This window comes from Corythoichthys intestinalis, chromosome 11 (assembly GCF_030265065.1).
Source record: "Corythoichthys intestinalis isolate RoL2023-P3 chromosome 11, ASM3026506v1, whole genome shotgun sequence".
In the NCBI taxonomy this organism is placed as follows: Eukaryota; Metazoa; Chordata; class Actinopteri; order Syngnathiformes; family Syngnathidae; genus Corythoichthys; species Corythoichthys intestinalis.
This window is the reverse complement of record NC_080405.1, coordinates 9,449,185-9,593,363: the sequence shown is the minus strand read 5'-3', so window position 1 is coordinate 9,593,363 and position 144,179 is coordinate 9,449,185. Positions and strand designations below refer to the sequence as shown.

At 40.0% G+C, this 144,179-nt stretch overlaps 4 protein-coding genes across 9 annotated transcripts in view; 2 read left to right on the top strand and 2 right to left on the bottom strand.

Moving 5' to 3' along the window:
• Window positions 1-7,750, top strand: part of arl3l1 (ADP ribosylation factor like GTPase 3, like 1) — a 13,521-nt gene extending 5,771 nt beyond the window's left edge. The window contains exons 4-7 of one of the 4 annotated variants that reach the window (XM_057850521.1): window positions 3,104-3,220; window positions 3,337-3,387; window positions 6,944-7,129; window positions 7,233-7,750. In XM_057850521.1, coding sequence (XP_057706504.1) covers window positions 3,104-3,220; window positions 3,337-3,387; window positions 6,944-7,129; window positions 7,233-7,280 — 402 coding nt within the window. In that variant the 3' untranslated portion in view covers window positions 7,281-7,750. The remainder of the gene's footprint in view (window positions 1-3,103; window positions 3,221-3,336; window positions 3,388-6,943; window positions 7,130-7,232) is intronic. The other 3 variants (XM_057850520.1, XM_057850519.1, XM_057850518.1) reach the window with 3 other exon arrangements.
• A 15,263-nt stretch (window positions 7,751-23,013) lies between these two features.
• On the bottom strand, window positions 23,014-75,069 carry LOC130924342 (soluble guanylate cyclase 88E-like). The gene is made up of 19 exons (XM_057850819.1): window positions 75,039-75,069; window positions 74,765-74,941; window positions 74,476-74,616; window positions 63,498-63,637; window positions 62,237-62,371; window positions 56,523-56,646; window positions 55,216-55,335; window positions 54,959-55,076; window positions 50,957-51,043; window positions 50,738-50,855; window positions 45,679-45,808; window positions 45,442-45,588; window positions 36,882-37,028; window positions 36,648-36,804; window positions 35,073-35,182; window positions 32,312-32,401; window positions 26,651-26,803; window positions 23,285-23,422; window positions 23,014-23,199 (listed from the first exon to the last, which is right to left on the bottom strand). The coding sequence occupies exons 2-19, from the start codon at window positions 74,882-74,884 to the stop codon at window positions 23,047-23,049; spliced, it is 2,328 nt and encodes a 775-aa protein (XP_057706802.1). The 5' UTR covers window positions 74,885-74,941; window positions 75,039-75,069; the 3' UTR covers window positions 23,014-23,046.
• Window positions 75,070-86,352: 11,283 nt separating this feature from the next.
• Window positions 86,353-114,507, top strand: LOC130923971 (myozenin-2). 2 transcript variants are annotated; one of them, XM_057850178.1, is made up of 6 exons: window positions 86,353-86,454; window positions 87,745-87,835; window positions 96,653-96,816; window positions 99,792-99,945; window positions 105,574-105,748; window positions 113,628-114,507. In XM_057850178.1, exons 2-6 carry the CDS (start codon window positions 87,754-87,756, stop codon window positions 113,809-113,811), a joined length of 759 nt encoding a protein of 252 aa, XP_057706161.1. In that variant the 5' UTR covers window positions 86,353-86,454; window positions 87,745-87,753; the 3' UTR covers window positions 113,812-114,507. The 2 variants fall into 2 exon arrangements, with proteins under 2 accessions (XP_057706161.1, XP_057706162.1); XM_057850179.1 differs by having other exon boundaries at window positions 99,792-99,873; window positions 113,628-114,502.
• rbm22 (RNA binding motif protein 22) lies at window positions 114,293-136,606 on the bottom strand. Of its 2 annotated transcripts, XM_057850175.1 has the most exons (11): window positions 136,517-136,606; window positions 135,825-135,878; window positions 135,699-135,728; window positions 127,864-127,996; window positions 127,678-127,778; window positions 127,327-127,499; window positions 118,405-118,605; window positions 118,142-118,306; window positions 117,978-118,060; window positions 114,836-114,964; window positions 114,293-114,698 (listed from the first exon to the last, which is right to left on the bottom strand). In XM_057850175.1, exons 1-11 carry the CDS (start codon window positions 136,568-136,570, stop codon window positions 114,544-114,546), a joined length of 1,278 nt encoding a protein of 425 aa, XP_057706158.1. In that variant the 5' UTR covers window positions 136,571-136,606; the 3' UTR covers window positions 114,293-114,543. The 2 variants fall into 2 exon arrangements, with proteins under 2 accessions (XP_057706158.1, XP_057706160.1); XM_057850177.1 differs by lacking the exons at window positions 135,699-135,728; window positions 135,825-135,878; window positions 136,517-136,606 and adding an exon at window positions 128,217-129,783.
• Between the last annotated feature and the right edge of the window lie 7,573 nt (window positions 136,607-144,179).

Sequence of the window (144,179 nt, the reverse complement as noted above, 5' to 3'; positions counted from 1 at the left end):
GAGTTTCTGTCCAGCCGCCCGTCCCACCGCCCTTTGCCGGAGCTCTCCTGTGGAGTATGATGTGTGTGGTGCATTTAAAAAAGGTGCAGGGATGGCGGGGCCTGTGGTGAGGAGGCAGCCGTGAGGCCCCCCCCCCAACAGGTCCCAACCATCCCACAACCTTGGTGTGTGGTGCATTAAAAACAGGGGGGAGTCGGGCTGGGACTGTAAAGCCCCGTCCCAACTCTCCCCGGAGAAATGTATGGGCATGTAAGTGCCAGGGTGAAAAATATTTACAGTGCCGAAGTGAGAAGTGCGTGAGTTAAGAGGCAGGCTCCTGCGGGCGTGGCCCCGTCCACCAGAACCACCGGCCCCAGGGCGGAAGAAGCGTCAGGGCCCCGATCAATCCCCGCCCCAGACCACCCACGGCGCCTCCGCGACCGCCCACCCCCCCCACCCACCAAGCACCCACCCCGCACCCCGAGCAGGCGCCACACCAAGCGCCGGCGACCAGGGGGCGTCCACCCCACCGGCAAGGGACAGCAAGCCTCACCCTAGGCCCCGCGGGCCCCAAGAGGCCCAGAAAACACTCTTAAAACATATAACACCACCATTGTCATCATTTAAAAATGAAATAAAGTCACCTGATCTTAAAACCGCTCCATCTACATGTACTCTACTGTCACGTAAGTACAATATTATGCAATTCCCCTGAGCAACGGGTCGTTTTAGTAGATGATAGGTTACAGTTCCCATTTTTATGGCGCTGTAAATCCACAATTTTGAATAGGTCCTGGCCAACGTTGGTGAATATTAGTAGTAGATCTCTCTGATTACTCAAAACTATGCAGTTTTACTATACCGTTATTTTATATTAAAAAATTCTGTCTGATCTCTGTCAAAATCACACAGATGAAAAAAACAGTCTCTGCTTTAACTAAAACCATCCAAACATTTATAGGTTTTCATATTTTAATGAGGATAACATTTAAACAATGACAGATGGGGGGAAAATAAGTCAACCATCTGCCTAAGGAGCCTTAAAGAGCAACTGAACCCAATTTTTATCAAACATTTTAAGTCAGGTGTGTGCCCAATCACTGATGAGTGGTTTAAAGCTGCCCTGCCATTATGAAAACCACACCTGGTAAGAAATGTCTTGATGAGAAGCACTGTCTGATGTGCATCATGGCTTGGTCAAAAGAGCTGTCTGAAGACCTGCGATCAAGGATTGTTGATTTGTATAAAGCAGGGAAACGATACAAAACCATCTCTAAAAGTCTGGATGTTCTTCAATCCAACATTCAGAGAAGTTGTCTACAAATGGAGAGAGTTTTGCTTCCCTCCCAAGGAGTGGCCGTCCACCAAAGAAGACGCCAACAGGTCAGCGCAGAATACTCAGAGAAGTAATCACAGAAATCAATGGCACAGTCCAATATCTCTGTGCACACATCATCTATATGTAAACCTATGGCCAAGAATAGTGTTCATGGGATTACTCCACGGAGGAAGCCACTGCTGACAAAAAAAAAACAAAAAAAACCATTGTTGCTCATTTAATGTTCGCAAAAAGGCACTTGGACACTCTACAGAAGTTTTGGCAAAATATTTTGTGGACTGATGAAACCAAAGTTGAATTGTTTGGGAGTGACACACGAAGTCATGTGTGGAGGTAAAATGGAAAAGCTCACCAACATCAACACCTCATCCCCAGCATGAAGCGTGGTGGAGGAAGCATCATGATTTGGGGCTGTTTTTGCTGCCTCAGGGCCTTGACAACTTGCAATCATTAATGGAAGAATGAATTCAAAAGTTTATCAGGATGTTTTGCAGGAAAACCCGAGACCGTCTGTCAGACAGTTGAAGCTAAAAAGAGGATGGATGCTGCAACAAGACAATGATCGAAAACACAGAAGTAAATCAACTTGGATTGTTGAATGGTTTCAGAAGAACAAAATACACGTTTTCGGAGTGGCCAAGTCAAAGTCCAGACTTGAACCCCATTGAGGTCCTGTGGCATGACCTACAGACAGTGATTCATGTCAGAAATCCCAGGAATCTGATTGAACTACAGCAGTTTTTGTCGAGAAGAATGGGCCAAGATCGATGTGCAGTCCTGATCAATGTGCCAGACTGATCTGCAGCTACAAGAAGCGTCTGGTTGAAGTTATTGCTGCCAAATGGGGGGGCATAAAATATTTAATGTGATGGTTTCATTACTTATTGTTCCCCCTTCTGTCATTGTTTGCATACGATCCTCATTAAAATATGAAAACCTATAAATGTTTGGGTGGTTTTAGTTAAAGCAGACACAGTTTTTTCATCTGTGTGATTTTGACAGAGATCAGCTCACATTTGGTGGTGATTTTATGCAGAAATGTGAGAAATTCTAAATGGTTCAAATACTTTTTCAAACCACTGTTTATTTCAATAAAGATTTAATTTGCATTGATCATTTAGCCGATCAATTAATTAGGTTCATATTCATAAGAAATGTAGCCCTACACCCCGTTCACCCTATCTGTTTGGTCTCATTAATGTCCTGTCCCCAGCAAAAAGTGTACATACAGTTTATGCTGTTATATCGTCCCTACCAATGTTGAGACCAAACCTACGCCCTTGGTTTAATCTCCTTAACGCCCGAAACCATTTTGTTTCTTTTTTTGCAGTACTTTCCTTTATCAACCACACAGCAGGAGGAAACTATTTGTCTCACTAAATCCTCTTTCAAATGTGCAAAACAATCAAACTACATGTAAAATACGCATCTTGCAGCATAATACCATGTTGCAATGCGGGAAATGTTTAACAATGACATCACAAACGTTTGTCCTTCAGGGCTAAAGTTCAACATGTAAATCAAGTATGACTCGCAAACAGTTTCCAGTCATTTTCTCACATCTGATTATTAGCTGTTCAACTACCTAAATTGAAATGGGGGGGGGGGAGAATCAACGGATTCCATTAATAGTGACCGCACTATTTAATCCCCTGTTACATTCCTGCTGACACACAAATAAGGTGTGATACTTTTGAACTCAACAAATGCACTCCTCCGTGTACTGACACTTTGAGCTACAAGCTTAAACAAAGTGAATATCAATGGCATTGTGTTTCTTTTCAGGGCTTTAACATAAAGAGTGTTGCTTCTCATGGTATGAAACTTAACGTGTGGGATATTGGAGGGCAAAGGAAGATCAGATCTTTCTGGAAAAAGTACCTGGAAAACACAGATCTTTTGGTAAGGTACCATAAATTTTGCTGAAGAATAATGAGTATTTTATGTGTTTATTAAAAGTTCACTGCCTGAAGCTGACGTGCAAATGACATGAACATAACGGTGCTCTATTCTTTCAGATTTATGTTATTGACAGTGCGGACAAAAAGCGATTTGAAGAAACCGGCCTGGTGAGTTGGATTTTGAAATTCTTGCTAGCGCACTGACATTTTGGAACACTTCCTATCTGGCACACAATTGCAATTTAGTCAAAATGTGAGATTTGAACTTACCTAGGCATATGATTGTATCCATTTTACATGTTTTTCCCTCACTTGTATATGTCTGTTTGCTTTGTCTAAATAGTATACAGACCAGAGTTGTTTTGTCAACGATGACTATAATAAAAGTATTTCGTCAACGAAGTTTTTTTTTTCATGACGACGACGAGACTATAACGAGCTAAAAACGTGCTTTGGGAGACTAAAACATAACGAGGCTAATTTCAGTTTTTGTCTGACGAGACAACAAGACGAAAATGCGGAATAGTTTCCGTTACATCTTCACAATGTGTGATATTTTATGTGTAGTTAGCCTGCATCGTAGCAGTGTATGGTTGCATCACTCATGACATGCTTCACCACTCGCCCCGACTCATCAGTGTGTTCTCTCCAGTCTCCAGGCTTGCACACACGCATACACAGTATGATTTGTTTTCTTATCTTGGCCAGAGAGGATATGCAATGTTGCTTTATCCTTTAAAGGTCTGTGTTTGCGTTAGCATTAGGCTAATGCTAACGACAAGCGTCCTCCTAAACTCTCGGACAACTTTTTTTACGTACAGTTCGTGGTGTCCAGGTGGGTAAAATTCATTGAAATTAATGTACTGTTTTCATGCTGTGTGTATTATCACCAAGTTGTATGTGCTTGTCTGTCAATGTTCAATCAAAATATTTGGAAACCTTTATTCATTTTTGGAGTTTTTAATTTTACATACGAAAACATTTTGAGTAAATGTCGACTAAAACTAAACTGAGTTAGTCTTGAGTTTTCATTAATAAAAACTAGACAAACTAAAATATGACTAAGACTAATAATTATTATTGTCCCAAAGACTTAGACTCAAATGAAATTTTATAAGGGCTGCCAAAAACTGCACTGATACAGTGGTACGTCTACTTATGTACGTCTTTGGATACAGAATTTTCAGGTACGACACACCTCTACAGGGAAAATGTTGCCTCTTGTTACTAGAGAAATTTCAGGATACGAAGGCAAGAGTACAGTATGGGCTGCTACTGAACGTAACATACTTATTGCTGCTCTGTCATTGGCTATTGCCGAGCATCCAATTGGCGAAGAAGGACCTCTAATGTATGTGCATGTATCGCAGCGTCCTCGTCATTCGTCCCTTGGGCCATGAGTGTATTTTTTACTCTTTATTCTTTGCCTTTTAAATTATGCACCACTCTCATTTTATGTTTATTGTGCAATAATGAATTAATGAATGAATCTAACTGTTACATGTATGTCATATGTTTTGGTGCATTTTTAGGCTTTATAAAAGTTTTATGTCTGAATTTTAATTTTAGGGAGCTTTGAACAAATTAGGGCATGTATACGGTAAACGCGTCTATACTTACGGAATTGTCAGAAACTACTTCCACAACAAATCCATTTGTTAAGTAGAGGAACCACTATTGTGTGAGTGTCCAATTACTCACATAGAGGGGAGAACAAGGCTCTGACAGACGCGCTGCATCCAAGAAGACTCGCGTGAGGCTGGGACAATCATCCGATGACGTTCATTTGTCTATTGTTTTAATGTGATCGCATTTATCAAACGTTTGATCACATGACTACTCAAGTCTACTTTTGACACTTCCCATCCGCTCGAGCTCAACGGATAACACGTTTGTCTACTACAACTCCTAGCAAAAAGTATAGAATCACCAGTCTCATACGAGCACTCACTCAGACATTTTATCATGGAGAACAAACGCAGATAAAAAGCTTGGAAAAAATAATCATTTAGTTCAAAAGTGCAACTCTCTAGCATTCAAAAACACCAAAAGAAATGAATAAAAAACATTGTGGTGGTCAGTAAATGTTACTTTTATGAGCAATTGCAGGGAAATACATATGGAATCACTCCATCCTGAGGAAGAAAATATGGAATCATGAGAAACAAAGAAATAACAATCAAAACACATCTCTAGTATTTAGTTACACCACCTCTGGCTTTTATGACAGTTTGCAGTCTCTGAGGCATGGACTTGATGAGTATTCTTTATCAATTTGGTGCCAACTCTCTTTGATTGCAGTTGCCAGATCATCCTTGCAGGTCGGAGCCTTGCTGTGGACCATTTTTTCCCATTTCCACCACAGGTTTTTAATAGGGTTGAATTCTGGGCTATTTTTAGGCCATGACATTGACTGGATGAGTCTTTCTCAAAGGAATGCTTTAACAGTTTTAGCTCTGTGGCATGATGCATTGTCATCTTGGAAAATGACCAACATATTTTCAATTGAAGGGATAAGAAAGCTGTCTAAAATTTCATCGTAAACTTAAGATTTAACCACAGCCATCTCCCCAGTGCCTTTGCCTGACATGCAGCCCCATATCATCAAGGACTGAGAGAATTTTTATGTTTTCTTTAGGCAATCATCCTTGTAAATCTCACTGGAACAGCACCAAACAAAAGTTCCAGCGTCATTAGCTTGTCCAATGCAGATTCTTGACTCTTGACACCTTATTTCAGGGGTGGGTAAACCGGTCCTCGAGGGCCGCAGTGGGTCCTGGTCTTTGTTCCAACTGACCCAGCACAGATAGTATAACCAATGAGGTTTCAGCAGAAATGAGAAGCACCTGACTGCAATCGACTGATTGCACTTGTAAAACAGCAGATTGGTGAAAATGTGTCCTCTTAATGGGTTGCAACAAAAACCCGCACCCACCGCGGCCCTTTGTGGAATAGTTTGCCCACCCCTGCCTTATTCAATGCAGATTCTTGACTTTTTTTAAATTCATTTCTTTTGGTGTTTTTGAATGCTAGAGAGTTTCACTTTTGAACTAAATTATTATTTTTTCCAAGCTTCTTATCTGAGTTTGTTCTACATGATAAAATGTCTGAGTGAGTGCTCATCCGAGACTGATGATTCCATTCTTTTTGCTAGGGGTTGTATATACACTGTATAGCAATAGTGTGCACCGTGATCGTGTAGAACTTAAACACACACAAAACCAAGTGAACCAAACATAAACGTATCAAACATGAGCGTACGAGAGCGAATTTGAATACGATTGGATGGAATACTAGCAGATGAAATGCTGGTGGTCAACAGAAAATTGGCACTCTGCCTCTCTTCTTCCTACCTCAATCAAACCTTCCCAGGTAGTCACAGGTGGTATTAATTAGGTGACAGAGACACACCCACTCCACGTACACACTCATTAACCCTTTGCACACCAAAACAAGTAGTGCTCAAATTCCTGCCTCCAACAAACACTGTACAATAATTTACTATGCAAAGTATATTAAAGGCAAAAATGTTTTTACATCATACATTTTTTTATAAATAATCCAAAATTCATAACTAAATCCCGTCAACTGTATTCTCCTGGACATTGCCGTTCACACTTATACATTTATTGACCAATAAGAGCCTTCAATGAACCTTGCACACATATTTTGGGAGTTTGAAAGGAAGGCACAACATCCAAAGCCCACTCTTGTTTGTTTGCAGGAGTTGTCGGAGCTGATAGACGAGGAGAATCTGAAGGGCGTTCCGGTGCTCATCTTTGCTAATAAGCAAGATCTGGCCACAGCTTCACCGGCCAGTGAGATTGCTGAAGGGCTAAACCTTCATACGTACAGGGACCGTGAGTGGCAGATTCAGGCCTGCTCAGCTGTGTCTGGGGAAGGAGTTCAGGTCAGCTTGACAACTTGCCTATGGTTATTTCTTGTCTAATGGAACTCGACCAAACCACGTCTGAATGGTTGCAAGCAGTTATCTTATTTTTCTTCCCTGACAGGATGGTATGAACTGGATTTGCAACAACATCATGAATAAGAAAAAGTGACCCAGTCTCCCAAACATTATGGAACAGACAACTTACATCGTTATCTTATGTCATACCACACAAAAACACACAAAACAGATGTGAATGATTTTCTTTTTACAGTTTATGTCAAAATAGTAACATTTAGGCTACAGTAAGTAAACTAGGTACTTGCTGTGTTGACTGTATCATTGCTTTATGTTTCTATCCCTCCATCCCAAAGATCCTCGTCTGTTCATATTACGAAACTATACAAGCTTTACATTTTTAGAACTTGTCATCTCTACCATTCAAAGTGTAGTTTTGTGTGAGTGTAATGTGTATTATGGAGATTTTTGACAATAAAATTTTCAGTCATCTTCTTCTGCTTTTCTGCTTTTTTTTTTAATGTAGGGAGGAAGCAGCAGTACCTGCAGAAAACAAATGTGCTCAATGCAAATTCCACATGGGATACTCCCAGAAGCCGATGTGCTAACCACCTTGCATCTTTTTTACCATTATATTGTACATAATAACAAGAGTCATTATAATAATAGGTGGCATGATTTTGTATACTTGAGGGAAACTCACCTTTACTTACTCTACTGTAATCTACAGAACAATTGCTGCATACGAAAGACTTTCTCGGTCTTGTTTGTCTATGGACAAATGTGTGCAGAAGCCCATACAACTGCTTATGTCTCCTTTCCATCAGCACAGGCGAGACAGGCGGTCATCTAGGGTGCTTGCTAGTGGAGGGGGAAAAAATACTCATGCTATGCTTTCAAAATGTTTTCTAACATATCAACCCTGTCCATGTCAGAACATTACCTGGTCCCCTGAACCTATTGTCGCTCTTCTTTTGTTCCTCTTGCACTCTCATTGACAATTAAAGGTGTAGAGAGCGGTTACGCAGTATATCACTGTGTTAGTGGCTAGCAATAGGGATAAACCTCTGTTGCTGTCAATACACTTAAGACTGAATATAAAAAGTTCCAAGCCTTCAGGTGCTCCTTAGGACGGGCAAAAACAGTCACATTAAATGGGAATTTTTAATGTATGCAGACAAACATCCTTTAAATTGTGAAAATACAATACAGTGATCCTCCCTTTAAAACACTGCAAATGTAATAATTATAATATACATGTAAATGAGAGATACATACTGTATATACAGTGAGGAAAATAAGTATTTGAACACACTGCGATTCTCCCACTTAGACATGATGGGCGGGTTTCAAATTTTCATGGAAGGTGCTTGTCCACTGTGAGAGACATTCTTAAAAAAATCCAGAAATCAACGTGTATGATTTTTAAAAACAATTTATTTTATTATACTACTGCAAATAAGTATTGGAACATCTGTCTATTAGCTAGAATTTTGAGCCACAAAGACCTGTTGGTCGCCTTTAAAAAGTCCAAACTCCACTCCACATATTCTCCTAAATATGTGGAGTGGAGTTGGACTTGTTTGACCTGTTTGAGGCGGTTAGTTGCATATAAACACCTGTCCATCCCATACTGTCAGGAAGACTCTAATTACTAACCAAAGGCCAAAGAGCTGTCCAAAGACAGAATTGTAGACCTCTACAAGGCTGTAAAGGGTTAAGGGGTATTACGAAGCAGCTTGGTTATATAAGATCCACCGTTGGAGCAGTTATTAGAAAATTGATGAAGCTAAACATGACTGTCAATCTCCCTCGAGTTCGGGCTCCGTGCAAGATCTACCTCGTAGGGTCTCAATGAGCCCTAGAAAGGTGAGGAAGTAGCCAAGAACTACACAGGAGGAACTGGTCAATGAGCTGAAAGGAGCTGTGACCCCATTTCCTGGGTTACTGTTAGACTAAGATGTCATGGTTTAAAATCATACATGGCATGAAGGTTCCACTGCTTAAACCAGCTCATATCCAAGCCCGTTTTAAGTTTGCCAATGACCATTTGGATTATCCAAAGCAGTCATGGGAGCAAGTCATGTGGTTAATTTTACTCATAGTGTTTGGAGAAGAAGAACGATGAGTACCATCCCAAAAACACCATCCCTACTGTGACACATGGGGGTTGTAGCATCATACTGTGGGGGTGTTTTTCTGCACATGGGACCGGACGACTGCACTGTATTAAGGAGAGGATGACTAGGGCCATGCATTCTGAGATTTTGGGGAATTACCTCATTCCCTCAGTTAGAGCATTAAAAATTTCTTCCAACATGACAATGGCCCGGAGCAGACAGCCATAATTACCAAGGATTGGCTACATAAAAAGAAATATCAAGGTTCTGGAGCTGCCTAGCCAATCTCCAGACCAAAACCCAATCCAAAATCTTTGGACGAAGTTCAAACTCTGTGTTTCTCAGTGACAGCCCTGATTGATCTAGGGAAGATCTGTGAGGAGCAGTGGTCTAAAATCCATGCTGCAGACTGTGCAAACCTGGTGAAAAGTCACAGGAAAAGTTTGACCTCTGTAATTGTAATCAAATGCTAGTGTACCAAATATTAACATTGATTTTCTCTGGTGTTCAAATACTTATTTGCAGCATTATAATGCAAATAATTTTTTTTTTTTTTTTTTAAATCATTCGCAGTGATTTCTGGATTATTTTTTTTTTAGATTGTCTCTCACAGTGGACAAGAACCTACCATGAAAATTTCAAACCCGCCCATCATTTCTAAGTGGAAGAACTTCGCAAAATCGCAGGGTGTTCAAATACTTATTTTCCTTACTTAAATACAGTATTACATATAAGAAAACAATGATTTGTACATGTAAACATGCATATATCTTAACATTTTTAAATAAAATAACAGATTAGACTCCAGCGGCTCCTTCCTTGACTGACAATGATGATGATGATGATGATGATGATGATGAAGAAACACCTGTGCACTATGATGAAGTGCAAAGTACAGGTGTCAAAATGAAGCCTTATACAGTACCTCAAAAATCCAGGAATGAATGAAACCGCAAATTTTGAAGCACGAATTGGCGAGGGATCTCTGTATTTACAAAATATGCAATATTCAATATATATACAGTGCCTTGCAAAAGTATTCGGCCCCCTTGAACCTTGCAACCTTTCGCCACATTTCAGGCTTCAAACATAAAGATATAAAATTTTAATTTTTGGTCAAGAATCAACAAGTGGGACACAATCGTGAAGTGGAACAAAATTTATTGGATAATTTAAACTTTTTTAACAAATAAAAAACTGAAAAGTGGGGCGTGCAATATTATTCGGCCCCCTTGCGTTAATACTTTGTAGCGCCACCTTTTGCTCCAATTACAGCTGCAAGTCGCTTGGGGTATGTTTCTATCAGTTTTGCACATCGAGAGACTGACATTTTTGCCCATTCTTCCTTGCAAAACAGCTCGAGCTCAGTGAGGTTGGATGGAGAGTGTTTGTGAACAGCAGTCTTCAGCTCTTTCCACAGATTCTCGATTGGATTCAGGTCTGGACTTTGACTTGGCCATTCTAACACCTGGATATGTTTATTTTTGAACCATTCCATTGTAGATTTGGCTTTATGTTTTGGATCATTGTCCTGTTGGAAGATAAATCTCCGTCCCAGTCTCAGGTCTTGTGCAGATACCAACAGGTTTTCTTCCAGAATGTTCCTGTATTTGGCTGCATCCATCTTCCCGTCAATTTTAACCATCTTCCCTGTCCCTGCTGAAGAAAAGCAGGCCCAAACCATGATGCTGCCACCACCATGTTTGACAGTGGGGATGGTGTGTTCAGGGTGATGAGCTGCGTTGCTTTTACGCCAAACATATCGTTTTGCATTGTGGCCAAAAAGTTTAATTTTGGTTTCATCTGACCAGAGCACCTTCTTCCACATGTTTGGTGTGTCTCCCAGGTGGCTTGTGGCAAACTTTAAACGAGACTTTTTATGGATAGCTTTGAGAAATGGCTTTCTTCTTGCCACTCTTCCATAAAGGCCAGATTTGTGCAGTGTACAACTGATTGTTGGCCTATGGACAGACTCTCCCACCTCAGCTGTAGATCTCTGCAGTTCATCCAGAGTGATCATGGGCCTCTTGGCTGCATCTCTGATCAGTTTTCTCCTTGTTTGAGAAGAAAATTTGGAAGGACGGCCGGGTCTTGGTAGATTTGCAGTGGTCTGATGCTCCTTCCATTTCAATACGATGGCTTGCACAGTGCTCCTTGAGATGTTTAAAGCTTGGGAAATCTTTTTGTATCCAAATCTGGCTTAAAACTTCTCCACAACAGTATCTCGGACCTGCCTGGTGTGTTCCTTGGTTTTCATAATGCTCTCTGCACTTTAAACAGAACCCTGAGACTATCACAGAGCAGGTGCATTTATACGGAGACTTGATTACACACAGGTGGATTCTATTTATTATCATCGGTCATTTAGGACAACATTGGATCATTCAGAGATCCTCACTGAACTTCTGGAGTGAGTTTGCTGCACTGAAAGTAAAGGGGCCGAATAATTTTGCACGCCCCACTTTTCAGTTTTTTATTTGTTAAAACAGTTTAAATTATCCAATAAATGTTGTTCCACTTCACGATTGTGTCCCACTTGTTGTTGATTCTTAACAAAAAAATTAAATTTCATATCTTCATGTTTGAAGCCTGAAATGTGGCGAAAGGTTGGAAGATTCAAGGGGGCCAAATACTTTTGCAAGGCACTGTATGTATGTATATTGTCATGTTAGGGGGGCTGGGGGGGGCCTGCTTACCATACATTGTATTTAAAGTTGACTTATTTGCTGAAGCCTTCCATTTGGCCATCACGGCTCAGATTTAATGGCTTTTTTTGTTGCTATCATCTGGAGATGTAATTAGACATCTGAAAGTGCTTGAACATCAGATTTTCTTGGCTTGTCTCCCATATGAAGTGATTCATTTTTTCTTGTTGTCTTGATATTTGGAGAGGGGGCGGGAGGGTGTTTTTTTTTCTTCTTCTTCAACATTTTGTCACAGTATACTGTGTGTGGTGAAACTCTCCATGGCAACATAAAAGAGAAGCAATCCTTGAACATTCTGTGGGTGTCTTATCTGTCGAAGGAGGAACCATATGGTGCCTAAAAGCACACAGCATTGTTTAAAAAAAAGTGGTGTTTCTTTAGCCAACAGGTGGCAGTATAAGACATGATAGAAGACAAGTGTTGAGCACAAGTGTAACACAAACGTTTGCCTCGCAGTAAATACAGTGTATGACAAAACTGAGTACACCCTTTGCATTTCTGTAGATAAATATTTAAGTATATCTTTTCATTGGACAACACTGACAAAATGACACTCTGACACAATGAAAAGTAGTCTGTGTGCAGCTTATATAATAGTTAATTTATTTCCCCTTCAAAATAACTCAAAATATAGCTATAAATATCTAAACCCCTGGCAACAAAAGTGAGTACACCCCTTGGTAACTACATCCCTAAATGTCCAGATTCAGTACTGCTTGTCATTTTCCGTTCAAAATGTGATGTGACTCATTAGTGTTACTAGGCCCAGGTGTGCACAGGGAGCAGGTGTGTTCAAATTTGTAGTGCAGCTCTCACACTCTCTCATACTGGTCACTGAAAGTTCCAACATGGCACCACATGGCAAAGAACTCTCTGAGGATCTTAAAAGACGTATTGTTGCGCTACATGAAGATGGCCAAGGCAACAAGAAGATTGCCAACACCCTGAAACTGAGCTGCAGCACAGTGGCTGAGAGCCTCCAGCTTTTTAAAAGAGCAGGGTCCACTCAGAACAGGCCTCAGGGTGGTCGTCCAAAGAAGCTGAGCGCACGTGCTGAGCGTCACATCCAAATGTTTTTTTTTTTAAAGATCGTCGCAGGAATGCTGTCAGCATTGCTGCAGAGATTAAAGAGGTGGGGGGTCAGCCTGTTCGTGCTCAGACCATACGCTGCACTCTTCATCAAATTGGTGTGCATGGCTGTCACCCCAGGAAGCAGCCTTTTCTGAAGACATGTCAACAAAGCACATGGATAACTGGAACCATGTCCAATGGTCTGATGAGACGAATATTAATTTGTTTAGTTCCGATGGTCTCAAGCGACCAGGTGAGGAGTACAAAGATAAGTGTGTCATGCCTACAGTCAAGCATGGTGGTGGGAATGTCATGGTCTGGGGCCTCAATGAGTGCTGAATGAGTGCTGCAGGTGTTGGAGAGTTACATTCCATTGAGGGAAACATGAGCTCCAACATGACTGTGAAATACTGCAGCAGAGCATGATCCCCTCCCTCCAGAAACTGGGTCGCAGGGCAGTGTTCCAGCATGACAACGACCCCAAACACACCTCTAAGATGATCACTGCTTTATTGAAGAGGCTGAGGGTAAAGGTGATGGACTGGCCAAGCATGTCTCCAGAGTTGAACCCAATAGAGCATCTTTTGGGGATCCTCAAGCAGAAGGTGGAAGTGCGCAAAGTCTCAAATATCTGGCAGTTCCGCAACGTCGTCATAGAGGAGTGGAAGAGCATTCCAATGGCAACCTGTGAAGCTCTGGTCAACTCCATGCCCAGGAGAGTAAAGGCAGTTCTGGATAATAGTGGTGGCCACACAAACACATGTTGTACGTATGTCAATATTGACAACTTTCACTAAGGGGGTGTACTCACTTTTGTTACCAGGGGTTTAGATATTAATGACTACATTTTGAGTTATTTTGAGGGGAAAATAAACTCTTTTATATAAGATGCACACAGACTACTTTTCATTGTGTCAAAGTGTCATTTTGTCAGTGTTGTCCCATGAAAAAGATATACTTAAATATCTGCAGAAATGCAAGGGGTGTACTCACTTTTGTGATACACTGTTGGTTTTGGGTTCCAGTCTGGTTTCAGGCCCCGTTGTGTGGCATTTGCATGTTGACCCTGTTCTTCTCCTAAACTGCCAAAACTGGTTCACTCAAACAAATGAGGATTGAATTGATGGTTAACCATTCTGAATTCTGGTGTGATGTCACATTGTCCTGTGAGTTTCCATGGCAACCTTTCTTGTTATTCTCCATCTGCCAGTTCACTCTCTCCTCCAGATGCCTCTCTTCCCTATCCTTCCCTTTGTACGTCTGTCACTTCAATGTAGCTGTCGTCAAAAGAAGACGTCTTGACAGACTTATCTGATCACACACAGGTAGGCTCCAAAGCTGTTCGGCGCTCTTTTGCTTTTAAACTGAAACTGAAATATCCATTTCATTCTAAAGAAGGTGATGAATCGCAAATCTTCAACAGGCAATAATCTGTAATTTGAGTATTTTTCCTGTAGGTCTACAGTCATGCCAGAAGTCAGCCACCCGACACTCATAGCGACCCCACCAAGCAGTCTCAACGCCACACGTATGACTTTTCGACCCTCGACCACAACTACGCCACTTCCGTGGGAGGAAACACACATGCAAGTGCACACCATCGTGATCGTGGTGATTTTTTGCGCAGTCTGCCTACTGCTCCTCCTGGCATTCTTCTACGCCTTCTGCTTCCACTGCTCCATCACGTCCAGACCAACAGACTCCCACAGCCGCGTCAGAAGCCCGAGCAACCTAGATCGTGAGGACGCCACATTTAAGTGCACCTCGACTGATGTGCCGTCAGTTGGGAATCGTGTTTAAAGGGGATGATTAATGTGCAACTAATAATGACTTTACTGAAAACAAGTGGGATCGTTTTAAGCACAAAATTGTAAGAATGCAAATCACAAATTCATTTAGGAGGGGTTGACGTGTCCCCAGAGTAATTGGAAAAACAAAATGTTAACTTAAAAGTATATTTCTGTCTCCATCCATGTACCCGTTTATAATGCGCACCATGATTTTACAAGTTGATTTTGTGGGAAAAAAAGTGCGCGTTATATTCGGGAAATTACGGTAATATGCCAAACGGTACTTGAGCCACATTGTTAGTCTGAGGCACTTTAATCTGTTAAAACTCTTTGCTGTATAATACAGACAATTTATTTCATTTTTTATTTTATACGAGCTGAGTTGTTAAAAAAAAAATAATAACTCTATTTGGTTAATTATTAATTCATTCACACATCATACATTTCATCCTAAAACAAAATTTTAAGTCAGTTATAGTATTTTCCTAAAAAAAATTTCTTGAAGAGCAACTTTATTCATCCCGAGGGGAATGTAATTAATCATGATTAATCACACAATTGACATATGAATAATTAGATTATATTTTTTAATCGTTTGACAGCACTACTTAAAACCTTTAATCAAGGATAACTGCATTAAGCCTTCTGTACGGTGAATTACCGTATTGGCCCGAATATAAGACAGTGTTTATTGCATTGAAATTAGACTGAAAAAGTGGGGGTCGTCTTATATTCGCGGTCTAGATATTATACCCATTCATGACACTAGATGGCGCCAGATATCATTGAAGCGAATGCTGAACTTGAGGAGTAATGTTCTGTCATGACAGATCTCAGCTACTCTCAAGTTTAACCAGTTTGCATTATTTTATTGCAATGTTTTTCCTTTTTCAGATTTGTTTCAAGACTACAGTTACAGTTAGACCTCACTTTGTTGGTTATTGCAGTTTTGTTGTTTTATCACAATAGATTGGTTTATTTACATTTCAAAAACCATAAGCCATTCATTTACAAATGTGATTGCGCTTTAGTTTACATATGTAAATGTTCAGATATTAAGATTTGAATGAGGCAAAATAACATGCTTTTTCTCTCAAATATATTGTTATAATCATTTGTTTCAGATGTACTGTAATTATTTTCTGTATAAAAATTAATTTGGTGTTCAAAAAGTCTTTTTTCAAACTTGAATCTTGAAAAAGAGGGGGTCGTCTTATAACCAGGGCCGTCTTATATTCGGGCCAATATGGTATATTGTATTATAAATGTAATCACATTCTTATAAAAGACTATAACACATGTTCTCATGTCCCATTATTTATGTAATTTTATGCTTATGTAACATAATTATTGCCTACACTGTGCTATATAATCATGGCATAATATGATACATCACATAATATCTTATGTAACAGTACACTGCAATGTGTTACGCTACTGAAGTTATCCTAATTTGGTTTACATTCCATTGAGTGATCCAACTGTATCTGTTGAATTATGTGATGTCATTATATAATGCGTTGCATTACACTGTTTTGCTACTATGCCGTTTTCCTGTGCTGTTAACCCTTTAACACCGAACGTGTCGGCAGCGACGCGTTTACGCATATCGTCTTTGAAGCTTCGTCACGCTGTAATTACGTCACCCACGTGCCGCTGGTTGGTCTCATTTGAAAGTGCGGAAGTTGATGTCCACACCAGTTTTTATTTGAAGTCAATCGATCAAGAAAAACGCGAGATAATGTCATTTGAATTTTATATTTTTATTGCACTCATAAATATGCATTAAAACGCTGCATGGACCATGTATCGATCTCCATATTTCCATCATTTATTTATTTATTTATTTATTTATTTATTTATTTTTAATTGAATTTTCATACTTTAATGGGATCGGTACAGGCAAAACACAACAAGGGTAGAAACACATAAATGATAGTTGATGCTAGATAAGGTTTTGATAACACAAAGTAAGCTTCATTCCAATAAGGTCAAGATAAGGGTACCTTCCCGGCACGATCAAGACAGCAGACGTTCTCATTCACAACTTGCACACACCCCACACGCACACACACACACACACACACACCCACAAAAAAACAAAAAAACAAAACAAAATATATATATATATATATAAATTTTAAAAAATACATAAATAAATAAAAATAAAAAAATAAAAAGAAAGAAAGGGAGGGGGTGTTAGTAGCTCAATGGTTTTCAGCTTCAATAGGTATGGAATCTATGTAGAGTAGAAAGGGTTGCCAGATTGTATCAAAGGTTTGGAGGGAACCCTTTAAGGAAAATCTAATTTTTTCAAGTCTAAGGTTTTGCAGGATTTCTTGGATCCATTTGTTGTGTGTAGGTGGGGATGAGTGAGTCCACTTAAGGAGAATTAGCCTCCTAGCAAGTAGTGTTGTGAAAGCAATCACTTTTCTTGATGGTTTGGACAAAGCAGGTGAGGGAGATGTTCCAAAAATTGCCGTTAGGGGGTCCGGATTCAGCTTAGTGCAAAGCAGTTTTCCTAAAGTGTCAAATACAGTTTGCCAAAAGACAACTAGTTTGGGGCATGACCAAAACATATGTATATGATTGGCTGGCGAGAGTTTACATCTATTACATGCATCAGATCTTCCCGGGAAAATTTTGGCCAACCTCGCATTTGTAAAATGAGCCCTGTGGAGAATTTTGCACTGTAAGAGTTGATGTCTGGAACAAATTGATGAAGAATGAACAAGATGAAGCATGTTGTTCCATTGTTCATCAGATGTATTAATGTTGAGGTCTTGGTTCCACGCTGTTCTAAGAGAATTTAAAAAAGTTGGATTGATTTTAAAAATTAAACCATATAAAGTAGACAATAAGCTTTTCTGTGTTGGTTTGAGTACAAGAAAGGCATCCATCGGCGTTTCAGGTGGGCGATTTGGAAAATGAGGAAAAAGTTTCTGAATAAAATGTCGTATCTGAAAGTAACGGAATAAATGAGAGCTTGGAAGAGTGAACCTCTTTGACAAGTCAGCAAATGAGGGAAATATGCCATCAATATAAAAATCGTCAAGAATTTGCAGGCCCTTTTTCGACCACGAGTCGAAGGCTAGGTCTGAACACGCCGGAGGAAATAAGTGATTTCGGCTAACTGGGGCTAGTCTTGATCCAATATGCAGTCCAAATTGTTCTCTGAATTGCCTCCATAGTTTTAAAGTCTCGAGGACTATAAAATTTTGAGATATATCTTTAATGGGTAAAGGTAACTGTGCGCATACGACCGACCACAATGAAAAATGTGCGGATGATAATTCCATACATGCCCAGAGAGGTCTGTTGTTTGCTACGCCTGTATTCCAGTAAAGGATTTTGCCAATATTACTAGCCCAGTAGTATCGTCGGAAGTCTGGTAAAGCCAGACCTCCGAGAGATTTGGGGAGCTGGAGAGTTGATCTTTTAATCCGAGCTTGTTTACCCCCCCCCATAGGAAAGAGTTAATGATCTGATCAAGTGTAGTGAAGAAAGATTTGCGTATAACTAAGGGAATATGTTGGAATACGTAAAGAAAACGAGGTAGTATTGTCATTTTAATGAGGTTGACCCGACCAAGTAATGACAAAGGGAGTGTGGACCACTTAGTTAAATCCAGTTTACAACGGTCAAGAAGGGGTTTGAAATTTTTAGAAAATAGTTCAGACAGGGATTTTGTCACAATTATGCCAAGATATTTCAGCCCATTGTTAGTTTTCTTAAAAGGAAAAAGAGATTGAGGAAGGTTTTCAGCAGGTAAATTAAGAGGGAGGTATTCACTCTTGTGTAAATTAATTTTATACCCTGACAATTTACTAAACTGTTCCAGAATGGCCAAAATAGGGGGGGGAGAGACAACTGGGTTGGATATGTAGAGCAACAAGTCATCTGCATATAATGATAGTTTGTTGGAGAGGCCAAATCGACAAATCCCTTTAAATTTCTCTTCCTCACGGAGCCACAGGGCTAAAGGTTCGATCGCTAGCGCGAACAAGGACGGGGAGAGCGGGCATCCTTGACGAGTGCCACGAGACATGGGGAACAGGCCATCATTTCTTGTCCTTTTTCAAAACCGAAAGCTGCATTAAAGACTACATATCCCAAGAGCCGTTGTGATGTCAAGAAGGACGAACCAAATGTGATCATTTTTTAATACATTTCCGAGCGAGGCGCCAGCTAATGAAAGGGAGGCATGCGGAGCGAGCAACGGCCGGTTGGTTTGAACGAGCGACTTTGAAACGTGCAGAATGAATCTAAAACTACATTTAGCGCAAGCTAATGCATTATTTCATTAACTCAAGGAAGAAGATGAGCCGTATTTATCCTTGTTTTCTTTGGATAAGTCGCCGTCTCAGCGAGTAGAAGTGACAGCAGCGCGCAAACGGCGAATTATGTGGTGTGTGACGCAGCTCCGTGACCTGTTCAAGAAGAAGCTTTATTAAGTGCGCAGGGGGGAAAAAAAAAAAAACTTTATTGGGCCGTATTCCTTAAAAAATTTTGAATTGAACTGAACTACTTGACAATATTTTTTAAAATATTTTTTTTCAATGTTATATATATTTTTTCTTCATTATAATCTTTTCAATTGTATGTAGATGTGTGTTCGAGAAGCTTGATTGCATGTACGAAGGCTATATACTTTTGATAAGGTGATGGGTACACCTAACTTCACAAACCCTTTGTGTGTTAGATGATATACATAATCCTTTTTCTCACTATTTTGCACTGTATATAACCTGTTTTGACCATAGTATGTGTAAAGGCAAAAAACGCCTAAGACCATACCTGCTGTTTGTGTTGAATTGTCAAACATAAAACTATTCAATCTTATTTTTTTCTATTGAATGTTTATCCTAACAAGTTGAATAAATATTATCAAGCTTCAAAACGGTTGGTCGAGCATGTTTGGTTGTCAATGGGACATCAACATTACAAATTTTGAAAAAAGATTTTGGGATTTTTTTGTCTTTTTGGGTCTAAAATGTGGATTATAATTGGTCAGTGAAGAAAACAACAGTTTGGACATGAAGTTCAAGGTGTCCTGAAAAAAGGGACCCAACTTGGCCATTGTAAACATTTTTTCTTTGAAATATAAAGGCAACATCAAATGCATGCAAATTCGGCCAAAATAGGCTTAGGTGTTAAAGGGTTAAGTAAAACCCCAACTCAAATGAAGCTGGGACGTGTTACAGAAAAATAAAGACGGAATACACATTATTTGCAAATCACGTTCAACCTATATTTAAATGAATACGCTACACAGGTGGCCTCGATGCTTCGCGCGTACACCTTAGTTTTAACCCCTTGTTGTGACTCCATTTTAAAAACTGGAAAGAGGCTCCAAAACACAAGATTATTATTTATTCCAGACAGCAAGGCAAAAACAGCAAAAAGACCCAGACGAAGAGGAAGGCTGGATCCAGGGTCAGCAATCAACAGTTCAACAAAAGATTCCCGAGAAAAGACCGCGCTAGCTGAAGCATTCAGTCTTTTGAAGGCTTTGTCGGACGGGCATTGTTTAGGGTAATTGTCCATTGCAGATTGAGCAGTATAGTTCGTGCGTTACTGTTGACAGGGCAACAAGAGTTGAGGATTTTGCCAGTCTCAGCGCCACATGAGTGCTGAGTGTCCAATGGGTTCCTCCGTTATCAGTTCCTTGTGGGAGGAGAGGAAATCCTTTCATTGTTGTGAACTGTCCATTGTTGGTTAACAGAAGAGCTGATGATGGGATTTGGTCCTCCAGACGAGGGCTTGTGAGATGTCTTGGCCATCCCCTGCTTGCCTCGCTCCTTCAGTGTCAATCTCGCTCAGTGGGCTGTATGATGCACACGTTGGGTCTCCCATTCAGCAAGATTCAGGGTCAGCTTCCGTAGTCAGCAGGCATCCTCTTATATTATCTCCCTTATGGACCTGTTGCCTTGGCGCTGCAAATTCCAATCACTCAAACTCCAACCAGTCATACTTCAAAGATATTCAACTTGGTTTCTTAAACTATGATTTAAAGTGTCTGTGACACAAAAAAGACTGTTTATTTCACATTACACACAGTATTTTATGCTCCTGAATGAAATTGACCGCTTGGATGCGTGTGGAAGCGATCTATATATTTTATTCAATTTTTTTAATCTAGCGCTACAAAAAAATTTTCCGGCCACGGTCTCGGATCATCATTTTCACAATACAGCCATTACTATGGTATGCAGAAGGAATGCTGATTCCGCTGATTTTCGGATTTTTTTTGCGTCACGGCAGCCCAATGTGCTGCAGGCTTTTGTTGCTACACCAGGGAGAGTGGCATGAGGCTTTTTGGATTACCAAAAGCTCCCGTGTACTGTGAATAATGGGCAAAACAAGTTCGACAATTAAGAGACCATTGGACGGATGCCTAAGTGAGTAAGCTACGTGTTTTATGTTATCTCAAATACTGGGATCATGGCAAACGTTTTAATAAGGAGATGGCTTGCATTTTGTGAGTGACAATGCTCCCTGTCCCTGAGATGGCCACACGGCCGACGACCAGCGGCTTGTAGTACACTGTGGTCGCCGGCTGATAAAGGTGTGCCCGCTTATAGCGCACTATCCTTGGCTTGGGCCTGAGGGAGACCCCCGCTCTCGTCTACAGTTCCCGATCGTGTAGACTTCCACCCTCCTCAGTCCTCTTCGCGTGCCCGCCTATAGAACGCTATACTCGGCTTGGGCTCGGGGAGCCCCTGCTCTCGTCTCCAGTTCTCGATTGTGTCAAGACTTCGACCGCCTCGGCCCTCTTCACATGCCCGCGTAGACAGCGCTTTACTCAGCTTGGGCTTGGACAGCCAAGCGCTCTGACGTCAGACAGTTTATCCACTGAGAATGTGCGATTTTCGGTGTTCATTCCTCTCTGCGTCAACAGCGATGAACACTGCCTTCCTGCCGGGGCCGCAGCAGAACAACGAGCCAAAACTTGCTCGCCGCACGAGGCTGGCCGATCCGTGAAGACAATCAACACCGCCACCGTGTGTGACATGAGTCGGGGTAGTTCTGTGTGATTTTTTGTTTTCGAAAGGTGAGGAAAAGACTTGGAAAATCAGCAGGTTAGCATGTCGCCTAGCTTTCACGACTCCTGTTTTGTTTACGCTCTTTCCTCCGTCTCCGAAGCCGGTACAGGGAAATGACAAAAGCCGGACTAATTACGGTGGCATAAAATAGCGTTCGGGATGTTCAAGAAGTCGGCAAATTTAACCATTATGCAGTAATTTAGCCCTGTCGTACTGAATATATGCAATTTTAACATTTAATATTCCATTTAGCACAAGACTGTTATTTGTCATGATCATACAATTTATTTAGCAATTGGGGAAAAATACGTAGATGAAAAGTATATCTTTTAAAAATATTGGAGAGATTAAAACACTGATGAAATTTTGCTGCTCTCTGTCGCATTTTCATTGTTCTGAATATTCCACCTCAATGGGCTGAATTTAAGTCAGCTGAAATCGTTACTCTCCCGACGTCATCACCCAGATGGAGGCGCTAAAGCGCTATAATGACAGGCGAGGCTAAACGGCAGATTAAAAGACTCATTTCTCTTCACCTGCGCTTTGCCATATTGTTCTATTAAGTCGAATCGTCTCAAAATATTATTTTAATTCACATAATAATGCTATTTAAGATTTTTTTAATGGTGTCACAGGTAATTTAAATGCTATTTTTTATACTAGGTGTGTTAGAGAAATACAAACAGTCAAGCAGTAAATACTTGTAAAGATACTATTTCCTACATATGTCACTTTTGGTCACAGTCGTTCATTGCAAAAATATGGAGCACCAGGATAAACAAGTCACTTCTGCACACATATTTAGTGACAATTTTCTTTATTTCTACTGACCTGAGAAGTTTTAAATGAAAGAGAATAAAGCCAATATATTGTTTGTGCAACACTGCAAGAAATAGCTAAATACAACTGAACCGCGTGGTACTGAACACTTTGGGTGCAAAACAAAAAACTGCTTTGAGATGAATAAAGTTGTGATATGTAAAGCGAAACATCCACTCACACTTGGTTAGTATAACTGACACAGTTGGGATGAAGATAATCACTAAAATAATTACATATTACTTTCATTGTAATTCTCAAAGGATTTCAAAATAGTGTACAAACTAGTTAATCACATCAACAAGCCAAAAGTTTACCCAAAAAATGATTACAGGCTATCACATCTGTTTGACTTTTCTATTTTAGTGCTCAGGACACAGAGCACATGGCACTCTTGGAGCAGCGAGAGTCACAGGAGCTGTCACGTGAGTCCGTGATGGAATCTCTGCCATCAGACTCTGGTGACCCCAGCTCAAGGTGGGCGTCCTCCAAGCAGTCGTGTAAAGCGTCTTTGTAATGGGACTGAGAACACAACAAACTTATTACCTGAGCAGACTATTTGAATGAAAAAAAAAAAACAAGCTATTAAGATGTATTTCACTTCTACCTTATGAACCGACATCTCCTCCACCCGACACTCCTCAATGGACTCCTCCAGAGAATGGCCTGAAATCTCCATTTTGATGCGATGAGAGTGAATAGACTTGACGTCATCCTCTTCCTCGCCCGCCACCAGTGGGAAAATCTGGAGGGAAGGATAGAATTTCCAAAATAGTGCCCATTGTATATAGCTCCCCAACCGCATTTTCTACAGGGGCCGCACAGATGTAATAAATAATTTATTAACGACCGCATTGTGGCTGAATTAACTTTGGTTTGTGCCTCTTGACACACCAATATGCCTGTCTACTCGATAGGTATAATACTACAACTGGATAGGATGTCGTTATACAAATCCATTGGCGCTACCATCTGTTTTGTTTTGTTTTTATATCTAACTGCGCTTGTCCTCGATAGTGATGTAGGCGCATCATATTTGTTCCCGGATATAATAGGCTCACTCTAACAAAGATGACTCATAGACTTCATAATTATTGGCGGGAACGATTAATAGGGGGCCTGCATTGGTGACATGGCCGTCAAAGCTGACTGAGTGGAATCACAGACAGAGCTTTTTCCGTTAAATATTATTGCGATGAAATGCTTAAATCCCTGAATTCTTTATAGATATGGACGCAAACATCTCGAGTCTTGGTTAACAGCAAAAAAAAAAAAAAAACGTGCAGTTAGGATTTATTTTACGTAAATATTGCGAACTATAATGCTAGTCAGTAAGCAAATGTAGCAGCCGCCATATGAAAACAAAGAGCTTTTTCCATTGAAAATTCTTGTGAATAAATGCTTAAATCCCTGAATTCTTTACAGATATAGGTGTAAAACAGTCTCAAATCTTGGTTAAAAGCAAAAAAAAAAAAAAAAAAACGTGCAGTTAGCATTTATTTTATGTAAATATCGCGAGCTATGATGCCAGTCAGTAAGCAAATGTAGCGGCGGCCATATGAAAACAAAGAGCTTTGTCCATTGAAAATTCTTGTGAATAAATGCTTAAATCCCTGAATTCTTTATAGATATGGACGTAAAACAGTCTTGATTCTTGGTTAAAAGCAAAAAAAACCAACATGTAATTAATATTTATTTTACGTAAATATTGCGAATTATGATGCTAGTCAGTAAACAAATGTAGCGGCCGCCACATGAAAACAAAGAGCTTTTTCCCTTGAAAATTCTTGTGATTAAATGCTTAAATTCCTGAATTCCTTATAGACATGGACGTAAAACATCTCGATTCTTGGTTAAAAGCAAAAAAACAACAACAACAAAAACGTACAGTTAGGATTTATCTTACGTAAATATTGCGAACTATGATGCTAGTGAGTAAGCAAAAGTAGCAGCCGCCATATGAAAACAAGAGCTTTTTCCGTTGAAAATTCTTGTGAATAAATGCTTAAATCCCTGAATTCTTTATAGATATAGATGTAAAACATCTCGATTCTTGAAAATGTGCAGTTAGTATTTATTTCACGTAACTATTGCGAACTATGATGCCAATGCCGTAGCGGCCAATTTCTCTCATTGATTTACGTTTCAAAGTGCATGCATGGTACGAAAAATATTAGGGTAGTTCCGATCATGTTTTTTTGCTCTCGATCCGATCCCGATCGTTTTAGTTTGAGTATCTGCCGATCCCGATATTTTCCGATACGATTGCTTTTTTTTTTTTTTGCTCCCAATTCAATTCCAATCATTCCCGATAATTTTTCCCGATCATATACATTTTGGCAATGCATTAAGAAAAAAATGAATAAAACTTGGACGAATATATACATTCAACATACAGTACATAAGTACTGTATTTGTTTATTATGACAATAAATCCTCAAGATGGCATTTACATTATTAACATTCTTTCTGTGAGATGGATCCACGGCTAGAAAGACTTGTAATTCTTAAAGGAAAAATGTGACTTTGTATATTGTGACTAAATATTGCCATCTAGTGTATTTGTTGAGCTTTCAGTAAATGATATTGTAGCCATTTAACTGTTCTGCCCAAATGCATGATGGGAAGTGCAACCATGACTGTGCGTAGTGGTACCAATTGATATATCTTCTCTGCGTTGGGAAATAACATAGGGTGTTAAGAAAAGATCAATTACTATCTTTCTTCCCCACATTGCTTCCCACTATATTTCTAATCGTAGGGAGAGGGATTGTAAGGCTTTAGCCAATTAAAAAAAGGCTCCAAAGGCTGCCAAAATTCACTCTAGTCATTTTACGCTGCCTTTTAGCTCTATATATGGGTAAAACGCCGCCATTACAGATTGAACGCGACAATGCGTGAGTGGGTCGTTCAGCGCATGCGTTAAGTGCGTTAAATACTTTAACGTGATAATTTTTTTTTAAATTAATTACCGCCATTAACGGGATAAATTTGATAACCCTACCTTAGGCCTAAACTAAAGACTCTAGATGAGTGTAACATATTATGTCTGTAACGTTAAATACAATTAGAAAACGATTTGATTAAAAGATATATATATATTAAAAAAAGGCATGCCCGATATTTTTTTGCCGATTCCGATACTTTGAAAATGACGTGATCGGACCCGATGCCGATCGATCGGGACATCTCTAAAAAATATAATAATTACCTTGAATACTACCAATAATATGGATTTGTCGCAACAGGCTACTCTTTATGGAATCACAGGAGTGCCAAATGGAAAAATAAATGAATGAGTACATATACTGTATAAGTAAATGAATTAATTAATAAATAGAAAAGTATACGGTATTTTGTAATTCGTTTTACTTTTATTCATTAAGAAACACAAACGAAAAAACAATGGCAATTTTTGTCATTGACTTTTACTTTTTATCATTGAAAAACACAAACCAGGATCGTCTTCAGTCACTCTAGCTAGCACACACGGTAAGATTTGTTTTCCCAGGGAGACTATTCGATGTTGCATTAGCCTTTATCGGTCTGTGCTGAATGATCATCACACACTAAATGAAACTTCTAGCGTCAACATAGCATTCGCGTTAGCATTATGCTAACAGCGAGCATCATTTAAAACTCTCGGAAAACATTTTTTATTTTACATACAGTTCGTGGCGTCCAGGTGGGTATAATTCTTTAAAAATAGTGTACCGTTTTCCTGCTGAGTGTGTATTATCACCAAGTTGGCGTTGTCCTTGTAGAAGCTGCAATATGGGGCTCATCTGTTATTCGAAATAGTAGGAAACCTTGGTTTATTTATATATTTATGGGGTCAATATTTTATATTTTACAGACGAAAACATTTTCGGTAAACATCGAAAAAAAACTAGACGAAATTAGTCTTGAGTTTTCAAGGATTACACTTTCAGCATCGATGCACGGGTCACTAAAGATTTTGTTGCATTCCTACCAGTCCTTCTTCTTCCCCTGTGACTTCAGTAATGGTGGCCTTGCTTATGGCCTCACTGATGGTTTGTGTCTCAAATTGAGGACAGGCCGCTTGAGCATTTCCGTCTTTGTCCCGCTTTCCTTTCAGCCAGTAGGTCTCAATCTCGACATTGCCCTAAAGCATGAGAGAAAAGTCAAAGTATTTATACTCCTGGCCAAATTTTGACTTCATTTCTAATGGTTGAATCTTGGAAGTGTTACCCAAAAAACAACAAAGTTACTTGAGGTTGGTGCAAATGTTTTCCTAAAATTTTTCTAGTGAGATCAAGGGTATGAATAATTTAAAAATGGTCTGCTTATTTGTTTGACAGACGAATGAAACAAAAACTATAACACAAGCAATTTAAAAAAAAAAATTTTTTTTTTAAATTCTTTAGCTGATTCTGATTTTAATGAATGATTTTTCCATTTGTGCCCCCAGCAAGATCGATTTTCATTAAAGTTGGACAAATACTGATTTAACTCATTTTTAGTGTATTGTCAACTGCCGTCTATCATAAATTCAAGGGTGCAAGCTCTTAAATTCCATTTTTTAAATTTAATTTACTTCTGGTTGAAGCAGTGTTGTTTTCATCAACGATGGCGATAACGAAAATATCTCGTCAACGGAGAAAATGACGATGACGTGACGCTGACGAGCTAAAAACATGTCGTGGGAGACTAAAACATAACGAGATGAAAGCCAGTTTTTGTCTGACGAGACGAGAACCACATGAAAATTTGCCATAGTTTCAGTCATAAATTCACGATGTGTTACATTTTCTTCGTATGAGTTAGTTAGCACGCATCGTATCAGGGTTTGGTCGTGTCACTCATGTGAGGCTTATTCACCGGTCGGTGAGTAAGCGTGTGTCCCCTCTAGGCTCCTTTTATGATACACATGAGTCAGGTGGTGCCTGGTAAGTTTTGTTTTCTTATCTTGGCTGAATATGCCATAGTACTTTAGCCTTTAAAGGTCTGTGAGTGATTATCACGCACTAAATGTAACTTGTAACATTAGCAGAGCATTAGCATTTAGCGTGATGAGTGTCATCTTAAACTCATGGAAAACTTTTTACGTAAACTAAACATGACTAAAACTTTTAAAGTTTACAGAGGAAAACATTTTGAGTAATTGTCGACTAAAACGAGACAAAATTTGTCTGAGTTTTTGTTGACTAAAACTAGACGAAGATGAACATATTTTGAAATGACTAAAATATGTCTAAGAATAATGAGTATTTTTGTCCAAAAGACTAAGACAAAAATCAAAAGGGCTGCTAAATACAACCCTGGGTCAAAGAATATAATGGAATTTTGCTATGTCACAAATACAGTCTATAAAATAATACATGTTGAAAAAAATAAATATAAAAAATAATAATAAAAAACTGCATAAAATACATTTAATCATGTGTTGTTTTTAAATTAAAATATATATTAAATAAATAAATACAATTTTTAAAAAGTGTCACTGTCCACTTTGTTAAGTTGTGTTAGTATCCCTTTAAAAAAAATCCCCATTTATTAATGACATCACTCTCCTATGATAACATCACACCAGTGGCGGGAAATTAAGCTGCGGAAAGCAATTTTATCTCCTTTATGAATCAGATTTTGTAGTTTTATGAAGTACTGTCAGTGTGGTTGATCACAATGTGTCCACTCTGTTAAAATTATATATCTAAGAAATTATTTGAATTATAATCATTTCAAAAGATTTGTTTGTAAATGTATGGATTTATTTGTAAAATTATAGATTTCTCATCAAGTATCAAAAATCACGTTAGCTATTATATTAGCAAAGCTAGGCTGTGGACTAACATTAGCATAAAGCAGTGCTTCTCAATTATTTTCTGTTACGCCCCCCCAAAGGAAGACGCAAATGTTCCCCCCCCCCCCCCCCCCCCAACTCGCTGCCGACACTGTAAATAGTATCATTTGTCTATAAAATTATTATTATAAATACGCATCTGCCTAACATTGTGTGCTTTTTTCTATTATGGAAAAAAGTAACATAGATCAACTTATAATAAAGTATAACTTTATTAACATTTTTTGTTTGTAACAGTAAAGACTTAACGCACATCAATTTGCCTGAATTTAAAAAAAAGTTACATCCAAACTGTAAAAATACACTCAAGGTACATTTTTGACCATTTGATACAGAAAAATAAAATGCAATAAAATCAGTAAATAATAACAAATTCAAATTGATTAGAAACATTCACTCTTGAGGACAATATACCAAAAAAACTGACCGAAAAAACTAAACTGAATAAAAGGGAAAAAAAGAGTGTCTTTGGACAAAAGGACAGTTTTTATTTTTGCTGCTCACAGTATCACCTCCTTTGCAATGGTGTGGGGTTATTTTGCATTGAGCATGCTAAAAATGCTCACTGGTTTACTGATATAACACTGACAAAGCAGGACGATTGTTGGCAATATTCGGCACGTTTTCGCTGAAAAACAATCAAGTGCTTATGAATGAGATTGGGGTCTCATGTCGTTAAGTGGCGTCTTAATTGATTTGGCTTCCGGCTGTCCGCTATAATTATTTATAGACACAGTAAATAGTGGTCTTTCCTCATCACCCACTGTATTAAAAGTCAAAGCTAAAACGCACGAAAAAAGCGCATTATCGGTGGCCGAGGGAGAACCATAGGTGAGGGCGGTCGTTGTGACGATCCCAAGCCGGAAATGGCACTTCTCGGGCGGAGACGTCAGAACCGGAGAAGACAGTGGATCGCTGCGTGAGTGAGTCCAGCCGGAAAACGGCTTTCGAAAACGGCGGCGGCGCACAGCTCTTCATATCTCTTTTCTGTGTGCTAAGTGCTCTTGCTAAATTTAAAAATACTGCGCGCACTCTGAAAATGAGAGCGCCACTGCCACCCACTGGTGGATGTGCAAGTACACTTTATTCCAGCACGGCAAAAAAAAAAAAAAGCATGTTCCCGAGGTCACATGCGCCCCCCCTGGCATCGCGCCCCACTATTTGAGAAGTACTGGCATAAAGGTTCCCCTCTGTTATTAGTGTCCACTCTTTTACGTCCAAATGGCACCCTATTAAAAAAAAAAAAAAAAATCCCAGGTGCGCCTCTCAGTTATGAAAATATATGAATGTATTCAAAATTATTTTCATAAAAGTTTTACATTCAATTTGAAATTAAGATATAATATTATTTTAAGTTTACTGTACAGTGGTACCTCAAATTAATTGGTTCTGGAAGTAGTTACGTAACCTGAAAATTCCGTAAGTAGAGACGCGTTTTCCATGTAAATGTCCAAATCCGTTTCAAGCCCCCCAAATATCAGACATAAATCTTTAATAATGCTTAAGAATGCATCAAAACATCCAAAAAATACATTTTAGATTTAGATTATGGCACAATAAACATAAAATCTGAGTTGTGTATAATTTAAAAAAAAAAAAAAAAAAAAAAAAGTATAGAGCAAAGAATAAACGTTAATACACTCATGTAAAGCTGTCGGAACACAGGGAGCAAATGAGGAGGATGCTGGGAAACACACATACACATACAGAAGAGGTCCCTCTTAGCCAATTAGATGCGAGGAAATAGCCAGTGGCAGAACAGCTATAAGTGTGTTACGTTCAGTAAACTCTGGTAGCTGCGGGTACCAGCCATACTGTATTTTTGCCTTTCGTGTCCTGAAATTTCTTTTGCAGCAAGAGGCAATATTTTCCCGTTGAGGCGTGTCTTAAAATGGAAGTTCGGAACTTTTGACATAAGGCTTAATCTTCAAATTAGCGGTGGTTTATTAAGTCGGTGGAGTTCATTTCAACAAATTCTGTGTAGTTTGTTAGTTATTTATTAGTTTCAGGGCTTCGGAGTGGCTAAGCTAGCACGAGTCAATGGGCCTGTCTTAGCATAACAGATCTAACATATTCAAATAAATTCAAAAATCAGATCATTGTTCAAAATACCCATGTGGCCAAAACAATGTCACACCAAACTACCTAATTCATTTCATTCTGCAGGACTATTGTTTTTTTGATGCAATGCAACCATAATAGAGAGGAGTGCTTCGGCCACTCGTGCTCATGCTGCATTCGAGAAAGTCAGTCTTATCCCACTCGGATGGTACCAGTTACGACCTCAAAGCGTTCCGAGCTAATCTAAACAGTAGGATGCCTGATCGCAACGAGTCGTCTTTTATTTTGGCCATCAAAGACATTTTGACTTCCAGCAAACCAAAATAGTGGAGGAAAAACGGTGGCTAAGGTAAATAACACACACTGTAAACTGCGTTAGTTTTACTAATGACGGTCTGCTTTTCGACGGGCAGCGCCATTTTGTCGAGTAACGTCAGATTGAAGCAACTCGTGAAGTCAGGTTTTTTTCTGACTTCACGACTAGGGCCGCCAAGTTCGAGTGGCGTTCCAATGACATTTTTTCCGGTCAGAGGTTGGAAAACCCCAACTTCCCACCTTCCTCGAATGCAGCATCAGTCTACTGAGTCTTAAATGAAGAACGGCAATGCTGTAATGTGCATTTAGAGGCTGCGGAAACAGAAGAAATGGGAAAATGAAAGTTTCCACAAATTCCCGATGAAGAACGAGGAACGATATAAACTGTAGTTACTTGCTGCTGGCTACGACATAAACACACCGGTGCAAAAAATATCACTCCGCTTTGCAGGCTGTTCCCTGTAGAGCTGCTGGATTATAAATGTTGCTGTTCATACTAAAGTTATTGACATGCAATGGTAAATTTTAATAATTTTATCCTCATAACATAGCCAACACTATTGACTGCATGGGCCATCGGTGATTTTCATGCGTGCATATGTTGTTTTTAATTGGCATGCTAAGACGGGACCATTGACTCACGCTAGCTTAGCCACTCCGGCGCCCTGAAACTAACAAACTGCCCGAAATTTGTTGAAATCAACTCCATCGACTAATTAAACTCCTGCTAACTCAAAGATTAAACCTAATGCCAAATATTCTGAACTTCCCCTTTAACCTGAAAATTCTGTATGTAGAGAAGTTCATAAGTAGAGGTACCACTGAATATAGAATTGTTATGCAATCAAAAATTGAGATATATTTTGAATCAATAACTCATATCACATTTTTATTAACTGTTTCCTATTTGTCATTTTTCTTTCATCAGTTTCATGATTGTCTGATTTGAACTCCCAAGGCAAATATGATTCCTCCCTAGAAAAACCTTTACTTTTACTATATTTACAACATTCATAGCACAACTTGGTGCATGAAAGAAAGTTGGAGGGCAAAAAAATTATTGTCATAAGAGTCTTCCCGGCGGCTGCTTTGGGAGAAACTTTGCTGGCATTGTGACCGAACATACTCTAAACGAGTCAGACTCACGGATAAAAAGAAAATCAAGCAGGCGACACTTACCCGCTCTGAATGCTAAATATGTTCTCTGCCCACAGCCAAAACATTGCTAGTTATTTTTTGTTGGTATGGTCATACTTTCGTCGGCAATCACTGCAGCCTCAGGGAAGGTTTTGTGTAAGCCGATAACATTTATTTACTGTCCGCACATTATTCCACTTGTTATTCACATGTCCTACAGCAATTGATTATGTCCTCAAAGCGGATACGTACAGTACATGCTACCCATTTTGTAGTGGGTGTTGATTTAACTCTAACCTTGATGGTAATGGTGCCCCTCCTCTCAAAAATAAAGTGGCTTCCTTTCAGGTGCTCGTAGGTGGCGCTGCTGAGCTGAATATGCATTTCCTAAAGGAGATAGACAAGTGGAAGACATTCCTGACAAATTGCTGGTTTTGAATGACTTTTTCTTTGTCTTTTAATGCAAACAAACAAAAACAACCTGAGATGCAAGTGTTAGATCTGCGTACAGTACACATGAGAAAGATTTCATAATTCCTTCCATCCATCATCTGCCGCTTAATCCGGGGTCGGGTCACGCCGGCAGCAGCTTTAGCAGGGAAGCCCAGACTTCCTTCTGCCCAGCCATTTCAACCAGCTCCTCCATGGGGATCCCAAGGCATTCCCAGGCCAGCCGAGAGACATAGCCTCTCCAGCGTGTCCTAGGTCGTCCTCAGGGCCTCCCGCCAGTAGGACATGCCCAGAACACCGCTCCAGGGAGGCGTCCAGGAGGCACCCGAACCAGATGCCCGAGCCACCTCAACTGGCTCCTCTCAACGCAGAGGAGTAGCGGCTCGACACCGAGTCCCTCTCGGATGACCGAGCTTCTCACCCTATCTCTAAGCAAGAGCATGAACACCCTGCTGAGGAAACTCATTTTGGCCGCTTGTATCCGGGATCTTGTTCTTTTAGCCATGACCCACAGCTTGTGACCATAGGTGAGGGTAGGAACGTAGATCGACTGGTAAATCGAGAGCTTTGCCTTTCGGCTCAGCTCCTTCTTCACCACTACGGACCGGTGCAGAGTCCGCATCACTGCAGACGCTGCACCAATCCGCCTGTCGATCTCCCGTTCCCTCCTACCCTCACTCGTGAACAAGACCTTAAGATACTCAAACTTCTCCACTTGGGGCTGGATCTCATCCCCGACCCGGAAAGAGCACGCCACCCTTTTCCGGCTGAGGACCACGGTCTCGGATATGGAAGTGCTGATCTTCATCCCAACCGCTTCACACTCGGCTGCAAACCGCTCCAATGAGAGTTGGAGGTCACGGCTTGATGAAGCCAACAGCACCACATCATCTGCAAACAGCAGAGATGCAATGCTGAGGCCACCAAACCGGACACCCCTCAAAGCTTCGGCTGCGCCTAAAAATTCTGTCCATAAATATTATGAATGGAATCGGTGACAAAAGGCAGCCTTGGCGGAGTCCAACCCTCACTGGGAACGAAATCGACTTATTGCTGGCAATCCGGACCAATTTGACACCGGTCGTACAGGGACCGAACAGCCCTTACCAAGGGGCTCGGTACCCCGTACTCCTGGAGCACCCCCCAAAGGACTCCCCGAGGCACACAGTCAAACGCCTTCTCCAAATCCACAAAACACATGTAGACTGGTTGAGCAAACTCCCATGCACCCTTGAGGGTCCTGCCGAGGCTGGTCTACTGTTCCACGGCCGGGAGGAAAACCGCACTGCTCCTCCTGAATCCAAAATTCGACTTCCCGACGGACCTTACTCTCCAGCATCCCTACATACACTTTACCGTGGAGGTTGAGGAGTGTGATCCCTCTATAATTGGAACACACCCTTCGGTCCCCCTTCTTAAAAAGTGGACCACCACCCCGGTCTGCCAATCCAGAGGCACTGTCCCTGATGTCCACGCGATGTTGTAGAAGCGTGTCAACCACGACAGCCCCACAACATCCAGAGCCTTCAGCAACTCCGGGCGGATCTCATCCACTCCCGGGTCCTTGCCACCGAGGAGCTTTCCAACCACCTCAGTGACTTTGACCCCAGAGATAGGAGAGCCCAGTCCCCAGACTCTGCTTCCTTAAAGGAAAGTCTGTTGGTGGAATTCAGGAGGTCTTCGAAGTATTTTCCCCACTGACTCACGACATACCGAGTCAAGGTCAGCAGTACCCCATCCCTACTATACACAGTGTTAATGGTGCACTGCTTTCCTCTCCTCAGATGCCAGACGGTGGTCCAGAATTTCCTCGAAGCCATCTGAAAGTTGTTTTGGATTTCATCATTAATATTGATAACCCAGGCAAAATTTAGCTCCTTCCAGGCATACTACCGTATTGGCCCGAATATAAGACGTTTTTTTTTTTTTTTTGCATTGAAATAAGACTGAAAAAGTGGGGGTCGTCTTATATTCGGGGTCTAGACATTATACCCATTCACGACACTAGATGGCGTCAGATATCATTGAAGCGAATGCTGAACTTGACTCCCCAGGCCAAAGCGATCCCTTATGGTTAATGCAGTTATTGCAGTTTTATCACAATAGGTTGGTTTATTTACATTTCAAAAACCAAAAGCCATTCATTTACGACTGTGATTGCAATTTAGTTTAAATTTAAATGTTCAGATATTAAGATTTGAATGAGGCAAAATAACTTGCTTTTTCTCTCAAATATATTGTTATAATCATTTGTTTCAGATGTGCTGTAAATATTTTCTGTATAAAAATTAATTTGGTGTTCAAAAAGTGTTTTTTCAAACTTGAGTCTTGGAAAAGAGGGGGTCGTCTTATAATCAGGGCCATCTTACAGTATATTCGGGCCAATACGGTACTTCCCGATCAGTCAGGGCTTTGGTGCCATCTTGTGGCATATTAGGGCTTAATAAAAAGAGCACAAAAAACGTGAATAGCTAGCTTTACAGAAAATAGCTGACAATATATGCCTAAATAAAGAAAACGGAAAAGGTACATTTGTGAACATCTGAATGTAAATAGGCGAGGTTGACAGTAATCTACGATCAACCAGGGTTGAATTTTCCTTCCTCACCTTTCCGTTGCTTTCCATAGCAGATGCTGTGTGGACCGTGTCACCATGCAGACCGTATCGGGGCATTTTGTGTCCTACCACACCAGCTACCACCATCCCAGAGTGGATGCCTGCATCCACCACAAAACATATTACATTATCAATGTTAGTTGTGTCAAACCTGTGATCATCGCAAGTCCAGCCGTGGTCACGGTTGCCCTCAAATTAAATAACTAAATGTATGAATACTAAGAAAGATTCTTGGGAAAGTTCAACAATAGTTTGCAAACAAATGTTCTGGTGAGAGTTTGAATAGTCTGAATTATGCTAATTCACTAATGGCATTTGTCATTGCCTGGGCACAAGAGACCTTCTTCTTTTCTTTTAAATCCTTGGGAAGTTGTATTTTTACGGTAGTTATGGTGCAATTCCTTTCATCTCATGCAGGACTTCTTTTTTTTTAACCTTTACTGTTCAGATGTTTAGACACGGAGAGTAGTGAATTTGTGTGTCCTAATTGTCTGAACCGTTTTAAGGTATCGCTTGGAAGCAGTGGCGCGCACAGACAATTTGGGGGGTAGGTGCGTGCGCTGGGGGGTACCTTTTACAACATATGTAACTACCATTCCGGCTGCCTCGTTAGATCAATGCGAATTAATAAAAGAAAAAAAGAGCATTGCAGCTGTATGAATATATATAAATAAATAACCTATTTCAAGCTAGCAGGGATCCACAAACATGGTAATTTTCTTATTCTTTCCTTCGGAGGCATGAATGGTGTGCAAGTGGTAAATACAGTTGTGTTCAAATTATTCAAGCCCCACAGTCGATAAGTGTTTTTGCAAGGTTGACATTCATTTTTCATCTTGTTCATAATCACATCTAATAATGACATGTGAAATAGACAAATCCAACGGAAATAACAAAAATATTTTGGGGAATATTCCAATCAAAGGCCTTTCTGTGATTACATCATTGACAAAATTATTCAACCCCCCAAGTCCACCACTCTTAAAAAACAAAGGTTTCCATCAGGTGTCGTCAAACAGCTGATGAAAACATCTGTAGATGTGAACAGAACCCTAATGAGCAACAATTAAGCAGATTTAAAAGGACTGTGACACATGGCTCTTCAGCAGTTACTCACAATGTTACTTATTGTTTGAGTATTCTTTTCAACAAATACTTTTTACTTTTAGTTGACTAATATTATTTAGAAGTAACCCTACTCCTACTTGAGTACTCTACCCAACTCTGACTGATATATAAATTAGCACGATGCCGTTTTAGATATGTAAACAAATTTGACGTTCTACCAACAACATATGATTAGCCATAACATCCTATAGCCTCAAGCTGAATTGAACTAGATGTGTGGGTGGTGCATGTTGCAGTTTCACTTCCTGTCCTCTACCTAATAATTTCTCTTCATATTACGTGGGCCCTAATTGCCCCTGCATTTGACTATTAACATTGTTATGTTTAGTTTTAAGCTAAGGTTGGGTATAATTGAGGTGTAAAAAATTTAGCATTTCGATTTTGACATTGACGGTTTATATGTTCCAACACAAGCATAAATGTCTAGGTCAAACCCACCAACACGAATCTGTATGTTGTTTCCATTTGAGGGGTCTTTCAAGTGGTCGATGGAGCGCACCATGTCCAAGGCCATGTCGCAAATGTTATGGGCATGATACTTGGTCTTCTCTGGAGCCCCTGCCACCACCATGTAGGCATCTCCAATAGTTTCAACCTTGCAAGTTAAGAGACTTGACTTGAGTACACGCCAACACAAAAAACACTTGCGATTGGTGTAACATAAATACACACCTTGAAGACTCTGTGCTTCTCACTCAGTGTGTCAAACAACGTGTACATGGTGTTGAGCATGGACACCACCTGCATCGGAGTGATGTGGCTGCAAATGCGAGTGAATCCCACCACGTCACTGAAAAGGATGGTCACATCTGGAAACACCTGGAAAGAACAGGGGAAAAAATGAATGTGTTTTATTGTTCTTCCGGTTTGCCGACATGTTGTGTACAGTGGATTGTGTACACGATACGAGCATCGTCACAAGACATAATCTAATTATGCGAGCAAATTTTCACCATACGAGCTCAAGCGTGTCCGATTGCCTCGGAATCCCGCCAGGTGGCATGCAAGCTCTCTCTATCCTTGTCTCCCCAAGTGTATTGGCGTCACGTGAGGAGGCACATGAGCATCTTGCGTCAACAGAATCTCCCATCGGCCTACCTCTTGCTCATCCTCGTTATAGATGATATAACAATATGATATATAGATTATATAATAAAATGATATATAGATTATATAACAAGATCATATGACAAGGATGATAACAAGGATTCATGTGAATTCAGCCAGCAAATCACAATCGATTCCAAGCAAGGGCGTAGGTTTGCATAGGGACGGTAGGGACAAAACACTACCAACTTTTCAGGATGCTCAAATTGTCCCTACCAACTTTTAAGTAACCTTATTTGCATTATATAATGTGTTCAGTTATATAGGACATTTTGATTGTCTTCCCATATGTCGTAACGACAGAATTGACCCTACTATTATTAAGTGAATTATTTTCATGTACCCCTTTTTCACTTGCTGAATGAGCCAATACATTTTTTTTTTTCCTCAAATGCACGTTTGATTGGCTGATGACTTCAACCAACCCCCCCAACGACACACTCTCTCACAGCACAGAATTACGTTACATGTTGACATGCCGCCTCCTCTGCCTGCGGGAGGGATATTAGAAGGTTTTTTTTTCAGCCAGCAGCTGCTGTAAGACCGCTGTAAGTAATGTGAAACGTCATTGTTGTGGAGGTGGAAAACGCACCACTAATTTTGCACTGAAAGTCCGACCTGCATCACAGTTTAGTATTACCATTACATTAAACTGTGAGAACCTGCAAACTTGAGTAGGGAGCTGCTTCTAGAGAAGTGTCCTCCTGTATGTGTATTCCACTATGTTAACGTTAGTTAAACTTTTTTTTTTCTTATGTGGTCTTAAAGGAGCCCAAAGGAGCTTTCACTTTTTTGTGGTCTTAAAGCAGCCCAAAGGAGCTTTCACTTTTTTTATTGAGTTTGGCTGTGCTTGTGGACAAAAGCAGTAGTGTTTTTTTCTGAAGAAAGGCTCCATTTTTATTTTTTATTTTTGTTATTCCCTGACAAACAAGGTTTTTTTTTTTTTTTGTTATATTTGATTCATTTAGGCAGACAATTTTGAGTGGTATAAAGACAAATGTTTTTTTTTTTTTTTTTTGCATTCCTGGATAGTTAAGAGATTATTAGCAATTTGGATTTCTTTGTATGTTAATATACAAATTTGTGTTCAAATATTGCAATTTAAATTTGCTGATAAAATCCAGACATTTATTCTGAAAGTTTTTTTGTTTTGAAAATTTCTAAGCATTTTCTAAGAGGGAGAAATACTTACTTTCCTCACTGTATATCGACCTTATCATTAAGAGCTTACAGCAATTATTGGGGAGAAGAACAAAACGGCAAATTTTTAATGTTTTTAATCATGAACTTTAGTTCAAAATATTGAATTATGGACCATGAACGGAATAGTTTTATCTTTAAATTAGTGTACTGCAATTTGAAATAGTTCTAGAAAACTTTCCTCACATTGGTCCTGCTATCAATTATTTTATAACAATATTTTCAAGTGAAATATTAAGAAACATAATCAACATATGTGTTTTTTGTTTTTTTGGCAGGGAGGGGCTGGTATGAATTAATGGCATTTCAATTTAAAATAAAAAAATATCACTACTTTTGTTTTTTTAGAGTCGGACAAAATATTAGTAGCAGCTCTCAGTGTACTTCTACCCCATTGTATACTATGATCATAATAATAAAAATATCAAACTAGGTCTCTGAGCATCAATAATAACAATAGATTTGATTTACGTAATGCTTTTCGAGGGACTGTATGTTTGCTCATGCGTGCGTGCAACAGTTCAACCCTTGCGTCTAGATCTATTGGGCTGTGTACCTAATGTTGTGGCCTATTACTGTACAAAAAACTGTCCAGCCATAGTGACAGATGCTAAATTAGATCTTATCTTTATTTAGAACCAAAGCTAAAAATAAAGCAAAGCTTGAAAAAATGAAAGTGAGTTAAAGAGGAGCAATGGACTTTTTATGATGATGCATTCTTGTGTATTGACACATTGAATGCGATCTACTGGTGCTAGCGTCTGGGTGTATTTATTATTAGTATTTAGTATTATTATTAGAAGTAATTTGTTTATTTGTAATTCTGAGAAAATTATTTGACTGTAACCATGGGCATCGCCAGATATATTTCACTGGGGCACATGACCCAGTATTGATCTGCAGTGCCCAAGTATAAATCTCACCCATAAAAAAAATAAAAAATAAAAAATAAAAAATTAAAATACATTGGAAATTTAAGTCTACATACATAATCTACAGAATGTGCCTATTTAATATGGTCATATTACTCTATTCACTCCATGAATACAATGTGCACATGGCTCCTTAATATGGTCATTTATTCACATAACATTAGTTGTGATAGGCATATGAGTTGATACTGCTGCAAAGCACTTTCAGGAGATATGCTATGTTGATGTATGTCAGGAGATCTGAGTTTCCAAGTTGGAAAATCGTTCTGATGTGTTGTAAAGTCCTAATGTGGGATAAAAACATGGTTGCTAACTTGCTACAAAGAAGAACAGCCCATTTTAATGCTCCAACCATACATCACAATTTGGGTGACTGGTGTTTTTTATAGACACCATGTAATAGAGAATCATTTTTTTGGATTACCGTAACAACACCTGTTTAATGTTTTGTGTTTGTTTCCTCCTAGTGTGACTGGTCCCTGTGATTGCGCATTGATTTCACCTGTTGTGCCTGCTCCTTAAGTTCCACCAATCTGCTTCCTCTCGTGTCACCCACCTGTGCCTCATTGTCCCGTTACCCCTTGTCTGTGTATATAAGCTTCCTGTTTTGGTTGAGCCCTTGTTGCGACATTATTCATATCTATTTCTGCGCCCAAGCCCTTGTTTTCCTCTGTCTACGTAAGTTTTTTTATACCCAGTCTTTTGTTAGTACCCTGAGTCTTGCTTCCCTCTGTGTTTCTGGATTCTCAGCAGTCTTCGGTTTGTACTTTGTTTTTTGTTGGCTTTGATTAAATAAATTTTGCACCGCCTGTGTGCCTCGCCTCGCTTTCCCTCCATTTGGGTCCACACCACCTGCCCGCTCGAGAAACATGACAACGTGAATGCAGCATCAATATTACGATGCATGTGCCAAACTGCCAGTCTTACAGTCGAATGGGGAAATTACACCTTCCCACCTGCTTTCCAGGTTAGTACCAGATAAACTGCCGATCCCTGTTCTTTTGTTTTTTCCTCTGTGTTGATGTGTGTTTGGCCACCTATTGCTAAGAATTATGCATTTAAATGGTTCAACTTTACTCTTTACGTATCAGGCAGCTAACTGCGGTAAACTTCTCTGGTCGCAAATTGAAGTAGCAGATTAGCTGCTGTCTTTCAGCTAATTGGCTATGAATTAGGGTGACCAAACGTCCTCTTTTGCCCGGACATGTCCACTTTTCACGTGCCTCAGGGTTCCATCATTTATGTTGATAAAAGGAAATTACAAATTGACACAGAGGAGTATTTCTTCACAATTAGCGTGTGTTGAAATTGACTGACACTTTGCACATACGATACTGCGCTGCCTGTGACTTGTTCCCAGAGAGCCTGCTCAGTTAAGTTTTTTTACGATCAATACGTATACTGTATAATCAAATGCTCATGTACCCAAAAGAGTAGGTTGAAAATACCTTTATTTTAATTTGGATACAAATTTGCGCATGCTAAAATTTTTTTTTTTTATTTAAACAGCAAAACCCTATCTGGAGGTGAGAGCACGCCAGAGCAGAATTACAGACGCCATGACTTTAATGAGATATTATCGCATACTTACCTTGTTTTGATCCAGAAACTTCGTGTAGCATGTATCACTGAGTGTCAAGACACAGCTGTGAATGGCAACAGCTGGATTTTGGGGGGATTTTATGGGTGAAACATGGTAATATAACAAGAGTCGCGATGCAGAAATCGCAGACATCAAGGAATGGTCCTGATTTTCTTTTTCATATATTTACCTTTTTAAACGTTTTTTTCCAATTCTTTGTTTGGATCGATTATTTATCATCTAACATATCGGAAAAAATGCGATAGAAACAAAAAAAATATACAATTAAGCAATAGTTATGAGGTAAATATCCGTGACTTTTTTACAGACACCATTTTTTCATTGTGGCGTAATTTGTTTAAAAGTTTAAAATATGCGAGTGAATAATTTTTTAAAGTCTTTTTTTTTTTTTTTTAACAAAATATTAGACATCAATTAATGATTCTAAGCTAAAAATGACAGACATTTTGAATAATAAATATAATTAATTACTTTCATTTTATGGCTAGGTTGAAACAAAAGCAGTTGCGCGACGTCTGTAAACGGCGGTTTTCAGGGTAAAACAAATTAAAAATAGTTCAGGGGCTTAATGCACCATTAATCTGCTATGGCAGCATATAGACATATTGTTCTATTAAACACAACAGTTGTTTTGGCTTAAAATAGAGCAGTGTCTTTTCAAGAGAGTGCAAGAGCAGAACCTGTTTTTTCAGTCTTTTCTGTGTTTTCCGCCAGATACATTTCCATGGGTCTGCATTATGTTATTATTTTTTTATAGTTTGATTATTTTTTAGGAAGAATAAAGCCTGTTGAGTATATATATATATTTTTTTATAAAACTTAAATTTTCTATCCAGACGGTGGAGGCACACTTTATATATATTAAAGTGATATAGGCACCTTTGAATGAATTTCAAGTAAAATTCAAGTATAGCCGGGCCCAGTGTCCTCTTTTTTGGAAATCAAAATGTGGTCACCCTATATGAATACAATGAAAATTAAATGCAATTTGAGTGAGCGAGACTCAAGAGCTTTATCTAATATTGTGTTAATATGATGTGTGGTATTTGAACTATATCAATATTGATGCTATTCGTTTATATGACCAAAAATGAATAGACTTAATCTGTATTAATGAATTGCTTCACTTTGGGATATAACCTCCAACAATTTTGTATGTGTGCTCATCATAATTTCCAGCTGTTTTACACGCATTTTGTTACTGCAGTTCCATTAATATGTAACAAGATGTTTTATTTTTTATTTCTATTTGACTCAAACAGCATTACTCTTGAAAAATGGATATTAGAACGTTATTTGCTCGCAGCAAGGATTAATCAGCAAGGATGAATCAGAGAGGTAAATTAGGTAACCCACCTAGGCAACATAAACCACTTTTAGGTCATAACCTGCCAGTTGAGAAACACTGATGAATAGCATAAAAGTTATAGTCATTTCTGTTCAAACAAAGTAGAGCAACAGAATGTAGGAAGAGTTGAAGTAGAGATGGAAGTTAATGAGCATGAGCAGAGGTGAATTGACTATCAACAAAGGATGTCCCAATTTTGATTTTGAATGCTGATGGCTGAAAAATAAAAAAAAAGGCTGTTTTTTTTTTTTTTTTTTTTTTTACAGAAACCTGTATTTTTTTTATATAAGGGAACCTCTGACTTAAAGACTTGTAGGCTCTAATAAGCCACAATTGTTCTCTTTAACTAAAATATGTTATTGGAAACACATAGAATATTGCCATTGATTTAAAAATCTATAATATTTAGTATATGTTTTCACCTACAGAGGTCGCCATGTTTTATGTACGCTCGGGGTGATAACGTAGATTGTCACTGTCACTTGACGAATACTACCGAGTTACTGCAATTCCCTCTACACGGCGAGATGGCCAACACATGCACTCATCAGTTAAAAGCGGCGAGTACCTCCTATTTATGTTTTTATTGAGTCTTTTATTACCTTTTCATTGCCTCAAAATACTTTTTGCATGTGTTTCCCGCTCATAATTTTAAGCATTGTGTTTTCTTGTTGTACCTTTAAAGCAAATTGTTGATCTGCTGACCACATTAGTCACGAAGCATATTTAAACCACCCTTATTTAATATTACTACGTTTAAGTATTTTCTTAAGGCATCTTTAGTATGCTCTGCCTGTATGCATCTAATCAAAACAAGCTGAAAACGCACGATAGTACTTTGGGTGTCGAATTCGCCTATTGTAGATGTTTCGCTAGTTTGGCACATTTTGGCAGAACACCATTTTTTTTTCCTACTCTCGTCACGTCTCATCACGTCTTTCCTGTTCATTTTGCTTTTGCTGCTCGTTTTGTGAAATATCTACAGTGATGTCATGCTCATTAATTTTTCTCTTGGGTTCAAATTGAAAGGTTGAACAGATGACATGTTGATGTCGCAAGAGTCATACACTGGACACCCAGCAGCGTAACCATATGACGTCACCGCCCTACGACATCAACAACAATGGCAACCTACTCGTTAAACTAAATTTACAAATTGTATAAAAACAAAAACATCAAGAGGGGTTTCGATATCAAATTATTTTCATTCGCAGCTCAGCCTTCACCGCATACAGATGCACTCTGAGCTCCTGAAGCACTCTCTTATCTTAACCGATAAGCGCTCAGGGCCAGCAAGCTCGACTCCCAGTACGGCTCCAAAGAATCTGAAACCTGGAGACTTGGATGAAATAAAATCCTCCATACAGAAGTTGGAGGTCTCCTTGACTGGCTTGATTCAAAACCAGAATCAAGAAATAGTCAGAGAGCTCCAGTTACTTCGCGCTGAAAACGAGAAACTCAAGCAGGCGGTCGAGGAGAGAGATGTTCGCATCAAGAGGCTGGAAATTTTGGCTGACGATCTCGACCAGTGCTGACGTGCACAGATGAGCTCATCATTTCTGGATTACAACTGACGCCTAGCCCAGGGGACACAGTGGCACAACTGGCAATTGCTAAGAGTATGGAATAAACATGGAACCGCTGGACATCCGTCGCTGCCTTCTGCTCCCATCTGGGGGGAGAGGACCGGCGACGGTGCTCATGAAGCTGGCAGACCACAAGACCAAGACTGCCCTGCTTAACCAGCGCGCCACCTGAAAGGGTCAAAGATTTTTTTGAATGACAACTTGACTCGCCGAAATGCCGAAATTGCAAGAAAAGCACGTCAACTCAAGAAAGCTGGGAAAATAGCCAACACTTGGGTCTCGGATTGCAGGATCCTTGTCAAGACGCAAGATATGAAGATAAAAGCTATCACGAGTCTTGACCAGCTAACTATAATAGCTGGATAACTGTAAATACTACACAGCGGACCAGTATAAAAACTCGTGGATGTGGACGGTAAACTGAAACCTATCAACGGCAGGAGTCTCTACAAGAATCTCGAACACACTAAGGATTATCTACTAAAGATAACAAAGGCTCTGACTTTAATTTGCACGGACATAACATGACACGGATGAATCGAGCATCTAAGGGGGAGGGGTGTTGCAATTAGGATTGACAATCTCCTCGAATGTATTAATATATTAATGTATTCATTATCTGCTGTGTCTACCGAGCTCCTGATTCAAATGTCTAGTATATGGAAAAGATACTGTATAAAACGAATAATAAGCACGTTTTTGTTGTGGAGACATTAATCTTGGGATAAAATATGTACAGCATGTTGTTTGATTTTATACATACATGTCTGATGAAACTGTTACAGTGACCTTTGTGTGCGCCAATTGTTGCCGCTACTCACACCAGCTGTGATAACACATAAGCACTTTTGCCACACACATAGCCACAACAAAATTTTCCACATCAAACAGATGCAAAAATGTCAGGGACATGACAAAGCCATAACCTTGCATGCCCTGAAATTAATTGAGCTGCTTGACTGGACGCTAAGTTACTAAACTCAGATTGTTGATTGTGTTATTGTACAGTTTTGATGTATGTTCCATGCCTGAATGTGCGTCTTTAGTTGTATGGGGGACGGGAAACTGATATGCATATGCTTCATCTCGTCTGCCTTTGTCTTCTTCTTCGGTTCCTTCGGGCAAATCATATCACATTTTGTAATTGTCAATGATTGTCAATGATACCGATGATGATGATGACAATAAAATTCCATTCCATTCCATTTTACTCATAATAACATTTATCTTTTAAGAACTACGAGTCTTTCAAGCTGTGGATCCCTTTAAAGCACCATTTCTGACTTTTTATGACAGATAAGTGCTAAAAAAAATGTTTGTTTTTTTCTTGCTCGCCAATACCCCGGTATGCCCCATTATTGTATTAGGTCTACTGGCGCCCCTGACTGTAACGACCTAAATGTTGATGTGAAAAGTGTCTTGCAACAAGATGGTCTTTTTGCCGTATGTTCCTAACCTCACAAGTGTTTACAGCTGGCTCTCCTTTGCGCAGCCTCTTTGCCACTGGCTTAGGAATCATTCTGTAAAGGAGGTCATCTGTCTTCTTCATTTCATAATCAAGCATCTTCATGCTCTCTTCTAGCTTGCTGGACTTCTTTTGCTCCTGCATTCAGAATTGATATATGAAAATAATTAAGTTTTCATGATGTAGAGACACAAGTATGAATGTGGCATGTTTTTGAAAAGAGTAAACCTGTATGAGTGCTCTCTTTAGCTCCTCTGATTGCTGTGTGCCTGCCAGCACCAAATCTCTACTGGAATCATGCATGCTCAGGTCATTGATGTACAGTCCAGTTTTAAACATAGCACTCAGGCTCTCCATCCTGCGCGTGCAAACAAACAAAAGTGAAAAGCAGGGCAGATGGCTCCATTGTGACAGTGCTGGCATATACGCACAATGCGCAACTGAAAAATGAGGTAATCAACACAGTCAAAGCATTAGCAATTGTGTAGATGATAATTCTATGATAATGTCCTGTAGTGGGGGATGAAAGCACATTTGCTGCACTTCCAAATATATATCCAACACATTTAGGGCAGCAGCTATTGTTTTTTTTAGGTAAGCGATTCATCTATCAATGAGTTAGTTCGAACAAATCAAGTAATCGGATTACAAACATTAAATGAGTTGCAGAATAAATTTTAAGATATGTAAAACAAATCAAGGGTTTATGTTTGCAATAATATTTATTTTGGCTTGCTAAGATTACACTTAAAAAAAGAGCATTAAATGTGAATACAAAATAAAATTCTTTAGTGTTTCTTCAAACTATGTAGAATTGCACTTTTATTTCACAAGAGCATTAAATGCATTTAAAAATAAAATACCTGAGGTTAGCCTCAAATGATACAATATATATTCATTCAATTATTCATTTTCCGAGCCGCTTATCCTCATGAGGGTCGCGGGGGTTCTGGAGCCAATCCCAGATAACCATGGGCAGTAAACGGGTACACCCCGAATCAGTTGCCAGCCAATCGCAGTACAATATACAGTATACAGTGAGCCCTCACTACTTCGCACCCTCAGTCCGGATTTTCGATTAAATAAAAAAAAAAAAAAATACAGATGAGCTCTCCTGAGCCGATCGCGTAGTCTCACTTTAGCTCCTTCCTGCCCTCTTCCTGCTCTGTGTTAGTCAGGCAGTGCACGTACACTGGAGTTGCTTATTAAAGTTAACGATGAATGACAGATGAATTTGTTTGATCTCACCAAAGTCACGAACTTCAAAAGCGGTGCATGCGTCAATCATCATTTAACTTGTTAAACAGTTGCTGTGGCAACTCATTGCGTATACGTGAGCAGCTCGAGCGGATTTGAGTACACTCAATGAATCATTTAATGAACCCAAGTATTTTTTACCACTGTATTCTTGTTTAAAAATAATTCATAATCACTATATTAAAAGTGCATAAAAAACATTTATTAAAATATATACAGTGGTACCTCGACATATGATCACTTCGATACACGATCTTTTCAACATCCGACATAAAATTTGACTCGCCATTTGTTTCTACATCCGACGACATGCTCGAAATACGACGATTTTTGACAGCGCCGCAATTTCTTTGTTTTGCCGGAAGACGGATGCAAGGCTGATTTTTCTTGTGAGAGAAATCAACACTGGATACAAAAAGGTTAGTGCAGATGGAGAAAAAAGACAAAAGGTGACGCTTACCATTCAAATGAAGATGTAAATGATAGCAAAATATAAACATGGTGTGGGCATCCATGAACTGGGTCGACAATAGGACCGAAGAATGTCATCCTCGGCCGGCGGTCCTCCTCCGTTTGCCAGTCTTTATAAGTTAAGGTGAGAATTCTTATTGTGGTAACATCACCAAAGAAATCGCCAGCTTCGTCAGGTTTCTAATCCACTGCTGTTGATGCCAGCATCAAAACAAAAAGTAAAATAACAGCGCTCTCTTGCTCACTGTCACGTCAGCCGCACGGTGGGTTCAGGTACGGCAAAATAAATCCGCCACATCAGAACCCGATTAGTTACAATTTTTACAGGTATTCTTATAATTACTAATAGGGTTGTTCCGATCATGTTTTTTTGCTCCCGATCCGATCCCGATCGTTTTAGTTTGAGTATTTGCCGATCCCGATATTTCCCGATCTGATTGCTTTGTTTTGCTCCCGATTCAATTCCAATCATTCCTGATCATTTTTCGCGATCATATACATTTTGGCAAGGCAATTAAGAAAAAAATCAATAAAACTCGAACGAATATATACATTCAACATACAGTACATAAGTACTGTATTTGTTTATTATGACAATAAATCCTCAAGATGGCATTTACATTATTAAGATTCTTTCTGTGAGAGGGATCCACCGATAGAAAGACTTGTGACTGTGTATATTGAGACTAAATATTGCCATCTAGTATATTTGTTGAGCTTTCAGTAAATGATACTGCAGCCATTCAACCCAAATGCATGATGGGAAGTGGAACCATGACTGTGTGTAGTGCAGGGGTCGCGGTAACCGAATATTTTCCGTCGTTGACCGGTTTTTTAAAACGGTGACGGAAAAACTGAAGTCCATCCGTCATTTTGACAGGTTGCAATTCACACCCCAGACCACAGGGTGGCAAGTGAGCATATTAATTAGCAATTGTCTCTCTTGATGCATGACGTCGTTGGCCTTACTCGGAAAAATGTCAAGGCAACTGAGTGTTTGCCTGGCACGGCCAGACTGTTCTCCCTGTATTTTTCAAACACTGAGAGAAAAGTCTGGGACACAGCCTCTCGAGTAGGTACAAAATCAATCGACAAATCAGATTTGTTTATTTGCGTGACGTGTTCTTCACGAGCAACGTCACTCTTGCGCGCCGAAAGTCGTCTCTACAACAACACGGATGGCGGGAGAGCCGAGAATATGTTCCAATCCACGGTAAATTCAGTTTTAAATGAGCTAAAACACATCGACACGAGACATTGACAACAGTCTGTCTCGCGCTAGCCATGTTGAATAAACTCCGTTCTCCTCGTATGTTTACTTCCACGCGCAAGTCCCTCGTCCTGCCCTCGTCGCTTTGCTAACGGCACGTCTGCCCGTCGCTGATTGGTGCACTCCGCTGTCTGTTTGCCTCTTGTTAAGCTTGTTCAGACAGAATATTAATTAAAAATGAATGAAAATTAAATACTATTGAATATGTCATTATTATCATTTTAAAAATGTAAGTGACGGGTAAAAATAGATTATAACCGGATTTTTATGACACTGTCAGTCAAAATGACAGACAACGAAAAAGTCTAGCGCAACCTCTGGTGTAGTGCTACCAATTGATATATCTGCTCTGCGTTGGGAAATAACATAAGGTGTTAAGTAAAAGATAATTTGCTACCTTGCTTCCCCATGATATTTCTAATCATATGGAGAGGGATTGTAAGGCTTTAGCCAATTAAAAAAAGGCTTCAAAGGCTGCCAAAATTCACTCTACTCATTTTGCGCTGCCTTTTTTCTCTCTATATAGCTAAAACGGCGCCAGTACAGATTGAACGCGACAATGCGTGATAATTGCGTTAAATATTTTAACGTGATACATTTTTTTAAAAATTAATTAACGCCGTTATCAGGATAAATTTTATAACCCTACCTTAAGCCTAAACTAAAGACTCTGGACATCTCTAATAACTATTATTATATATATATATTTTTTTTCATAATCCATTTGTTTTGCTCTTTGTTATTACTATTTGCAATAGTAATAGCAGTATTTATTAAGGATTTAGTGTAGGTTTATCGGCTGTGGAACGAATTAATGGAATTATAATGTATTCTTATGGGAAAATCCTTCTCAACATACGACCATTTCGACTTACAAACAAGGTCCTGGAATGAATTAACTTCGTATGTAGGGGAACAATGCTAAATCTGAATAGATACATTGGACACACACACATTTTTTTTTTTTTTTGGGGGGGGGGGGGAGTTTGCGGTACTTTGCGGTTTTTCACTTATCGCGGTGGAATGTGGTCCCCATTAACCGCGAAAAACGAGGGATCACTGTATGTATATACAGTATAAATAAATACATGTATACGAACATCTCAGTACAACAAAATAACAATTGCAAAACATAGCAAAAGTCTACTAGCTTAAATGCTATAAAATGCTAACTTTTTTTTTTACAATGTTCTTAACAAATCGTTGCAATCCTGCTAAATATACCGCATTTTCCACAATAAAAGGCGCACTATAAAGCACAGCTAAAAGCCCTAAATTTTCTCAAAAGCCGACAGTGCCCCTTATAATCCGGTGCACCTTATATATGAATAAATATTGAGCCGCAACAGCGCCATCTAATGGACGTATAATGTAACCCTAGCCTCTACTGTAGCGTCTCTTCAATGCACCTTATAATGCGGCCCGCCCTATATATGAAAAAAGTTTTAAATTAGGCCATTCATTGAAGGTGTGCCTTATAATGCGGAAAATATAGTACTTCTTAACTAAATAACGAATGCATAAACAAACATATTAGCTCGAACAAAAACTTACGTTATGTTGGTCTTAACAGGGAACAGCTGGATTCAGCCATGTTAGACGAGTTATGGCATATTCACTGTTGCCATTAAAGGGCAATATATCCATCCAAATTAAAAAAACTAAATGCAAACACTTTCAAAACAAACCATTTAAACGCTACTCTAATTAAACGAATATTTGAAGCAGCAAAATTTGAAGCTAATCGAATTACTCAAGTTAATCGATCAATCATTGCAGCACTAAACGCAATAAAAATAACAAGGAAGCATATCAAAACAAAATGAGAAAACAGAAGCAGAGCAAATCGACATCAGGAAGCTGAGAGGACTTAGAAACCAGGGGTAGTAAGCAACATGTACCCTAAAAAGGCTTAAAACAGTATCATGCCCATTACTGCTTTACTTTAGGCATGAGTGCACTTCATCACAAAATTCAGCATTTTTATAGAAGGATGTGGATGTTTTGGTAATGTTCTCAAAGGAAAAACACTCTCTCTTGCAAATGGGTTCCCATTAGACTCACAAGAGCTGCACTGTCTGATTACAAGCTAATTAGCAGTTCATTTCATGCATGGCAAGAGCCGCTCGAATGAGGCCCCGTACTGATTCAGTGCCCAGCCTTTTATTTGCACGCTCACAGTAGCTCTCCTTGCGCTTAATGATTTGCTTTACAGCTAAAAAGTATTCACGAGGTGTTTTGTTGTCGGCTGCATGTTTGTGTGTGTGCGTGCGTTCATGCATTTCTTACACAGGTGTTCCAAGGAAGATGATAGACTCCCATTCAGGCATGTATCTCATCTGTCCCTTCAGTTTGAGGCACCGGCTCCCGTCACCCCAGCTCTCCATGGCATTAGCGCTGTTACCATCTAAAGTGGTGGCATTAAAAACTTCACAAAGCTGTTTTACTTTAAAATGAGTTTCTTTTAAGTGTGCACTCTGGCTTTGTGCCAAACAGAGAGGTCAAAACCTTTGTAATCGTCTCCAATAATCGACTGAAAAGCCATGAGCTCCACATCCACATCAGCAGACCGATTGGCATTTTCATAGTCGGAATCTGTAGAGTACAAGATAAAGCTTCAAAAAATATATTTTTTTAAAGTGATAACAATTCTAAAGCCTTGTAATTGCAGTACAGTGAATTCTTGCAAAATTTCTGTATCGATAAAATGATGAATGCCTTAGAACGATGTTAAATTGAGTTGAAGATAACTTCATTGTGACATTAGGCTTTGTAGTCATCATTTGGCATTTTTGATCATTATAAACCTGGGGTTAAATCAATTACTCAAGAGTTTACAGCCCCGGTTTAGTTATGAGGTAAGCTATCAATTAAGCCTAGCCGCTTCTATTTCTTCTTTTGTGACATTGTGCTGCCTCTCACTTCTGATGGTCATATTTGGTGTGCTGTCTTTAAATTAAACCCCTACAGAAAAGCTTAAATACCGTATGCAAATTATAGCTCAATTACGTTAATTGGCCTAACTTCATTGTAACTGTGAAAACACTTTTTAATCACAGACATTTTCAAAAGGGAATTAGAGCAGAGCAGGGTTGAATGTCCCACGGGTTGGGTGTCATGCTTAGTCATGCTTACAATCAATAGACCACCAGAGGGCGGTGTTTCACAATAAGAGTGTAGAATTACAGTGATCCCTTGCTACATTGCGTCTCAAAGTTCGCGCCCTCAGTCCATCGCAGATTTTTTTTTTTTCAATTAAAAATAATTAATACAGATGAGCTGTCCCGATTCAATCACATGGTCTCACTCTCTCTCCTGCTCCTTTTCTTTGTTAGGCAGTGCACTGGAGTTGCTTATTAAAGTTAACGCTGATTGACAGACATTAAGGTTTGATCTTGCCAGAGATGCCTGGAAGCCGAAACTTCAAAGCGCCGCATGCGTCGGTCATCGTTTAACTTGTTCAATAGTATCTGTGGCAACTCATTGTGTGTAAGTGAGCAGCTTGAGCGGATTTGAGTGGACTCACTCAATGAAGCATTTTTAATGAAGGCAAACATTTTTCTACTTTTGTCTTGTTAAAAAAATAATTCGGTGGACAGTAACATGTTTAAAATTTAATATAATTATTTTATCTGAATTGCTTAAAAAACATGTATTAAAATATATAAATACATTTTTTTTTAAATTCTTATTTTGATTATTTTTTTGATTAAACATGTCTTTTATGCATCTCTTTCCAATACTAAATCTGAATAAATACATGAATACTCACAAAAAAAAAAAAAAAAGATTTATGAGCTAAAATTAGCATTGATTTAAACTCTGTTAGTGAGAAATCTTGTAATCTAATTTAAGTAACAATCACATTAAGCTGAATTTCAAATAAAGTGCAGGTGCGTAAATTGTCCTTCAAATTTGAAATGACCTACTGTGCAGTGGTACCTCGCATTGCCAACGGTCCCGCCGCCGGCGGTGCCAATCAGAACTTTCTAAATTCCAGATTGTCTGGCGCAATCCGGGACTGTTGGCCTAGTGGTACCTCTACTTACGAACGTCTCTACATACAGAATTTTCAGGTCGAGACACACCTCTATAGTAATTGCCTCTTGTTACAAAAGAAATTTCGTTTCATGAAAGGCAAAAAAACAGTATGGCTTGTACTTGCAACTTCCAGAGTTAACTGAATGTAACATACTTATAGCTCCTCTGATACTTCCTAGCATTCCTGGCATGCAATTGGCTCAGAAGGACCTCTACTGTATGTGTATGTGTGTATCCCAGCGTCCTCTTCATTCACCCGTGTTCCAGCAGCTTTACATGAGTGTATTAACTTTAATTATTCTTTTTTTTCACATTATGCACAACACTGATTGTACGTTTATTGTGCAAAAATCTAATTGTAACATGTATTTGTTACATGTTTCGATGCATTTTTATGCATTATAAAAGATTTATGTCTGAATTTTAGGGGTCTTGGAACGGATCAGGGAATTTATATGGAAAACGCATCTCTGCTTACAGAATTTTCAAGTTATGAAACTACTTCCAGAACCAATTTATTTTGTAAGTAGAGGTACCACTGTATACAGTGGCATAAATAAGTATTTGGACACCCAGCTATTTTGCAAGTTCTCCCACTTAAAAATTATGGACGAGTCTGAAATTTTCATCGTCGGTGCATGTCCACTGTGAGAGAGATAATCTAAAAAGAAAAATGCAGAAATCACAATGCATGTTTTTTTTTTAAACAATTTATTTGTGTGATACAGCTGCATATAAGTATCTGAACACCTGTCAATCAGCTAGAATTCTGACCCTGAAAGACCTGTTAGCCCGCCTATTAAAGGTTCACCTCCACTCCATCTATTTTCATGAATCAGATGTACCTGTTTGAGGTTGATAGTTGCATAAAGACACCTGTTCACCCCATACAATTAGTAAGACTCAAAATTCTAACACGGCCAAGACAAAAGAGCTGTTCATAGACACCAGAGACAAAATTGTACACCTCCACAAGGCTGAAAAGGGCTACGGAGCAACTGCCAAGCAGCCTAGTAAAAAAAAAAAAGGTCCAGTGATGTAACAATCATTAGAAAATGGAAGAAGCTAAACATGATGATCAGTCTCAATCTGAGTAGAGTCCCATTTAAGATATCACCTCGTAGGGGTCTTAATGATCCTAAGAAAGACGAGGAATCAGCCCAGAACTACACAACAGGAGTTCGTCAATGACCTGAAAAGAGAACCACCGTTTCCAAGGTCACTGTTGGTAATACACTAGACGTCATGGTTTGAAATCATGCATGGCATGGAAGGTTCCTGTGCTTAAGCCAGTACATGTCAAGACCCATCTTATGTTTGCCTATGACCATTTTGGATGATGCAGAGGAGTCATGGGATCAAGTTTTGTGCTCAGATGAGAGTAAAACAGAACTTTTTGGTCATAATTCCACTAACCACATTTGGAGGAAGAAGAATAATGAGTACTATTTCAAGAACACCATCCCTACTGTGAAGCATGGGGGTGGTAGCATCATGCTTTGGGGGTGTTTTTCCGCACATGGGACAGGACGAGTGGACTGTATTAAAGAGAGGATGACTTTGGCCCTGTTTTGTGAGATTTTGGGTAACAACCGCCTTCCTTCAGTGAGATCATTGAAGATGGGTCGTGCCTGGGTCTTCCAACATGACAATGACCCGAAGCGCACAGCCAGAAAAACCAAGGAATGGCTCCATAAGAAGCATAACAAGGTTCTAGCATGGCCTAGTCAGTCTACAGACCTAAAACCAATAGAAAACCTTTGGAGGGAGTGTTTCTCAGCGACAGCCCAGAAACCTGACTGATGCGTGAGCCAAAATCCCTGCAGTGTGTCCAAACCTGGTGAAAACTACAGCATGGGTGTCCAAAACTGTCCGCAAGGGCCGCTTTGGGTCCTGGTTTTTGTTCCTACCAATCAATCACAGACAGTTTAACCAATGAAGTTGATGCTAAAACAAGCAGCACCTGACTGCAATCAACTGATTACACTTCTGAGACACCAGATTAGTGAAAAGATGTCATCTTGTTTTGTAGGAATGAAATCCAGCACCCACTGCGACCCTATGTGGAATAGTTTAGACACCACTGAACTACAGGAAACGTTTGACCTCTGTAGTTGCAAACAAAGGCTCCTGTATCAAATATTAACACTCGTTTTCTCAGGTGTTCAAATACTTATTTGCAGCTGTATCACATGAATAAATTGTCAAAAATCATACATTATGATTTCTGGATTTTCCTTTCTTTAGATTATCTCAAGCAGTGGACATCCACCTACAATATAAATTTCAGACCCCTCCATGATTTCTAAATGGGAGAGCTTGCAAAATAGCAGGGCATTCAAATACTTATTTTCTTCACTGTATGCCATTGTTTATCCTTTTTATGTGTGGCATCTACATCTGTGTATCCCGCTAAAGTGGGTGCAGGAAGACCACATACAAATGAGCCTTTGCCCAGCAGACACACACCCCTGCGACTGTTTACATGGCTTCCAGTCTTACTCTGGACTCGGTTGTGGAGATTCCGCTCTCTTTTCACCGGTTCCTTGGACATAATCTCAAACAAGTTGTTGGGGTGGGAGATGATCTATGAACACACAACACGCACGCTAACAATAACAACAGCCATTGTGCATTACAGGCTACTTGTCCATGAAGTACGCCACAAGGCCAGTTTTGCCAAATAGTTACAAATAGGGACGAGAAAACTGGAGTAGTTACGTCACCATGTTCCATGTGAACTCCACTAGGGGACGAGCCAGCAAGAAGGCGTCGTTGATTTTCTTTCCATCCAAATCTGGGAAGACTGTAGCCAGTCCTGAGCCAACATTGTGAACCACCATGTCCTGGAAAAACATTGTCACTTTTCATATACAACCCTAGCAAAAAGTATGGAATCACCAGTCTCGGACGAGCACTCACTCAGACATTTTATCATGTAGAACAAATTGAGATGAAAAGCTTGAAAAAATAATGAATTAGTTCAAAAGTGCAACTCTTGAACTTTCAGAAACACTAATAGAAGTGAATAAAAAACATTGTGGTGGTCAGTAAATGTTACTTTTACAGAGCAAGTGCAGGGAAATATATATAGAATCACTCCATTCTGAGGGGAAAAAATATGGAATCATGAGAAACAAACAAAGAAATAACAATCAAAAAACATCTCTAGTATTTAGTTGCACCACCTCTGGCTTTTATGACAGCTTGCAGTCTCTGAGGCATGGACTTGATGAGTGTTCTTCATCAATTTGGTGCCAACTCTCTTTGATTGCAATTGCCAGATCATTTTTGAGGGTCGGAGCCTTGCTGTGGACCTTTTTTTTTTCAATTTCCACCACAGGTTTTCAATAGGGTTGAGATCTGGGCTATTTGCAGGCCATGACATTGACTGGATGAGTCTTTCTCCAAGGAATGCTTTAACAGTTTTTGCTCTGTGGCATGATGCATTGTCATCTAGGAAAATGACAAATATATTTTCAATTGAGGGGATAAGAAAGCTGTCTAAAATTTCAATATAAACGTGTGCATTTATTGAAGATTTAACCGCAGCCGTCTCCCCAGTGCCTTTGCCTGACATGCAGCCCCATAGCATCTAGGACTATAGGAATTTTGATGTTTTCTTCAGGCAGTCATCTTTGTAAATCTCACTGGAACAGCACCAAACAAAAGTTCCAGCATCATCACCTTGTCCAATGCAGATTCTAGACTCTTGACACCTTGTCCAATGCAGATTCTTGACTCTTGACAAGGTGGTTCCATATTTCCCTGCACTTGCTCTATAAAAGTAACATTTACTGACCACCACAATGTTTTTTATTCATTTCTTTTAGTGTTTCTGATGACTAAAAAATTGCACTTTTGAACTAATTTTATTATATTTTTCGAGCTTTTTATCTGATTTTGTTCTACATGATAAAATGTCTTAGTGAGTGCTCGTCCGAGACTGGTGATTCCATACTTTTTGCTAGGGGTTGTACAATACATTGTTTTGTTTTTATGTGCTGCCTGAGTTCATGTCCGTAAATGTTACCTGTCTGAAAACAATGTTGAAGGGAAAGACCTCAAAGAAGAAATCAGAGGTAATTGGCAAAATCTCCTGCTCTTCCTCATCTTCCTTCATGATGTAGCGGTATGCAGAGTTGTCAAAGTTCAGCCTGAATTGACAAAATATTATTACCACCAATATCATATAGCGCTGATAAGGAAGTGAATGTAAATATTGCCAAACCTAACCACAGACAATCGAACTCGAGTCACATGGACTCTGACTTGAGCCGACTCGAGTCGCAAATTTGATGACTCGTAACTCGACTCCGACCTGAAGAAAAAAACGCTGACTCGGACTTCACTCGCTTGAACTGCGAGGGTCCTAGACTCGAGACTCGACTCAACTTGTGAGATCATGACTCGGGACTCGACAAGCTGACTCGAAAAACTTGGAATGTAGATTAGTTCCCACCTCCTAGTGATCCGCTTGGTCGCCTTGGCCGCTTTTGCCACGCCCTCATGAATCATCATGGCAATCAACTGAGTGCAGAATGAGCCAGCAGACGCATCATGGCAAATTCAGCAGTGCTAGCTCCAAGGGCGTAGGTTTGGTCTTAATATTAGTAGGGAAGATATAAAAGCAAAACCTGCATGTACACTTTTTGCTGGGGACGGGACATTAATAAGACCAAACAAATTCGGTGAACGGCGGTCAGGGCTACATTTGTCAGGGCTACATTTCTCATCAATAAGAACCCAATTCATTGATAAGCTAAAGCAGACATGTCCAAAGTGCGGCCCAGGGGCCAAATGCGGCCCGTGGTCAAAATGAATCCGGCCCCCAGCCTGTGTCATAAAATCAATAATGTCTGGCCCGCACACAGACCTAATAAATTGGTCAGCAGTACTGCTACCAGCTTACACACTAAATGCTGCTCCTCATTTACCTCATTTACCCACTAAAAGGCAGCAGCACTCTAAGCAACATTACCCCATGTTACATTACCCCAATTTTCTAAAATGGCGACAATCAACAACAACAACAAAAAAGAAAGTTGACTGTGATGGCCGACGCTTCAAGGATAGGTGGACATTGGACTTTCTTCACTAAAATACGCAAAAACTGTGTCTGCCTCATTTGCAAAGAGACAGTCACTGTTTTTAAAGAGCTCGATGTGAGGCGATATTACTAAACAAGACAAGCTGACATGTACGACAAGATTACAGGGAAGATACAGTACGTAGCGAGAAATTGAAACAACTTAAAGCTCGTTTAATTTTACTGCAGCAGTATTTCGCAAGAGCCCAAAAGAAGAAAGAGAACGCCACAAAGGCTAGTTGCAAGATTTTGTGGAAATTATTAATTAAAAATAATAATAATAAAGCAAATGTGACACACAGAATGGCTTGCTAAAATTTGCATAAATATATTGTTCTACGTAAAGGATGTCAGCCAAGGTCGGCCCCCCACATTTTTACCACACCGATCCTGGCCCCCTTTGCAAAAAGTTTGGACACCCCTGGGCTAAAGGATTAACGCGAAATAAATCTGTATTGACTAATACTAACTTTCGCACTGCAAATTATTCTGATATTTTTTCTTATATCTAGTCAAATAATATTCTCCATCTTGTTTTGACTGTTAAAGGCTAGTTAAGAGATTAATGCGTCAGATTCTTCCACTTATGTTTACTAAATATTACTATTTGTTCTTATTAAGCCCATACATTTAAAAGTTGGTCATTTTTTACTTAAATCAAGAAAAAAAATGCTCGAAAAAAATGCTTTTAAATAATGTTTTGAACAATATCTATTCTTGAATTAAGAACATTTCTGACAAGTTTTTTAAAGATTAAATATACAAAATGTTTGCTAAAAAAAAAAAAAAAGTCTGTTAGGCCTATTTTCAGCTAGTAATTTTTCTTATTTCAAGAAATCTAAGTAAAAATTTACTCCCCCCCCTTTTTTTTTCAGTTTGAAGGAGGTTTTTGCAGTGCATAAGTATTGGTTCAGGTGATACATCGTTCGATTCAAACCTTTGTTTTTGAAAACTTCCAGAATTAATGTCTGGATTTTATTCGCGAATTTAAATTGCATTATTGGAACACAAATTATATTAACATACACAAGAAATACAAAGTTATTAATCATCTCTTAAGTATTCAAGAATGCAAAAAATATAACATTTGTCTAGATACTACTCAAAATTGTCTGTCTAAATATATTAAATATAAAATAAAAACTTCTTAGTCAGGGAATAACAAAAATAAACAAAAATTGAGCCTTCCTTCAGGTAAACACTACTGCTTTTGTCCCAAGTACAGCCAAACTCGACAAAAAATGAAAGCTCCTTTGGGCTGCTTTGAGACCACATAAATGAAATAAAAATGAAAACTGGGGAGAAAGGGATAAACCTTGGTTAACTACATTTCTTACAGTTTAATTAAGGTCAGATTAATGTTATGCTAACTCCGATGCAGGTCGGACTTTCAATAACAAAATTAGTGGTGTGTTCCCCACCTACACAACATTTACGTTTTTACATTACTTACAGTGACTGCTGCTGGTGGGAAAAAAACTCTAATCTCTAATATCCCTCATCTTTGAAGGGGCGGACAGGCAGCATGTTGTATACTATTTCAGGGTGGGGGGTGAAGTCATCAGCCAATCAAACGTGCATTTGAGGGGGGGGAAATGGACTGGCACATTCAGCAAGTGAAAAGGGGTCAATGTAATTCTTGTGTATGTTGATATAATTTGTGCTCAAATAATGCAATTTAAATTTCCTATCAAAATCCAGACATTTATCCTGGAAGTTTTCAAAATGTTTCTTTCGTAGATTTTAAAAACAAAGGTTTCAATCAAACGGTGTATCACCTGTACCAATACATATGCACTGCAAAAACCCACCTCCTTAAAAAAAAAAAAAAAAAAAGAATAAATTCCATTGTTTTCAGTGTAAATCTACTAGAAATAATTGAAATTATTTACCAGTGCGTCAAGTAAATTTTACTCAGGTTTCTTGAAATAAGAAAAATAGCTAGCTGAAAATTAGCTCAACAGACCTTTTTTAAGGAAAAAGTTTGTATATTTAATAGGGCTGTCAAAATGATCGCGTTAACGGGCGGTAATTAATTTTTTTAAAGAATCACGTTAAAATATTTGACGCAATTAACGCACAAATACCCCGCTCAAACAGATTAAAATGACAGCACAGTGAAATGTGTACTTGTGTTTTTCGGAGTTTTGGCGCCCTCTGTTGGCGCATGGGTGCGACTGATTTTATAGGCTTCAGCACCCATAAGCATTGTGTAAGTAATTATTGACATCAACAATGGCGGGCTACTAGTTCATTTTTTGATTGAAAATTTTACAAGATTTATTAAAACGAAAACATGAAGAGGGGTTTTAATATAAAATTTCAATAATTTGTCCTAACATTATCTTTTAAGAACTACAAGTCTTTCTATCCATGGATCGCTTTAACAGAATGTTAATAATGGTAATGCCATCTTGTTGATTTATAGTTACAATAAAGAAATACAGTACTTATGTACCGTATGTTGAATGGATATATCCATCTTGTCTTATCTTTCCATTCCAACAATAATTTACAGAAAAATATGCCATATTTTATAGACGGTTTGAATTGCGATTAATTGCGATTAATTACGATTAATTAATTTTTAAGCTGTAATTAACTCGATTAAAATTTTTAATCGTTTGACACCCCTAATATTTAATCTTAAAAAAAAAACTTGTTAGTCAGAAATGTTTTTAATTTAATAATACAACTAGCTAACGACAGCACCAACATATTCATAGTTAGTGTAGGCGTTCAATGTATTTGTTGCTGTTTGTGCTTCTGTTTCTCCCTCCTTCTTTTCTTCTGTTCCCCCATAACTTCTTCCTGTTCACTGCTTTCTCCTAATAAACGAGGTACGTTGAATGATCACAATGGGAGTATGTCATTCTCCCATGTCATTTATGTCAAGCAGCTGAACAAGACTCTGACGCATTAATCTGTTAACTAGCCTTTAAAACTCACAACGAGATGGAAATAATTCGTCTAAATTTAAGAAAAATTATCAGATTAAGACGTTATCCTGTAAATTTGCAGTGTAAAAGTTACTATAGGTCAATACAGATTTATTTTGCATCAATCATCAAGCCTGTCAATTAATTAGGCTCTTATTGGAGAGGATTGTAGCTGTGAACGCCATTCACCCAATCTGTTTAGTCTCATTTATGTCCCATCCCCAGCAAAATGTGTAAATGCAGGTTATGCTGTTTTATCGTCCCTACCAATATTGAGATCAAACCTACGCCCTTGAATTTTGAACATAATGAAAATAATTCACTTGATAATGGTAAGGTCTATTCTATCCTTACAACATATGGGAAGCCAATCTATATTACCTATATAACTGAAGTCATTATATAATGCAAATAAGGTTGCTTAAAAGTTGGTGGGGACAATTTGAGCCTCCTGAAAATTTGAAATGTTGTGTGCCTACAGTCCCTTTGCAAACCCACGCCCTTGGCTAGCTCCAAAGGTGATTAATTTTGTCACACAATGGTGAAGGCCTTGACTAACCTGTGACTCAACTTGACTCGACAGCCTTTTGACTTGACACGACTCGTCTTTACAACCTTTTGTCTCAGCTCGACTCGACAAGAGCTCGAGACTTTACTCAACATAACCTTATGTCTCGACTAGACTTGACTCGACATAACGTTGTGACTCGCCTCGACTTGACTTGCACACAGCAGGTAAGACTCGCAATTTACTTGTGACTCGGATCATAATGACTCCTGCAATTGTCTGCCAAAATGTGCCATGCGTTAACTGCTGCAATGAATGAAAATCCACAAAGCAACAGTGAACTCTTCTGCATCACTTTTGAAAGCTTGAAGTCAACTAATCATGTATCACATGGGGTTGGCATTTGATCTTTCAATCAACCAATTCAAGAGGAATTTCAACATGTCTCTGCCGTAACTGTAATAACACTCTGTGGAAAGCAAAATTTCCAGCCAACAAGACAACAAAGTCTACATACAGGGGTTGGACAAAATAATGGAAACACCTTAAAAAAAGCAACAGAAACTAACTTAATATGGTGTAGGTCCACCTTCTGCCACAATTACAGCCTCAATTCTCCGTGGTATTGATTCATCCAACTTTTTAAGCAATTTTAAGCCATTCTTCAGTTAGAATACCCCGTAACTCTTTTAAAGCCGATGGCGGTGGAAATGGAAGTCTTAACTGAATCTCTAAAACTGACCATAAATGCTCAATGATTAGGTTTGGAGATTGTGACAGCCGTACGAGATGCTCAACTTCATTACAATGTTCCCCATGCCATTCTTTAACAATTATGTTCAATGATTAGGATGCCAAAATGTTCGGTTATTCCATTATTTTGTCGAACTCCTGTACATCTATGTCAAGAGGAACTATATTAGTGCAGTGATATAATGGTTAACACAACCTAGGTTCAAAACTCGACTCAGGCCCTCATGTGTTTTTCAACTAGTGCTTGCTTTAAGCATTACAACTTCCTCCAGTTTCTTCTGATATTCCAAAAACCTGTGGAGCAGGTCAAACACTCTAAATTGGTCATGATTTTTTTGACAATATGTGCTATTCTGTTGTCTGTTGACCAGTCCAGGATGCACTCAATCCATACGTCTGCTTGGATGTGTGGTGTTTGTGTGTTGTCCACATCCATGGGTTTGATTGTGCCTATATACCTCATCGTGACATGGGAGTAGTCTCCCACCATCTGCTCAGACAAGACCTCCACATGAATGTCAGTGTCATAGAACTGCTTCCCCATCTGCCTCAGCTGGCCCATGGCATAGTGAAGGTAGCCTTTGCGTTTACTCCTATAGATCACAGCGGGGAACACAAGTCAATTAACAATAAAAAGTGGAATAAAGTTTTACACCTCATAATTGCATACTGCATAAAGGAACAACCCCTAACAAAAAGTATGGAATCACCAGTCTCGGACGAGCACTCACTCAGACATTTTATCATCACAAACTCAGATAAAAAGCTTGAAGAAATAATGAATTAGTTCAAAAGTGCAACTCTTTAGCATTCAGAAACACTAAAAGATACAAAATAAAACATTGTAGTGGTCAGTAAATGTTACTTTTATAGAGCAAGTGCAGGGAAATATATATGGAATCACTCCATTCTGAGGAAAAAAATATGGAATCATGAGAAACAAACAAAGAAATAACAGTCAAAAAACACCTCTAGTATTTAGTTGCACCACATGTGGCTTTTATGACAGCTTGCAGTCTCTGAGGCATGGACTTGATGAGTATTCTTCATCAATTTGGTGCCCACTCTCTTTGATTGCAGTTGCCAGATCATCCAGAGCCTTGCTGTGGACCTTTTTTTTTTTTCAATTTCCACCACAGGTTTTCAATAGGGTTGAGATCTGGGCTATTTGCAGGCCATGACATTGACTGGATGAGTCCTTCTGCAAGGAATGCTTCAACAGTTTTAGCTTTGTGGCATGATGCATTGTCAACTTGGAAAATGACAAACACATTTTCAATTGAAGGGATAAGAAAGCTGTCAAAAATTTCAATGTAAACTTGTGGATTTTTTGAAGATTTAATCACAGCCATCTCCCCAGTGCCTTTGCCTGAGATGCAGCCCCATATCACCAAAGACTGAGGGAATTTTGATGTTTTTTTTCATGCAGCCATCTCTGTAAATCTCACTGGAACAGCACCAAACAAAAGTTCCAGCATCATCACCTTGTCAAGAGTCAAGAATCTGCATTGGACAAGGTGTCAAGAGTCAAGAATCTGCATTGGACAAGGTGATGAATGTCTGAGTAGTGCTTGTCCAAGACTGGTGATCCCATACTTTTTGCTGGGGGTTGTAGATGAGAAATACACACTGTCCAGTTTAAACATAAACAACTTCTTTTGGATATGGAGTTCTTTAGAAAGGAGAATCTTTGTCTACATCCAATTTCAATTCTGAGACCTGTAGTGGAGGGTGACTCCAGTGGCAGATTCCTCCTGGCAGAAGAAGGTTGGGGGCTGCACCTTGGGGTAGCTGAAACGAAGATACTCATGAAGGTTGTCGAGGCCATTGACAAAGTCACGGACATGGCGGCCCAGCACCTGCAAGCAGAAACATACAGTAAATGTGACAAGTTTGTTTTAGTCCAACCATCCACATCTCTGTATCCACAGTGACAACAGGAGCTGGAGTCTATCCAAGCTAATTTAGTCTGATTTCGTGACATACAGTTGTGTTCAAAATTATTTAACCCCCACAGTGGATAAGTGTATATATAATCACATCAAATAATGACATGTCAACAAGACAAAAACAACTGAAACCACAAAAATATTTTTGGGAATATTCCATTAATAGCCTTTCTGTGATTACCTCATTGACAAAATTATTCAACCCCCCACAAGTCCACCACTCTTAAGAACAAAGGTTTCCGTCAGGTTTTGTCAAACAGCTCATGAAAACATCTGTAGATGTGAACGGAACCCTAATGAGCAGCAATTAAGCAGACTTAAAAGGACTGTGACTCATGGCTCTTCTTGGCAGTTAATAACATCTTTACAAAATGGTGAATTCCAAAGAATGGTCAAAAAAGTTCAGAGAGGAGGTAATTTCACTTCATAAGCAAGGATATGGATATAAAAAGATAGCAAAAGGACTAAAAATTTCAACAGACACAATTGGGAGCATAGTCCACAAGTTTAAAGCTAAAACCACAGTGGAAACGCTACCTGGGCGTGGAAGAAAGAGGTTACTGTCTGCAACTGCTGTGCGATACCTGAAGCGAAAGGTGGAGAAAAATCCCCAGGTGACAGCTGAGGAACTACAACAGGACATGTCATTGGAAAATATTCAGGGTTCAACCCAGACAATAAGATGAACACTGCGAAATGATGGCTTCCATGCAAGAACTCCCAGGCACACACCCTTGCTGACTCCAAAGCACAAGAAGTATGCCAAAAACCATGTGGACGAACCACAAAGGTTTTGGGATTTTGGGATACTGTTCTCTGGAGTGATGAGACCAAACTGGAATATTTTGGGCCAAATGATCAATGGTACGTGTGGAGGAGAAAGAATGATGGCTCTAAAGAAAAAAACACCCTATCTACTGTGAAGCACGTCATGCTCTGAGGTTGCTTTGCTTCCTCAGGTACAGGGAATCTTCAGCATGTGCAAGGTATTGTAAATTTAGTTCAATACCAGGAGATCATGGATGCAAATGTCATGCAGTCATTGACAAAGCTGAGGCTTGGGTGAGGTTGGACCTTCCAACAGGACAATGATCCTAAGCATACCTCAATATCTACACTGCTGGCCAAAAGTATTGGCACCCCTGCAATTCTGTCAGATAATGGTCAATTTTTTCCCAGCAAATGATTGCAATTAAAAATAATTTGGTAATAATATCATTATTTGTTTTGCTCGCAATGAAAAAACACAAAAGAGAATGAAAAAAATCTTAAACATTATCATTTTACAGAAAACTCAAAAAATGGGCCGGACAAAAGTATTGGCACCTTCAGCCTAATGCTTGATAGCAAAACCTTTAGACCAGACATGGCCAAAGTCCGGCCCGGGGGCCAAATGCGGCCCGTGGTCAAATTTCATCTGGCCCTCAGCCTCTCTCATAAATTCAGTAACATCTGGCCCGCACACAGACTTTATTAATTGGTCAGCAGCACAGCAACCAGCATATGAAGTAGCTTACACACTAAATGCTGCTCCTCATTTACCTACTAAAAGGCAGCAGCACTCTAAGCAACATTACCTTGTGTGAACCTTTACTTCCAATTTTCTAAACGTGCGATAATCAACAACAACAAAAAGAAAGTTGACTGCATTGGCCGACGCTTCAAGGATAGGTGGAAATTGGACTATTTCTTCACTAAAATACGCAATGTGTCTGCTTCATTTGCAAAGAGACACTTGCTGTCATTTTCAGATCTCTCCACAGGTGTTTTATGGGATTCAGGTGTAGACTGATTGCTGGCCACTTTAGAAGTCTCCAGTGCTTTCTCTCAATCCATTTTCTAGTGCTTTTTGAAATGTGTTTTGGCTGATTGTCCTGCTGGAAGATCCATGACCTCTGAGGGAGACCCAGCTTTCTCACACTGCATTATGCACACGGTCAAGCAGTCCAGTGCCAGGGGCACCAAAGCAACCCCAAAACATCAGGGAACCTCCGCGATGTTTGACTGCGGAGACCGTGATCTTTTCTTTGAAGGCCTCATTTTTTTTTCTGTAAACTCTATGTTGATAACCTTTCCCAAAAAGCTCTACTTATGTCTCATCTGAGAGAGAGAACATTCTTCCAAAACGTTTTTGGCTTTCTCAGGTAAGTTTTGGGAGACTCCAGCCTGGCTTTTTTTATGTCTCTGGGTCAGAAATGGGGTTTTCCTGGGTATCCCACCATAGTCCCTTATCATTCAGACGCCGACAGATAGTACGGGTTGACACTGTTGTAGCCTCGGACTGCAGGACAGCTTGAACTTGTTTGGATGTTAGTCGAGGCTCTTTATCTACCATGCGCACAATCTTCCGTTGAAATCTCTCGTCAATTTTTCTTTATGGTCCACATCTAGGGAGGTTAGCCACAGTGCCATGGGCTTTACACTTATTGATGACACTGCGCACGGTAGACACAGAAGCATTCAGGTCTTTGGAGATGGACTTGTAGCCTTGAGATTGCCCATGCTTCCTCACAATTTTGCTTCTCACGTCCTCAGACGGTTCTTTGGTCTTCTTGCTTTTCTCCATGCTCAATGTGGTACACACAAGGACACAGGACAGAGGTTGAGTCAAATTTAATCCATTTTAACTGGCTACAAGTGTTATTTAGTTATTGCCACCACCTGTTTTGTGCCACAGGTAAGTAACAGGTGCTGTTAATTACACAAATTAGAGAAGCATCCCATGATTTTTCAAAGGGTGCCAATACTTTTGCCTGGCCTATATTTGGAGTTTTATATAAAATGGTAATGATTTAATTTTTTTTCACATTCTCTTTTGTGTTATTTCATTGCAAGCAAAATAAATGAAGATACTACTACCAAAGCATTTGTAATCGAATCATTTTCTGGGAGAAATTAAGCATTCTGAAAGAATGGCAGGGGTGCCAATACTTTTGGCCAGCAGTGTACCATATCTTGGTTGCAAAAGAAATGCTGGACGATCCTGGAGTGGCCATCGCAATCACCAGACTTAAATCCCATTGAAAATCTCTGGTTGTACTTGAAGAAGGCAGTTGCATCATGCAAGCCCAAAATTGTTAATGAACTGGAGGCCTTTTTCAAATGTCAAACTTGCAAAAACACTTCTCTACTGTGGGGGTTGAATAATTTTGAACACAACTGTAAATAACCAGCCCTTCAAACATGTATTAAATATCCTTGATATTCAGATTTAGGTTCATATATAAGTACTATCCTAACCAGAGATGGGTAGTAACACCCTACATTTACTCCGATAAATTTGCATCTGTGAAGTTGGCCCCTCATCATACGCAAATTTATATAAAAATGATGTCAATCTTTTTTGCTACGTTTGTGCTCGTTTGTAATGAAAAAAAAAATTGTTTGTGTCGCTATCATTTTTTAGATATTACCAATTCTTTTAAAGGTCAATCTGAGGTCAACCAGCCCTCATTTTGATTAAAAACGGCTAAAAATTGTGTTAATCGTTTGTGCTACATTTGTGCTGTAAAAATTTTCGTTTGTGCTGCTATCATTTTTCTTTAGATATTGAGATAATAATCTCGAGTTATGGCGTCACACAGCCCCCCTTTATTGCAAAACGGACCCGAAATGGTGCCGTTCTTTTATGCTACATTTGTGTTGTAAAAAAAATTGTTTGTGCTGCTATCGTTTTAGAGATATTGAGATATTAATTTCAAGTGATGACTTCATTTGCAGCTTTTCCTTATCCAACTGCCGCGGCCGACGGAGCGTACCAAGTCTCTCAATAACAGAGGGGTGTCCAAACAACTAGCTCAAACGTAGCACAAACAAATGGCACCCCTTCAGGTTTATTTCATATATATAGGGGAATTGAAATATTATTTTTGAGTGACGACGTGACTTGGTGTTATTGAGAGAGTTGGTATGCTCCGTCAGCCATGACGGACAAGTTGCGATTGACGTCATCACTCGAAATGAATATCTCAATATCTCAAAAATGATAGCAGCACAAACAAACATTTTCACAGCACAAACTGTTAGGTTTTGTGTTGGTTTCTCCTAGTGTGACTTGTCCCTGTGATTACCCATTGCTCTCACCTGTGTGTGTTCTCCCAGTGTATCCTGCAATCTACATCCACCTGTGTTACCCAGCTGTTCCTCGTCTCGTTACCCCTTGTCTGCGTATATAATGACCCAGTTTCTTGTCACTCCTGGTTGCGTCATTGTCTATGTCAATGTCTGTCTGTCTCAAAGTCAAGACCTCTCCAAGCCTTCGTGTACCAGTCCCTCCGTTTAAGTAAGTTTTGTTTAGAACCTTGCCTTTTGATCCCCAGTCCTTTTGTTTGTACTTTGTGCTTTTGTTAGTTATAATTAAAACCATTTTTTGAGTTTTCTGCCACCTGCCTCGCTGCATTTTTTTGTTTCCCTGCATTTGGGTCCATACAACCTGCCTGCCTGCTCATTCCTGACAGAATGACGCAACCACTAGTGGACCCAGCGGGAAACAACCGGCACCGGCATGCTCGCCGACGGCTTTCTGCCCGTTCCCCCGATTTTGTGTTCCCTCGGCATATATTTTTGGACTCTGATTCTGACTCCGACCTGGATTTTGATTTCACGCCCTCTGTTTCCCCTGGTAATTTTTCTTTCCACCCGTCGCACTTTGTGTCCCGTTCTGAAATCTTGGCCAAAGACTCCTACCTGGGATCCCGTTGGGCCATCTATCGGGGACCCCCCCCGGGGTGGTCTGCAGGGACGCCCAGGCTCACTGCGGCCTAATGGGGCTATTCTGCCACCCCTGCCACCTGAAGGCACTCAGCAAAAGCCTCGGCGTGGCCGTCAACGCCGACGGCGGGCGGCGGTGCTGACGTCGTGGGTTCCCGAAGCTCCCGCGCCGGCTCCCCGCAGTCAAGTGCTTCCCGCGCCGGCTCCCCGCAGTCAAGTGCCTCCAGCGCCGGCTCCCCGCAGTCAAGTTCCTCCAGCGCCGACTCCCCGCAGTCAAGTTCCTCCAGCGCCGACTCCCCGCAGTCAAGTTCCTCCAGCGCCGACTCCCCGCAGTCAAGTTCCTCCAGCGCCGGCTCCCCGCAGTCAAGTTCCTCCCGCGCCGGCTCCCCGCAGTCAAGTTCCTCCCGCGCCGGCTCCCCGCAGTCAAGTTCCTCCCGCGCCGGCTCCCCGCAGTCAAGTTCCTCCCGCGCCGGCTCCCCGCAGTCAAGTTCCTCCCGCGCCGGCTCCCCGCAGTCAAGTTCCTCCCGCGCCGGCTCCCCGCAGTCAAGTTCCTCCAGCGCCGGCTCCCCGCAGTCAAGTTCCTCCCGCGCCGGCTCCCCGCAGTCAAGTGGCTCCCGCGCCGACTCACCGCAGTCAAGTGGCTCCCGCGCCGACTCACCGCAGTCAAGTGGCTCCCGCGCCGACTCACCGCAGTCAAGTGGCTCCCGCGCCGACTCACCGCAGTCAAGTGGCTCCCGCGCCGACTCACCGCAGTCAAGTGGCTCCCGCGCCGACTCCTGCGACTCCGCTGCTGTTCCGCCAGCAGTCTCCTGCGACTCCGCTGCTGTTCCGCCAGCAGTCTCCTGCGACTCCGCTGCTGTTCCGCCAGCAGTCTCCTGCGACTCCGCTGCTGTTCCGCCAGCAGTCTCCTGCGACTCCGCTGCTGTTCCGCCAGCAGTCTCCTGCGACTCCGCTGCTGTTCCGCCAGCAGTCTCCTGCGACTCCGCTGCTGTTCCGCCAGCAGTCTCCTGCGACTCCGCTGCTGTTCCGCCAGCAGTCTCCTGCGACTCCGCTGCTGTTCCGCCAGCAGTCTCCTGCGACCCCGCTGCTGTTCCGCCAGCAGTCTCCTGCGACCCCGCTGCTGTTCCGCCAGCAGTCTCCTGCGACCCCGCTGCTGTTCCGCCAGCAGTCTCCTGCGACCCCGCTGCTGTTCCGCCAGCAGTCTCCTGCGACCCCGCTGCTGTCCCGCCAGCAGTCTCCTGCGACCCCGCTGCTGTCCCGCCAGCAGTCTCCTGCGACCCCGCTGCTGTCCCGCCAGCAGTCTCCTGCGACCCCGCTGCTGTCCCGCCAGCAGTCTCCTGCGACCCCGCTGCTGTCCCGCCAGCAGTCTCCTGCGACCCCGCTGCTGTCCCGCCAGCAGACTCCTGCGACTCCGCTGCTGTCCCGCCAGCAGACTCCTGCGACTCCGCTGCTGTCCCGCCAGCAGACTCCTGCGACTCCGCTGCTGTCCCGCCAGCAGACGACTCCGCTGCTGTCCCGCCAGCAGACGACTCCGCTGCTGTCCCGCCAGCAGACGACTCCGCTGCTGTCCCGCCAGCAGACGACTCCGCTGCTGTCCCGCCAGCAGACTACTCCGCTGCTGTCCCGCCAGCAGACGACACCGCTGCTGTCCCGCCAGCAGACGACACCGCTGCTGTCCCGCCAGCAGACGCCGAAGTTCCTGGCCCTCGCCCCGACGATGCTGCTCCCCGCTTCTTGCCACGGCTTGGCGGCATGAAAGACCGAGCACTGCCTCGTCTGGGACGCCCACCTGATCGGCCCGTGCGGTCGCCCAACGTCTGGCGCCCTGGACGCCCTCCAGATCGACCCTTGCGGTCAACCCATGTCTGGCGTCCTGGACGCCCGCCTGACTGGCCCTGACGGGCTGGTGTTGCTCCCTACCCCGAGCAACCTTCTGACTTTTTGTTTCTTCAGGACGTCTGGGATCCGTCCTTTGAGGGGGGGGTACTGTTAGGTTTTGTGTTGGTTTCTCCTAGTGTGACTTGTCCCTGTGATTACCCATTGCTCTCACCTGTGTGTGTTCTCCCAGTGTATCCTGCAATCTACATCCACCTGTGTTACCCAGCTGTTCCTCGTCTCGTTACCCCTTGTCTGCGTATATAATGACCCAGTTTCTTGTCACTCCTGGTTGCGTCATTGTCTATGTCAATGTCTGTCTGTCTCAAAGTCAAGACCTCTCCAAGCCTTCGTGTACCAGTCCCTCCGTTTAAGTAAGTTTTGTTTAGAACCTTGCCTTTTGATCCCCAGTCCTTTTGTTTGTACTTTGTGCTTTTGTTAGTTATAATTAAAACCATTTTTTGAGTTTTCTGCCACCTGCCTCGCTGCATTTTTTGTTTCCCTGCATTTGGGTCCATACAACCTGCCTGCCTGCTCATTCCTGACACATACGAAGCATAAACAATTGACACAATTTCTAGCCATTTTCAATCAAAATGAGGCCTGGATGACCTTAGATTGACCTTTAAAAGAATTGTAAATATTTTAAAAACAATAGCAGCACAAACGAAAATGTTTACAGCACAAACAAGCATAAACGTGGCACAAACGATTGACATCATTTTTGTATATACAGATCAACGGTATATTGTTGCATGAGGCCAATATTAAAAAGTAAGAAATTACAATATTTTTTGTTTGTTCGTTTTTTCAATGCAGAGATTAACATCTTGTACTCATTGTATCGGTAGAAGAAAATACTGACTGCATAGTTAACCAAGACATCTGGATCCAAATAAGTAACTTTCTTTTTAAATCAGCGCTAACAATAAATTTGATTGGCTATTGCTTTTAGCAGAGTTCAAATGAGTTTTTGTCAGGGGTGCTGGAAGGGGGTGCTGAAGATCTTTTTTATTGTTTCCCATCCAAAAAGAACCGTTTTGTCCAAATTTGTCATGCTCTTGTGTTTTCTCCACACAAGTTGTGCACATTGGCAGTACATTCGCATGCTGGACAGTTTACATACAACAGTATTACTAGGCTATTACAAAGAAAAAAACACATACAGTGTGTGTTGAAGTTTTTGTATTGGAAATAAAAGCGCCCATGTATTATAACGCAAATCAGCACAGCTAGACAGCGCAATGACACACGAACACATTTGAAACGTAAAATGGCCAATAAACATTAGTTTAACAACCCCTTTTCACAACACTCAAATTGCACATAAATATCCAACAGCGCTCTGAACGGTGGCAGCTGAGCAGCAGCAACAACAACAATAATATGGCCACAATGCAAGCATGTTTCACCTATTTGAAGACACCAAAGGTAGATAGAACTATCATCATAACCATCTTCATTTCAATTCAATGAATTTTAGAAAATGTTGCTGTTTTTGGAAAGGAAAAAAAAAACGCTAATTCATCTTTGCGCCATGTTAACGCCTCCCCTGTCACCAGTTATATTTTTTCCAATAGCGCTTTATTCAACATGACTTACTTTACTTACCTTACTTTTACGTTTACGTTACTGATGCATTTTCCCCGATATGTTAGATGATAAATAATCAATCCAAACAAAGAAAATTGAAAAAAAAAATGTTTAAAAGGGTAAATATATGCAAAAGAACATTTCGACCATTCCTTGATGTCTGCGATTTCTGCATCACGACCCTTGTTATATTACCATGTTTCACCTATAAAACACGCCAAAAATCCGGCTGTGGCCATTCACATCCGTGTCTTGACACTCGGTGATACATGCTACATGGGGTTTTTGGATCGAAACAAGGTAAGAACGCGATATCTAGTTAAAATCATGGCGTCTTTAATTATTCTCTCTCATATTCTCAGCTCCAGTTACAGTTTCGCTGTTTAATTTTTTTTTTTTTTTTTTAATGCCGTCCAGTTCTAAATTTTTCACCCCCCAGAAAAATGAGATTTTAAGCTTTCCAATTATGTATCACACGTGCATATCGGACAATTGTGAAATTTGGCCATATATATATATATATATATATATATATATGCTGTATATCTACTGTATATGTATATTAAATTTTTGCATCGGGAAAAAATAGTATTACTTTTCACTTGTAAAGTACATTCTCTACATCTCTACTTTTACTTAAGTAAAAAAAAAAAAAAAAAAAGTGAGTAATTGGTCCACCACTGAAGATCAATAATTACAGTGCCTTGCAAAAGTATTCGGCCCCCTTGAACCTTGCAACCTTTTGCCACATTTCAGGCTTCAAACATAAAGATATAAAATTTTAATTTTTTGTCAAGAATCAACAACAAGTGGGACACAATCGTGAAGTGGAACAAAATTTATTGGATAATTTAAACTTTTTTAACAAATAAAAAACTGAAAAGTGGGGCGTGCAATATTATTCGGCCCCCTTGCGTTAATACTTTGTAGCGCCACCTTTTGCTCCAATTACAGCTGCAAGTCGCTTGGGGTATGTTTCTATCAGTTTTGCACATCGAGAGACTGACATTCTTGCCCATTCTTCCTTGCAAAACAGCTCGAGCTCAGTGAGGTTGGATGGAGAGTGTTTGTGAACAGCAGTCTTCAGCTCTTTCCACAGATTCTCGATTGGATTCAGGTCTGGACTTTGACTTGGCCATTCTAACACCTGGATATGTTTATTTTTGAACCATTCCATTGTAGATTTGGCTTTATGTTTTGGATCATTGTCCTGTTGGAAGATAAATCTCCGTCCCAGTCTCAGGTGTTGTGCAGATACCAACAGGTTTTCTTCCAGAATGTTCCTGTATTTGGCTGCATCCATCTTCCCGTCAATTTTAACCATCTTCCCTGTCCCTGCTGAAGAAAAGCAGGCCCAAACCATGATGCTGCCACCACCATGTTTGACAGTGGGGATGGTGTGTTCAGGGTGATGAGCTGTGTTGCTTTTACGCCAAACATATCGTTTTGCATTGGGGCCAAAAAGTTCAATTTTGGTTTCATCTGACCAGAGCACCTTCTTCCACATGTTTGGTGTGTCTCCCAGGTGGCTTGTGGCAAACTTTAAACGAGACTTTTTATGGATATCTTTGAAAAATGGCTTTCTTCTTGCCACTCTTCCATAAAGGCCAGATTTGTGCAGTGTACGACTGATTGTTGTCCTATGGACAGACTCTCCCACCTCAGCTGTAGGTCTCTGCAGTTGATCCAGAGTGATCATGGGCCTCTTGGCTGCATCTCTGATCAGTTTTCTCCTTGTTTGAGAAGAAAATTTGGAAGGACGGCCGGGTCTTGGTAGATTTGCAGTGGTCTGATGCTCCTTCCATTTCAATATGGTGGCTTGCACAGTGCTCCTTGAGATGTTTAAAGCTTGGGAAATCTTTTTGTATCCAAATCCGGCTTTAAACTTCTCCACAACAGTATCTCGGACCTGCCTGGTGTGTTCCTTGGTTTTCATAATGCTCTCTGCACTTTAAACAGAACCCTGAGACTATCACAGAGCAGGTGCATTTATACGGAGACTTGATTACACACAGATGGATTCTATTTATCATCATCGGTCATTTAGGACAACATTGGATCATTCAGAGATCCTAACTGAACTTCTGGAGTGAGTTTGCTGCACTGAAAGTAAAGGGGCCGAATAATTTTGCACGCCCCACTTTTCAGTTTTTTATTTGTTAAAAAAGTTTAAATTATCCAATAAATAATGTTCCACTTCACGACTGTGTCCCACTTGTTATTGATTCTTAACAAAAAAATTAAATTTCATATCTTTATGTTTGAAGCCTGAAATGTGGCGAAAGGTTGCAAGATTCAAGGGGGCCGAATACTTTTGCAAGGCACTGTACCTTAAGTATCCTGTCATAACCATACTTTCCCACAAAGCCCAGGAAGTAGACACCCCAGGAGTTCTTTTTGCATGGAGAGAAAATACTATTACTTTTCACTTGTAAATTTTTGAGCATGTACTTTTGTACATTTACCTGAGTAAGATTTGTCTTACTTTTTTTTGCACCTGTATCTCTACTTTTACTTAAGTAAAAAGAACAAAGTGAGTACTTGATCCACCACTGAAGATCAATAATTACCTTAAGTATCCTGTCATAGCCATACTTCCCCACAAAGCCTAGGAAGTACACACCCCAGGAGTTCATCAGCTCATTGTAAGGTGTTCCTGTCACCCCGCTGGCTGCCTTTGCAATTCGAGGAATCACACTTTCACTGTACACCTACAAGTGCAAAAACATACCAATTAGTAATAATATACTTTCTAAACCTTGGAATACAGAATTGCTAGAAAATGTCTCACTGCTTTATAGAATTCCAAGTTGATAACATTTTCTCAATTACATTGGGACAATCCATTATGAGGGATACCTGATGAGTGACAAAGGAGTGCAGCCGAACATCTGCCCTCTCCCTAACCAGCTTCCACACGTCGTCCCCGTACGACTCCTTAATGAAGTCGTGCAGACTCTCGCACAGCAGTCCGTACATTATGACACTCGAGATTGAAAGCTAAACGGCAAAGGCGACGCGTATTCCCAAAGGCACCTGCAAGTAAATTAGAAAAATCCAGGCTACATTTAGTGCAATCATTTCAACAAGTCATTAGTAGCACAGTGCTTGCTTTTGCCATTAACGCTACTACCTGTGGAGATCAGCGCTTCATCAGACTAGACATCCCACTAGGGTTTCATCTGAGGGCCAACAGTGCAAACTGTTTTAAAGGGCCTCTCATTACACAAGTACTTCGCCGCGGACGGGTGTGCATTGTTCTTGTGTCAGCTGTCAGCACCCGGTGGCTGTAGAGCTCAATGTGACATAAACACACCACGCAGGCCATCGCTCAAACACAGATGTCATGGAGAAAATAAACAATTAGAGGGTCTGACTTGCTTTTATTTATGTATTTGGATAAACATGCTCAAATAGACAACAGAGAAGTTAAAGGACAACAACTCTTCTTATTTTATGGTTAGGCTGCAGATGTGTTTTTTTTCCTGGCTTGAATGACACCACATTTTCTCTGTGAGGCCGGGAGGCTTTCTAATAAGGGATGGTGGCTTTGTGGAGCCGGGAAGGTGCAAAATCAATATCTAATCTCAACAGAGATAAAAAGAAAAATATGCTTTCCTCCTAGACGTCTGCTGTCCTCGATGAATCAATCTGTGCAGTCTATAAAATCCAGCCCAGAGACCAACAGTATTCCACAAACTGGGTATAATGCTTGAGAATGAAATTTAAAGTGTATTGATTAAACTATGTTTGTTTAAAAAAAAAATCACCAATTATGCTGAGTAAAAATCACAAATGTAAAATACATTTATAGGTATTGCTCGTTTTATGACCGACATTTGATATTCTAAAAAAATGAAGGGTACACAAAGAATATAAATATGCATTTGGCGGAAAACACTGAGGTGACTTGAAGTTCTGCTCTGAGACCCCCAATTTGGCCAACTTTCAAAATTGTCCAATCTGCATGTGTGATACATCTTTGGAAAGCTTAAAATCTCAATTTTCTGGGGGAAAATTTTTTGAACAGGAGGTCATTTTTAAAAAATAAATAAATAAACAGCAAAAACCTAACTGGAGGTGAGAGCAGAATTAAAGACGCCATGATTTTAACGAGATATTATCGCGTACTTACCTTGTTTCCATCCAAAAACTCCATGTAGCATGTATGTGTCAAGACACAGCTGTGAATGGTGACAGCCAGATTTTGGGGGGATTTTATGGGTGAAACATGATGATATAACAAGGGTCGCGATGCAGAAATCGCAAACAACAAGGAGTGGTTGAGATTTACTTTTTCATATAGTTACCCTTTTAAACATTATTTTTCAATTTTTCTTTGTTTGGATCAATTATTTATCATCTAACATATCGGTGGAAATGCGACAGTAACAAAAAAATACCATTAAGCGATAGTTATGAGGTAGATATCCGTGAATTTTTTACAGACGCCAAATTTTTCATTGTGCCGCAATTCGTTTAAAAGTTTAAAATATGCGAGTGAATAATTTTTTAAAGTCGTTTTTTTTTTTTTTTTTTAACTAAATATAATACATCAATTATTGATTCTAAGCTAAAAATGACAGACATTTTGAATAATAAATATAATTACTTACTTTCTTTTTATGGCTAGGTTGAAACAAAAGCGGTTGCGCGACGTCTGTAAACTGGTGTCTCCAGGGTAAAATGGAAAAACTAAAAATGTTTCGCGGGCTTAATGCGCCATGAAACTGCTATGGCAGCATACAGACATATTGTTCTATCAAACACAACGGTTCTTTTGGCTTAAAATACAGCATTTTATTTTAAAGAGGGGTGCAAGAACAGAAACTGCTTTTTCAGTCTTGTCTGTGTTTTCCGCCATATATATCAGTGGCGAATACTGGTCTTTCAATGAAGGGAAACTCAAAGTGTGTCCGCCTGCGAGTGCTTTGTGACTGTGGAGGGGCTCGTCGTCACCCGCTGCTCGGTAGGGAAAAAAACTAGAGTGCTAGAAGCAGTGCTGTTAATAACAGCGTTTGTAACGTGTTACTTTTTTCAATAGTGAGTACCCTAATTACTTTTCCCATTTTTGCAACGCCGTTACCAGTGTTGTTTTCATCAACAATGACCATAATGAAAATATTTCGTCAACAAATTTTTTTTATGACGGTGACGTAACGATGAGAAGCATGGGAGACTTGAACAAAATGAGACAAATGCCAGTTTTTGTCTGACATGACGACAACGAGATGAAAATGCGACATCATTTCTGTCTTATGTTCACAATGTGTGACATTTTCATATTGTACGTGGAGTACGTCAGCTTGCGTCGTAGTAGTGCTTGGGTCGTGTCATTCATGTGAGATGTGCTGCGCCTGTTCCTCACTCTCCTCACCGAAGTTTAGGACATATCTCAACATAGGCTGTACCTTGCACAAGTTGTAGTGTATAACTAATTGAGAGTGAAGCTTCACCCACTAGCTCAGTAATGTGTGTGTTATGGCTTACCTACAAATTTGGGTTGAACGTCTCCATTTGAATGGCTCCAGGATATAAGACTTCCTGTACAGTCATGTGAAAAAATTAGGACACCCCATATTCAGTTCATTGTTTTACTCATCAAACCAAATACATCAACAAAAATGCATATTCTAACTGAGGAAAAAGTTAGGACACCCACCCACCCCCTTTGGCTGAAATAACTTCAGTGAGACGCTTTTTGTAGCCATCTATCAGTCTTTGACATCGGTCTGAATAACGTTTGCCACACTCCTCAACGCGGAATACTTTCAACAGTGACTGATCGTTGAAGTGAGAGAAAATGGCATGGTGAGATCAAAGGAGCTGGCTTAGGCCTTCAGAAAGAACATTGCAGATGTCTGATAAGGGATTTAAAAAGATCTCAAAAGAAGATAAAATCTGCCATTCCACTGTCCGGAAAATATACAAGTGGAGGACATTCAAAACAACTGCTAACATGCCCAGGTCTGGCCATCCAAGCAAGTTTACCCCAACAGGAGACCGCAAGATGCTAAAAGAAGTCTCCAAAAACCCTAAAATGTCATCATGGCACCTACAGTACGATCTCGCTACTGTTGATGTGAAAGTACATGCCTCTACAGAAAGAGACTACACAAATTTAATAGTCATGGGAGGTGTGCAAGGAGGAAACCTTTGCCCTCCAACAAGAACATGAAGGCCAGACTGAAGTTTGCCAGAGTGAATATAGGCAAAGGCCAGGACTTCTGGAATAATGTTCTTTGGACAGATGAATCGAAAGTTGAATTATTTGGACACCAGAACAGAGAACATCATCGTGAACCCAATACAGCATTCCTGGAAAAGTACCTCATACCAATTGTGAAGCATTAGGGTGGAAGTGTCATGGTTTGGACACCAGAACAGAGGACATGTTTGGTGTGAACCCAATACAGCATTCCAGGAAAATAACCTCATTCCAACTGTGAAGCATGAAGGTGGAAGTGTCATGGTTTGGGGATGCTTTGCTAAAACAAGACCTGGCCATCTCACCATCATAGAATCCACCATGAATTCAATCGTGTATCAGAGGATGCTTGAGGAACATGTGAGATCATCAGTGAAAAAAATGAAAGCTGAAGCGAAACTGGACCCTGCAACATGACGATGACCCAAAACACACCAGTAAATCCACCAAGGACTGGCTGAAAAGGAAAAAATGGAGAGTACTGGAATGGCTGCGTCAAAACCTAGATCCTAATCCCATTGAGATGCTTTGGGTTGACTTGAAAGGGACTTTACATGCAAGATACCCTCAAACATCTCACTGTTGAAAGTATTCTGCGTTGAGGATTGGGGAAAACTTCCCTAACCCTAACTTCAGACCGATGTCAAAGACTGGTAAATGGCTCCAAAAAGTGTCTCACTGAAGTTATTTCAGCCAAAGGGGTAACAATAGCTATTAGGTGGTAGGGTATCCTAACTTTTTCCTCAGTTAGAATATGCATTTTTGTTTATATATTTCGTTTAATAAGTAAAATAATGTTAATTTTTGTTGTTTACCTGCAATTAAATCACTTTCTTTTCCAGTGATAAAGAAAAACACGATCAGACATTGATATGGGGACATTTTTTAATAAAGAACTGAGTATTTAATGAGGTGTCCTATTTTTTTCACATTACTGTATATTGTTTATGCAAAAAATAAATAAATAAAATCATAGCAAACATGTAGCTGTCTGGGAAAGTCAGTGAAGGAATACACAAACAGTTATAAAAACAAAAAGGAAATAAACCTGACAGTTTGAACAAAAGAATGTCAAATTTCACTTTTGGTCCAAACTAAGACTCATCCATCCATTCAATTTGTATGCCAATTATACTTTTCAGGGTGATGAGGAACGGCAGCCTACTCAACATGATTTAGGGGGAAAAGCGGATTACACAGTGGAGTGGTCGCCTGTCAGTCGCAGGGCACATAAATCTATAGACTACAATTCACCCTCACCTTTACATTTACACCGTCACCGAATGACAATCGAATTTACAAGGCCTAAGCTAAAGACTAACAAAATGAAAAAGCAGTTTCTGCTCTTGTACCCCTCTTTAAAGTACACTGTTGTATTTTAAGCCAAAAGAACTGTTGTGTTTGACAGAACAATATATTTATATGCTGCAATAGCAGATTCATGGCGCATTAAGCCCCCAAACTATTTTTAATTTGTTCGTTTTACCCTGGAAACCCCCGCTTACAGACGTCGCGCAACCAATTTTGTTTCAACCCAGCCATAAAAAGGTTAGTAATTATTTATTATTCAAAATGTCTGTCATTTTTTGCTTAGAATCATTAATTGATGTCTAATATTTCGTTAAAAAAAAAACGATTTTAAGTAATGCGATGAAATAATTTTTAAAAACTTTTAAACAAATTACGTCACAATGAAAAAAATGCCGTATGTAAAAAAGTCAGGGATATCTATCTGATTACTATCGCTTAATTGTATTTTTTCGGTTACTGTCGTATTTTCCCCGATATGTTAGATGATAAATAATCGATCCAAACAAAGAAAAATTTAAAGAAAAAAAAAAGTTTCAAAGCGTAAATATATGAAAAAGAAAATCTCGACCACTCCTTGATGTCTGCGATTTTTGCATCGCGAGCCTTGTTATATTACCATGTTTCACCCATAAAATCCCCCAAAAATCTGGCTGTGGCCATACACAGCTATGTTTTGACACTCAGTGATACATGCTACATGGAGTTTTTGGATCGAAACAAGGTAAGTACGCGATAATATCTCGTTAAAATCATGACGCCTTTAATTAAGCTCTCTCATGTCCTTACCTAGGGTTAGGGTTTTGTTGTTTTAAAATGTATTTATTATTTTAAATGCCCTCCTGTTCAAAACTTTTCTTCCCCTTTAGAAAATTGAGATTTTAAGCTTTCCAATGATATATCACACGTGAATATTGGACAATTTTGAAATTTGGCCAAATTGGGGGTCTGAAAGCGGAACTTCAAGTCACCTGAGTGTTTTCCACCATTAATGCAATGTTATTAGTGGCTTTTAACGGGATCCACAGACAGAAAGACTTGTAGTTCTAAAAGATAAATGTTAGTATGAGTTCGAATAATTTGATATTAAAACCCCTCTTATTGTTTTCGTCTTTATAAAATTTGAAAAATTAACTAATAGGTCGCCATTGTTGTTGACGACGCAATTCACTCTGGGCGGTGACGTCAAAGGGCAGCGCTGCCATACTTCCACAGTGTCACTTGTTAGCTACATAAACATGTCGGTTCTGCCCTTCCAATTTCAACCCGAGCAGAAAAGTGATCAGCAGGACAGCACTGTCGACATTTCACAAAATGAGCAGCAAAAGCAATTAAATGCAAGTCTTCAGTGGGATTTCAACCAGCATTCCCCATGCGACAGACAAGCACTTAGACCACAGCAATATACTTCCGCGTGATGCTGGAGTCATGATTTTCCTTATAAAGCAATGGCAACACACGTGCTGTCTGTCTGTGTGGCAAAACCTGAAAGGGAAATGCAAATTTAAAAAAGTGCAGCTGGCTTGACCAGGGAGTTAAAAAGTGCGGCTCACTTCAGACAGCAAGCAGACAACAAGAACATAGGGATTGCGTAAAAGGGTTTATTGAACACACAAAAAAACACGCAATCCCAAAAAGGGAAACACAAACAGGGTCCGGGACAGTTGGTCGGGATCAATTAAAAAATAAAATAAAAAAAAGAGGGAAAACTGAGGTGAGAGGCAGACAAACAGGGGAAAAAAACAAGTCAAAGATGCCACTAACAACGAAGGGATATACAAACTGTCAAATGGCAGCTAGTAAAGATCTCGGCAAGCCGCCTAAGATCGGTTTAAAGACACTGCTGATGAGCTGGTATTGGATGCAGGTATGACGTTGGGAACTCCTCCCACATCTCTGTAAGAAAACAATCTGACCACAGCACTGTTTAGGGTTTTAAATCTTGGCTAAGCCCTTCTGTAGAGCTTTTCATGGTCTCCTCTCTAAATTGTTCACAGGTATTAATGCAATTGGCTGGCGGCCAGTCCAAGGTCACCCGCCTATTGCCTAAAATCAGCAGTGATGTTCTCCCCTTCGGCTACCATCGCCTGCAAAGAATGTATGAAAAACATTTTTGAATCTGGGATTTATTCAATTACAGCTCAATTGAAAATGATGAGACAATGATTAAAAACTTGTGGAGTAATTACTAGACATGTCCAAAATTATTGGGTGGCTGGCAGTGTTGTTTTTGGAAGCCCTTTTAATTTTCGTTTCAGTCTTAGGCTTCTGGACGATAATACGTATTAGTCTTAGTCATATTTTAGTCATCTCAAAATGTGTGTGTCTTCGTCTAGTTTTTGTTGACGATGACTCAAGACTAATTTCTAGTTTTAGTCGGTGTTTACTAAAAATGTTCTCCTCTGAAAAAATAAATAAATAAATTACTCCAAAAGTAAAGGTTTCCAACTATTTCGAATGAACATTGGCAGGCAAGCACGTATTGTAGCATTTACAAGGACAACGCCAACTTGGTGATATTATACACTCGGCAGGAAAACAGCAATTAATTATACCCACCTGGACGCCACGAGCTGTATGTAAAAAAACAAAAAGTTGTCCGAGAGTTTAAGACGACTCTTGCCGTTAGCATTAGCCTAATGCTAACGTCAACGGGAATACTATGCTAACGCTAAGATTTACATTTAGTGTGTAACAATCCCTGTACGGACCTTTAAAGGCTCAAGTAACATTGCATATTCTTTTTCGTAAAGATAAGAAAACAAATCTTACCGTGTGTGCAAGCCTTGAGACCTGAGAGCAGCAGCATTTAAAATGAGTGACACAACCAGACTCTGCTACGATGCAGGTTAACTACACTTAAAATGTCACACATTTTGAACATGTAATGGAAACTATGTCGCATTTTCATCTCGTCATTTCGTCAGACGAAAACTGGCATTCGTCTCGTTATGTTTTAGTCCCCCAAAAGATGTTTTTAGCACGTTACCCTCTCGTCATAGTCATGAAAAAATTGTTTGTTGACAAAATATTTTCATAATAGTCATCGTTGACTACACAACACTGGTGGCTGGTAATATTGGCTGAAAATAAATAAATTAAATTTATCTTAGCCAATATCGACATTGCTTTTTCATTATCAGTTTTGAGCCAATGTGCATGTTGCTCTCAAAGTGAATGTAGAAGTGATTTGTGAATGATTACTTTTATTTTTTATTTATGGATATTTTGGCTCTTTTAAATGTATATTATTTGTAGGCAGGGTGGAATGGAACCAAAAACTGGCCCTGGCATTTCAGTACTGGGAAGCCCACCTTGTGGCATTGATGGGACAAGAAGTAGGAGCGTGGTGATTTGTAACTTTTGTAAAAAAAAAAAAAAAAAAAAAAAGAAAGAAAAGAAAAAAAAAAAAATGAAGCAACTCGAGCCTCATGCATCACATACCTGTCAATCTTGGCCCAATATCAAACATCCTTTTTTTTTTTACCATAAATCAAAACCCGAGCAGAGGTGGTGCTAGCATAGCGTAGCTTGTAGAATGTTTTCCCGTATGATCACCGAGTGTCAAAACACAGCAAGTAATGAGTAACATTGTGAGCAAGTGCTTACGATGTTTGATTTATTTTTTTAAACAATGGTATTTTTTTCATCGATATGAACTGTTATTATACTTTGAAGAAAAGCAAGAAAAAGATTAAAACTTATTACATAACCACCTTAAGCCAAAAGGAGAAAGAAAACATTATTTCCGGCGAGAGCGAAAAAAAATACAGAAATGAAACATCATTCATCCAAAGCGCATGAGTGCCCTCTAGTGGAGAAAACATATGATCCTTTTAATTTAATAATAGAAAATATCTCCGGTTTTGCTTGGTCAATTGGTGCCAAATAAAAACTGGGACAGGTTGATATCCCCGCTTTCAAGTCATGTTGATGGCAGCGCTCTATGTAAAATGCTTAATTTTTTACAGTGCTTTAAAGACGCCATGTGATTGAGCAGGTCGACGTGAACATAGAATGGCAAGCTTGAGTCCAATTCATACAATGGAGTCATGTAATTATTGTTGCGACGTCTCATTGGTAAAACTGGTAGCACCACTGTTGGCGTCTCTGGCAAAAAAACAAAAACAAAAAAAAAGTAAAATGTAGAATAAAGAGGAAAAATGTTCGTAGACAAGCCGCAGCTTGCCTCACTGTGTTATGGGATATTAACCATATATTATAAAACATATATTTTTTTGACCAGTAGCACTTTATTTGACAGCAGCATCAAATGACTGTCATAAGAACAAATGAACCACCATGAAGCTTTGCAGCCAAGTGGTTCAAACCACTTGCGAACCACTTGGCTGCAAAGCTTCCTTGCTTCAAGAAGCTTCATTTGATCATTACTGCTCACTTGGGGGAGACAGTCAACCTTTGCTGCCACCTGCTGTCAAAACTGTTGTTGTCCAACGTGCCTCTTAGCATGCATTGCAGCGCTACAAATGTAAATAGCAATCAAAATTCATGTTCTGTCCTAATTCTTTCTTCAGTTACTTTTCCAGTTGTGTCATTAATTGCTAGTTATGGTATTTGGTAACACTTTATTTGACAGTGGCGCCATAAGACTGTCATTAGACGATCATTATTATGACATGACACTGTCATGAGCATTTATGAATGCTTATTACAGATGTCATTTAGTGTAAGCTGGCAAATTATCTCACTTTTGAATGGATGTAAAAGATCCAAGCTGGACATAAACGGAGTTAGTGACATAATTTCCCGGATGACACTTAATGACACAAGAATTCAGTAATGCCCATGATAGTGTCATGTCATAATTATGACGGTCTTATCACCAGGGGCACTGCCAGGGATTTTGGGCCCCATGAAATAATATCACTTTCGGCCCCACCACCAGTGCCGGGGGGACACACACACATTTAGAGTATCAACTACGTAACATTCTGCATTCTGGTGAATCTTTACACACTAGTTTGTGCATTTTCTGCATTAATTTAAGATGAAAATATATTTATGTAAACATACAGCGCATAGAGAAATAATGAATTGACTGATATCATCTATAAGAAATGTACTGAAGGCCATCTTTTAAGATCTAAATATATTTTTATTTGAAATATTCCCAAAGCATTCAAACCCGGGCTTCGGCCTTCCTGTGTGGAGTTTGCATGTTCTCCCCGTGCCTGCGTGGGTTTCCTCCGGGAACTCCGGTTTACTCCCACATCCCAAAAACATGCATGGTAGGCTGATTGAATACTCTAAATTGTCCGTAGGTATGAGTGTGTGCGTGAATGGCTGTATGTCTCCTTGTGCCCTGCGATTGGCTGGCAACCAGTTCAGGGTGTCCCCTGCCTACTGCCCGTAGTTAGCTGGGATAGGCTCCAGCACCTCTGCGACCCTCGTGAGGAATAGCGGCATGGAAAATGAATGAATGTATATTCCCAAAGCAAATACCATAATGAATGACTTAGAATAAATGTTTTGTTTTAACTTAACTATACTACAGTATACATTACAGTATACAGTATACAACTGTTTTAGTATGAAGAGATTGCTAAGGGTTTGCCTGCTGTACTGATTAAATGTAAGCTGAAAGTGGAGCAAACACTAGCTAGCAAACAATTACAGTATTTCATTATTGAGTAGGCTTAGCCTCATCTGGAAACTTGCGATCTCCACTATAGGCTACGGCTACAGCTCTGAAGCGAGGTCCCTTGTTAACAAACTACATTCAATATATTCTTGACAAACTGGATTCAAGCCGATTTTAGAAAATTAGAATTTAGAAAATTTCCATACCAACTAGTTTCAACATCTGTAGGATACCAAAAAATGGCGTCATTATTTGGAATTCATGTTTTTGAATAGGTGAATGTTGCTCATTGAGGCCGGGAAAATCCCGTATTTCTTACGGAGTGAGCTGGGACCTCGCTTTGGAGCTAAGCTAACAGGTTCATTTTCAGCACTACACTGACACAAGACACCAACCTTCCTTTGTGAAGTACTTTGTCACATCCTGTTGGGCTTTTCTACCCATCTCCTGTTTTGCTTTCTTTTCTTTCCTCTTCTGAAAACCCAATTTTTGTTTTGAAAACAAAAAGGGGGGTAGGGGGGTGACTGGCAATACATATGCTCTCTGAGTGTTTACTTTTTGCCAAAAACAAAACAAGAAAAATAAACCCTTTGTTTTATTCCTATTAAAATTATTATGGTTAATATTTGAATTTGCAAACGAATTACTTAATGTTATAATTTTCTTTGTGGGCCCCCATCAGGGCATGGGCCCTTAGAATCAGTACCACTTTTCACCCCTATACAGCGCCCCTGCTTATCACGCTGCTGTCAAATAAAGTGTTACCTATCAACCCAAATAAATCAGCAAATAAGCCGCACAAGACTATAAGCCGCAAGATTCGAAATGAAGGAAAAAAGCGGCTTCTAGTCCGAAAATTACGGTACTCGTAGAAGTACGTTTCTCAAAAAGTTAGTCAAGTAGATGTAGCTGAGTGAACGTAATACGTTACTACACAACTCTGCTTAGGACCACGCAAAACGATTCATAAAAACAGGTGCTTCTACAGAGCAAGAGTTTACAGCTGTCTGTGCATATTTTACAGTGAAAAGTGAAAAATGAAGTGAGAAGTAATAAATATTTGCATACGCAGTAAAATAATGATCAGCTCGGCCTAGTGTAACTGTCAGCATACCAGATGTTACAATGAACTCACATCAAACATCCAGCATATGATTTTATTAGCAAGGTGCTTTGAGGTCAAAATGAAAATCTTTATACTTGCCCGCCCCTAATCACTCCATTCATCTATCCTCACTCGTGTTAAAATAACCTGATGAGCTAAGAGCCCGGGGCATTCTGGGATGAGTTTTATACGGGCTGTTCCTTCCCTGTTTGGGGAGTGTCACATTGCTGTGGGGAGGCTTCCTGCCCCGATGCAGGATAAACCCCAGAGCCCCCCGGATCAGCTCTCGACACCCCACACACAGAGACAGACAACAGCACGCTCAGGTAAGGAGGCAGATGCAAGATTATTACTGCAAACACACACCATCACTCATGGTCTGCACACTTATTTCTTGTTTGCGAAACGCAATATAATACTTTTGTTAATGTAACTGTCTGTTTTTCTAACCAATAGACATCCAGCAGTGGATCAAAAGGTCATTTTGTATTTGATTTGGCTGATATGTTAAAGTACAGTGATAAAGCTAAATAACAGCAGTTCCTTGTATTCAAACATTGCCGTGATGTTTCCATGCTGGGTAAAAATTAGTATTACAGTTTTCCTGTAGTGTAGCATCACACATACAGTATACACAAGGATATTACAGCGCTTGTTTTTCCACTGATGTGTTTACAAATGCTGTTGAGGTCGATATACTTTTTACACTTCTTTTTTTTTAAGCATGTAAATTATGAAAGGCATTTTTTTAATTGCTTCAACAGCTTAAAATTTACAATGACGTGAGACTTAAAGGATTAATTCGGTCTAGTGCTACCAAACCAATGAACGGAGCACTTCTTTTTATGATTACACACACTCAGTAAAACAGTACATTAATTTTCAAATCATCAAACCCACCAGGACGTCACGACGAGATGTAATCAAGTGAGACTTTAAGGGGATGTTCGCCATGTTAAAGCTAATGGTAACGCGAATGCTATGCTAACGCTATGAGTTACATTTAGTGAGGCTCACTCAGTAAACACCTTAAAAGTCTAAAAGCAACATTGCATATTCTTGCATGGATGATAATTAGAAAATCTTACAATATTTACAAAAAAGCTTCATATAGCAGCCTGCCTTCAAGCTACTGTAGGGTCCTTGCGGGGTCCTACCATCAGTCAGCGGCTGCCACAGTTGCCCACACTGATGCCTGATCAAAATCATTTTTTATCGGCTTTTGTTGTCGTTGTTGTTAATCAGTCAATGGCTGATGTTGGAAAAAAAAAATGTATATAGGCCCGATATATAGGCCGGCTGATATATCGACCTCTATTAGAAAAACATAACGATTAAAAACCGGTAGCTTTTGCACTAAATGCAAAGCAACCATCACTAATGAAAACGTGCCTCCGCAACTTAGAATTTATCACATGTAAGCCTCAAGTCATGCTTCCCTTTGAAAATAATTATATTACTTCTGAACCATTAGTTTTATAAATAACGCTGATATACATTAAGCTCAATTTTGCATTCACTTCCTTTTGATTTCTAGACAAGTTTCGAAATAAACATGACATTTTGATGAGAACCTCTCCGTGTGTAAATGCATCCTGTATTTCTCTTTGTATCAGTCATTAGTCATGTTCACGCCGAGAGGCCTGGATGACGTGACCAAGCAGAGAATGTTACAGGCTCGGATGCTGTCTAGAGAAGCCAGAGGAGGTAAGCAAGGGAGCTGACGCACTTAGGAATGACCCTTATAAACATGATACTGTACTTGGTGGTACAAGCAGAATAAAGACTGCCTGGAGACACTGCAGCGGTGCACATTCAAATCCCAAAAGCAGCGATATGTTCTCCAAACATTGCGTTCCATCCGCCTTGTTTGTACTCCAGTGTTCCCCCGCCAGCTAAGCTTTGAAAGAGCGTCCTCCTAACCTCAGCAAAATGTGACTCCCGCTAGTGGATTACATGCCCGGGCCGCTCCTCTGAATGCCCCGGCTTCTCCTAACACTTATCGTGTGTGGGAAATAATGCATTTCATTTGGAGTGCCTTTCATCTCGAGATTCCTATTTATATGCCCAGTTACCCACACAACCCTGGACAGCAACAAACATTAGACACCCCCTGACATCATCTTAAGGCTATTTAAGTGTCTCTGCTGGGCTACGATAGCAGATGAAGAGTTTCTGCGCAAAATCTCTGTGGAATTCGACTCAGGCATTACATTATTTAAATCAGCAATCCTCTGTTGTTTAGCCATAGTTGAACGGAAGCAGTGGTGGCCTACATAGTATACTGAATAACCTCAAATTGTGACATTTGTTTCAGTTATTCCAATTACTGTATAATAATTTACAGTCTCACCAAAAGTATTGGCACCACTGCAGTTCTGTCAGATAATGCTCAATTTCTCCCAGAAAATGATTGCAATTACAAATGCTTTGGTAGTAATATCTTTATTTATTTTGCTCGCAATGAAACAACACAAAAGAGAATGGAAGAAAAAAAAAATCATTATCATTTTACACAAAACTTCAAAAATGGGCCGGACAAAAGTATTGTCACCCTTTGAAAAATCATGTGATGCTTCTCTAATTTGTGTCATTAACAGTACCTGTTACCTGTGGCACATAACAGGCGGTGGCAATAACTAAATCACACTTGCAGCCACTTAAAATGGATTTAAGTTGACTTAACCTCTGTTCTTTGTCCTTGTGCGTACCACATTGAGCACAGAGAAAAGAAAGAAGACCAAAGAACTGAGGAATTGAGAAGCAAAATTGTGAGGAAGCATGGGCAATCCCAGGGCTTCAAGTTCATCTCCAAAGACCTGAATGTTCCTGTGTCTACCGTGCGCAGTGTCATCAATAGGTGTAAAGCCCATGGCACTGTGGCTAACCTCCCTAGATGTGGACGGAAAAGAAAAATTGACGAGTGATTTCAACGAAAGATTGTGCAGATGGTGGATAAAGAACCTCGACTAACATCCAAACAAGTTCAAGCTGTCCTGCAGTCCGAGGGGACAACATTGTCAACCCGTACTATTTGTCGGTGTCTGAATGAAAATGGACTCTATGGTAGAATACCCAGTAAGACCCCACTTCTAACCCAGAGACATAAAAAAGCCAGGCCGGAGTTTGCCAAAACTTACCTGGGACAGCCAAAAATGTTTTGGAGGAATGTTTTCTTGTTCTGCTTGACCGTGTGCGTGGCATTATGAAGTCTGAAGACTACCAACAAATTTTGCAGCAGAATGTACGGTCCAGTGTGAGAAATCTGGGTCTCCCTCAGAGGTCATGGGTCTACCAGCAAGACAATGACCCAAAAGACACTTCAGCAAGCACTAGAAAATGGTTTGAGAGAAAGCAATGGAGACTTTTAAAGTGGCCAGCAATGAGCCGAGACCTGAATCCTATAGAACACCTGTGGAGAGATCTGAAAAGTGCAGTTTGGAGAAGGCACCCTTCAAATCTCAGAGACCTGGAGCAGTTGGCCAAAGAATGGTCTAAAATTCCAGCAGAAACTCATTGATGGATACCGGAAGCGGTTGTTCATAGTTATTTTGTCTAAAGGTTGTGCTACCAAGTATAAGGCTCAGGGTGTCAATACTTTTGTCCGGCCCATTTTTCGATTTTTGTGTAAAGTGATAATGATTTTTTTTTTTTTTTTTAATTAATTGTCTTTTGTGTTTTTTCATTGCAAGCAAAATATACGAAGATATTACAACCAAAGCATTTGTAATTGCAATCATTTTCTGGGAGAAATTGAGCATTATCTGACAGAATTGCAGGGGTGCCAACTTTTTTGGCCAGCACTGTATTCCTATCAGTCCATGAAACATACCGTATTTTCTACACTATACGATGCCTCGGAGTATAAGGTGCACCTTCAATGAATGGCCTATTTTAAAGGGTTTTCTTATATAGGGCACACCGCATTTTAAGGCACAGTAGTAGTAGTTGTTGAGGTTTCATTATGCATCCACTAGATGAAGCTGCGTTAAAGGGAATGTCAAGCCATGATTAACTAATATTGATCCAAATATAAGATGCATCGGATATAAGGCACACTATTGTCTTTTAAGAGAATTAAAGGCTTTTAGGAGCACCTTATAGTGTGGAAAATACGGCCCTTGCAAGTGCCCTTATCAAGATTATTAAGTCATGATCATTATCATATCAGTAATGCGTGTGCCCCCCAAGCGCTGCAGCCACTGTGACAGCGCTCTCTGTCCTCCAAACGTGGAAACACGCCGCAGCACAGTAGAATAGCTTCAATCCACATCCTCTCCTCACCTGCAGCCCCTACGCAGAGGTAACAAACAATTTGTATGTGTATGTGGCCTCCTAAACATTTGTTGCTTAACCATTTCTCTCCTGAACTGTGCAACTCTCTAAATTAGCCGAATACCCAGTCCCACCTGTTAAACAAGCTTGACAAGCCGCTTGCCATAAATCAATTAATAGATGTAACGTGGTGAGCGGCCGCACTTAGTTATGGACATTACTTTACTATAGCTTAGGGTTGGACAAACTATTCATCAAAGGGCCGCAGTCAAGGGACAGTAGGGACATAACACTACCAATTTTTCAGAATGCTCAAATTTGCACCGACTTTTAAGCAACCCTATTTGTATTATATAATGACTTCAGTTATATGGGTAATTTAGATTGTCTTCCCATGTCTTGTAAGGATGGAATTGACCCTCCCATAATTAGGTCAATTATTTCCATTATGTTCAAACTTACTTACAATTACCTCTTTTCACTTGCCCCATCAAACATACGTTTTATTGGCTGATGACTTGACACCCCCCCACCCCCTGACACACACAAGCATGCTCACATTCATACAGCCCTGACAGAATTACATGTCGACAACATGCCACCTCCTCCGCCCGCTTCGAAGAGGAGGGATATTAGAAGTTTTTTCGGCCATCAGCAGCCACTGTAAATAATTTAAAAAGACGCCAATGTTGTGGAAGTGGGAAAACACGACTAATTTTTCTACTGAAAGTCTGACCAGCATTAGAGTTAGCATAACATTAAACTATGTGAACATGCTACCCTGCGGAACTTGAGTATGAAGCTACTTAGAGAGAAGTGTCCTTCTGTTTGTGTTTTCTACTGGTAACATTAATTAAACTGTGAGAAATGCAGTGAACTCTGCTGGAAACTATAGGACCAGAAAAACGTGAGCAAGAAGCTGCTTAGAGAGAGACGAGTGTTGCATAATCTCTTATGTTGCTCACGCAACACAACATACACAATATAATCATAATTAACTATGTACATAAAAATTAAGGATTTTTTTTTTTTTTTTACCCACAATAGCTACCCACAGAATACCCATAGAATGATCGACTGGTCGACCATGATCGATTGAGCACCCCTGATTTAGCATATCAATTAATTAGGTTCATATTTGTGAGAAATGTAGCCCTGACCCCCGCTCATCCAATCTGTTTCGCACATTAATGTCCCATCCGGAGCAAAAAGTGTACATGCAGGTTATGCAGTTATATCGTCCCTACCAATGGTGAGACCAAACCTACGCCCTTGGCTGCAGTGGTTGCAGGTTTTTGTCCAAACCCATTAAGGGCCCAAATACACCAGATGCATGATCGTTGCGGTTGCGGTCCGACTCCCGAAAAAAATAGCGCCGGAGCCAATCCGTTCCCATTATATCCTATTGTTCAACGTATACCGGCCGCCTCAGTGCTCCGGATTGCCTGCCGATTATCTCCGGCGTGCCGCAGCCCGCTGGGTGGTAAAGGCTATTTTCTATTTTTGCCAGTCACGCATCCGACAAAATGGGCGGAGCTGGGCCTGGACGTAACAGCCAGCGAACATGGACGAAGAACGTTTCATCATGGAGGTGGAAAGTCACAAAGTGATATAGGATGCAGCAGATCGTTATTATAAGGACAGCATTAAAAGGGAAGCTGCAAGGTGTCCTATTATGTGTGTATTTCTGGCAATGATATTAAACGCACGACGTGCTGACAACTTTGAGCGAAAAAAACAAAAACAAAAAAAAAAAGCAGCGTATCTGGAAGTGGTTCCACCGCAGAAATTCTCGTGCCCAGCGCACACACAATGTCGGTTTGTATACAGAGTCGAGGGGGAAAAGTACGAAAGAGAATAAAGAGACACCCACAAGTTTCGACCTGGTGGTCTATTCAAGACGTTTCTCTTTGTTTCCTATATTTTACTTGACTTTTCATAGAAAAACCAACAGTTTGCGCTGGGCACAGGAATCTGCAGTGTTGAGACACCAATTCCAAGTACGCAGTTTTTTAGTTCATGTAGTGTATAATTCGCTATCCATTTTATAAATATTACAGATTATTTAACAGTTGTTTATAACAGCTCTATGAGATGTTATGTGCCATAAATTTTAAATGTGCACAAAGATATAAACCCACCGACACAACCAAGGGCATAATAGCCCTCCTTACCCCACACACGGAGCCCTGATCTCAACATGATGCAGTCAATCTGGAATTAAGAGACAGACATAACTAAAATATCAATATGCAAAGAAAAAATGTGCTCTCTCACAGAGAACACACGGAGTCTATACTCATCAGAGTATAGACTCCGTGTGTCTTTCGTTGTTTTAAATGGCACATTATAGCGCGCGATCACACGAGCGCTCAAGATGGAACGGAGTTGGCGGACCGCAGCCGTGCGCAGCTGGTATGGTTTGCCTGTTTCTGACGTAACGCGTGGCACGCAGTCAACACTGAGCCAGACCGGAACCGGAACGATCATGCATCTGGTGTATTTGGGCCCTATAATGTGCCATTTAAAACAATGAAAAACACACGGAGTCATACTCATCAGAGAAGCAGAGATAGAGCACGTTTTTTCTTTGCATATTGATATTTTAGTTATGTCTGTCTCTTAATTCCAGATTGACTGCATCATGTTGAGATCAGGGCTCCGTGTGGGGGGGGAAGGGGGGCGGGGCCCTATTATGCCCTTGGTTGTGTCGGTGGGTTTATATCTTTGTGCACATTTAAAATTTATGGCACATAACATCTCATAGAGCTGTTATAAACAGAGGGTGCACATAATTTTTTCACCCAGGTTCTCAGAGGAGGACCTGGAGATGTGACTTGGTCCTCATTGAGCTTGAGAGCCGACCCGCCAGATGCGATAAATTTATGACAAGCTTTACTTAGAGCCAATTAACTTTAATTAATTATATTAACAATTAATGATTGATTAACATCAACTGGCACAACAAAATTGGCATTACTTTGAAGTGAAATGTAAAGAAATAAACATAAAAGCACCAATTCAAAATAAAGGGCATTATGCGGCTCCCACATTAACTCCAAGCCTTTTTAAAAGTGGGATGTCCTCCTCATAAGACCTCATTGAACGTGCATGTTTAGCTTTGTAAAATGCGAGCAAAAACACGTTTGTCAGTGCATGTCGTTGTTCATTACCTTTATTCCGCGACTCCATAGGGCGAGTGGGGTCATGTCTGACATCGATAGTTTGCTTAATTGCCACATGCTCTCTGTTTTTTTCGTGCTTTTCAAAGTTTGGATGGCTGAAATTCTTTGACCCTACATAAAATGCGCTGCTCTTATCGGCGACATTGGGATTCTCACGGCACATTTTGTACCGCATTTTCGTGCGAGCATCATTTGCTTCTAGCCATGGTACCTCCTGTAGCCACTTTTTAGCAAAAGTCCTTTTTTTCGGTAGCTCCGGTGACGTCTCTGTCGTCTGTCTTTTGACGGGGGTGGGGGAACACGGAAGTAATTACTCAGTGTGGCCTGCCTCGTCGACATTTTGAGAAGTTATTTTCTCGTGTCCGCCGCAAATACAGTGGTCAGCCATCGGCACGCAAAAGCATATGGAAGCCGTTGAGGGCCAGCGCGTTTGTCTACGTCCAGTACGCATGCGCGCATGCAGACCACTTATGTGCACCCCTGGTTATAAACAACTGTTAAATAATCTGTAATACAGTGATACCTCAGCTGACGAACGCTTAAGCTCACGAACTTTTCGCCTCAAGAACATTAAATTCGCGAGCATATAGTCTCTGCTGACGAACTAGTTTTCGGCGGACGAACCAATTCACGCGGTCGAAAAGCGCCACGAGAAGCTGACGCACGCTCATGGCGTCCCAGTTCGTCCCCTCACTTTCGTTGAGTGCGGACGTGGTTTGTGTTTGATAGACATTTTGGACCATATTGAGTGTACTTTTGCTATTATGGGACCGAAAAAGAGTTACCTACAGTCCTTATGGAAGGTGACTCGTGTTACCAATTCGCCCTCGACTGGTAATTGGCGGTGCTTTCAGCTTCCCACCGTAGTGAGAAGTGGACCGGCGAGTCACGTTGGCTCGTTGTCGTCGGTTGTCTTCGGTTCGCCCGATTTCCTCTCCAGAAAGGTGGCGGCGTGCATACAAACACCCAGAGGCGTCGGATGGCTTTTTGTGGGCACTTTTATTAACAACCAAAAGCATGTGGGGGGCACAGCAGTGGAGTCTACGCTAACTGCGCACTTTGCCGGTAACACTCTCCTTCCAAACAGTAACTCCCTCCCTCCCTCGTCCTCCCACTCCATTCCATCAAGCCATCAACTACCATCACAAAGGTAAATAAAACGACTTTATTATACAGTACAGTTTATTTCTTTAATTATAATACAATAGCACATTTATTATACATAAAATAAGGTATATTTTTGTGTAGTTTTAAGGCTTATTTAGTAGAAAATTATGTTTTATGGGGACCTGGGAACGGATTATTCTCATTTTAATGGTTTCTTATGGGAAATAAATGTTCGGAAGACGAACTTTTCGCCTTACACACACTTTCTGGGAACCAATTATGTTCGTGAGCTGAAGTATCACTGTATTTATAAAATGGATAGCGAATTCTATACTACACGAACTGAAAAACAGCGTATTTGGAATTGGTGTCTCAACACTGCAGATTCCTGTGCCCAGCGCAAACTGGTGGTTTTTCTATGAAAAGTCAAGTTAAATGTAGGAAAGAAAGAGAAACGTCTTGAATAGAGCACCAGGTTGAAATTTGTGGGTGTCTCCTTATTCTCTTTCGTACTTCCCCCTCAACTCTGTATACAAACCGACATTGTGTGTGCGCCGGGCACGAGAATTTCTGCGGTGGAACCACTTCCAGATACGCTGCTTTTTTTTTTTTTTTTTCCGCTCAAAGTTGTCAGCACGTCGTGTGTTTGATATCATTGCCAGAAAAACACACGTAATAGGACACCTTGCATTTTCCCTTTTAATGCTGTCCTTATAATAACGATCTGCTGCATCGTATATCACTTTGTGACTTTCCACCTCCATGATGAAACGTTCTTCGTCCATGTTCGCTGGTGTTTAAACTGTGAATAAGCAACTGGGCTGGTACATCCAGGCTCAGCTCTGCCCATTTTGTCGGATGCGTGTCCGGCAAAAATAGAAAATAGCACCGACCTGGTGTTTTACAAGTGTTGATTGCTGTCAGGTGTTTCTTGTTTCTGCTGAAACCTCATTGGTAAAACTGTCTGTGCTGGATCGGTTGGAACAGAGACCAGGACCCACTGCAGCCTTAGAGGACCTGTTTGCACACCCCTGCTATAGCTCAATATTTAGTCTTGTGTTTGCATGTTTAGTACTAGTACAGTTGCTACCTAATAAAAACTAATAGGAATCAAAATAATTGCACATGAAAAGTATATATTTGCAACTCACCTGGAGGAAGTCAAACAGTGTGGGTGTAGTAGAAAGTGTATAAGTTCCAAGAAAACTTGAGGCTCCCTCGTTTGAGTGTGGGCACACAGATACACTGTTCTAGAACAATGCAGGTTTAAAACAGGCTATAAGCATAATTTATTTGCTAAATGGCAAACATAAAATCAGCTGTGTTGTGTGCACCCTGTTGTCATGTCACCAAGCAGGCTTATTCATATTGTTGTTGTTTTTTATACTTACAATCAACCAGCAATCAGGCCTCGAAAGGAAAGAATAAGGAAATTAAAGTGCTTAGTTGACCCTTGCTAGGTCGGAATAGGTTGGTATTTATTTAAATATACTCTAGAAATAATTATGTAATACATCTGCAATATTTTTTTTTTCTTTTATTAATTCACATTGTTGTAACGAGGCAGCCAGGCTGGCAATTACACGCGCTTCGAAAGGTGCCCATTTTTCCCCCTCTGAGCACCTGCCCTCCATATTATCTGTGCACGCCACTGCTTACTAGTAATGCTGTTATGTAAATCTCACCTCCTCAGACCCAGACTGATGCAATTTAAGATATAGTACATTAAAAGTGAGATTATTTCTTTAACCAATCAGATTTCAAAGTAAAATTCAAATTGGTTGGTCAGATTTTACCAAGCAAAACTAATATGTAGCAGTGTCCTTAAAATGAGGATACAGCCAAATAAGTGCGTGGTCCTCCAAAATTAGGCCCCAAGATGCTTGTATGTGCTTTCTGCACAGAAACTCCATGAGTGATCATTTACAAAAGCACATTTGTCTTCATATGACGTCAGGGCGTCTGAATCTGGGGAAGAAGGTCAGCGTTCCAAGAGATGTGATGATAGAGGAGCTCACCCTCCCATCCAACCGAGGCTCTCTCATGTTTCAAGAAAGGCAGAGGCGGGCTGAGAGATTCACGCTGGAGAACGTGGCCAACAATGCTCATAACACCATGAGTGTAAGGCACAGAGGGGATCCTCTCACATGGCTCATAACTACTGATATAATTGCAAATGATATTCGGGAACGTGCAATTGCAGTAGCTGCCTGGAGATCAGGGATTCTCATTTTGTGAAATTCTGCAAATCGAGAAAAACAATCATCAGTAATTATACAATTGTCTGACAATGCATACATTGGGGCAAATAAGTATTTACTCAACCACTAATTGTGCAAGTTCTCCCTCTTGATAATATTAGAGAGGCCTGTAATTATCAACATGGGTAAACATCAACTATGAGAGACAGAATCATGGTGGAATGTAAGTATTTGGTCAATACCAAAAGTTCATCTCAATACTTTGTTATGTACCCTTTGTTGGCAATAACAGAGGCCAAACGTTTTCTGTAACTCTTCACAAGCTTTTCACACACTGTTGCTGGTATTTCGGCCCATTTCTCCATGCAGATCTCCTCTAGAGCAGTTATGTTTTGGGGCTGTCATTGGGCAACACGGACTTTCAACTCCCTCCACAGATTTTCTAAGGGGTTGAGATCTGGAGACTGGCTAGGCCACTCCAAGACCTTGAAATGCTTCTTACGAAGCCACTCCTTTGTTGCCCTGGCTGTGTGTTTGGGATCATTGTCATGCTGATAGACCCAGCCACGTCTCATCTTCAATGCCCTTGCTGATGGAAGGAGATTTTCACTCAAAATCTCTCGAAACATGGCCCCATTCATTCTTTCCTTTACAGAGATCAGTCATCCTGGTCCATTTGCAGAAAAACAGCCCCAAAGCATGATGTTTCCACCCCCATGCTTCTCAGTGGGTATGGTGTTCTTTGGGTGCAATTCAGAATTCTTTCTCCTCCAAACACGAGAACCTGTGTTTCTACCAAAAAGTTCTATTTTGGTTTCATCTGACCATAACACATTCTCCCAGTCCTCTTCTGGATCATCCAAATGCTCTCTAGCGAACCGCAGACGGGCCTGGACGTGTACTTTCTTCAGCAGGGGGACATGTCTGGCAGTGCAGGATTTGACTCCCTGGCAGCGCATTGTGTTACTGATAGTAGCCTTTGTTACTGTGGTCCCAGCTCTCTGTAGGTCATTCACTAGGTCCCCCCGGGTGGTTCTGGGATTTTTGCTCACTGTTCTTGTTATCATTTTGACGCCACGGGGTGGGATCTTGCATGGAACCCCAGATCGAGGGAGATTGTCAGTGGTCTTGTATGTCTTCCATTTTCTAATATTTGCTCCCACAGTTGATTTTTTTACACCAAGCGTTTTACCTATTGCAGATTCACTCTTCCCAGCCTGGTGCAGGTCTACAATTTTGTCTCTGGTGTCCTTCGACAGCTCTTTGGTCTTGAACATAGTGGAGTTTAGTGATGGTAAGTCCGGCTCTTTTTAGAGAGCCGGTTCTTTTGGCTCGGCTCACTAAAAAGAGCCGGCTCTTTCGGCTCCCAAATGGCTCCTTAGTTTTTTTGTTGCTTAAATTTATTTACTACCAAAAATAATGTAAAATTATGTGTAAAACGAATTACTGATGTAAAAAGATATACAGTATATCAAATATTCATTATTTATATGGCTTTATTTATATTCTTCTGAACATACTCAACATGGAGTACAACATGGAGTGCTACAAAAAATTAATTATATAGTACAAAAACAAAGACCCATCTGAAAACTAGGTCAACAAAAAGTTCCAATCTCTGATTGTGTATATTTATAAGCTTTTAACTATTTACAGTAAAACAACATAAGTAGGCTTTGATTACCACACAACAAATTATAAATTAAAATTTGTAAAACAAAAAGAAAAAAAGCAGCATCCAGGTAAAAGTTTTAGCTAGTCTTTAGCGAAGATTGGCATTAAGAAAAACCATATCATAAACATATATTATCTAAGTATATATAAACATATATTATCTAAGTATATATTATATATATATATATATATATATATAGATTAGTGTATATCTAACCCCTCTACCTTCTCCTCACTGCAGCGTGCATGTGTAACCTTTCCCTCCCTCCTTTACCACAAATCTTGAACAATCATGTGCGGCTTTAACCGAAGGGGGGGAAGAAAAAAAAACTGGAGGAAAAAAAAGTCAGCTCCTATTAGGAGCGGCTCCCTATTAAGAGCCGGATCCCGTCGTTCACTTCAAAGATCCAGTTCGTTCGCGAACGACACATCACTAGTGGAGTTTGGAGTGTGACTGACTGAGATTGTGGACAGGTGTCTTTTATACCGATAATGAGTTAAAACAGGTGCCATTAATACAGGTAATGATTGGAGCCTCGTTAGAAGAAGTTAGACCTCTTTGACATCCAGATATCTTGCTTGTTTGTAAGTGACCAAATACTTATTTTCCACTCTGATTTGGAAATAAATTCTTTAAAAATCAAACAATATGATTTTCTGTTTTTTTTCCACATTCTGTCCCTCATGGTTGAGGCTTACCCATGTTGACAATTACGGGCCTCTCTAATCTTTGATTATAGAGAACTTGCACAATTGGTGGTTTACTAAATACTTATTTGCCCCACTGTATGTTGAATTTGCTTAATCCGTCCACTCATTACTACTGTATTGCTATGATTAGTTGTATAAGTGGTACTTTGTTGTACAAGGTAGTAGCAGATCAAGGCAGGCAGGTAGGGGCGGAGGGAGGTATGGGGCGCAAGATGACGTCTTTTTAGTTGGGTATTCGGATCTACTGCTTAAAAATTTAGTTTCTAACTTTGGTACATTTCCCATCAACCTCATATTGACTATATTGTTCACTCGTAGCGGGGGAAATCTTTAGTTTGCCACACAGATCTCCTGTTTTAAAAAGTCTCAGAAGATAGTTTGAATAACCCTTGTCCTTTCATACTTTTGAAAAGTTTGCAGAACTGTGTTCCCTTTAGCTCAGAGGTATGATAAAACTGAACTCCTAAAAGCATTTGACTGCAACCAATCTAAGTGTTGGGTCTTTTTCAGACCCATCCCGTGGCTGTTCCTCCCCCGCAAATCATCCAACAGCCTCAGGGAGGAAAGGAGAACCAAGCTTTCTCTATGCCCGGTAAGCATAGTCTGATGATGAACCTTCAGAAGACTCTAGCAAACAAAGGCAGTCCTGATGTCCTCGCTCCAGGTAAACGGTGCTGTGCTGTACCCAAAGGAAGGATGCCACACGAGCATAAAGGCTTCCTCAGCCTGGACAAAGCCAAAGCTTGTAGACTTTCGGCTCATATTCACAAAACAATGAAAACATTGTTTTGATTGCAGCTTTGTATAACTAGTGCACAGTATGTTCTTAATGCTTAGAATTTGTAACCATAGCCACTACTGGTGACAATAGTAACAAGCCTTTGCATCTACATACGTGTGTATTATAGCTGATGATGCAAGTGCCGCCAGATCTGGATAAAGAAATGGGACTGGAGTAAGGCATGTTTATGTAAGTTTTAAGTATGGCTCAATTACATCTTGAAGATTCATGTTTCAACTAGGTAACTTGACAAAAGTAAAAATCAACTGAGTTGCGTAAAGAAAGCTTGTACGAGTAAACAAATCAAGTAATAGCGCAAACACACAATTGAACAATTTTGTTTGGGGGAAAAGAAAAAAAAAAACATCACGCCAGGGGCAGACTGGGGGGTGGTTTGGCGCGGGAGTCATTGAAAGACCGGCCCACTTCATGGATGGTGTTGGAAGCCATCCAACCCGCAACACAGAGAAGTCCACAACTAATAATCACTAACCTTGGCCAGAACTTACTCAGAACTGTGGATTTGCAGTTCCACACAAATGAGAACTGTAACATGATCAAAGTATGCTTTTAATTCAAATTTTCAAAATTTCGGTCCAGTAAAAATGCATAGTTTTGCGTATATGAGTAGTCAAGAGCGATCCACTACTAAAATTCACCAACCTTTGCTAGAATGTATTCAGAATTGTGGATTTACAGTACCACAAAAATGAGAACTGTAACCTGTAACCAGATCAAAGCTAACATGTATGACATTTAATTCATTTTTCTAAATATTGGTCCAGTAAAAATGGAGTTTTGAGTATGTGAGCAGAGAGGTTTCCTACAAATACTACTATTGCTATCACTACCACATCATGGATGGTGTTGGAAGCCATCCAGCCAGCAACAGAGAGAGGTCCGCTACTCACATTCAGGAACCTTGGCCAAAATTTATTCAGAATTGTGGATTTACAGTTCCACAAAATGAGAACTGTAACCAGATTAAAGTCCACATGTGGGACTTTTAATTGTAATTTGCTATATATTTGCACAGAAAAAAAACACAAAGCTCTGAGTATGGGAGTAGTCAGAGAGGTCCACTACTATTATTCATCAACCTTCAGAATTGTGGATTTACAGTACCACAAAAAAGAGAACTGTAACCGGTAACTAATAAAATTCCACATTTAGGAAATTTAATTTAAATTTTCTTAAAAAAAAAAAAAAAGGTACAGTAAAAATGCATAGTTTTCAGTCTGGGAGTAGTCAGAGAGGTCCACTTGTAATACTCTACTCTGTAATACATCCTTGTCTAGAAATTAGTCAGAATTGTGAATTTACAGTACCACAAATCTGAGAACGGTAACAAGATCAAACTATACATGTAGGACTTTTAATTCATTTTTCCAAATATTGGTACTGTAAAAATGCATAGTTTCAAGTATGGGAGTAGTCAGAAGGGTCCATTACTAATATTAACCAACCTCGACCGGAACTTATTCAGATTTGTGGATTTACAGTACCACATAAATGAGAACTATAACCTACCATCTACTAAAACGACCTGTTGCTCAGGGGAGTCACATAATATTTTTCTGACATGACAGCGCACATAACGCATATGTAGATGGAGCGGTATTAAGGTCAGGTGACTTTATTTCATTTTTAAATGATGACAATGGTGGTGTTATATATTTTAGAGTAATGAGTTTGTTTTAAAAATTGGGAACAGCACAAGCACACAGAAGTCAAGTGCTTTGCCGCTCGCTGCATTTACCATAATGCTTGGATTACGCGGGTGCACTAATTTTAGGGTCCGCTCATTTGACCACCGGCCCACTCAGCCATCGGCCTCTCCGGATAAATCCCCGGTATCTCCGTATGCCAGTCCGCCCTTGCGTCACGCTAGAAAACCAGTCTGTAGGCCATCTTAAGTGACTATAATTTTCCTCAAAAAGCCCTGCTCAAAAAAAAAAATCCAGTGTAAAATGGTGAGTTTGCTAAATTTGTTGTGTTTTGCGCTGGTTTAGCACAGCCTGCACCTGAAGATAAATGCCGTAATTGTTGTGCCTCTTGTCTGGAAGTTTGTTGACAACCTCTAGTCTCGCTATTTTTTTCTAAACCTCCTCCTTTAATCCAAAATTCAAAATCCCAAAATTTCCGTAGCTCTCCATGATACTTGCTTGAAGACATGACCTATGTGCATCATATCAAATAGTTCTAGTGTGTTGCTCGATGCACACACGTACAAACGACAACTATCTTGAAAATTCAGCTTTTCACATGGCAAGACAATTCAAGTTAAACATTCTTAGGGGCGCTGGAAGTCACTCACAGCAGGGGGTGCTGAGGATCTTTTTTTTTTTTTTTTTTAATGTTTCCCATCCAAAAACAGCCGTTTCAGTCCACATTTTTCATGCTTGTTTTCTTCATAGAAGGCGTTCACAATAGCAGTAAACACGCATGCTGGATAGTTTATGTACTACTACTAGGCTACTACAAAGACAGCTCTCTATTTCACCTAGAGTGTGTTGGATTTTTTCAATTGGAAATTTAAGCAACAGAGTATTATGACGCAAATCCATGCACGTTTGAAAACTAAAATGTCCAATAAGCCTCAGTTTAACACTCCCTTTTCACAACACTGAACTAAAATTGGGGGAATATCCAACAACGCTCTGCACGACGGCAGCTCAACAGCAACAACAGACAATATAATATGGCTACAATGCAAGCATGTCTTACCAATTTGAAAACACCAAAGGTAGTTTGAACAGTCATCATAATCATCTTCATTTTCAACCTCGATTTGAGTTTTAGAAAATTTCACGCTGTTTACGGAACGAAAAAAAAAATCGCTAATTCATTTTTGTGCCATGTCAACGTGACCCGGTAGCAGGCAAGGTGGCAGGGTATGACCATGTTATTAACAAAATAAAAACATTTTTCAACATATGTATGGCGGAAAACACTCAGGTGACTTGAAGTTCCGCTCTGAGACCCCCAATCTGGCCAAATTTCAAAATTGTCCTATATGCATGTGTGATACATCATTGGAAAGCTCAAAATCTCAATTTTCTGTGGGAAGAAAAATTATGAACAGGAGGGCATTTGAAAAAAAAAAAATAAATAAACAGCAAAACCCTAACTGGAGGTGAGAGCACGCAGGAGCATAATTAAAGACTCCATGATTTTCACGAGATATTATCGTGTACTTACCTCTTTTCGATCCAAAAACTAGCATGTATCACTGAGTGTCAAGACACAGCTGTGATTGGTCACAACCAGATTTTGGGGGGATTTTATGGGTGAAACATGGTAATATAGCAAGGGTCGCGATGCAGAAATCGCATACAGCAAGGAGTGGCCGAGATTTTCATTCTCATATATTTAACCTTTTAAACAATTTTTTTTTTTTTTTTTAGTTTTCTTTGTTTGGATCGATTATTTATCATCTAAAATATCGGGGAAAATGCGACAGTAACGAAAACAATACAATTAAGCAATAGTTATGATGTATTCGTGACTTATTTACAGACGCTAATTTTTTTGATTGTGACAATTTGTTTAAAAGTTTAAAATATGCGAGTGAATAATTTTCTTCAGTTATTTTTTTTTTTTTTTTTTTAACTAAATATTATAAAATTAACATTGTTTTACTCATTAAATCAAATATATCAACAAAAATACATATTCTAACTGAGGAAAAAGTTAGGACATCCTACCACCTAATAGCTAGTTTACACCTTTTGGCTAAAATAACTTGCCTGGCACAGCCAGACTATTCTCCCAGTATTTTTCAAACACTGTGGGAAATAGTCTGGGACCCAGCCCATTAACGGCCTCTTGAGCTAGGTACAAAATCAAATGTCCAATCAGATTCATTTATTTGCGTGACGTGTTCTTAACGAGTAACGTCACTCTTGAGTCGTGTCTACAACAACACAGATAGCGAACAGAAGAGCCGAGAATATGTTCCAATCCGCGGTAAAACCAGTTTTAAATTACCCAAAACACATTGAAACAAGTCATTGACAACAGTCAATGAATAAACTTCTCCATACTCCGCTCACGCTAACTACTTGTCGCTTTAACAACGTCACGTCTGCCCGTCGCTGACTGGTCCACTCCGCTGTGTTTGCTGTGGCTTGCTCCACCCTCGGAATCTGATCCGCCGGACGGTCGCCAGACTCAATCGCTGGAACAGCGGTGAGTCTGGTATACCAGGCAATGAAACAACATCCGTAAGACACTTTTTGTAGCCATCGACCAGTCTTTGACTTTGGTCAGAAGAGAGTTTGCACCACTCCTCAATGCAGGATACTTTCAGCAGTGAGATTTTTGAAGGGTTTCTTGCATGAACAGCCCAAGTCACCCACAGCATCTCAATGGGATTACGATCTGGGCTTTGACTCAGCCATTCCAGGACTCAATTTCTTCCTTTTCAGCCAGTCCTTGGTGGATTTAGTGGTATGTTTTGGGTAATTGTCATGTTGTAGGGTCCAGTTTCGCTTCAGCTTTCATTTTTTCACAGATGATCTCTCATGTTCCTCAAGCACCCTTTGATACATGATATAATTCATGGTGGATTCTATGATGGTGAGCTCACCAGGGCCTGCAGCAGCTAATCATCCCCAAACCCCAACTCGCCAAACATGTCCTCTATTCTGGTGTCCAAATAGTTCGATTTTGGATTCATCTGTCCAAAGAACATTATTCCAGAAGTCCTTGTCTTTGTCTACATTCATTCTGGCAAACTTCAGTCTGACCTTTATGTTCTTCTTGGAGAGCAAAGGTTTCCTCCTTGCACACCTCCAATGAAGGTTAAACTTGTGAAGTCTCTTATTGATTGTAGAGGCATGCACTTTCACATAAACAGTAGTTAGAGCCTGCTGTAGGTCACATGATGACATTTTAGGGTTTTTGGAGACTTTTTTTTTAGTATGTTGCGGTCTGCTTTCGGGGTGAACTTGCTTGGACGGCAAAACCTGGGAATGCTGTTGGGCAGTTGTTTTGAATGTCCTCCACTTGTAGACTATTTTACGGACAGTGGGGTGGCTGAATTTATATTCTTTTGAGATCTTTTGAAATCCCTTACCAGACTCATAAGCATGTACAATCTTCACACAGCTCCTTTCATCTCACCATGGTGTTTTCTCTCACTTTAACAGTCAGGAGCACACCAAACTAAATGTGAGGTTTAAATAAGGCAAGCCTCCTTCAAAACACTGACTAATGATGTTCTAATTATGTGCACCTGAGTTGATACCCCTGTGTGTGATTTTAGCAATTTTCAGTGGGACTGAATGTGGGGGTGTCCTAATTTATTCCTCAACAGACATCAAATTTATTTAAAATTACGTTTTACAGAGAGAAAAAAAAATCCTCAGTTTTAATTGTTTAGTTCTTACTTGAATCTCTGAAAATTGTTAAAATTGATATTAAATATCCATATGACCAAACATGATCGAAAACGCACAGGTGTCCTAATTTTTTCACATAACTGTACTTTCACATACTCTTTTTCAGGATACTCTGGCCCCCTGAAGGAGATTCCCCATGAGAAGTTCAACAAAACCGTGATTCCCTACTGGTCTCCATGGAGGGAAGCTTTGCGCCACAATGAGGAGCTTTTGGAAGCCCTCAATACCAAGCTACCCTTGCCACAACGACATCAGGTTGCCCACTACAGGTGCTTCAATAGGTAAATCCTCTTCTTAAATATGCTTACAAATGTATTTTTGCATGGAGTTTGCATGTTGTAACAGTTGTTACGTGTGGTTTCTTATACAGGGACTTCCTTACACATTTCAACAACCCCAGATTTTATACTGAGAAACTGTTTTTTAATCTGCGATCATTTCAGTAGAACCAGCATAAGTATGTACCGTAATTTTCGGACTATAAGGCGCAACTGACTGTAAGCCGCCACCCACTAATTAGACATGAAAACGCATTTGTTCATAGACAAGCCCCATTGGTCTATTATCTACGGCTGTCCTCACTGTATTATGTGGTATTTACACCAAAAGATATTAACCGGTAACACTTCGTTTGACAGCGGCAACATGGGACTGTCATAAAACCAAATGAAACACCATGAAGCTCTGAACCAATTGGCTGCAAAGCTTCATTGCTTCAAGAAGCTCCATTTGGCAATCACTGCTCCCTTGGGGGAGACAGTCAACCTCTGCTGCCACCTGCTGTCAACACTGTTGTCGTCCAATATGCCTCCTAGCATGCATTGCGGTGCCTTTGACAAAATTCCTGTTCTGTGCTAATTATTTCTTCAGTTACTGTTTCAGTTGTTTCATTAATTTGGTAACACGTTATTTGACAGTGGCGCCATAAGACAATCATAATTATGACATGACACTGTCATGAGCACTGATGAATTCTTATAATGGATGGCATTTAGTGTCATCCGGGAAATTATCTCACTTTTGAATGGATGTAAAAGATCCAAACTGGACATAAATGGAGTTAGTGACTTAATTTGCCGGATGACAATTAATGACGTCTGTCATAAGCATTCAGTAATGCCCATGATAAACACTACCCAATACTTATTCACTGATTAATCAAAATAATAGATGGGTCCCAATACTTCTATTTGTTTGTTCGAGACAGTGTAATTAATAGATGTTGAAAGAGGTCATCTACATCCAACAGATGATCTAACCACTACCACCATCTGGGCTCTTGTCCATCTTTCCACAATTTAAATATCTAGACAGCTTCTGTCATGCAACTTCTTGAACTGTAGCAGCACTGTAGTTATTTTCAATCTCGACACTCGAGATGGCCCACTGGGCCTCAGTTTTCAAAGCTCTTGCAAGAGACCGAGAATTGAAACCATAGAACAGGGTGAAACACATCCGCACAGTGAGGAAAGACAAATATTGCCTTTTGGCAGATGGCGAACAAGACACAACAGACTTCGTAACCCAGGAGTTTGTTTTCTGGGCAAAGGCTTGTCCATCTGTTTGTGTTTCAACGATTTCCTAATTAGAATCTACAGTATTTTTGAATGGTTCAAAAAAGGCTATTCACAGTAGTAATTTTACATTTTTGATATAATGGAATGACAGACTTTGTAGGCAGTGGCGGTTCTAGAATTTTTTTGAAACGGGGCAAAGAAGAGGCCACATGTAACCCTCAGGCGCCAAGTGTCACTGCCATCTTTGTTCAGTGTTTGTTTTGGTTAACAAGGCAATACGCAGATTATCCTGCATGTGGCAGTAAAGTCCAGTTTATTTCTATTTATTTATTTTTATTCTGTGATTAAATGCGATCTTTTGTCTTGGTTTTTACATTGTGTTGATTTAAATGTGATTTTTATGATCTTCATGTGATGTAAAGCACTTTGAATTGCCTTGTGTTGAATTGTGCTATATAAATAAATTTGCCTTGCCTTGCCTAAAGTTTGTGATAATTAGTAATAATAATACCGTATTGGCCCGAATATAAGACGGTGTTTTTTTGCATTGAAATAAGACTGAAAAAGAGGGGGTCGTCTTATATTCACGGTCTAGACATCATACCCATTCACGACGCTAGATGGCGCCAGATATCATTGAAGCGATGTTCTGTCATGACAGATTTCAGCTACTCTCCCCATTCACGACGCTAGATGGCGCCAGATATCATTGAAGCAATGTTCTGTCTTGACATATCTCAGCTACTCTCAAGTTTAACCGGTTTGCTTTATTGTATTGCAATGTTTTTCCTTATCCAGATTTGTTTCAAGACTACAGTTAAAGTTAGACTTCACTTTGATGGTTAATGCAGTTATTGCAATTTTGTTGTTTTATCACAATAGATTGGTTTATTTACATTTCAAAAACCAGAAGCCATTCATTTACGCATGTGAGTGCACTTTAGTTTACATATTTAAATGTTCAGATATTAGGTTTGAATGAGGCAAAATAACATGTTTTTTCTCTCAAATATATTGTTATACTCATTTGTTTCGGATCCACTGTTATTATTTTCTGTATAAAAAATTAATTTGGTACTCTACAAACTTGAGTCTTGAAAAAGAGGGGGTCGTCTTATAATCAGGGCCATCTTATATTTGGGCCAATACGGTAATTCGAGTCTTGTCAGCAGTTTTGTCTCAAGTCGCTTTTTTTTAGTCGTGTAAAAGTGTCTCGTACTCCACCTCTCAGCATTGATGGTGGGTACAGTGTATTATTTGTCATTTAATTTTGTTATTAAATATAAATGTTTGATCTCTAATTACTAAGCATAACTCCTATTTCAGTATACTATATGTGCGGTCCGCTTTCCTTTGTTGCACTTGGACTTGTTTGACGTCACGCCAGCGCTATTTTGTTAGTTTCGGGCATTGGTTTCACATTGAGAAGCGGGGTTGAACACCAGTTAACACTTCAAAAAGGCAGAGAAACGGTCAACGGAGCTGTCTCGGCGATGCCGCACCTGTTAGCCCGCTAGCTTATTGAGCAGTGTTCATTTTCATAGCTGGACCACAGTGCCACTAATATCTGCCATTTTCTTTGTTGAATTGCTCAAGATTTGGATGTTATTTCCTTCAGTATTACTGTGCACCCATTGACGTATGTTTTCGTAAGCAAATATGTCTACAGCGGTACCTCTACATACGAAGTTAATTCGTTCCAGGATCTTGTTTGTAAGTCGAAATGGTCGTATGTCGAGCAAGATTTTCCCATACAAGTACATTACAATTCCATTAATTCATTCCACAGCCCGAAAACCTACACTTAATATTTAATAAATACTGCTGATACTATTAGAAATGGCAATCAAACATAGAAAAACAAAGAAATAATAAAAATCGGAATAGTATTATAATAATAATTCTTGTAATAATGTAATGAATCGGGTTCTAATGTGGCGGCCGTTTTTTTGCATGTTGTACCCGAACGCACCGTGTGGCTGACGTGATGGTGAGATAGAGAGTGCGGTAGAGATTTTACCATCTCTTTTAATATATTTTTGCTGGCGTTAACCACGGCATACAGTGAAAGCAAAAAAATTATATATATATATATATATATATAATCGGGGTGGTATCGGTATGGTATCGGTATCGGCCGATACTGCACAGCCAGGTATCGGTATCGGGGCCAAAAAATGGTATCGGTGCAACACTACTTATAAGGACTGGCGAATCGAGGTTGGAGGAGGACCGTCAAGATCGTAGCAATTCTACGGCGAGTCAGATTTTACTTCAGATGTCAAAATGATCGTGTGTCAATGCGATCGTATGTCGAGGTACCACTGTATATTGATTTACTTTATACCATTATTGTACGCTCTTTATCATTATTGTATTTTTTTTTCATGATTGTGTGTTCATAATTTGACAGTGACAAATTGATAAATGTCAGTTGTAAGACATAAGTGGATTTGGGGAGGGTCTGGTGGCCGAAAAGTGTCATTGCATGAAATTGACTTTCCTATATACTGTATATAATAGTTGTAAAGCAATAAAACTGCAACAAAAATGAATGAAATGAACCAAAAAAATTATTTTTATAATGGGTCAAAATTATTTTTCAAACAGATCATGTGACTAGCACCTTAGACGGTCATTTGCATTGCATATATTTTCAAAAAAAAAATAGCAGAGGGCAATTTTATTTTTCAAATTATTTTTTTCTTCAATTGAAAATATTTTTTTTGATTGAAGCAACTTTTTGGGGGGATTGAATGATTTAGACAACATGTCCTACCCATACTATGACCCAAACACAAAAAGAATTATTGCTTCAATCAAACTTTTTCAATGAAAAATTAAGTGTTCAAATGCAAATTTTTCAATCTCAAATATTTTTTCGCATTCAAAAATGATATGAAATTTTTCGGTTTTTGATTGAAGCGATTTCTCTTTTTGACAATATATTTTTCTTGAAGCAACTTATTTTTTGATTGAATAATAAAGACACAAATCTACCTCCACATGGCTCTGCCCAGGGAATACTATATTTGACTGAGGTAACTACATTGGCACGACATCGGTGGGCGTACCATAATCAATGGATGACGATCTTGGCAAAAAGTATTGCCTAAGCAGCCTGATCTAGAATTCCCCTCAAGAATGATGGGAAACAAAAAAATGCTCATTGTCAACTTATATTCTTGTAATTTTATTGCTGACACTGCGTTTTGGGGTCATCAGCATGTTATTCCCCCCCCCCCCCCCCCCTCCGCCCCAAAAGTCAAACTCCGCCTATGTTGTAAGAAGAACTATAGTATCGGTGTTACCAGTGGAAAGTAATATCTCTTATTTTTTACTTTATTTTATTAATATGACAGATAATCAGGGGTGAAAGTGGCACCAGCACCCTTGTGACCCTTGTTAGCTGGGATTGGCTCCAGCGCTCTTGTGATGAAAGGTTTAACACATGCATTAGGCTACTGCATTACACTGGAGCAAGGCGTAAATGAGAAACTGATTTCCATTCAAAATTGTATTTTTTCACAATTCCATCTAAAACTCTCATTTTTATTTTCCCCTCATTCCTTCAAACCTAAGAGCCAATCCTCAATTTTAACTATTCAATAAATACGATGTAGTTTAAAATTGAAAATAATGTAAAGATTGAATTTTTTGTTTTTTGTTTTTTAATAATAGCGATATAAGTAACATATATTAAAAAAAATTAGTACACATAACATACATTATGCACAGTGAAATGGAATATATTTTGAAGACAAAGCATTTTTTTTAACTATAAGGAAATAAATAACCTTACATAAATGAACACAAATATGTTCCAAGTGCACATTAACATGGAAGATTAAAATGAGATAAACCTCATCAATTCTTTCCTTTCTCTTATAGATCTGATTAATTTTCCGTTGCATTGCTCATTTAATTCAACAAGTTTGTTTTTTTTCCCTCTATTTGTTGTTCCAAAAAAAAAAAAAAAAAGGGAGAGGGCTTTGGCTGCAAACTGCCCCTCTCAGGCTCCTCTTCCGCTCATCTCAGTTCCGTTTTGCACCCGACTCTCTTAGGGAGAAAGAACGTGCATTTGAACCAATCAGAGATAACGATCCTTGCTCATCACATGTCAGTATGTCAGCCAATTGAACGGACAGCAGAGTCCAGGTTTTTTTTTTTTTTTTTTTTTTTTTTTTTTTTGCTGCCTGCATGAGCTCAGCGACAAGACATGTCAGAGGCAGAGAGAGACGCTGGGAAGAACTACGTATCAGAAATAAATGAATAATAAATATCGGTGGAAATGGATGATGCTACACACGCTCTTTATTAGCTTGTTGTTAACACTTATGTAAATCTGACGTTAGTAGATTGTTCTTATTGGAGATGCGTTCGTAGCAGCGTGGCAGGTTTTATTTTATATTTTTTAAACATGGGGTTTTGACAGTTGCCGTCATATTTTCGGGATCAAAGCAACGAATGCCGGAACGGCGTTCCACCTGAAAAATTCATCCCAGTTCGCCGTTCCGCCGCATTCCGGCCCACTTTGACCCCTGCAGATAATACATATTTTTGAATACTGGTAGTTATTTAGAGATTTAGAGGGTATTTGGTGGTACTTAAATGATTAATTATGACTTAGCGCAGAAATTCGGGTTACGTAGCCAGCGTATGAACGGAACGCGTTCGTAACCCAGGGACTACCTGTACATGGAACAATAATTTTAATCGCTTTTTTGAGTAGCCATTTTAAACACAAACAGCATTAATATTTAAAGGTGCACAATAAAGATGTGCACTTCAATTATTCATGAAATGGCCTTAATATTTCAATAGACATTAAAGAAACATGTTTCTTGGAAATACTTCTAAAATGGATCTCAATGGTTAAATGGAGATTCTCCCATTTTAAAAGATAATTTACACGTCGTTTGTTCCTGTTTTGCTTCTGTGTTCATCAGCCAATCACGAGACCAGTGTCAGAGGTGGGTAGTAACGCTTTACATTCGATCCGTTACATTTAATTGAGTAAATTTTTGAGGAAAAATGTACTTCTCAGAGTAGTTTTACCACACAGTACTTTCTGCTTTTACTTGAGTACATTTGTCAAGATTTGTGCGGCTTATAGTCCAGTGCGGCTTATTTGTTGATTTATTTGAGTTAATAGGCAACACTTTGTCAGCGGCGTCATAAAACATGTCATAAATAGTTATGACATGACACTATCATGGGCACTAATGAATGTTTATAACAGATGTCATAAAGTGTCATCTGGTAAATTATGTCACTAACTCCATTTTTCAACTCTGATCTTTCACATCCATTCAAAAGACAGAAAATGACATCTGTCATAAGCATTCATTACTGCTTATAGCAGTGTCATGCTATAATTATAATGGTGTTACCAAATACCATAACAATTAACGAAACAACTGGAATAGTAGCTGAAGAAATAATTACAACAGAACATGAATTTTGATTGTTATTTAAATCTGAAGCGCTGCAATTCATGCTAGGAGGCATCTTGGACGACAACAGTGTTGACAGCAGGTGGCAGCAGAGGTTGACAGTCTCCCCCAAGGGAGCAGTGATGGCTAAATGAAGCTTCTTGAAGCAGTGAAGCTTTGCAGCCCATTGGTTCAAATCTCATGGTGGTTCATTTGGTTATATGACAGTCTTATGATGCCGCTGTCAAATAAAGTGTTACCGATTAATATCTTTTAGTGTAAATATCCCATAGTACAGTGAGGACAGCTGCGGCTAATAGTCCAGTGCGGCTTATCTATGAACAAATGCCATTTTCGTGTCAAATTTGGTGGGTGGCGGCTTATAGTCAGGTGCGCCTTATAGTCAGAAAATTACGGTAGACTTGGTGGTTACTCCTTTAGACACCATAAAACACAGATGGTAGTTATGATTTCAATCATGAAATGCATGTATTTACCCTAGTCTATTGTCACCTCATCGTCTCACATGAAAGCAGAATTGAATTTTTCTCCTTTGCCGAAACAACCCATCGACCTCACGGAAGTCGCATATCAAAATGCTGATGAGACTGCATGAGTGCCTTGGGCTTTTCCACAGTAAAAGGCTGTTCTAAAATGTGCCATTTTACTGTATTGATTAAATAGGTCACAGTGCATGTTTATTAGTCCCAGTGGGGACATTTGTAAATGATGGTTGCAGCTGAAAGACTGAATCTGAATCTTGACATACCAGATGACTGAGCTGGATGGATGATATAGCAAAGTGCTAACACAGATTTAAACTGATAAATCTGTTTCAAGAAAACATATTTGATCACCAGGCCTCAAATTTGACACGTGCTATAAGATGTACACGATGACACGCTTTCTGTCAGCCACACTGAAAATGAGCCCCCCTGCAATTGGATCTAATTACAGCTCCAAGATTTTGATGAAAGTGTGAAGCCACCATCAAGTCAGCGCTCAGTTAATAGATAGAGCAGATGGGGATGAACAGGTTTGAGTCATCCTGAATCCCATGTGGACCTCTACTGCCCTAAATTAGACCTTCAATTTAATCACAAACATTACCAGAGATATTGACCACATTGGATGGTATTGTATGTGTGGGTCTGACCCACATGATGCATTCAGGTTTAACATGAATGTTGTTGTTTTTTTAATTGCAGGTCTCCCATGCCTTTTGGGGGTGCACCGTCTAGCAAGAGGGTGATCCCCATTATTAGCTTCGAGGCCCAGGAATCCCAAAACCTGCCTGGCATCGCTTTGGATCGCATGTGTCATCGACCCAATTTTAACAGAGCACCCAGGGGATGGGAAGGTCATCATTGCCCTGAATCTAATGAACTATGATACTAGGACTAACTGGTTTAAGACTGTCATTCCTCTGTTAGCTGCAGCAACAGGGGGAGGGAAAAAAAACTCGCATAATAAACTGGTTAGCTGCTTCATTGAGTGGTATCAGCAGCTGAGGCAAAGTCAGGATATTGAAATTAATTTTCACAGTCGAGCACAGGATTAGCAGGAGTCATAAAGCTGATCAGTCACGGCCGAGACTTATTTCTAGATTTACTGGATCTCGGGTTGCAGAATTCTGGGAATATTGAAAGCAGGAAACTTTCCTTGGAAATGAACAGAGGTTTGTGGGAGGAAATAAAATTGACTAAAGTCCTGATTTTAACAATCAGAAACTTGTGCTACTATCTGAATACGTCCTTTCACTGTTTCAATTTCTTCACTTGTCATATATTGCCTGATTTTTAATATACTGGAGACAATTGAAGACTAATCAATCATTTTAATGGATGAAAGATATTCAAAGAAAGACTATGACTATGCTCAAACATTTAATAGTGGAATATTAAACATTGTTTTAATGGGGGGAAAAAAGGCATAATGACAAATCTTTGACATACCGCACTGTTTCAGTTTGTATTGCGGATGCGAATAAATTTAATATCCTGTTTGCTGCATTTTGTATTTGCATCCAGTTCACAGCAGGTACCAGGCCCACTGGCAGGTTGACACCAGGTGTGAGGAATGGGGGGAAAAATAACCAATCACAGTAGAGTTTTAGCCAAGTGGCTAATCACCGTGGCGTGCCCCATGTGCAGCATGTGCACCCATTCTCAAAGGATCCTGGGAGGGGTAGTGGATTTGACCTGGAGGTCTCATGCTCATGGGTGGGGGCATAGGTGGAGCCATGGGGCCCATGGGGTGAAACATTGGGGGACCAAAACCTTGGGGAGGAAATGGACAATATGGTATTAATTTATAATCAAACCTACCTGTGCATTCAAGCAATCATTGACACAGGGAGAAAAGCTTTCCGGATACAGAAGCTCAGCACAAGAGTGGATAATGGTTGTGCATTTACCTGGAGGCGGTGGGTTGAGGCCTGGGGGCGGCGGCAGAGTAAGGTTCATGACAGCTGGTGAGCTACTCGCATCTAGGTTAAAATAATTTGCTGGAGCTTCTTCATCAATAGGTGGTGGCGGAGGTAGTGCTGCAAAGGTGTCAGAACACAACGTCACCAATGATTTTGCGTGGACATCTTGATTTGATACAGAATGAAAACAGACATTTTCAAGACCTTAAAAATATAATTTACGACCAACACGTCACAACAATTTCTGATGAAGAAAAAAATGAATTTTATTTCACTGTAACTGGGGTTTTATCCTCTCGTGCGACACAACGGCTTTGACCCAAATTGTGCCAAATGAAAAAGTCTTTTTGCAGACTTTCCACTAGGGGTGGGAACTAGAGGTGTGCTAAATTTCCGATTCTTAGATTATTCGCGATTCGGCCGTGGAAGATTCGAGAACGATTCACAAACATCCAAATTCCGATTATTGAAATATGTCAAGTAAAGCAGAAGTAAAACACATTCCGCGCGCCGCGCGGTCTTCGGGACGCAATGAGGAACGGAGTGAGAGTAGCTAAACATCATGCTTGTCATTACCCGGCCCCTTGGGTAATGCCAAGGCTCAACTCACGGCTCTAGCTCAACTCATGCCGCGAGATAAAAAAAACAACAACATACCTGACTGCTGCCGACAGCTGCTACAAAGTACGTCCACATAATGGTACGGTAGATATCATATTTATATAGGACTAGATGCATTATAGACTCAGTGGCGTTAGCAGCACATGTACAAAAAGCTAGAGGGCGTTAGTAAACGGCCGCCACCTTAAAACAGTAGACTTCCCTGCAAGGCTGTTGTAGCGAACCTTCCAGGCGAACCTAATTAACTTTTTATCTAAAATACTCCTAAATCGGTAAAATATTGGTAAAATATTGACTTGAATTTATCTTTAAAATAGTTTTAAAACTTTCACATGTCAAAAGTAGACAAAAGGGAAATTATGGAATAACGGGAGCAATTTTAACAATTTTAACGGTTGATTCACAACATTAAATTAATTGAATGTAGTTTAAAGCTGCTGATACAGAATGGCAATTTGAGTATATTATTTATTGTTTTTAACTGTTAACTTGATACTGAAATAGTCGTTTATTTAAGCCTGCAAGGCTTTTTTTTTTTTTTTTTTTTTACAATTTTTGTAACTAATGTACAAAACATTAAAAGCAGCTAATAGCGCGCGGGGGGGGGGGGGGGGGTCATCAATAATCGATTTATAATCAAATCGTAGCCTCTGAATCATAATCGTAATCGAATCGTTAGGTGCCCAAAGATTCCCACCTCTAGTGGGAACCTTTGGGTACCTCACGGTACAATACGATTCGCGATAACTATGATCTCACAATATGGCGATATAACAATTATCAATAGATGGGTAGGAAAATCATTCTACAAAACGACTAATAAACAGAAAAACAAGCCATTTTCATCCTTCCGCTGTGAATTGGAATGTATCAACAGAAAGTAGCCAGTAAATGCCCTTAAATGAACAAGAAGTGACCTGCAAATGCCAACAAAAGACCCTCTGTGAATGCTGTGGTTTCAGTGCCATTAACACCGCCAGACGTCCAATCGAGGCAAAATGAATCAAATGTCTTGCGCCATCAATGGCAGCCGGTGAGCTATTGAAGACACTAGTAGTCTAATGGAAGCGACCATTTGGATCTTTCTTAGTTGTTTTTTTTTCACCTTTTAAAAACAATATATTGATTCTTAGCGAGAGCATATCGATAACCTTTTGGGCTACCAAGTACCCCGATATACTCGTATGACTTTTTCAACTGCAAATAACCAGGAAGTAGCGTCATGGCGACAACTCAAGTCGCTGACGTATGCAGAGGTTCCAGCCAATGTACCGTATAACAGATTAATCCCAAACTCTCGTATTTAGTGTAGAGCCATGGATATAACAAATTCAATTCAATTCAACAAACTTTATTTATCCCTCTGGGAGAGTTCCCACAGGGAAATTGGTTTCCAGCGCCCATAACAACATAGTAACAAAGATAAGTGTAAACCATTTTAAGTTTTACGGCAGACAACAGTGATTTCCCTGGCATTAAATGCCTCTGGAAATATAATCCCTACAGCAATTTTCCATTAAATTTAAGACAATTTAAAACCTTGATAAATTGGATTTAAAATTTAAGACATTTCAAGACTTTTTAAGGACCCGCGGGGCCCTTGTAATGATGATTGACAGGTTTGTAGCTATGATCTGGCCAGAGAAGCCTCAGTAGCTCCACGATGAAAGGCACAAATGTGTTAATCATCGTTAAACGTGCAGCCCAGTATGAAAAGTGTGCTGAGCCAACTCATTCATTGTGTAAGTGAGAGGCAGTTCTCGGCAGCGTGAGCGTCAAAGCGTGAGTAAATTTGAGTGGACTCACTCATATGAATTATATACGTAACTTATGGAGAGTGATTAAAAGTATGGCTTAAAAGTGATTCAATGAAAAGTGTGGGTGTGCCTACATTTTGTGCTAGTGCACATTAAAAAAGTTAGCAGTTGTGCATCCTTTGCAAAAGAGTAGAGCCTTGGCAATACATTTTGCAATGTTAATTTTTTCCAAAATCGTTCAGGCCTACTCAAAACAGAGCTATTCAAGTTATCTGGCGAAATGTAATATAGCAATCTATTGCAAACCCCCCCCAAAATTTCAATGATAGTTTTTTCCAATTCCAGTTCAGGCTTAATTTATTTTATTATTATTTTTTTTTACTTTTTATGGGCTAAAAAGTAACAAAATAATCCAATAATACAATGGCATTGCCAAAAGATAGAAAAATATATACATTTTATACTACGCAAGACTCCCAGAAAAAGTGGAAGCACTGTAAAAAGTACAGTACTGTAACATGTTTGGAACTTTTGTTCAGATAGAAACAAAAAAAAAACTATCCGCAGATTCTCAAAATCAGGTGACTCGGGTGCAAAAATATGCAATTGGGCCATACCTCGTAAGGAAGCAGCCTTGATATTTTCCAACAACTAGATACCATTTTTATTTGTCCAAAGAGTGACTCAGTGACATTTCTATTCCAAATCTCTAAATAGTTCCAGACAAGCCTTCAAAACACATTTCGACTCACCTCCTGGCAATCCTGGCACAGGATCCAATCTGGTGCCCATCTCAGAAACTCCTTCACCCTCCTTTCCTCTTGCTGCCTGAGACCTAAAACGTTTTATAAACAGACATTTTGGGAATCGACGTGCACCGTTTCATTCTTCATCCCCACACAAATTGATATCTTACCTTCCCCACTTTACAGTGAGCCTCTGACCATTAACGATAAGCTTGTTGAAAGACTTCTCTGCAGCCATTTCAGCAGCCTGCCTTGTGGCAAACTGGATGAAGGCGCACTGCTGCCTTTGTACAATTGTGATGGTACGAATCTCACCAAACTGGTAGAAGAACCCCCTAAATAAACACACCAAAGAAATATAAAGAACCTGCATAGTTAAAGATTTCCATGTCATAATTTCAGGGTAAAAGACAACATAAACAGATATACTTACTTGAGGTCACCATCTGTGACCGTTTCACCAAGACCCCCGATATAGAGCGTGGTGATGGACTTGTCGTCAGGTGGGTCCAGTCTAGGCATGGTTGAGGCCCGCTTGAGTAGCTTGTCAGCCACCGGATCATTAATACCATAGTAACGATCCTTGATGTTTTGGTCAGCGAGAGGGTCATCGGGATCCGTGGGCTTCTCATGTCTATGCCAAGCCATAACAAGGCATATATTACACATTATCCATCAAAAATTGCATACATTTACAAAGTAGATTTCTAAAAACTTGAGACACTCTACCAACTGTGAATGAAAACAAATTATGTGCTAATGTGCCTAATTTCATATTTTATTCATAATAGAATATAAATTACAGGACAAAAATTTCAATTGAGAAATATAATATTTTAAGGGGAAAATGTGATTTCAAATTCCATGGCGTCAACTGCTTCCACCACTGTGAGGCATCCCCTCTTACAGGTCTGCAAACGTCTGAACACCATGGAGACGAGTGAACCCCAATTGTTCAACTGGCTTGTGCCTTCTTTGTTGCACCTTCCACTTTAGGATGCACCAAATGTTCTCTATATGTGAAAAATCTGGACTACAGGCTGGCAATTTCAATAAATGGATACTTTTCCTACGTAGCCATGATGTTGTGAATTATGCTGCGAGTGGTCTGCCATTGTGATGTTCTCTATAAAACGTCTGGATGGGAGCATACAGTGGTAGGAAAGTGTCTGACCCTTTTGGAGTTTCTCACATTTCTGCATAAAATCACCATCAAATGTGATCTGATCTTTGTCAAAATCACACCGATGAAAAAACTGTCTGCTTTAACTAATACCACCCAAACATTTATAGGTTTTCATATTTTAATGACGATAGTATGCAAACAATGACAGAAACAGGAAAGATAAGTGAACCATCACATTTATTATTTAGTGGCCCCCAAACAGACGCTTCCTGCAGCTGCAGATTAGTCTCGTACATCGATCAGAACTAATCTTGGCCCATGCTTGTCGACAAAACTGCTGTAGTTCAGTCATATTCCTTGGATGTCTGGCATGAATTGGTGTCTTTAGATCATGCCACAGCATCTCAATGGGGTTCAAGTGGACTTTGACTTGGCCACTCCAGAACATGTATTTTGTTCATTTTAAACCATTCTGAAGTTGATTTACTTCTGTGTTTTGGATCAATGTCTTGTTGCAGCATCCATCCTCCTTTTAGCTTCAACTGTCTGACAGACAGCCAAAGGTTTTCCTGCAAAAAATCCTGATAAAACTTTTGAATTCATTCATCCATTAATGACTGCAAATTGTCCAGGCCCTGAGGTAGCAAAACAGCCCCAAATCATGATGCTCCCTCCACCATGTTTCACGGTGGGGATGAGTTGTTGATGTTGGTGAGCTGTTCCGTTTTTATGTGGTGTGTCCAAGTGCCTTTTTGCAAACATTAAACAACCAACAATGATTTTTTTTAGACAGCAGTGGCTTCCTCCGTGGTCCTCCCATGAACACAATTCTTGGCCATAGTTTTACATTTAGTTGATGTGTGAACAGAATTTCTGTAAGTCCTTAGTAGACACTCTAGGGTTCTTTTTTACCCCTCCAAGTATTCTGCGCTAAACTTTTGGCATCATCTTTGGTGGACAGCCACTCCTTGGGAGAGAAGCAATAGTGCCAAGCTCTCTCCATTTGTAGACAACTTCTCTGACTGTCGAATGATGAACGTCCAAACTTTTAAAGATGGTTTTGTATCCTTTTCCAGCTTTATACAAATCAACAATCCTTGATCGCAGTTCTTCAGACCGCCCTTTTGACCGAGCCATGATGCACATCAGACAATGTTTCTTATCAAGACAATTCTTACCAGGTATCTGTTTTATAATGGTCAGGGTAGATTTAATCCACCATTCAGTGTTTGGGCACACACCTGACTTAAAATGTTTGGTAAAAATTGGTTTCAATTGCTCTTTAAATCTCCTTAGGCAGAGGGCTCACTTATTTTCCCCCCTTCTGTCGTTTGCATGCTATCCTCATTAGAATATGAAAACCTATAAATGTTTGGGTGGTTTTAAGGTGTGTAACGGTACACAAAAATCTCGGTTTCGTACATACCTCGGTTATGAGGTCACGGTTCGGTTCATTTTCGGTACAGTAACAAAACAAAATGCAAAATATAAATGTGCTAGTTTTTTTATTACACACTTTTGTGCTTTCAATAATAGGAACATTAGCATATACAAAGCTGGAATTCTGCTCAAAAAGTAGGGGGTATTTAAAGATAATCCAACAACAATTTGCCTTTCAGACCCCGCGTATTGGTCAGCTTTCTTTCTTTCTGAAAGAAAAAAAGTCCTATGCGAAAGAGAAAAGCAATCCCAATGACAAAGATTTTAACATGTATTTTACAAATGAAATGCCTCAATGAAACATTTTTCTTATGAACGGTTTTTAAAAGCTTTATTGGTGGATTTTCTCAAGTTAAAGCGCCACACAGAAATGAATAAATTTAATTGTGTGAGCAGGATGTGTGTATTATTATTATTTAATTACAGGTGTTTTAGCTCATTTCAATTTATTTTATTTAAATGGGCTATTGTTTATTTTATTATGTGTTTATATTTTACAAATGTGATGTAGTATTCATTTATATTGTGTATTTAATGTTGTATAACTTTAGTTCCTATGTGAATATTAGTTCCTACTTGTTTTGTTGTGGTAGGAGGGATTTGTATTGAACACGGGGCCGTGTTGGTTATTATTATAGCAGAGAAGACCGCAATAAATCAACAAAGACAAGTCAACTGTGCCCTGATCTACCACTCAAGAGATCTGATGGACTCAAAAAGTGGGTTACGATTGCATATTAGTTTGAAAATCAACTGGATCCGCCGTATTTTTACACAAGTGACTTCCGGTCTGCTAGCTAGTAGTATTGACGGAGGAGGGCCGCGTCTCGCGTCAAATAATAAAGTCTGCCGTTCTTTTCGCGTGCGTCGCGTTGAGCCGCTTCTGGGACGCATCTAACACGTGGCCGCACTGCGACTGGTGTGCATTGGCTGATTGACTCTAACGCCCGCGTTTCACTGTGTTCTCACGGCGGCCATGTTGTCTCGCCGTTGACGTTTCTGGGTTATAGCCTACTGTCCTACCGTGTTGGTCCTCATTATAGTAGAGAAGACGGAGTAAACACAAAGAAACTGTAACCCGATCGAATCACAGCTTCGAAAAGTAAGGTTTATATTACGTCAAAAAACTCGTTCGGTACGCGTACATTCCGAACCGAGCACCACGAACCGAAATGGTTCAATACTATTACATGTACCGTTACACCCTTCGTGGTTTTAGTAAAAGCAGACACTGTATTTTCATCTGTATGATTTTGAAAAAGATCAGATCACATTTGATGGTGATTTTATGCAGAAATTTGAGAAATTACAAATGGTTTAGATGCATTGACAGTGGATTTTCACAATTATAAGCTGCCTATCCCACATGCACTCATGCAACGCCATACCATTAAAATTATGAGCTTCTGAAATGTGCAATGAACAACTTGGGCTGTCGTTGTCACTTATAGTTTGGGTAACATACTAAAATTTGGCACCCCTACATCACTGCATTCAGTTTTTCTTCACAATGTGTACAGCATCCCAACTTTTTGGGGAATCTAGTTTGTACTGTTTATACAGTGTTCAATTGTGGTTCAATGTTTACACCCCTTCCATATTGGCAAATTTTAAGCAAACTTTTTTCTTAAGTAAACAAGCACTCGTCCACTTACAAAGACTTCACACGTTAGAAACATTTGTGCTCATTAAACTGAAATCCTTTTCCATGTCCAAATTGAGAGTGATGACCCTTGTGTTCAATACCATGGGCCGAAACATTGCCTGTTAGCATTGGAATTCTTGCAGTGTAATGAAAAGAAGAGGATGGCCCTTTAGTGGAAAACATTGCAATGTTTTGCCATTTTAATATTCATTCCTCTCCATAGAACAGAGAGAATACATGTCCGTGATTATTGTTATGATTCCCTTTAATATGTGTTGCTGGTCCTTAAGGATGATTACTGCCATCACATTCATCTCAGCTAATTTCTTTCAGTCTCTATGGCATTTCAGATGAAATTAGCATTAAAATAGTGGATTTCATTTTGACACATTTACAAAAACGTCAACCGGGATTGGTTAATAAAGACATAAAAGCAAGCTTCAATTATCATTTGGATATTTGTGAGTGAGGGAAAGAACACGTCAGAATTCAACAGAATGGTTAGAAAAAGCCCAAAGATGATTTAACCCATAAAGTGGTACATATTGTAGCGATGTACCGAAAATTCTTGGCCGAAAACCGAATATTTGAAACACTTGGCCAAACACCAATAGGCCAAAAAATACACAAACAAATAAATATATATATTTTTTCCTTTTTTTTTTTTTTTTTTTTTTTTTAAGTATTTTATTTCATTATTTTGCAATGATGCCCTTTGCCTTGGCATTGGTTCTACAAACCCAGAGGCTCGAGAATTAAGTTTAAAATGTGCAGGTTCTGAAAGGTGGGTTCCTGCCAGCTGTGAGCGTTTTGTAGCAAACTCTGAACACATCCGACAAAAGAAGTACTGCTGTCGTCATAGCATTCTGTTCGCACACGTCACGGCCGATGAAACCTTGATAAATGCACTTTCTTGGAAGCTTGGGACACTCGAAAAATTGCTCACACGCCTCCAATTGCGAAGCCAAATGAGATCTCGATGTATGTTTGTGTGGAACTTAGAGGAGTTCCAAAAAAATCGAGTATTACATGCATCGCAATTCGACACGTGACGATTCGATTACGATTCATAAAGTTTCAAAAACGATGATTTTCACTCATAACTGACAGCCGCTAGTTGCCGAACGAAATTCAAGACACGTCTGTCGCCCGGACACCATTAACGGACGCATGCACAACGTTATGATGGATGCTCCCAGTTCCTGGGAGAGAGATTTACACCTTTTTAAAAGACTGGAAAATAAATTTGTGTATGAGACAGAAGCACAGACCCGGCGGTTGCGCTTTTGTGCACAGGTTTTTAGAGCGAGAGGGGAAGAGACAGTTCGTTGCACCTTGTCTTTCCTACTGTCCAGCAGTAGTTTTAAGGCATTTTAATTGATATACTGTATGTCCTGAGTGTGTTGCGTGAGTACACGAACCCTCTTGTACTGTTTAGCCTTTATTGTTTTTGAGATGTTAATAGTTAGCGGCGAGCGCTAAGCTAATTAGCTAACGTGTATTTCATATGCAGAACGTGTAAAACCATGATTAGGTACAGCGGTAACACTACAAACATGCGAAATAGTACAGAAATCTGTTGCTGCGGGAGAGACAGGGTTAAAGAAAATGTGCGCGCTGCAATGAGCGTGTGTGTGGCGGTGTCACGAGCAGTTGGGATTTTCACCTGTAACACTGTGAAAACAAAGTATATTGGTTAAACGGAGTCTTATTTCTAAAGAAACTTTGTTTGTGTCCTGTAAATGTGGAATTCATTCCACCTGTGTAAATTTTATTGTATTGTTGAGAGAAATAAGTACTCCCTTTAAAATGATTAATGTTTTTTGCACTTTCTTGTAAAAAAAATAAATACAGTGCGGCAAATAAGTATTTAGTCAACCACCAATAGTGCAAGTTCTCCTGCTTGAAAAGATAGACAGGCCTGTGATTGTCAACATGGGTAAACCTCAACCATGAGAGACAGAATGTGGGAAAAGAAACAGAAAATCACATTGTTTGATTTTTAAAGAATTTATTTCCAAATTAGAGTGGAAAATAAGTATTTGGTCACCTACAAACAAGCAAAATTTCTGGCTGTCAAAGAGGTCTAACTTCTTCTAACAAGGTCTAACGAGGCTCCACTCGTTACCTGTATTAATGGCACCTGTTTTAACTCATTATCGGTATAAAAGACACCTGTCCACAAACAGTCAGTCACACTCCAAACTCCGCTATGGCCAAGACCAAAGAGCTGTCGAAGGACACCAGAGACAAAATTGTAGACCTGCAGCAGGCTGGAAAGACTGAATCTGCAATAGGTAAAACGTTTTGTGTAAAGAAATCAACTGTGGGAGCAATTATTAGAAAATGGAAGACATACAAGACCACTGATAATCTCCCTCGATCTGGGGCTCCATGCAAGATCTCACCCCGTCAAAATGATAACAAGAACGATGAGCAAAAATCCCAGAACCACACAGGGGGACCTAGTGAATCACCTACAGAGAGCTGGGACCACAGTAACAAAGGCTACTATCAGTAACACAATGCCCTGCCACACGTGTCCCCCTGCTGAAGAAAGTACACGTCCAGGCCCGTCTGCGGTTCGCTAGAGAGCATTTGAATGATCCAGAAGAGGACTGGGAGAATGTGTTATGGTCAGATGAAACCAAAATAGAGCTTTTTGGTAGAAACACAGGTTCTCGTGTTTGGAGGAGAAAGAATACTGAATTGCATCCGAAGAACACCATACCCACTGTGAAGCATGGGGGTGGAAACATCATGCTTTGGGGCTGTTTTTCTGCAAAAGGACCAGGACGACTGATCTCTGTAAAGGAAAGAATGAATGGGGCCATGTATCAAGAGATTTTGAGTGAAAATCTTTTTTTCATCAGCAAGGACATTGAAGATGAGACGTGGCTGGTTCTTTCAGCATGACAATGATCCCAAACACACAGCCAGGGCAACAAAGGAGTGGCTTCGTAAGAAGCATTTCAATTCAAGCATTTCAATCTTCAGATCTCAACCCCATAGAAAAACTGTGGAGGTAGTTGAGGTGGAGGTTATCATGTTGACGCCACGGGGTGAGGAGGGAGTTGAAAGTCCGTGTTGCCCAACGACAGCCCCAAAACATCACTGCTCTAGAGGAGATCTGCATGGAGGAGTGGGCCAAAATACCAGCAACAGTGTGTGAAAAGCTTGTGAAGAGTTACAGAGATGAACTTTTGGCATTGACCAAACACTTATTTTCCACCATGATTTGCAAATAAATTCTTTATAAATCAAACAATGTGATTTTTTTTTTTTTCACATTCCGTCTCTCATGGCTGAGGTTTACCCATGTTGACAATTACAGGCCTCTCTAATATTTTCAAGTGGGAGAACTTGCAAAATTAGTGGTTGACTAAATACTTATTTGCCCCACTGTAAATAAAGCAGCTTAAGGGGAGCTTTTTGTTGGATGGGCATGTTTACATCTTTCCATGTCGAATCATAATAATATTTTAAATAAATAAAGGACATAAATTTTTTTGGCTACTTTATTAATCAGTACTGCACGATGTATCGACAATCGGGATAATCGCAATGACCGCGATCATCTTCAATACCGCGATCATCGTTCAAAAATCGAATCGTAGCACCCTGAATCGTAATTGAATCGAATCGTAGGGTGCCTAAGATGGCACACCCCTAGTGGAACTGTAGTTCACAACAACAATAAAAAACTTCAGTTCTTGCCGAAGCTAAGCATGTGGCGGTTACCGGTTTCAAGGTATACCGTGGTATGAAAACGTCAAGGTTCCAAAACCGCTAAAATTTTCCATGATACCATCCCTAAGGTATTAGCTATTTTTATGTCCCAAAAATTCACAGCTCCCCCGCCCTCAAATTGTTGCTCAGTGTCAGTGAGTCAGCTGTGCTGCACGTTGGCTGGAGGACGTAAAACAACTCAACTTTTTCCACCACTGAAGAAGACAAAAGTCGCTTGTATGGGAATACTTCAGGTACAGCAAAGTTACAGACAGCCGCAGCTTAGGTGGGCCAACCGAGATGCAAACATGTTTGAGAGGGTGGCTACTAGAGAAGGTAATATCTCCAATATGAGTTCGCATTTATACAAAATTAAAGGTTAGTAAACGCTGTCATGAAGGTTTCCCACTAGCTACGAGAGTTAACTCCAGCGTGTGTAGTGTGTCTAACAGTGTTAAAAGATACAGTAACGTAAGCTTGTTAACGAGGCAGATGACATGGCTAATGAGCATGCAAATTTTATTTAGAATATTTCCCAAAAAAAATTGTATTTATTTATTTAACATTATACTTCTATTCCAATTTAAAAATAAAAATCCTGTTCAATGGAAAAAAGTTTTTTTTGTAACCCAGAAATCTCAAAATAAAACCTTTTAGAGCTGCAATTGCAATGCCTTGATATTTTTGCTTAAGGTTACCATGCCGTCAGAATCTCATACCAGCACATGCCTAGCCGAACTTAGTAAAGGTCTTTACAAGGTTATTGCAATCTCTCCTACTCCTTATAATAAGACTTGGTGTTTTCTTGTGCAACAAGTCGACTCGATCGAGAGCAAGGCGAGTGGGCCGAGATCTAGTGGAGACGAAGCCGAGCGAAGTGGCTCCCAGACGGATTAAATGGCGACTGTCAGGGGTGGAAGTTGCAGGGAAAAAATGTGACAAAAAGAGGAAGTGAACATGCTATAAACATATTGTACTAAACCACAGCAAATGCACATGTATGTATTTAACTACTACTTTAATCAAGCGAACAGTATAAAAATAAACTCCAAAATATTCACACACGGGCTCAAATGCACTGTACTCGATGTGGCACGGGGCATCAATGTAAAGCAACTTCAGAATGCGCGTGTAACAGCGATGAAGCTAATTAATTATATTTTCCTTCATTTCATAATCTATAAATTTCTTTGATAACACAAAAAAATTCCAAACGGCAGACATGCTGGCTGTGAGCTTTGCTTTTGTTTGTTTTTGTCATCACAAGAGGACTACGGTTCTTCACACTATTTGGTGGAAAAACGAAAATGCAATTTTAGCTATTTTCGGCCCCCGATTTTCGGTCACATCTCTAATTGCTTTCACTGCAAAAGTTGATACTGTAGTACTGGTGTACTTTGTGGACTGCCACTCACCTATAGGGACACTCTTCCCCTCTCCTGCACTCCCCCTTAACCCAGAAGGAGCAGATGTGTGGACGGTTTCTCTTGTAGTACGGTGTTGTGCGGGCTAGTTTCAGCAACATGTCACTAGAACTGGTCGCCTTTCCAATCTGACCGGGTGGCCGTGTGCCATCCGAATTGGCTAACTGTGAGCAAACAAGACACAAGAGGGCTCAATCAAATCAGTCATGAAAATTTTAAAAAATAAAAAAGATCTGTGTGATTTAGAGTTGATTTTGTAAGAAAATATATCATGTTGCAATGCAGATCACAGTGCAAGTTAATGTAATGTTCTTATCATATAACACACAATAAATACAACACCTCTCTCTCCATGTTCTGCGTAAAGTATTCTTTGTTCACATCCGAGCGGGGAATGTCATCTTTGATAGCCATCCCTGTGTCTCGAACCTGGATGGGTAAACCTTGGAGGGAAAAAAAAACACACATTGAAAGTGTGTAATTGCATACACCAACAAAAATGAAATATAAATAAAAGGAAAAAAATACCATATTCCAAGTCCAGCAGGCATGTCTGACAAACATTCTTCATTTTACTGCAAGTCTGACAGACTTCAGTCTTCTTGAAACGCATCCGTGTTCCAGGACACCAGCGGAACACGGTAAAGGGTCGGGCACAGATCTAATGGGAAGATATTAAGCAGTTAATAGCGTAAGGATAATATTACTTAAAAGTTCAACTGCTTTCCCTTTGCATGCTTTAAGGTCCGTACGCCTTTTTCATGGCAAAATTCAAGCACTTTTTAAGGACTTTCAAGACCAATTTTCCAGTTTTTCCAAAGCCTTTTAAAAGTTTTTTTTTTTTTACCACGTGGCAGAAATAAAATCTAGTGCTTCCTCACCAGTGTGTAAACGTCTTCCAAAATGTTCTACGCCCTGGAGTTTTGAGAAATTTAGTTTGAATAATTCTGAAACCCCCTGGGAGTGTGTGTTCCCAGCGGCAGTGAGCGTTTTGTGGCAAACTCTGAATGCGTCCTAGAGCAGCAGTGCTGACATCATAAAAGCACGCTGTTTGGTGGACGGAGACACACATCACAGTCAAGGAAACCTTGATGAATGTACTTTTTGGGAAGTCGGGCCCACTGGAAAAATATCTCCCACTCCTCCAATTGCTAAGCTACATGATATCTCAATAGGGCTGGGCGATATGGCCTTAAATACGTATCACGATAAATTGAGCAGATTTACCTCGATAACGATAAATGACGATAAATTCGCCCAAGCGGACTGTTATATAATTTGAAAATTTGAATCAATGCATGGAATACAAATTAACCATTTCTTGTTAAATTTATTTACCAGCTTTCAATTTAACAATTGCAAATGCAGTCTAAACATTAAGTATTAAAAAAATCTTGTAAATAATAAGAATTCTAGTGTGAACATTTATAACGGCTTGTATGACTTGAAAAATGTACAACATTATAAAAATCAATATGACGACTGTGCAAACATGTCATTCTAACACAAATGACTTGCAGCTTTAACAGTACACTTCAGACAACGTATTGGTAATAGCTGCTGTGACATGATTATTCAACACAAGTGTTTACGTCAAGGTTTCAGGGGTTTTTTTTCCAAAACATTTTTTAATACATGCACCCCCCACACAGACACAACCAGATTAAAGCTGTATTGCTCTGATGCCAATGAAACATTTTAGGTTTTATGATGGCAGAATAAAGCAAACAAATACAGAAAAATAGCTGTGGCCATTAAACTGTCATATTGTATATAGGCTTCACTGTTGGACTATACTTTATGCTGAGTGCTTTACCATCATGAAAGCTTTCAGAGAAATGACAGAGATGCCAAATAACGCGACATAATGATTGCTACATTAAGTTCGTGCCCAGTCCACTCATTAATTTCAGCCGTTTCGACAAGGTTAGAGCCGCTATCCAACTCCATCACGTTCATTTGTAGCCGCTGTTAGCCGCTAGCGTTAGTCTGGGGCTTGGTTACCAGAAGAAAGAACTGAAAGCATCCTCTCCTATATCGTGAGAACCAGGGAGGACAGCGGGTGAAAGCCCGTCTGGAACCCGCCAAAAGTTTACTTAATGTCGGGTGAAAGTGTGGCGAAGCTAACTTAAAACCGACTCCATCTCGTTCACTTGTAGCGTTAGCCGCTAGCGTTAGCCTACCGGGCTTCTGTTTGTTTGGCTTCCTGAAAACCACGTGACTCCATACGTAAGCACACTGTCTGCTTTCTTAAAGGGGAATGAACATAGCCGAACAACACAGAGTCAAAGCGGGATGAAAAGACTATATTTTCTTGTTTTATTAAATTACCGAATTTACCGAAATGGTCAAAATTACGTCGGTCATTGTGAAGAATTTCGGTAACGGTAAATTTTCGGTTTACCGCCCTGCTTTATATCTCAATGCACATTTTTGTGGAACTGTAGTTCACAGCAACAAAAAAACTATTCCGTTTTTCGCTGAAACTAGTATTGTATAGTGTATAAATATATATGTGTATATATATATATATATATATATATATATATATATATATACACGCATATGGCGGAAAACACAAACAAGACTGAAAACGCAGTTCCTGCTCTTGCACTCCTCTTTAAAATAAATTGCTGTATTTTAAGCCGAAGGAACTGTTGTGTTTGATAGAACAATATGTCTATATGCTGCCATAGCAGTTAAGCCCCCAAACTATTTTTAATTTGTCCGTTTTACCCTGGAAACCCCCATTTACTGACGTCGCGCAACCGCTTTTGTTTCAACCCAGCCATAAAACGAAGGTAATGAATTATATTTACTATTCAAAATGTCTGTCATTTTTAGCCTAGAATCATTGATGTCTAATATTTCATTAAAAAAAAAAAACGACATTAAAAAATGATTCACTCGCATATTTTAAACTTTAAAAAAAAAAAACGTCACAATGAAAAAAATGGTGTCTGCAAAAAGTCACGGATATCTACCTAATAACTATCACTTAATTGTTTTTTTTGTTACTGTCACATTTTCTCCAATATTTTAGATGATAATTAATTGATCCAAACAAAGAAAATTTGAAAAAAAACTTAAAGGGTAAAGATATGAAAAAGAAAATCTCGACCACTACTTAATGTCTGCGATTTCTGCATCGCGACCCTTGTTATATTACCATGTTTCACCCATAAAATCCCCCCAAAAATCCAGCTGTGGCCATTCACAGCTGTGTCTTGACACTCAATGATACATGCTAGTAAGCTACATGGAGTTTTTGGATCGAAACAAAGTAAGTACGCGATAATATCTTGTTAAAGTCATGGCGTCTTTAATTGCTCTTTTATGCTCTCACCTCCAAATAGGGTTTTGCTGTTTGATTTTTTATTTTTTTTGTTTAAAATGCCCTCCTGTTAAAAATTTTTCTTCCCCCAGAAAATTGAGATTTTAAGCTTTCCAGTGATGTATCACACATGAATATCGGACAATTTTGAAAGTTGGCCAAATTGGGGGTCTCGGAGCGGAACTTAGTGTTTTCCACCATATGTATATAGGATATATGTGACAAGACGCATCAAGGGAAAGCAACTTTGGAATGAGCGTGTAGCAGCGATAAAGCAAACTATTTTATTTTCCTTCAATTTCATAATTTATATTTTAGACAGGATGCTGAGTAAAATTGTGTCCCAAAGGACTGATTTATGCTTCTGCGTTCCATTGACGGCAGAGCGACGGCGGAGACCAGGGGTGTCCAAACTTTTTGCAAAGGGGGCCAGATTTGGTGCGGTAAAAATGTGGGGGGCCGACCTTGGCTGACGTCCTTTACGTAGAACAATATATTTAAAGGGGAACTTTGAAGTAAGGTTGGCCAACCATGTTTTTGAATAATATCAATGGCTAAACAATTAAGCATATTTTCATTATTTTTTGTAACGCAACCCTTCCAGATTCTTTGTTTAACCCATAGCAACGCTCTTGACAACGAAAATGCTTTTCTTCGGCAATCTTCGGAAATTATGTCACACCTAGACATGCGAGGGAAGTCCACCATAGAACAGTATTGTTTGTTGCATTGCTTCTCGGTAAGATGCCACAGCGGTGTGTGGCGATGTTTTGTTCTCGCTCAAACGAAAAGTTGTATGAGTGGCCAAAGGATAGCAGGGCACGTAAATGGACATCTTTCGTTCGCACGAAGCGAATGAATTTCACGCCATCATCGAGTAGTGTTCTCTGCTGCAAACACTTCGAAGATGCCTGCTTCCTTAACCGGTCTGCTTATGATCAAGGATTTGCCAAAAAGTAAGTGTGATTTTTGGATAGATGACTGATGACTTTGTCAAAGCAGAGCTGCCTACTGTTGTGGAATTGAACAGTATAAGCTAGCGACGTTAGCCGAAAGTTAACTCGTGGAAATCCCCGATCATAGTTGTTGTTGCGTTCGCTAGGTTAAGCGTGTTTAAACTGTGCGTCATCTACGATCATGTCCGAAAGGGTTAATCCACTGTCAATCGGGAAACGGGTGTGGATGTGCATATAAACGGGTCGGCGTCGCGGTAATTCACGGTCACGTTGCTGTAAGAGACACACCGCCGGTTAGTTTGTGCACATTTACGTATTTGTATTTGTATTATGTATTTCCACCTTCATGCTTCAAGCATTGCATTGCTTATGGACGGTTCAGCGTTCACGGTGATCGCATGATAGGCTTCTAGTTTGTATTTTATGAGAGCCGCTGACAGGTGACAGCTGAAAAATAGCATGTTGGTTTAGCGTAGCCATTGAGTCAATCTCGCAGCGAATCAGCGAGCGCGCAGGTCACGCAGTGAATCATGGGAAATGTAGTCTCGGGACAACACTGAAGTGGTGCTTTGTAATCTGTTCGCTTGTGTGAAAAAACTACATTTCCTCACGCCATTAGACGCCAATTCCTGCCGAGAGCTGTGCCGAGCTGTGTTCTAACTTTTCCATAAGAACTGCTCCATGTGTTAATAAAGAGACAAGGTTGTCAGCGCGTCGTGTGTTCGATACATTTGTAAACAAAAAGCTCATAACAAGACACTATGCACAATCCGTTTAAGAGACGCTGGAGTGGGAGGCGAGGAGGAGATCGGCGAGAAGCAAAACTTCGCGGTCAAATGTGGCGGCAGTCCGCTATTATTATTATTATTATTTTTTTTTTTTTTTTTTTTTTTATTTTTTTTTAAACCTGTCCTGTTCAGCTGTTTGACACAGAGAATGGAAGTCTAAGTGCCCGGATTCTGAACAGTTTTAATGTTTCACATTGAGAGTCTGACATACTCCCATTGTGATCATTCAAAATACCTTTTTATTATGACAAAGCAGCGAACAGGAAGGGATTATGGGGGGACAGAAGAAAAGAAATACAAGAGAAGAAAGAAAAGAAACACATACACAAACAACAACAAGAAATACATTGAACATCTAAACTAGTTACTAATATGCTGGTGCTATCGTCAGCGAGATGTATTTCCTGTTTACACCATGTGGGGGCCTATTGGCCAGTGAAAGAGGAGAATGGGGGTGGGGGTGTCTATAAGACTATAAGCTAAGTGATTGAAAGGGGTAGAGTGTACACAAATCAGTTCTGTGATCTAGAACCCAGTAATCGTGTGAATCTCTTATGAGTGAAAGCCCGTTGGCGACCAACCCTACGCCGCCGCATCGCCAATCCCGGCACCGGAACCCCCAACCCGAGCATGCCCTACCACATCCAGCAGCACGCAAGCCCCACCGGGCGCGCGACAGCCACGCAGACGGGCGGAGAGACCGCGCGGGCACCAACCCAGGGCCACGGCCCACACCCAGCCAGCCCGGGGGGGTGGGGGGGGCCATGCGCAGCCCATCCCTCCTCCAACCGCCCAGCAAAGGAGCCACCGTCCCCCCCCCCCGGGACCCAGGGTGGTCCCCCGGGCCACCCGCGCGCCCATCAACCGGCCTTCAGGGATGGCAGGAGGGGACGCATCACCAACCCCACGCCTACACCCACCCCCGCCCGCCCACCCGGGCCACGAGCCACAGCCCCCCAACCGGCACGGCACGCCACGGGACCCCCAGCGGCCCACCAAGCCCCAGGCAAGGCAGGGTCCCCCGCCGGTGCAGGCGACACCCCGCTGATACACCGGCGCCCAGCCAGCGACCCGCGACGGAGCGCAGGGCGGACGCCCAGCCAGAGAAGAGAGGGGAAGGCGGAGGCAGGAGAACGCCCAGGGACTGCCATGGGGCGACGCAAGATCGGAGACCCGACCCCCCAACCCACTCCCGCGGCCGGCAGCCGAGGCAGAGGGGAGGCCACACCCCGGGAGCCACGCCATACAGAAAAAGTGTGGGACCCACCTACCACCCTATTACTGTGGCTGCCAGGTTCCCGACTGGCAGCCATCACCCAGCACCGTGATGGGGGTGTGAGAGGAGGGTAGTGCAATTATTTTGTTTTCTTATTGTTGCCGCAATAAAGTGGAGAAAGCCATCAAAGACTCATTTCCTTCTTTCCCCCCAACGTTTTTATATTATTATTTTATATGCACGAGAGCTGCCGGATCTGCCAAAATGAACATGAAGTCTGATTATTATTTTTTTTAACAATGTCATCAGATAGACAAAAACATAACATTATGTGCAAATGCCTGCATCTTCAAATCATAAAAATAATAACAGCCTATATCTTTCCAATGTTGTAATCTCGATGGGTCTTGTATCTATTCCATGTCAGGTAGTCTAGGCATACTGTTTGCATTCTGATTAGCGTCTGGCTAATACATGTTAGATCCAACATAAAATTCCAAGCTCCTCTTCTTCCTCCAACTCTTCAAAAACTTGGATCTCCTCCCTTGCGCTCGGTCTATCGCTTATATCGCTGTTTGAATCATTGTTTGAAGGGCTTTGTATGGCGGCCGTATGTATGGAGCTGTCAACGCTGTTCCCGGTGTGACGTATCACTTCCGGGTTCGTCCCCTTTCAGGCTCGAACTTCGGAAACGCGATTATTTTGTCAAATATACAACATATAAATTATTTTTTCATGCTTTATTTGGTGGACAATGTTTAATTACTTTACTTGTGACCATATTTGGCATGTGAAGAAATTAGTTCATACTACAGCTTTAAGCAAATTTTAGCAAGCCATTCTGGTTGTTACATTTGCTTTATTATTTATATTAATTAATAATTTTAACAATCTCGCAACTAGCCTTTATGGCGTTCTCTTTCGACTCTCGGGCTCTTGCAAAATACTGCTGTTGTGAAGTTAAACTAGCTTCAAGTTGCTTCAATTTTTCTTTGCGTATCTTCCCTATAATCTTGTCGTACATTTCAGCGTGTCTTCTTTGGTTATATCGCCTCACATTGAACTCTTTAAAAACAGCAACTGCCTTTTTTGCAAATGAGGCAGACACAGTTGTTGTGTATTTTAGTGAAGAAATAGTCGAATTTCCACCTGTCCTTGTAGCGTCAGCCGTCGCAGTCGCCTTTCTTTTTCATGTTGATTGTCGCCATTTCAGAAAATTGGAAGTAGAGGTTCACACGGGGTGATGTTGCTCAGAGTGCTGCTGCCTTTTAGTGGGTAAATGAGGAGCAGCATTTAGTGTGTAAGCTACTTCATATGCCGGTAGCAGTACTGCTGACCAATTTATCAAGTATGTGTGCGGGCCAGACGTTACCGATTTTATGACAGAGGCTGGGGGCCGAATGAAATTTGACAACGGGCCGCATTTGGCCCCCTGGCCGGACTTTGGACATGTCTGGCGTAGACCCTACGTCATCATTGAGCATTCGAAGTTCTGCGTCAAGGGAATGCTTTGTTCTGTAATTCACCGCCAAGCCACTCGAGGGGTGTGGGTTTTTGTTTGTACGGTTTTGGGGGACTTGTCGAATTCCTTTAGTTTTCTTCTGGTAATAGATAGCAATGGTAACAGAAATGGAACCCATGTTTCTGGAGCTGCAGCTAATCAATGCTGAACAACTAATGTGGTTAATACAAATGTTGAGGCGTAGGCAACACAGACGACGTTTGCGGAGGTGTTTGAATGTTTGAAAATGGCAGTGTGTTGTTGTGCTGAACTGAAAACCACGTTCTGAGCAGACAAATCATAGTCTTTTGATGTTCACGTCACCACACATTGACGTGACGCATAGTCAGGATTTTTTTTTAGGAGCACGTCAGGCTACGGCGTCGGGTTGTAAATCGGGTCTGCGTTGACAGTGGAGGCAGAAGCATAAGTCAGCCTTAACACTTACATGCATTTTCAAAGACTTCATGCAAAGTTCAAGCATCTTGGAAAACACGACAGTAAAATCCAAGTGTTTTCAAGGATTTCAAGGACCCATACGAACCCTGTTTCGATTATATAAGCATACCTTGCATTCTTTTCCATACTTCTCTTTGGTCTGTGGGGATAGCAGCACATAATAGAATAGAATTCAGGTAATATACTATACAAATACAACAAAAACACAGAATTGATGACATAAATGTTCACTCACCATTCGAATGTAAGGGTTTTCTCCTAAACATGTTTGACAGAGAATTGGGAAATCCTGTAAAATAAAATAGATTTCCACAGATGATGTTTAGTCAGCAGTGGTACCAAGTACGAATACTGATTTTTCACGCAGCTTGTACTTTTATTATTTAGCTTACGACGTTCATTTTGTACTCCCAACATTTGAGAAATCATAATTAGGTCTTACTTATCCCGCCTTATGGAGAACAACTAGCACGTAACGTTGTTGCGCTTCGTGCCAACACGGCTATAAAGTCATGTTTAATATTACTTGATTTAACATTGACGCGGGAGATATGATTGTGACCCACTTGGAATCTCGTTTTGACTGCGACGCGGTTTACTCATCGTAACACGCTGAAGATCTAACAGTGGATTAGAAATTATGTTTCCATCTACAAGCCACCAATCGATCGAACGTGAAAGTTTTGATAAAATCGTTTGTGAGTGTGGCTATTCGAAATTTAAGCCAAATAGTCTTGATGTTCACTGAAAAAAACTAGCATTCACGTTGAGCTAGATTGCTAATGCTAACTAGCCTAGTAAAGAACGAATAAATTCGTATTAAAAGAGTGTTTATCTATCAGGTAAGGTTATTCCAGGAATGTATGGGAGAATACATGTTCCAAAAGCAATGTTTCCGTTTCTTAAGTCAATCATAGTAAAACGTACCGCGTCTTCCCAGTTCTGTCTATTGTAGGTGTTGGAGCCGAGGGACGTCGCCATTTTGCGAAATGTGATGTCAGACCATGATTCAATGCGGAAGTGCCTTATTTCACCGGCGGGTGTCGCCCTTTTCAAAATCACTTTCCAGGTTGATAGTACGGAGAAAAGGCATTAGAATACAGTGGTATGAAAAAGTATCTGAACCTTTTGGAATTTCCCACATTTCTGCATAAAAATCATCAAACGTGATCTGATCTAATGTCAAAATCACAAAAATCAGTGTCTGCTTTTAGTAAAATCACCCAAACATTTATAGGTTTAATATTTTAATGAGGGTAGTATGCAAATAATGATAGAAGGGGGAAAAATAAGTAAGTGAACCTTCACATTTCATTTTTTGGCCTGAATTGGTAGCCAGCCAATCGCAGGGCACAATGTAATATTTCAGTTTTAACTAAATTATAAAGGCATCATACTTAAAATATCCCGGTCACCACAGACCTAGTCGTGTATCTGCACCTAATACAGTGGCATGTGAATGTGTACAATCACCACAGGGACTGTCCAAAATAAATTTCAGCATAATACAATTTCTTTACTGATGTACCACATGAGACGGATTTCTCTAGTTTTACAAATGATAAATATACATTTGGGGCCTGATTATTACTATGCACAATCATGTGACAATTTCAAAACACTACTGTTATCAGAAAATAAAATGTGGGCCTGGTATAAACACAGAGAAATTGTCTAAGCAATCACATTGTTCAATTGTTTAAAGAGCAGCTGTGAGGTTGTTCACCTTGATGTCCTCTGACCTTGTGACTTATTAGGTTGTAGTGATTCTGATTAGGAAGTGTCTAAATTGGAAACAAAGTCGGCCTTCATAACAGCTTTGGTTGTCTCATCAACATCACATGACAGAGAAGAGATAGTCACACGACTCATTAAAACCATGTCGCCAGTTTCCCATAAATGTTTTGGATCTACTTTAAACAAGATCAGTCACTTGCTCAATCCACTAACAAGAGAAACAGGAAGAGGTGGAGATACTGTAGTCAGCTTGTCATTGAAATACAATTATGGCAGTGGCCTGTAAACGGAGCTGAATATTCTTAATGACGGCCTGAATGTCAAGACAGATAGACTGAGAAAGAGATCCTCCAACTAATCCTCATCCTTTTGACTCCACAACCTCAGCCTGAACTTAACTAAACATTAGGGGCTTACTGACAATCCGATGTGGCAATCATCCTGCGCCCCGCTAATTGGAGTATCACGCAACAGACACCCTGACCTGAAATGAACAGGTGGGTAGATAAACTGTAAGCAGACAAAGAAATTTGTTCACCATACAGGCTTACCTACTATTCTTATTATTTCAACTGCTTTTTCTGTATTCACATGAGTCTAATGTTGTAAAAATAAAAATAAATAAACATTTTAAGGCGGCACGGTGGCTGAGTGGTTAGCACGTCTGCCTCTGCCTCACAGTTCTGAGATCAAGGGTTCAATCCCGGGCTTCGGCCTTCCTGTGTGGAGTTTGCATGTTCTCCCCGTGCCTGCGTGGGTTTCCTCCGGGAACTCCGGTTTCCTCCCACATCCCAAAAACATGCATGGTAGGCTGATTGAACACTCTAAATTGTCCATAGGTGTGAGTGTGTGCGTGAATGGTTGTGTGTCTCCTTGTGCCCTGCGATTGGCTGGCAACCAATTCAGGGTGTCCCCTGCCTACTGCCCGAAGTTAGCTGGGATAGGCTCCAGCACCTCCGCGACCCTCGTGAGGAATAAGCGGCATGGAAAATGAATGAATGAATGAATAAACATTTTAAAAATCTGTGTTCAAATCTCAGCTGAAACCTTCCTGTGTGAGGTTTGAATATTCTGGCCATGCTAATTTAAACTCAGTATATTATGGCCTACATAACGGCCTAATATTTTTTTATTTGTATTGAGTAATCTAATTGATAACTTTTCCCATCTTTGCAACGCCATTACTGTTACTGAGAATGTGAAGGGGCCATTACTACAATTTGTTTGAATGGAGTGCAAGTTGTCTCATTTTGTCATACATGTGCTTAGCTGGCTGCCCTGGAGAGTGCAGAATAGGAGTGGTGAGGCAAAAAGGCAGGTGTTAATTCGTGCTGGATCCTGCTGGAACAAGATCCGGCACCTCTTGATTTTGGCGTCCCTGTGTTCCGGGACTTATTTGGGCAGATCCGGCACCACTCGTGTATAGAAAATAATAATGATATAAAAATGTTTTTTTTTTTTTAATTATAAAATACAATAACGATATGCATAAATTTGTTTACAGAACAAATCCGAAGAAATGCATGTTGTTTATAAAAAATTTAACGTAATTTGAAAGATTCGGAGATTTGTTGATGCACTGAAAAGCTGGACCAACAAATCACGCCCCTGACATAGAAAAAAAAAAACTTTTACGGCATCTGGGGAGTAAGCAGCCAGGATCAAACGGTATTTCAACATGCAAAAAAAAAATTGCATTTACTGTTTTTTTTTTTTTTTCAAAAAGAAGGAAGATTGTTCAAAACAAGTCATAAAAGCAACAACCGGCAATGAGGGCAGCTGCAGCTATCATGCTAACGGGCAGAACCGGGTAGAGCAGGATGCTAGCGCCGGAGCAGCTAGCCGGGTTCACGGACAGCCAGTCAAGCCGTGGCAGGAGGCTGCTACGGTGGCGGCAGCTGGTCAGATTTAGCGCCACCCAGAGTGGGGGCCAGCTAAAGCGCCAACAGTCAGCCAGGTGGACCACCAACAGCCGGAGCAACAGGCCAATACCCTATGGGAAATTCGGGTTTGAGCTGCACAATTTGTAAGGCTGTGGGAACTTTGGGGCCAGAGAAGATGGGTGGGATGAAACCTGCAAAAGAATGGGTTTGTGTTATTTGTTGTAATCTCTGATTTTTTTTATGTTCTACCAGTTAGACCTGTTGAGAAACTAATTGCTGACTGTGTACTGTAAGTCCCACCTGTGGTTATGTGGGCAATTGCCCGTGCTGTGCAGAGTATACTGTAGCTTAAATAATTGTAACTTGTTGTCATAACATTTATACTAGTTATGCACAATAATACATTTTTTAAACCAATACCGATAATCGTTAATTTCCTCTTCGTTCCAGCCAATAACCAATAATGTCAAGCCGATAATTTTATTAAAAGATATATTTAAAATGATAAATTATACACAAGAGCAAATATTATTAAGCAAAAAACAGAATGTATTGCTCTTTTTTTCAAATGTGAACATGTGGTTAATTTTAACATCTAAGAAATGACAGATTGTCTGAAATTGTGTAACGGTAAACTTTTGGCAACAATTACTTACAGAATGAATACCTAAGTTGCATGAAAATGCATTTAAAAGTAAGCAATTCCTAACATATATAACATTGCTACACTGCAAAAACATACCTCCTTAAAATGAAATTCCCTTGTTTTCAGTGAGAATCTTTTGGAAAAGGTAAATGCTAGCGCTTCAAGTAAATTTCACTCAAATTTCTTAAAATAAGAAAAATAGCGAGCAGAAAATGAGTTTAACAGCCTTATTTCAAGCAATAAATTATTATATTTAATCCTAAAAAAACCTTTGTCAGAAATGTTCTTTGTTCAAAAATAGATATGGTTCAAAACATTATTTGAAAGCAAATTGTTCCTGATTTAGGTGAAAAGTGACCAATTTTTAGATATATGGACTTAATAAGAACAAATAGTAATATTTACTTCAAGTAAGTGGAATAATATGGCGCATTCATCTGGTAACTAGTCTTCAACACTCAAAACAAGATGGAGGAAATGATTTGACTCGATTTAAGAAAAATAATCTGATTAAGACGTTATAAATTTGCAGTGTACTGAATGCATTACTGAGTCAGGCAGTTCTTATGAGTATGGTTTGGCTGTTGACATTATCATCTAACCACTGTACTGTCATGATAAGCATATTCACTTGACTGCCTTCACTTGTCCAACTGTCCGTGGTGAAACTGATGTGATCGGCATGTTTTTCACAAGAATGGTGGTTGTATAATGCAGGTAAGCACGCATCCATAAAGTGGCGGGGCTCCAGATGGTGTAAAAGCAGCCCCATCGTCCCCGTCCTCAATGACGGCTGGTCACCGAAGGCTATAAACTGCATTATTTTTTCATCAGGGGCTTTGGCTCTCTGGTCACTTCGGTCAAAACGTCTCTCGTCCGACTGAGCCTGGCCTCTCCTCCCTTAAAATGAGCACCCGCACCAGGCCTCAGTCTGGCCATGGTGTTTAATGAGTTGAACCGGAGATGAGTCGGGGCGGTGCTGCCCGAGACCGAGCCGATGGCTGGTTGTCAAAAGCATCTCAAACCAAGGAGCTTTTCCATTTGTTTATCTATTAGCTTTAGCCTTTGCGATAGTGGCAGCCTCTTATTCATTCCACAAATCTTTGTGATGCAGCTTTAATGGGCTGATTAGGTTAGTGGTGTTGAATGAGGACGCTTTCTTTCCGCCTCGTGAAACTTCTGCAGCACATGTTTTGCAAATGGCAGGAGTGTTATTTGTTTCACACACGGAAAAGTAAACGCACACTTGTGACGGAGCCGCCATAATATCAAGCATTTCATGTGATGTCATTCATGCAACAGGATTTAGAGGGAAGAGGGGTTGAGGCTGTGGTGCAGAATTTGACAAAAATGCGTCGATTGCGTCTCATCTCTCTGGCAACTTTTTTCCCCATACAGTATGTGGCGTCCAGGTGGGTACAATTAATTGAAAATAATGTACTGTTTTCCTTCTGAGTGTCCATTATCACCCCCAAGTTGGCGTTGTCCTTGTAGCTGATACAATATGAGCATTTTTTTTAAATACCAAAAACAGTTACTTGACCTAAACTTTTCTTAAATGATGCATCCATCAACCTTGTGTAATGTTTTTTTATCTAATCGACTACAGCAAAGTAAGGAGAGGCAGTAGATCAGAGCCTCACCTACATATTGAAAAATATATCCATATATATTAGTAGTGTGACGATACACACAAGTCATGGTTCAGTACGTACTTCGGGACGGAGATCACGGTTGGGTGCGGATTCAGTACAACAGGAAAAACAAAAAGGCTTTTTTTCTCACAGCATTTGAAAGATACACTTTGTATACTGTTACACTCTTACACAGGTGATTTTTGTAATGGAAAAAGTGTGATTACGTTTTATTTTTGGGAGAATGAAAAAGAATCAGTTCAATTCGATCAGTTAATATGTTTGACGTGAAAGATGTTATAGAATGTATAATGTAATAACATGTAGAACCTGAAAAGTAACGTCAGTTACTTTGCTGAGTAACTAATTACTCTTAGAATGAGGTAACTGAGTTACAAACTTAATTACTTTTTGGGAAACGTAATCTGCAACTGTCACTAATTACTTTTTTAAACTAAGATTACCAACACTGATTCTGACACACAAAAATCATGACTGGTGGATAAAGTGACAATACTAAATTGAAGGCTACCCACCTGAAGTGTAAACGTGAGTGGTTTTGTCTGTGTGTTCTATGATTTACTGGCTGCCATCGGCTATGGCCATGGGCAGAGGCAAGCAATGTCTCTGCTACCACCCGGATGGCGAGGGCAGTGCCGGGCCAGTCAGATGGCTCCCATGAAGCAGTTTCATTCTCCATGTGACTAACACACACGTTAGATTGGGTACATTCATGACTAGGTGCCACTCGAGACATATTATTGTTCCTGACAGGTTTAGCGATCACATGGCTAAAAACAGGATGTCAACTCATTAATACTCACAGGTGGCTTGTCTGAATACAGCGTTTCCTACTAACCATTACTAACATTGCTAGCACACTCACCTTACCCTATCACATGTATATGTGACCTATCTTCCCTCTTCTTATCCTTATCCAGAATTTCTTGCCGGAACTCCCCAACGTGAAGGTTGCCATGGCGCCAGAAATTTAATCTTTTTTTTTTTTCTTTTTTTTTTTGGGGGGTGGGGGGTGTCAAACTTCTTAACTACTGAAATGCAAAGAAAACTTTTTTAGCACAGTTATTTCTATAACACATACAAAAACTGATTTTCACTCAAAATTGTATTTTTTCAAAGATTTGAAAAATAAAACCTAACAAAAACAGCAATAACCCCAACCTCCATCTCCTAATTTTTATTTTCCCTCATTTCCTCACATATTAAATGCCAAATCTCAATTTTAACTACTTAAGAACATAGGATGTATAATAAAATTGAAGTTAATGCAAACCTTTTTTTAATAATAAAGATATAAGTAACATACGTACATTCAGAAAAATAAGTACACATTACTTATATTATGCAGAGTAAAATGGAGTATATTTTAAAGATTGCGCAAACATTGACTTTTTCAAATCATAACAAAATGAATAAGTAGCCCTAACATAAAAGAACAAATATAAGTCCAAAGTTCACATTGACAGCTAAGATGTTCTGAACCTCCCCATCAGAGCAAATAAAACTAAATATAGATAGAAAGACCTAACCCTGGATAAATAAGCCTCCTCAACTCTTGCGTTGCTCTTAAAGTTGAAAATTTGATCCATTTTATGTTGCATTGCCCTTTTTTGTTCGCATCTATTCAACCTTTTTTTTTTTTTTTTGCTGTTGCAGAAAACAACTTTTCCTTGGCTCTTCCAGAAAACATGCACATTTGAACCAATCAGAGCTAACTATCTCTGCTGATCACATGTCAGTATGTCAGCCAATTGAACGGATAAACGAGTCCAGGTGTTTTGCTTTGCTGCGTGCATTCGCACATTGACTTGACTCCTCATCGTCAGACTCAGATAACTGCAGCAGCTGGGGAAACCTCCATGCCGTCTGTGGAATAAAATCAATAATAAATATTGGTGGAAACGGATTACGCTTAACAAGCACTTTATTATGCTTGTTGTTAACACTTGTGTATGTAAATCTGATGTTGGTAGATTGTTTTCTTCTTGGAGCTGAAATGCATGTGTGGCAGCTAAGCAATTTTTTTTCTTTTTACACAGCCTTTTGACAGTTGCCGTCATATTTTTGGAATCAAAGCACCGTGTACTGGAACAGCATTCCGGCCCTGAATTTTATACTGGAACAGCATTTCGGCCCTGAATCTTTTACCGGAACTGCGTCCTGGGGCTGAATCATATAACGGAAATGTGTTCCTGACCGTTCTGGCCCGCTTTCACCCCTGCCCAAACCTCGTCCTACACCCGTCACCTTGGTAAGAAATGTCATATTGAGATAGTAAAGCTACCTACATTAGGTAGCATGTACTGTATATTCAGTCATTTTTCTGCAGGGTGAAGGTCTGTAATCTAAATTTGAACTCCTTTTCCGCAATCATTCGTGAACTGATCATCTTGAAACTTGGTAGATGTGTAACATGTGCCAGTATTAATTGAACTTTGAGCATGATTTTTTTTTTTTTTTTTGTATCACTGCTGATTAATTAATTGCTAAGTCTTTGGTGCCTTTGTTGTAGATACAAGTTAGCCAGTAGAGGACATGCACACACTGCCTTGAAGTGCGTACGACAGGATAAAAAAAGTCTTAAATAGCAATATTATGTGAACTAGAATCATATTTTGAGACGATTCGACCATATACAACAAATTGGCAAAGTGCAGATGACAAAAAAT

What these genes read in the sequence shown, in the direction of transcription:
- LOC130924342 (XM_057850819.1), bottom strand. Translation starts at nt 74,884, where the DNA reads ATGTACGGACTGCTGTGCGAGAGTCTGCACGACTTCATTAAGGAGTCG. An exon ending in TCAACATTGTTTTCAGACAG is followed by an intron (nt 55,336 to 56,522) that starts GTAACATTTACG and finishes ATGTTTTTCCAG; the next exon opens with GACATGGTGGTTCACAATGT. An exon ending in CCATGTAAACAGTCGCAGGG is followed by an intron (nt 51,044 to 54,958) that starts GTGTGTGTCTGC and finishes TGTACTCTACAG; the next exon opens with ATTCCGACTATGAAAATGCC.
- rbm22 (XM_057850175.1), bottom strand. Translation starts at nt 136,570, where the DNA reads ATGGCGACGTCCCTCGGCTCCAACACCTACAATAGACAGAACTGGGAA. An exon ending in GTCACAGATGGTGACCTCAA is followed by an intron (nt 118,307 to 118,404) that starts GTAAGTATATCT and finishes GTGTTTATTTAG; the next exon opens with GGGGTTCTTCTACCAGTTTG. An exon ending in TGTGCCAGGATTGCCAGGAG is followed by an intron (nt 114,965 to 117,977) that starts GTGAGTCGAAAT and finishes ACACCTTTGCAG; the next exon opens with CACTACCTCCGCCACCACCT.
- LOC130923971 (XM_057850178.1), top strand. Translation starts at nt 87,754, where the DNA reads ATGTTCACGCCGAGAGGCCTGGATGACGTGACCAAGCAGAGAATGTTA. An exon ending in GTCTAGAGAAGCCAGAGGAG is followed by an intron (nt 87,836 to 96,652) that starts GTAAGCAAGGGA and finishes ATATGACGTCAG; the next exon opens with GGCGTCTGAATCTGGGGAAG. An exon ending in ATGCTCATAACACCATGAGT is followed by an intron (nt 96,817 to 99,791) that starts GTAAGGCACAGA and finishes GGTCTTTTTCAG; the next exon opens with ACCCATCCCGTGGCTGTTCC.